The sequence below is a fragment of the Amblyraja radiata genome, chromosome 25, assembly GCF_010909765.2.
Source record: "Amblyraja radiata isolate CabotCenter1 chromosome 25, sAmbRad1.1.pri, whole genome shotgun sequence".
Classification (NCBI taxonomy): Eukaryota; Metazoa; Chordata; class Chondrichthyes; order Rajiformes; family Rajidae; genus Amblyraja; species Amblyraja radiata.
Window position 1 is genome coordinate 24,903,430 of NC_045980.1, and position 106,367 is coordinate 25,009,796.

The window sequence follows — 106,367 nt, forward strand, 5'->3', positions numbered from 1 at the left end:
TGGATGTGGAAAAAATTTGAAAAGATGTTTATATATAAACATTATAACCATTCACTACCCAGTGGCTGTTAATCAATAGTATTCTTGTAAGAACATAGTCTTGAAGCCAAAGATGGCTTTTCTGTTTGTATGTGAATCATTTAACAACAAATGGACAAAAAATGCAAAAACATGTTTTTTAAATATTTGTTTAATCCTTAATTCTGCCCCAATTCTTTAGTTGCAGTAGAGATCCTTGTCCAAATTTTTATACTGAGGGTTGTAAGGGGCATCTGAAAAGCAGATGGCTGCTATACGATCACAATTACAAATATCAGTCTCACAGGGATTATTATTGTCTGGAAAAGAAAAAAATTGTGGTTATAAATTGGCTCTGTACATATGTTACCTCATCACCATCATCACCATTATCAAGGAACAATAGCACACATCAATTCCTGAAAACTATGTCTGAAGAATGGCTTACTGGGTTCAAGTTGTGTGGTATGATCTTTCATGGCACCCCTCGTCACCTTAGTACAATCGGTCTTGGTGACTTACCAAGTTATTCGATCAGTTACAACTGGGCTCATGCATCATCCCCACCACTCGCCACATCTTCCCATCTTCCCTCATATCTGCTTTCCGCAAAGACCGCTCCCTCCATAACTCCCTTGTCAATTCTTCCCTTCCCTCTCGTACCACCCCCTCCCCGGGCACTTTCCCTTGCAACCGCAAGAGATGCAACACTTGTCCCTTTACCTCCCCCCTCGACTCCAAGGACCCAAGCAGTCGTTCCAGGTGCGACAGAGGTTTACCTGCATCTCCTCCAACCTCATCTATTGCATCCGCTGCTCTAGATGTCAGCAGATCTATATCGGTGAGACCAAGCGGAGGTTGGGCGATCGTTTCGCCGAACACCTCCGATCGGTCCGCAATAACCAAGCTGACCTCCCGGTGGCTCAGCACTTCAACTCCCCCTCCCACTCCATCTCCGACCTCTCTGTCCTGGGTCTCCTCCATGGCCACAGCGAGCAGCACCAGAAATTGGAGGAACAGCACCTCATATTACGCTTGGGGAGTCTGCATCCTGGGGGCATGAACATCGAATTCTCCCAATTTTGTTAGTCCTTGCTATCTCCTCCCCTTCCTCAGTCCCCCTGCTGTCTCCTCCCATCCCCCAGCCTTCGAGCTCCTCCTCCTTTTTCCTTTCTTGTCCCTGCCCCCCCCCCACCCCCGATCAGTCTGAAGAAGGGTTTCGGTCCGAAACGTTGCCTATTTCTTTCGCTCCATAGATGCTGCTGCACCCGCTGAGTTTCTCCAGCTTTTTTGTGTACCTTCATGCATTTACTGTTCAATTCATAAACTGTGTAGGTAGGAACTACAGATGCTAGTTCACACCGAAAATAGACACAAAACATTGGAGTAACTCAGAGGGACAGGTTGAGTTCCTTAACCGGTCCTTTTCCATTTTCATTTCCTTTTCCTTTTCCCCAGATACATAGAAAATAGGTGCAGGAGTAGGCCATTCGGCCCTTCGAGCCAGCACCACCATTCAATATCATCATGGCTGATCATCCACAATCAGCACCCCGTTCCTGCCTTCTCCCCATATCCCTTGATTCCGCTAGCCCTAAGAGCTTTATCTAACTCTCTTTTCAATGCATCCAGTGAATCGGCCTCCACTGCCTTCTGAGGCAGAGAATTCCACAAATTCACAACTCTCTGGGTGTCTGTCTGACCCACTGTCTGTCTGATGCTGTCTGACCCACTGGGTTACTCCAGCATTTTGTGTCTATCTTTTGTTCATATACTTTTCAGTTCCATTATAACTGAAAAAACCTAGAGAACCTGATCAAACCACCAGTTCTCGATTAATTTGATAATTGATTCAATTTGCTGGCAGTGAGATTTTTTTCTGACTAGAGCCTCAATGTCTCTTGTCATGTAGGGTTCCCTACTCTTGCCAGCCTTGCCCCTCCCTCTCACTGGAACACGCAGTCTGTTTATATCTCAGTTTGTAACTCTGTTTATATCTGTTGTACGTTTGTGATACCTGTATATATAAATGACCTGGGCATAAATGTAAATGGGTGGGTTAGTAAGTTTACAGGTGACGCCAAAAGTGATGGAGTTACAGACATAGGGGAAGGTTGTTAAAGTATACAAGTGGAGCCCATATCAGCGGAGAAATGACAGGAGGAGGTTATGTTTCTTATTACAGGGAATGGAGGAATAATGTGCAGGCAAAGGATATTAGCTGGTCATCATGTTCAGCACGGACATTGTGGGCTGAAGGGCCTGCACCTGTGCTGTATTGTTCCATATTCTGTGTTGTCACTATCTCAATTTTAAAAGCTTCTCATCTTGCAGGATGCCCCTTTACCCGCAAACAACCTATTCCAATCAACTTTTGCAAATGTCTTCTTTCTAAAACAATTAAAATTTCACCTTGCCTAGAACTTTAACTTGTGAACCAGTTCTGTCATTTTCCACAACTATTTTAAAACTAATAGAACTGGTTGTTTAGATGAAAAATCCCAAAATGTGCTCCTGGTTACCAGCCGAGGACCAATTTTAAAACACATTGAGTCTTTACTCTTCTGAGTGAGTTTTAAGGAAAAGGAAACCCAGAATAACAATGTGACAGTACTTGCAGCTGAAGTATTCTCTGGCAAACTCTTGAGGGCTTTTAATCCATTATGAGGCATTATGTACTACTGAGCTGTCCTAGTGGCAATTCAATGTCAGCCTTACTATATTATGCACTTAGTGTCACTGATCAAGGATGAGTTTTTAGGCAAAATATATATTTTTAATTCATTCAAATATCTGTTGCCATAACATGCACCCTGATCATATTTTCCACTGAATACATATTAAAGTTTAGTTGTGCCAATTTCTGCAGTTGTGACAGGACTGGATACTTACTGCTGCAAGAGATCGTATTCCCAGAGCAAGAGTAGTCATAGAGTTCAATGTATGGGCTGTCTATCAGATACCTGCAGTGATTAGCTTTTGCCTCGCGATAGCATTTATCATGCTCCCAGCAACATCTGGAAAGAAAAAATGACAGAACGTGAATCTGATGAGTAACTAGATCTGTACAAATATACTGATTTATTTCCAGTAACTGTCCTGACTAAGGCAAGCTCTGTCGTGCTTTGATGATATCATCATCATCATCATCATCATCATCATCATGTGACCATATCATGATCAGTACCTGAGGAAGGGTTAACACCGTGTTCAGGTGTAGAAACAAGGAACTGCAGAAAGACACAAAATGCTGCAGTAACTCAGCGGATCAGACAACACTTCTGTTTAATCTTGGAGCCCTTCTTCAGACTGGTGGGGTGGGGGAGGGGGTGGGGAATTTGATAGGCAGATGGTTGGAACAAAGGAGATTAAAACCGAAGGAGTGAAACAAAAGGATTGAAGAGTTGTGAATTGTGAAGCCGGAGGAAGGAATGTAGGGGGAGGGGAGAAAAAGCTGCGAGTCCAGGTGGGGAACAGGAGAAGAGGGGGAAGAAAGGGGGAGTGTGGGGCAGAAAGAGGAGGAGGGTTTTTGGTGGGTACCTGTAGATTGGTTATCTAAAAATTGGAGAATTCAGTGTCCATATCGTATGGTTGGTAAGGGCAAGTTGGACCAAAGGCTGTATGACCCTATGACTATAGAGTCATACAGCCCTCATAGAGTCATATCACCCTCAGGTAGTGTGAGGTCCCAAGAGACCCATACATGCTAGTTGACGGATGTTGGTTTCAAATCAGAAACCTATCCCAGGCCACAAGAGTATTCAGACAACCACATTTACAGGTAATTCTGCAGGAAACCTTACAAGTGTGAAATTAATCTCATTGCCTTTCTTTTCATTGCCTTTCTTCTCGGCATAGCTTTGCACTTTCAGAGTCCAGATTTCCTACCAACTTAACTAAAGTTAAGAGATTGGCATTAACCGACGTACGTGTCCAGCTGGTCAACACTGTTTCGAGCACCGCCAAAGCCACAGTTACATCCATAATCATTGAAGTCCAGGATGGGGGAACTGTCAGGAAGGACACACTGTATCATCTTCCTGAACTGCCAGATGGCATAAGGTGAAATGCTGGCACTTGCAGCAGCTGTGGAGAGATACACAGTAGGTCTTAATAATAAATATCAACAGATCTTCGTGTTTTCTTTGAAACCTTGCTGCATTTTTGATCTTTCAAATTTGCAGTCATGTTTAAGATTTTAATTCAATAGATCTTTTTGAGTGGTGACTGAAAATCCATTGCTCTTTTTTTCCTGGCAGCATGCAGCATGAGAAAAGATGAGTTGTAAAAAGTGAATATTCTCAATAGAATATTCTCAATGGACACACTGATCTGTTTTGTAGTCAATCCCTACTATGTTACAGAGAGATAGTAACAGGCACATGCTTATTGCCCGCGCTCCATCCAGTTTCTGAGGGGTTGCGCAATCAGAGGGAAGGCTCAGCTCGTTGCTGCCTCACCTCTCACCCCTCCATGTATTTGCAGCGGAGCTGCGCAAATTTGGCGATTTTAACTATAAAAAATGATTAGATTCATATAGAAATGACATTTATAACAGGTCAGTGGAAAAATCTTTATATTTATTTTATTATTATTTTTCTTTACTTTTCTTAACAGCTATTTTCATTGGGAGTATGACAGGTGAGGCTCTGCATCCCCTGCCTCCCCTGACCGCACGTCCCTAGAGGCTGGGGTGATTGAGGAGGGTGGGTCGATGGGGAAGAGTGAGGTAGGTGGATGGGGGGGGGGGGGTGAAGGTGAAGACAGCTGCTGGGGGTGATAAGTAGGACACACCTGCCTCTGTATCCCAATTCCAACCATCTCGCAGCCCCACCGAGCTCCAACTGCCCATTGCCTTCATCCCTCCTCATTCCACCTATCACCCATTGGCCCCTGTCTCAACTCTCTCCATCTCTTTTTCATTCTTGCTATCATCCCTCTCCACTCCCAGTTCTGATTCAGGATCTAGACCCGTGTCAACGTCAATTCCCCCCCCCCCCCCCCACAGATGCTGCGCAACCAGCTGAGGTTCCCCAACAGTTGGTTTCTGTATTGCAAACTGCATTTACCCTTGGATACCTGTCTCTGCAACAAACCACAATGAAAATTGCAACAACGCTAATACCAATGTTAGTAGACAATCTGAAATACAATCCCACTAGAAAACTTGAGAGCTATGAAAGGCATCATTGTTATCCATCTGCTCACAGCGATAGGCATTCCTCATACATACCTGCAAGCAACACAACGGCAAACAAGGATCTCATGTTCAGTTTCCGTCCAATAACAAAGCTGATCTTTACATTTCAAACACATTTATACCTGTGGTTTGGCCTTGAGAGTGTAAACTCATTTTCTAATTTTGTTCTATAAACAAAATTACAGATGGGGCTTTCCCAAATTAAGATGGAAAATTTGAACTAGTCAAACATCAAATAAACACTGATAATGGAAAAAAAAAATGGATATGGAAACTTCTATAATATTCCTGTTTCCTTGAATGTTCAAAGGCTCAAAGGTATTTTGTACGTGTACCAAATAAGGTACGGTGAAACTTAATTTACCATCGATTTTGAATGTTTCAATACCATCGGAGTTTGAGTGATGGGAGTCAATCCAATAATTACCTGTCAGATACTGTGGGATGGGGTGGGGGGGGGGGGGAGGGGGGAATGAACAGTAAGGATCACCATACATGATCAGGCTCATTCTGAACCAGGGGCAGACAAAATTATATTCACCCGACTCTGTTGTATGATTTGAGCCTGAGAGCTCCATCATTTCTTGTGGGAAAAGAACAGATCTGTTGGCATGTGTGTGGGGACCATGGTGGAGAGGGAGGAATGGGCTTGTGAGGACCTACAAACATGGGGCCTGGTAATTCACCAGCGATATGGTGAACCAGCCATGGGAGAAGGTGGGAATAGATGCACAAGGACTCGAGCCCCAAGACATGGACATGATGCCACAAATAGCTTAAGGAGTGGTAGACACAATATGCTGGAGTAACTCAGCGGGACAGGCAGCATCTCTCTCGAGCGAGAAGGAATGGGTGACGTTTTGGGTCGAGACTCTTCTTCAGCCTAATGATTTCACATTTCATGCTCAATGTCTGTGAAAGCATTAACTCTCACTCACACACTGCTCAATGTAATATACCGCATTGTTCACTGACCATCAAATAGTTGGAACATGTGCAAGTTACCCATTGTTCCACTTGCACTAGCCACATCTCACAGTTTGCAGGCACTGCCAGCTGTTCAATTTCAGCAGGCATGTTGCCCAAATGTAATAGAAAACCCTGGCCTCGGTCTTAGTAACATAGAAAATAGGTGCAGGAGGAGGCCATTCGGCCCTTCGAGCCAGCACTGCCATTCATTGTGATCATGGCCGATCATCCACAATCAGTAACCCGTTCCTGCCTTCTCCCCACATCCCTTGATTCCACTAGCCCCTAGATCTCTTTCTAACTCTCTTTTAAATTCATCTAGTGAATTGGCCTCCTCTGCTTTCTGTGACAGAGAATTCCACAAATTCACAACTCTCTGGATGAAAAAGTTTTGTTCTCATCTCAGTTGAAGGTTATACACAACTAGGCAATAACCAAGCAGAGAGGAACAAATAAACCTCCAATGACTGGGTTCCAGGAGTAAAGCACCCTGCTCCTTTAAGAAAGACTCATATATCCTGTGGTCACAACTTCTGCAAGATTATATAACTCTTGGGAAGTCAGGATTGACCAAACAAGATTCCTATTCTAAAATGCTGTGGGGATCTCAGTGGCTGTGTTGAACATATCAAACAGGCTGTATGCTGAAAGGAAATCCTAATATTTTGTTTATACAAACACTAGAATTTCTTCTGAGTCCCTGCAATGTAGCAACCTCACTAATGGTTACATATCATTGCTTAAATAACTAGATGGCTCCAATGTGGTCAGGTCTGTCCTCAGCAGAGATTTACAAATGTAAACGTCTGTTGAAACCTATATCAACTTTTTTAGAATGATGATAAACTCAAAACATCTTCTTCATTGTTGTGGTCCTAATGGTTCAACATCAAACATCTGTACATCAGAACCATTCACACTGTTGTAGGAAAATAGGATTGAGACGGTACAATCAAAAGGGAAAGTTGTATTGATCAAATAGCCATTGGATTATAAAGTAAGGAGGGCTTAAAGGAAGCTTGTGGGAACAACTTGCAAGGAACTGTAGACAGAACTGCTCCACATCCTGAGTGGTCACCAGATCATGTGAGGTTGGAGAATAAGTAATGTTTAAAGTTTAAGAATAGCTGTCAAGGGAACTGTAATTGCTATAATTTCAGATTTCCAGCATCTTCAGATTGTTTTGCTGCTCTTCTTTTGTGTATGGTTACACCTAACAGTTCAGATTTCAATAAATTAGCCTTTTGCTCTGCTAATACTTTTGCCATGACACTCAACATGAAGCATTGTATTTGATGTGGAGTCAGGAGCTAGGTAGTCAGAAGATGGTAGTGTCCATCTCAAGAGATAGACTATTGACTGACATCTATTACAAACCCACTGACTCCCACAACTATCTCGACTACACTTCTTCGGTTGTGAGATGGAAAAAAAAATCATGCCTGTTCTCCAGGGTATCGTGGTTTGACCACTGACGTCTGTGTGTGGTCAACAACAGCCGGACATTCAAGGTGCAAAAGATACCAGGCATTCTTTGCATTTGCTGGTCTTCCCATCCAATCTTTATGTATGACCTATGCAAAGTTTGACTCTGATGAACATCACAGGCATGTCTTCAGCAGTGGATATTCTTCCTGATCACTGCTGTTATCGTGTGTCTACTCAGAATTGTTTATGCTCGGTCAAAGCAGTCCTGGTAACCTGTTTATTCAGGGCAAGCAGCCTGTTAATCTGGAACCAAATTTTTACTCCAGAAACCACAGGCATTGAGACCACCTGCAACCCAACCACAACTGAGATTAGCTGGGAATCTGCGACACCCCCCCCCCCCCCCCCCCCCTGCTGATCCGAATAGCATGTTCCGAATAGGTGATTCGAACAGACGGAGCTTTGCAAGTGAAGGAAGGTTTTTCTTCTGGGAATCCAATCAGCTGTGAGAGTGAATATAATCTTATCAGAGTTTAGGAGTTGTGGCTTGTTTACCCAGACAGATTAACATCTGTTAACTTTCAGTGACTTCCACTGTGGGTCACTGGAGAGAAAGAGAGGGGGGTAGAGAGGCGGGTGGGGGTGGGGTGGAGATAGAGAGAATCAAACTGTTTGTCAGAGGGGATCAGGGTAGATGAAGAGATGAAAACTAGATTTGGTTTAATCTTAAAACTAGATTTGGATCAACTATGAATAATTCATTTTAATTTGTAAACAATTCTTTTAAAAATAATCAGGCCTCTGAGTAGAATGATAGAATTTACCACTCATTCAGATTATTTTTCTTTCCACAGATGCTTCTGACCTGTATGTTTATGCAGAATTTTCCTTTTTTAGTTTTACTATCCTACCTGTATAATTCTGGCCTGCTGGGCAATCCCACAACCTTACCATTAACAACTCATTACACAGACAAAGACCTTAAAGTTGTACCAGCGGCCGACATCAAGCCATTTCCATTGACCCTATCATGGACATTCCCTCTGTACTAAACATCTCTTTCCTACCCTCTCCTGCCTTTCAAAACTATTTATTTTCATGTATAATCTATAAGCAAAATAAATTTTATTTTTTGAATCAAACAGAATTATGGACTGTGATCTTCAGACAATGATACGGATCCCAAGATTCAATATGCCAAAAAGAGTTTTAACTATTCAATCATCATGATAAGTGTTTTAGAGTTCAGCTATTTCCTTAATTGTATTTAAATTCTCTAGGTTGGAATATGAGGTGGGATTTATTGATTTAAAATTTGGAATGGAAAGTTAAATGTGATTGAACTTCATTTTGCTTTGCCATGTGATTGTGTGATGTTCACAAACGCAGTGCTTCTCTGTGTCAAATCCTCGTACCCTAGAGTTGCACCAAACTTGTGACTGCCTTTGGATCATATTTGAGGTATAGCCTTCACATGAACAGTTGCCAGTTACAGAGAAAACTATGCAATTATTTTATTTCTAAACCACTTTTAGACATGGTCTTGTGCAACGGCCAAATTCATTTGGCACACAGTCCATCTTCAATGTTTACAGAATGATTGTTCACACTGCTATTAAAATGCAGATGCCACATTGCATTTACCTGCCTCCATAAACTTGGCTAAGTGTTTGCTTTTTTTTTTGCAAGAGGAAAATGCTATTCACCTCCAAATGCTCACTTCCTACTGAATACAATAGTTTCTCACCTATTTCCAATATCCAAAATGGATCAAGAAAGGGTATTCAAGTACATATCTAGCATTTAGAAATATATAAACACTGCATTTCCACCACACATTGAGAACACCTTCAAAGGCATGGATTCTGATAAAAAACTTGCATCATCACTGTCTTAAATAGGTATTCTTCATTTCTAAACAATAGAGGAAACATCTTCTTCACATCTACCCTGATGCATTTCTATATCACTAACTGCTGTGCTAACCAGCTTAGTTTTTGAGAGAATCGGCAGTTTAATTCTTATTGTTTCTGGTCTGTGGATTGGTCTCGATCAAGTTTTCATCATTTGTGCCACAAATCCTTTTTATTCTGCCATTCAAATAATAAGAAATGGATACTGTTGCAGCCAAGCTCACCTCTCATTCTCTTTTCCTCATCGCCTCATTCTACTCTATATTGATTTTACTCTGTTACTTTCTCACTCTTCCCATTTCAACACATTCAACATAACTGATGGTTCAATTCAACAGGAGGCCACTGGAGGGCAGCATTACACCTGTTGCCACAATGCAAACTGTGCAGCACCATCTGGCGTTGAATGAGCAAATAAACAAAGTTCTTGAGAATTTGTGGGACAGGTAGAATCTGGTGAGGGGATGTGCAGACAACCTTTCAGGTCAGGATCCTTTTTCAGACTGACAGAGTATGGGGGTAAAAGTGGAAAAGAAAGGTAGGTGTGGGGCAAAGCCTGGCAAGTGCTTGCTGGATACACCTGAGGGGAGTTGATTGGCACATAAGGGTAGAGATAGTGACAAAGACTCTGTTGGCAATAGAGAACACTGCATCAAAACATTTCCTGAAGATTGTACGAGGTCTTGGAGCACTCGTTATATCTCACCATTGTGATCCATCCAATATTGCAAGAAGTTGACAATCTGATAGGATTGATAGAGGCAAGAAGTGCAAGAATTCTTCAACAGTGTGGATCTTCCTCAGCTACTTTCAGTAGTGAGTACTAATGAAGTGCAGATTCTTAATGCAATACAGTCTGGAACATGGAACCATTGAGCATAAGTTTGGACAGGGTCACGGTAAATGTGCAATGCATTGATTTGTGGTGTATTCAATGGTAAGGAGAGATGTGCTGTCGTCACCAACCTCAGCACCTAATGATACACGTTTTTGCACATTTTTACCCTAGAAACAGGATAAACTGCGCAGAGTATGCAACAGGCTTTGGGGAAGCAGTTAAAAATCCACATGGAGCTAATGACAAAGGCAGTAAAAGGGTTAAGATAAATACGTTTTTATTAACTGGTGACCTCTATCGGAAAGTACTTATGGGTAAGGACCATATCCAGCTCATCTAAAATAAACTCATTGCCATTTGAGTGAGTTACTGAAATTTGTAAGTAATAACATGTGTATAAAAATGCTTAGGTGAGAAATAGATAGGTTGAACATAGCCCATACTTTTGGAGGAGTATAAGAAAAGAAAAGGATATTGAGCGTATTTGCACTAAAACTATTAGTGGCTTGTTGCATGGATGCTCAGAATCAAACAGCACAGAAACAAGCCCAATTTAGGTTTATTATTATCACGTGTACCGAAGTACAATGAAAAGCTTAATTTTGTATGCTATCCTAACAGATATACCATACATAAATACAAGAAAGTCAAACTCAAGTACAATGGATAGAGCAAAGGGGAAGATACAGAGTGCAGAATAACATTTTCAGCATTGTAGCACATCAATTCCATAGACAAAGTCCAATGTCTCCAATGCAATAGAGATGAATTGAACGGTACCTAAGCTTATGGAAGGATGATTCAGCAGCCTGTTAACAGATGGGAAGAAGCTGTTCCTGAGTCTGGTAGTGCAAACTTTCAAGCTTCAAGGAAGGAATGGCAGCATGAGGTGTCGATTGAGTCAGTGGACTGGGTTACAAATACAACTCTCTGCAATTTCTGCAGAGCTGTTCCTAAACCAAGCTGTGATGCCACCCAACAGTATGCTTTCTATCGTGCATCTATAGAAGTCTGTAAGAGTCACTGGAGACATGCCAAATTTCCTCAGTCTCCTCAGGAAGTAAAGACCTTGGTGTACCTTCTCGTCTGGCACATCAATGTGGCTGGTCCACGACAGATCATTGTTAATATTAATGCCAAGGAACTGGAGGATCTCAACCATTTCCACACCATTGATGCTGATTGGGCCATGTACTTCTCCATGCTTCCTGAAGTCAATAACAAGTTCCTTCGTCTTGCTAACACTGAGGGAAAGCTTATTGTCCTGACACCATGTAACTAAATTCTCTACTTTCTTCCTGAACTCCACCTTATCATTGTTTGTCATTTGACCCACCACAGTGATGTCATCTGCAAACTTATAGATGGAATTAGAACCAAATCTGTCCGTATAGTTATGCGTATAGGGAGTGCAGTAGGGGACTGAGAATTTGTCCTTAATTGGCCTCTGTAAAATGATCCCCAGTGTATAGGAGGTGAGGAAAGGGCAATGGATCGGAAAGTTGGATAACATCAAACTAGTGCAAGTAGGTGATCGATGGTTGGCATGGACTCGGTGGACCAAAGGTGTACCTCATAGTCCGCTTGAGTAGCTTACAAGCCAATGGTATGGACGTTGAATCCTTAATTTCCAAACTTACAATTAACTTTTCTTTGCAGTTTGTTCAGACCAGCACCCTGAGCCTGTCAGTCTGGTGCTGATGCTGGTGATGAAGAACTGGGCTGTTGCCAGGCGACCACCGCCCCTAGCAACCGTTCCCCCCCTCACCACCCCCCCTTGTCGGGCTCATAGGCAACCCGGAAGGTATATGCGTTCTCTTCCGGCGTGTAGTGGAACATGGCGACGGACACGCAGGTCTGTGCTGGCAGCAGTAAAGTTGAATTGATCACCTTCGGACTGGTGCCCGGTCTGGTGCAAGGCGACGGGCTGAGTTCGCAAAGGGGTTGAGAGACGGATGAGCGAGGGAGAGGGTGTAACCCGGCGGCTTGGGGTAGGGGGCGTGAGCGAGACGTACACAGTTGGGGAATGGGCGTGAGAGGGAGACTTGGAGTTGGGGTGACGGGCCAAAATCTCCAGGACTGAGTGGCTGAACCGATTGAACGTGAACCCACAGGGTCGAGGGGGATTTCTTTGCTGAGAAAGATTGACAGGAGATTGTAGTCGGGTAATTTAATGGAGAGAATGGGTGATAAGGTGGAATGGGGGCAGAGGAAAGCTGTGACATGTACTTTGCAAATCCGAGAGAGAGTGACACACACACTCACACTCACACACACACACACACACACACACACACACACACACACACACACACACACACACACACACACACACTCACCCACACACACTCTCACCCACACACACTCTCACCCACACACACTCACACACACTCACACTCACACACACTCACTCACTCACACACACACACACACACACACAATGTGTCGATAGAGTGAAGAGAAATTATAACGGAGAAAACGGTACATGCCGGTCAAAGATGAGAAATTAGATGCTGAGCTACTCAGGATGAGTTGAAGTTAAAAATGAGCAGATAACAATGTTTATTTTTGTTCACGTGGTAAATCCCAGTTCATGTTCAAACTTTAGTGGATGTACCCAATGTGAACATACAACATGGAATAGTACAGCACAGAACAGGCCCTTTGGCCTGCAATGTGTGCCAAACATGATGCCAGGGTAAATTAAATTCCTCTCCTTGGATGTGATCTATGTTCCTCCATTCCCTACACATCCATGTGCCTTATTTAAAAGCTGATTAAATGCCACTATTGTATCTGCATCCACCACCACCCAAGACACCTACCACTCTCCGTGGGAAAAAAAACATGCCCTTCACATCACTTAAATGTTGCCCCTCTCACCAGAGAGAGATGCCATCTAGTCTGACGTGTCCACCTTGGAGAGATAAAAAAGGTTCTGATGCTCTCTCTCCTGTCTATGCCACATAATTGTATATGTATCAATCAGATCTCCCCTCAGCCTCTCATGCTCCAGAGAAAACAATCCACATTTGTCCAAACTCTGCCTGTAACTCATACCCTCTAATCCAGGCAACATTTTGGTGACCCTTCTGTAAACTCTAGAGTGTGCGCTGTTTGTGAGATTAGTAGAGCACAGTCCTCATGGGAACATATTGATTTATCTATTTGTTATGTGGTTTCTTGTTGCACTGATGGACATTTTAGTAATTGCATTGAACTCAATGTTTCCACTTGAAGGAAATTACCCGAAATTCGGGAAATTCTGGTTGTCATCGGTTAATTTTAGGGAAATTGAATAATTTCGGAAAATTTCCGCAAAGGGGTGTAAAGGTAATACATGCAGCACTGCCGGTTTGGTGCTGAAACGTTTAAACTGAGCGCTGTCAGTTTAACACATGGGAATTTAAACGAAGAGCTGTCGGCTGCAGCACTGCGGGTTCTAAATGTAGCACTACCGGCTGTAGCGCTATGGGCTTTAAACACAGCACTATGGGTCACAGGGAAAATTCTCGTATAACAATGAGTCTTTAGAATTAACTTTCTCAGTGGAAGTTGAGCCTTTGATTATTTTTCAGGCAGTGGTAGAATTCTGGATAAGCCTAATGGTGAAAAGTTACCAGTGGGCGATGGGATTGCCGTTACATTGGGATTGTGCTTGATTTTACAGAATGGTGGGTGGGCTCAAGGGGCCGAGAAGGAGGGAGGGAAAGAGGGAATAGGAGGGAGAGAGTGAGGTAGGGAATAAGAGAGGGAGGGAGAGAGAGAGAAAAAGGAAGAGGGAGAGAGAGGTGGAGGGAGAGAGGGAGGGAAAGGGGGGGAGATGGAAGGAGAGATGGAGAGGGAGAGAGAGGGGGAGAGAGAGTGGGGAGAGAGTGGGGAGAGGTAGGGAGGGAAGGAGAAAGGGAGGTAGAGGGAGAGAGGGAGGGAAAGGGGGAGGGAGAGCGAGAAGAGTCTGAGACACATGAGAGCAGGTTAAAAAAACGAAGACAACGAAAGCTGTTGGAGGCAACGAAAGCTGCCTTGCATAACACTGTATAAGTGAGTAACAGAAGCTGGCAGATGCGGTGTAGTTACATAGATCTATTTTACCTTGTTCTTCTTTGTTGTTAACGTGTACCCGCAAAAAAAAACCAACAACATATAGCACGCAGGAAGCATTTTTGAAAATTTCAGGAAATACCAACCAATTCCAGGAAATTTGGGATTCTATTTAAGGAAAAAAAATTTTAAGGTGTGGAAGCATTGATTGACCTGCCTTTTTTGATAAAGCTGAAGATTTGGTTTCATGAAACGTGTTTTTGCCTTTCGGTTAAGTCAGAGTTTGCTTGATTGTATCTGCCTGCTTCTGTTACTCACTAGATTGTATGTAACGAATAAAAGTTGTGGTTTGGAAGGTAAATAGAATCGTGCCAAAAAATTACTGTTGGAAGTACACTTTGTCCTGTTATTTTCTGCTTCTCTGGGAATTGGGTTCACTGCCATCAATTTCTTGATATATCATCCAAATGATTATTCAGTGTGGGTGAGCCGTTCAGTATATTCAGTATATGCCGATCCTGGGAAGGGTTGATATGTGGTAGATACTCACTTCCAATGATAGATTAGAAGTGAACTGTGGTGTACTTTCTTTTCCTTCTTCCTCTGCCCTGAGTCAACACTTTTGCTTCTGCTGCTGGGTCAACTTATGGCATTTATTATTTACCTCTATTATTGTTTTATCCAATTGGGCTTTTAAAGGATTGTGTTTGAATTGTGTATAATTCACATTTTCAAATATTGCTAAATTATTGTTTCTGTAACTTGTAATGGGGAAAATATTGTATTCAGCAATATTGACTGAACACTCCATACTTTTAGTTAAAATGTACTGAAAATTTGATTCCCTATCTTTCATTGGAATATCTTGAGAGAACAACTTCTGGTTCTGGCAAAGGAGAGAATGGTGCAATTTATGGAGGTTTGTAGGATTCCTAACGGTTGGAATTGGTGCTAATTTATGGATATTTAGTTTGTCAGACCAAAATCAGGCCTTGAACCATTTGGTAATGCTAAAGTCTATCTGTGGAATGTTGTAATAACACTTTAATAGATGACTTTAGAACAGGAGAAAATGTAACCGCTCAAGTCTGTTCTGCTCTTCAGTTGGATCATGGGACATCTGTGACCTAGCTCTACCTTGATTTTCCTCGCATTCTTTTAATAAAAATGTAGCTAACATGTAATTTGAAGATTCAAGAAAGAATGGTTGAACCCATGGATTGAAGCACTTATTGATGTAACCATTTTCCTTTCTTTTGCTTTCTCAAGCCAATTCTGTGATTGTATAAGCTTTTCTCAAAACATAATTTGCAATTGGCTACTATGGGCTTCTTCTGACTAGTGTTGGATGGAAAAATTAGGTGTTTTAAAAGCAGCAGAGAGAAGAAAGAATGGGTGCTACTAAGTGGGTTAAAAGATTAAAATGTATAAATGTGTCATACTAAAATAATATACGTAGTGCTGCCCTAACGCAGTAGTTGCATTCCTAAGAAACCTTGTGGTCTGGGAAATGCTGGAAAAACAATTTTTATCAATGGCAAAAAGGGAATTTGGAGGCTAGTGTGTTTCAGGCTCATAACAACAAAGTCATTTCCCCTGCAGGATATTCAAGTCAATTTTGTTGCTGCAAGCTAAAAATACTGAAGGCAGTATGTTGCATTGTTTAATAGAGGATCATGGCATGTCAATTCAATGGTCGCTGTGGTAAAAACTGACATACTGTACAGTAAACCCTCGTTGTAATGGACCTCTTCATAACCCATTTGGGTGATAACTGAACTACTGACAGCTGCTCGTGCCACCTCCCCTGGCGCTTACAGTGCTAATTGCCAAGTCTGCTCTGCCATTCAATCATGGCTGATCTATCTCTCCCTCTTAACCCCATTTTTCTGCCTTCATATAACATCTGACACCTGTACTAATCAAAAATCTATCAATCTCTGCCTTAAAAATATCCACTGACTTGGCCTCTACAGCCTTCTGTGGCAAAGAATTCCACAGATACACCACCCTCTGGCTAAAGAGATTTTACCTAATCTCCTTCCTAAAAGAACATCCTTTATTTCTGAGGCTATGACCTCTACTCCTAGACTCCCCCAATAGTGGAAACATCCTCTCCATATCAACTCTATCCAAGCCTTTCACTATGCTGTATGTTTCTTTGAAACTCAAGCGAGTATAGGCCCAGTGCTGACAAATGCTCATCATAGGTTAACCTACTCATTTCTGGAATCATTCGTGTACACTTCCTCTGGACCCTCTGCAGAGCCAGCACATCCACGGATATGGTGCCCAAAATTGCTCACAATGTTCAAATGCGGCGTTACCGGCCAGAGCCTTATAATGCCTCAGCACGACATCCCTGTTTTTGTATTGAAGCCCTCTTGAAATTCTCCATGTGACTGCTCCGGTTTGCTCCCACATCTCAAAGACGTCTTGGTTTGTAGGTTAATTTATCTCTATAAAATTGCCCCTAATGTATAGGGTGATTTCACCAAAGGTCAAATGAGCGTAGATCCCCACTCACGTGACCGCAAAATTTAACTGGAGGACAAATGTCACTTCCGGTACATGTTAGTGAATGGGAAAACACGCACTTTCAGACCCGTTAAAAACATGGAAAACGGCCGATTATTGAGCTGAAAATTTCTGTGCTAGTCGGGGTGACCGTGAAGCACAGCGACCTAAATTTTCAGTCCAAAAAAAAGATAGAAAGTAAGGTAAATTCAAGAGGGAGTTGAAGGTGCAAAAAGAGCGGAAGTGCTTAGCAGACATTTGCCGTGGAGATTTAAAGATCCAAAATATCGGGAATTATCGCGTTTGCTCGCTGCATTTCATCAAAAGTAAGGCATTATTGACTTTTTATCTTTATTCATTAGTTATATGAAAAGTTTGAAAAGTGAAAAATCTGTCATTAAAATTGCTAAATCGAGGAGAATTCCCTGCTATTGATTTGCACTAATTATGCTGGTATCTCGGTTGGGTGGCGTGTCTGATTGAAAGTCCAGGAACCTGAGGGATGGTGAAGAATGTCAGTTGTCGCTCTGTATGTGAGGCTGCCGGGCGGGTGATACCAGAGCACTGGACAAAAACGCCCAGAGTGAGTTGGTTGTTGCAGCGAGGGTGGTGAAAGCGAGCCAAAGGGCTGGCGAGATCTTTCAGCGTGAGTTGAGTGAGAGCCGCGGCGGAGGCCGGACTCAGACTACAGGGCTGTATGTACTCTGCAGTGGGACTGTCTGTCTGGCATCTTCCCTCCGTCCCCAATGCCAATGTAAACAACCCCTCACTGACACAGTCTAGGGTTTATTCCACACATGCAGAATTCCCAGCGGGGGAGTCGAGCGAGCAAGGCTGGTCACACACACATTAGAGGTGTAGAGATAAGAGGGAGATGACACCGCCCCAGGGCTCGGTAACAGGCGGCCAGGCAACTCCAAACTCAGGTTCCTGGACTTTCAATCAGACACGCCACCCAACCGAGATATCAGCATAATTAGTGCAAATCAATAGCAGGGAATTCTCCTCGATTTAGCAATTTTAATGACAGATTTTTCACTTTTCAAACTTTTCATATAACTAATGAATAAAGATAAAAAGTCAATAATGCCTTACTTTTGATGAAATGCAGCGAGCAAACGCGATAATTCCCGATATTTTGGATCTTTAAATCTCCACGGCAAATGTCTGCTAAGCACTTCCGCTCTTTTTGCACCTTCAACTCCCTCTTGAATTTACCTTACTTTCTATCTTTTTTTTGGACTGAAAATTTAGGTCGCTGTGCTTCACAGTCACCCCGACTAGCACAGAAAATTTCAGCTCAATAATCGGCCGTTTTCCATGTTTTTAACAGGTGTGAAAGTGCGTGTTTTCCCATTCACTAACATGTACCGGAAGTGACATATGTCCTCCAGTTAAATTTTGCGGTCACGTGAGTGGGGATCTACGCTCCAGTGACCTTTCGTGAAATCACCCTATAGGGAGTGGATGAGACAGTGAGATTATGTAAGACTTGTGTGAACGGGTAATCGCTAGTTGCTGTGGACTAGATGGGCCATAAGGCCTGTTTCCGTGATGTATCTTTAAACTAAAGCAAGCTAAACCATTTAGAAAGCATGTTATGAGCTTTGTACATGAGTTTGATTCCATTCTGTGAAAAGACTAGAGCTTCTCTTTATATTCTTAAGAACAGAGAAGGTTGTTGTTAACACCGAATAAAGAGAAATTGGCAGATGGTTCAATAACAAAGAGAATACAGATTTTACATTGTTGGAAAATATTTGTTTTCTTTTACACAATGAATTAGGACCTGAAATTCTGCCTGAATTATGGTTAAAAACAGTTGTAGGAAATGTAACGACCTGAAAGGAAGAAAATTACTGGCTTTTGGCAATGAGAAGTGGGAATGATTGGAAAGATGGTGCAGGTATGATGAGATGATTGGTCTCCAACTGTGATAACAATGAAAATTGTAGGCCTTTGTTCAAGGATAAATTGTTTCGTAATTATAGCTTGAGTAACTGCACTTAAAAATGTACTCGCTGTACCTAAAATAGCAAGTTTCCTTCAAATGCTATATTTATGAAAGGACCTAGATGTTGCTCTGTTAAAACGTCTTTGTGCTTAATCGTAAATGTTGCCAGTTTTGATGCCATTTTCCCTACTACTTTGCAAATTCTTGCTATTCTCAACATGTAGCACAGCAGGTGCAATTTTAAACTGACCCAAGACAACACAAGCAACACACTATCATTTTTGGTTTGAATGGGTACTGCAATGATTGTTATGGATGGGTGTGATTGTTAGAAGCTACTCCCATTGGAGAGTCTGAGGAACCCGGGTCTGAGGTTGTCAGAGGAGATCTCTTTAAGGACTGCTTGTGGTCTCGAGATGCCTGCAGTTGTAGAAGCCATCAATTTGGGTAAATGCTTCTTTGCCTGATATGCCTGCTCTTGTTGATTACGTCTCTTGTCCTTGTGTGTGGACTTTAAGTTACCCCACACTGCAGCAGTAAGCAGCAAATTATTTTTGCAGATCTCAACTATGCAGTTTCACATTTAGACATACCTTTGAATAACTTTCTTGAGTGGCATTCTTACCAAGTGAGCCAAACTTTGAAAGTTGGTGGGCAATTCAAATACAGTTGAACAGATACAGTTGAAGTCAGTATACTTACCATCTGCCACCGTGGCTTTTTTAATGTCTTGCTGGGGTTAATTTTATCTACAATTCTCTACTTGAGTCAGTTAATTTAACTCGCATGCAGATGATATTTCCTGTGCCACGGGATACAAGTTGCAGTGCGCTATTTCAGTGCCCTGAGTGCACTTTGTTCTATCTGGTCTGTTTCAGTGTTGCACTGCTAGCTGCGGATCTGGTAAACTTGGCCCCGTCAATGGTCATTTGTCAATGTGTGTGGGATAAATACATTGTTTAACAGATTACAAAATGAGAACTGTGTGATTAATTTTCAGGTTTCAGACACTCTCAGGAGGTTTGCTGCAAGAGTCACTACCGCCAGTGTTAAAGAGAGGCAGCAGATACTCTCTGATTTGGGGAGCTGTGTCAATGGAAAAGGTAGGTAATTGCTGAACCACATCATCTCCTGTGGTCTGCAAACAGTCACATATTATTTTTATTTGAGTGAAGTGTAAATCTTAATTTGAAATTGCATACATAAATGCCTTGTTAGAGAGACAGTAGGATTTGAGGAGACTGCCCACACATGGGACAGGTGTGCCAGTCCCATGACTACAATCTCTCTGCTGGCCAGAATGCAACACTGAGCCTCCCATCTCTATACTGAACAGTTGCAGCTCCTCCACATAGAGCCTTGGGCATTTATTGCTGGATTGGTGTTGGTCTCTAGACCGGTCACTCAGTTAGTGATGCATTCTCTCCAGGTAAGGGTACGATGATATCTTTCAGTGCGGATTTGTGAATTAAGTGAGGTACCATTGTAGCCAGTAAGATAAAGTAAACTGCAAAAAGATGCACGGTACAGTATATTGGAGAACAATCTACAATCCAGAAACAGTGGAATGAGACAGTGGTTTAATCAACAGGTTAGAGTGCAATGCTGGATGTTCTTTTTATGACAGCACTACTGTTATAAGGTGACAGAAAGCAAGCACCATGAGTCCAAGTAGTATGTTTGATGTAGAAATGTATGTTTATTAATGTAGATTAAGGCAATTCTAGTGGGGAGTCCATAAACCAGATGCAGTTTGGTGCTGATTTTTTTTGTCCTTTCAGATCTGCCTGATGGTGCTGTGAAAGGCCTGTGCAAACTTTTCTGCTTAACACTTCATCGTTATAGGTTAGTTCCAGAGGTTTTGACTTAATTGATGTATTCACATGTGTAACTACTATAGCAGCAGCAGCAGCAGCAACTGTACGTTACTAATTCTGAGATTGCTATTGGTTTTGTTTTATAGTTTCTCTTAATACAGTTTTTCTTGGGTATTTTATAAAGCTACAATACAACTGAAGGTAGCTATTCCTATATTTGGGTTATAGAACATGGAATATAGCACAGCACAGGAACAAGCTCTTCAGCCCTCAATGTCTGTGCTGAACATGATGCCAAGACTAACTCTTATCAGCCCAAATATAATCCTTATCTCCAATCTCTCCATATCCATGTGGCTATCCAAAAGTGTCTTAAATTCCACTACCATATCTGCCTTCACCATCATCCCTGGTAACAGGTACTCGCCACCCACTGTATATTTAAAAAAACAAAATTTGCCCCATGCATTTCCTTTAAATTTTGCCCACTCACCTTGAAACTATGTCTAGTTTTTGACATTTATGCACGAGTAAAACTATCTATCATTTCAGTGCCTTTAATAATATTATACCTGTTGCATTGGATGCTCCAGAGAAAACACTCCAAATTGAAGAAGGGTCTCATCCCGAAACCGGTGAAGCTGTCTGCCCCGATGAGTTACTCCAGCATTTTGTGCCTACCAAATTTGTCCAACCTCTTGTAAATGTACTCCATCCACTATAGGCAACACGGTGGTGAATTGCTTCTGCACCCTCTCCAATGCTTCCACATTCTTCTTGTAATGTGGCTGCCAGCCATGCACAAGAGACTCCAAATGTGCCCTAACCAAAGATTTTTACTGCTGCTACTTGACTTTGTAACCTTGAAAGCCAATGCTCTGACCGATAAAGCCGAGCATGCTGTATGCCTTGTTCACCACTCTTTCTATCTGTGTTGCCATTTTGGGTAGCTATGCACTTGTACCATTTGATCCCTTTGTAGCTCAATGCTTCACAAGGTCCTTTTTATTGACTGCATAACTTTCCTTTTCAGTTGAATTTCCAAAATTTGTCTAGATTAATGTCCATCTGTTACTTCTCTGCTAAATGTCCAACTAACCTATATCCTGTTGTATCCTTTGACAACCTTCCTCATTATCCACAACCATTTTTGTGTCGCCTGTAATGTTGCTAATCAAATCACCTACGTTTTCATTCATTTTGTCAATTTAATTTCTCCAGTCCTCCATCTCTTAATCGATTTTCCCTTTTGTTACTTCAGCCGTACCTTGCATCCATTCCATGTACCTTGAAACTTGTTTTCCCTTTAATGTTTCTTCACAACTGTTGCCTGACCACTGCATTTTTCCAGCATTTTCTCTTTTTATTTCACTTTAATTTACACTTCCTTCTTTGTCCTTCCATTGTCAATTTCACAACCCTCACTCTGGTTGGGGTTAAATTGAGGAACAGTTGCTTATTCTGTTCATTTCGGTTTTAGATGTCTTGTTTTCCTCGCCACTTTATCAGTTGGGACTTTTAGGAACTTAATACAAAATGATTTTCAAACCCAAACTGATAACGGTCAAATCTAACTAATGGCAGAGGTGATTTTGTCCCAGCGTGTAGAACGTAGTGCTACAGCGTTTTGGTGCTACAACTCCAGAGAAAGGGCAGATACAAATTGTGTGATGGCCACAATGTGGTAGGTTTTGAGATTGGGCCACACCCTTGGCTTATGAGAAGTCTATTCATTATTGTGGAAGATGTAACAGTGAGGAAGAGGTGTCTGCTTCTGGTGGTGCATTTTTGTAAGGAGAGGGGAGAAGGAGATAGGAGAGGGGAGAAGTGGGAATGGCCAGAGTGTAAGTGGTCCTTGATTATGTTGGGTGTTTTTCTGAGGCATTGAGGAGAGGCTGATTTGTGTGATGGACTGGGCTGCGTCCACAACTCTGTAATTTATTGCGGACAAGGGCAGAGCTGTTGCCAAACCAAGTTGCGATGCATCCTAATAGGATGCTATCTCCACCGCATTGATAGAAACTGGTAAGAGCTGTTAGAGATGTGCCAAATATACCTAATTTCCTGAGAGAGTAGAGGTGTTGGTGTGCTTTTGCCCAAAACGGATTTGCCCAAACTTCATCCAGCCTGGCTGCTGCTGAAGACTCTCCACTGTGCAAGTGCAACTCTTCCGTCACCATGGGCTGTGTGAATATTTGAAGTGAGGTGGAGTAGTACAGCAATGATCAAGAATTTAGTATAGGTGTATTATTATCACATATATCAAGACACGGTGAAAGTCTTTCTTGTTATTTGGCAGAGATGCAACGTCCCGAAGAGCTCTTCAGGCAGTTATTGAGCAGCTGGCTGAAAGTCATCCTGAGACGACGACAAAACACCTGGTGCAGTGTCTGCAGTCAACAGGAATCGCCTGCAAGAATGGCCATCCAAGGTATGAAAACACAACAAAGACATTACATTGGATATGACGCCAAGTACAGTTGCTTGGATACGAGTCCAATTGTTGACACAAAATGCTGGAGTAACTCTGCGGGTGAGGCAGCATTTATAGGGAGAAGGAATTGGTGACGTTTCGGGTCGAGACCCTTCTTCAGACTGATGTCAGGGGAGGGAAAAAGATAGAATGTAGGCGGAGACAGGAAGACTGGTGGGAGTACTGGGGAGGGGGGTGGGGAGAAAAAGCAAGGGCTATGGAAAGTTAGAGAAGTCAATGTTCATAGCGTTGGGGTGTAAACTACCCACACAAAATATGAGGTGCCGTTCCTCCAATTTGGGCTGGGCCTCACTCTGACAATGGAGGAAGCCCAGGATGGAAAGGTCATATTGGGAATGGGAGGGGGAGTTGAAGTGCTGAGCCACTGTGAGATCAGGTAGGTTAAGACAGATTGAGCGGAGGTGTTCAGTGAAACGATTGCCAAGCCTGCGCTTGGTCTCGCCGATGTAGAGAAGTTGACACCTAGTTGGGATGGAAGGTGAGGACAAGGGGTACAGAGAGTAAGAGCGGAGCTGCGGGATATCAAGGAGAGCCTCATCTATAATGGAAGAGGGGAACCCCCCGTGTAGTGGTTTATGTTAGCCAAACACTTTTCTTGGGAAGCGCACTGGTAGGATATTGACAGCTTATTTAGCCATTATTGTCTGAAAGGGATAGTCTAAGCTATAAAGGCCCATGTTTGTAGTTATATATTCTTTATGTGCTTTGGCATATTTTACTGTAACTGGGAGATCCTTGACATCTTTCAGGAAGGTGATGGGATATAGTAATCTTTCCCAGTTTAGTCATCTTACTGCTAGTCTTCAGAGCAGAAGTAATGGGAACATTATCTTGCCCAGGGAACCAGAGAAACAGGTCTGAGAATTTGAAATAATAGAATAGACTCTTGAATGCCTACATATGTGGGGGTAGGACTGTTGAAAGCATGGACTTTCGCCATAATGCAGGGGTTAAGTGGGTTTCAATCTCTTTGAGCAATTGCGTTTACACAAATACTTGAAGGTGGAACACTTTAACTGACTCCTGAACTCTCTCTCTCTATCATAGTAAGAGCAGTGCGTCAGCAGCATCCCTTGCTCTCAATTGGACATTATTGTTGGTCAAGACAGTCTTCAAGACACCCGAGAAACAAGCAACAGAGATGTGGATAAAGATGGTGAGTAGATGGGAAAGTAAAATTATTCTGTGTGGTGACCGAGACAAACAATGTCTAAATGAGTCTGTAACAGAAGTGACGCTTATGGGACTGTTACATGTTTTGCTTTTAAGAAAGTAACTAGGTCTGGGTAAGTAAATAAGGACTTCTAGTCATTTAATATTCTGTGTTGCTCACTTCATCTTTGGGGTAGTACTGGAGTAAAAAGTTTGCAGAACAGCAAAACCCACAATTAAATGCAATAATTTTAGATGGAAGAAAAAAGAATCAAATTATAGCCACATCTATGAAGAGGGTGAGATGGGGGGCGTTTGGGGAGGGGGGGGGGGGCAAGGAGGATGATTGCTTAAATTGGTCACCCGTTGTAGAATAGCTCCACATGGTCTGTAGAGCTGACCTAGAATTTCTAGTCACCTGCCTCCTTAATTCCCCATCCCATTACCACTCTGTTGCCGCCTACATTTGCTTCGACAATTCTCAATATAAGCTTGAGGAACAGCACCTCATCTTCCATTCCACTACTCGAGACTTTATCCATTTCAGAATACCACCCTTTACCCTAACCACCGTCTCCCCTCACAGATGCCAGTTTTTAAATGTAATTCATTACCTTGACAACTTTGGTCAGGTGATCTCTCTGTTCTTTCCACTTCTCCCCATCTCTACAATTTAAACACACACTTGGTTTCTCACTTTTACATTTCTAATGAGGGTCCTTGACCTCGAGTGTTGACACTTTCTCTCTGATGCAGTTTATTTTAAATTTCGATTTCCAGCATCTGCAGTTTTCTTTTGCTCCAAGTTGAAGCACCCAAATTGTGATAAGATTTATTTTATTAATGAAATGCACTAAAATCTGCCTGTGTTGTGAGTTATACGTTTTGAAATTTAAAGGGCATTATATATTTGGCTTTGCCAATTTGCATTTGCTGTGCTTCTTGACAGGTCGAGGTGCAGTGCCTGCTTTTAACAGAGGTCCTGGGCGGTGGGAACAAGCACACAGTGAACGGGATTCTCAAAAAGTTCAGGCATCTATGGAAAGAGGTAAGAAAGAGGTGAATTTCCAGGGTCAACTGGATGGAACATTCCCTGGGCCATAATGTTGTATTGTAGTTTTGTAGTGGGGTGGTAGAGATATGCTGCTGCAAAATGGATGGAAGGATGGCTGAGAAAGTGGAGGGTAAGGAACAAAGGCTATGTGACTATTCTCTGTGTGGCAGTATTTGGATATGTGATATCTAGTACTAATTTTCAATAAGCCAATACGCTAGGCACTGTTTAAATGCTATGCTGCTGATCACATTTGTTAAATTGTTGAGATGTCACAACGGTACATTGTAAAGACTCACCAAGCTGATCAGGCTTGCTTATTTGAGGGTGCTGTAAATGTTTACTACATTCTTCCTTCCTATGATTGTAGCAATGGGGATAGATGTTAATAAATACATGAAGTGGGAAGTTTCAATGAAATGGGTTTCAGTTGGAAAAATAAAATAATTGTAAATTTGACCACAGGTTGTCTCAGTGTTTTGCAATATTATAGAAGAAACATGGTTTAATCGTATTTGTGCAGATATTGTTCTTGAGCATCATGCAACTTGCCAATCATTACTAAAGGAGGAACCACTTTGTCTTAAATTTTGCTTCATCCACTTTCATTTAGAACTCTGAGCTTGCACAGCAATATCTGGCAACAACTGTGAGCCTGGAACAAAACCAATTACATTTAGCTATGCTGGGAGTACTGGTTCAGTACTGCACAGATGAGAAAGACATTGCAACCATCAACAAACATAAGGTTTGTAACCCAGCCATAAGGAGCACTTGACTTTGCAATTTTGGGAATCAGTTGATAGTTTTGCTTTAAGGAGCTACTATCTCGTGACTTGCTTATCCCTAACCATGACTTTCTTACTGAAGGACAGCTACTTTTTACACTGACGAACTGCTACTTTTCAATACACACATCTTTGGGTATCCATGACAAATTTGAACAATTAAGTATAATGAAACTGAAGAAGTAAAAAGCTGAGACTGGAAAAATGAGAGGTGAAATTTAATGTACTGCATAAAAGGTGATGCACATCTGAAGAATAAATGAAAAGCTAGATAACTGAATACTGTAATTGTAAAAAGGGGCAGGCATGCTTGGAGATAGTACAGAAACCTGTAGGTGGCAGAGAAAGTTGATTAAACATTTTAAGAGGTTATTAATTTTAGACCATGAATTCAAGGCAGTTACACTGGGTTTTTAAATCCTTGGTTAGGCTAACATATGGACTATTGTTTAATTTTGTTTATCATACTTCAGGAATTATGTCAAGATCTTGGAGTAGTTAAGTAATGTCTACTTATCTATGGAGCAGAGACGGTTAAGGTTTTAATACAGTAAATAAAGAGCAGCAGTTCCATCGGCAACAGTGTTGTCAGAAACCAGAAAACATGGATTTAAAGTATTTGGAAAGTTTTCTTATTATTCACCATGATTTAAGATCTGGATTGTGCTCCCAGAGTGGAAAGTCGAAATGGGATCAACAATAACTTTCAAAAAGGTATTGTTAGGTACTTTAAGGGAAAACATTTGTAGGGCTTTCACTTAAGAGAACTTGATGAATTGGAATTACATTGAGGAGCTGGCTCATATATGATAGCCTTTTTGGCTTCCAACGTGTTATATGATTCTACGAAAAGCTCTAATTGTGTGTTAGAATCTCCGTGGACAAAAGTGACTCAGCAAAGTAGGATTTGAAAGGGCATCATTAACGATGTAGAAAAACAAGGATAATTATGGTTGAGCATGCCACCAATCAATTAGATCAAGATTATTTTTATTAAAGGCATCCTGCTTGTTTCCATAACTCTTAATACTGCTACATATCATAGGAATATTGATGCTTTGAATGTTCCATCTTCTCCCCTTGAACTTTATAGATTTTTGGAGTGAGGGTAGAGAAATTTCACACATTTTATGAAGTAGTACTTGTTTTCACTCCTGACTGGTTTGCTTCTAATTTGAAAGTTAATTCACCTTGTTCTGGACTCCTGAACAGGGAAACATTTTTTCTGTACCCTTTTCCAAGACCAATATATCCTTTTGGTGGTGCTTTTTGTTTGGTGGGATTCTTAAGCTTATTGCCGTGCAGTGGTGACAAATGTTTACCTTGTACTATGTTCAGAGATTTGTTGTCAAAAGAAGCAATCAACTATATTGGTCAGATTCACTTGAACAGCCTGATGAATTATTTTGATTGTTTTGCAGAGTGGCATTTTGGAGCTCTATGTGAAGACAGTCCTCTTGAGCAAGATAAAACCTCCAAAATACCTTCTGGTGAGGATTTTTTTTTCAGGCATTCATAATGTTGTTAAAACAAAACAGCAGAATAAAATGACTATATTGTTTCTCAGTTAAACTGACAACTTTGAGCATATGTTCAGAGAAGTATTGTGGATACTGACATGTTTAATGAATAAAACGTGTTTTTTTCCTTTATTGCAAAGACTTCAATTAATTAATTGGTGAATAGATTGGATTCCAAGTTATTCAGTCTTGTTTTGCTTTATATGCAGCAATGTAACTGCATGAAGAAATGGTTTACATTGAATTATTTAGTACAAACAGGACTTGCTGTTTAGCTTATGGTGAGTTTTTATTTGCAGGAACGCTGTGAGCCTCTACTTCGCCATGTGTCCCATCAAGAGTTCAAGGGTTCCCTGCTTCCCACTGTGCATAAATCTATTTTGCGCAGCCCTGAAAATGTAATTGAGAGTAAGTAAATTGCACACTAGCCTGTAGTGCCAATGCATTGTACTGTAATTTGCTTATTCGATTTCTTTGTCGAACTACGGTTTGCTTCCTGGGTGCAGTCAGCCATCTGCTGCATTGCTTAAGTTATGACCTTCGGCATACTGTTGTCAAGCTTGCAAATAGTTGTTATTTCATAGAGTTATGGAAATGTAGTCCAGATCATCAAACAGATTAGATTCCCCACCATTGATTCAATCTGCCTCGGGAAACCTACCAACATAATCAAGGACCTTTACCACACTGGTCAATCCCTCTTCTCCCCTCTTCCGCTTGGCAGAAGATACAAAACCTTGAGAGCATGTATCACTAGACTCCAGAACAGCTTCTTCCCTCCTGTTATTACTCTTCAGAATGGTCCTTTGATCAGCTGGGGTACAATCCAGATTTTCCAACCTACCCCATTGTGGACCTTGCAATTTTTCCTCTGGAACTGTTATACTACAATGCTGAAAAACTCAGCGGGTGAGGCAGCATCTATGGAGCGAAGGAATAGGTGACGTTTCGGGTCGAGACCCTTCTTCAGATTGATGAACTCTGGTATTTTTTTCTTTACCGTATTTATTTGCCTTGTTAGGCTTGATTGCATTCGTGTGTAGTATTATCTGCTTTTATTGGACAGCATGCAAACAAGTTTTTCACAGCATCTCTGTATGTGACAATAATTAACTAATACCAAGCTGTTGAATCATAATGAATATCACGACTGACCCTGGAGGGACAAGGAATTGTAGATGCTGCAATCTTGAGTAAAACAGGATCAGTACAGGTTGGCAGCAGGGGAAGTAAAGTTCATTGAAAGTTGATTTAGGTCATTTTCGTTGTACTCAAAAGCATCTTGATAGCCTGCAGCACTGACGCTTACTGTTCTTTGCTGTTATTACTTGACATACACCAAGAGTCCGATTGAGAACTTGGTGTTAATATTATTTGTAATGAGGTTGCAGAATCTTTTGCCGACTCTTTTGACCAGACTGAAGGTTGTAGGTTCATCCCGCTCATGGAATCTATGACAACACTGCAGTGCAGTTTCCAAGTGCTGCTGCACAGAAGGAGGTGCTGCATTTCCTACACTCTGATTATGACTGTTTTATAAGTATGTTATTAACTATAAAACACTTAGAATGATGCGGCGCGGCTCTCGTCAGCAGCGGCCTCTGCAGTCCGTCTGCGTTTTTATTATTTTATGTCTATGTTTTTATGTAGTTTTTGTTATTTTTTGTTGGGGTATGTGTGTGGGGGGGTGGGGGTAACTTTTAAATCTCTCCCTGCACGGGAGACCCGACCTTTTCTTTGTCGGGTCTCCGTTGTCGTTGGGGCTGCAACGAGGAGCGGCCTCCAACATGAAGACCGGGGACTCTGGTGCCGACTACTCACCTCACCGTCGCGGAGCTGGCCGAGTCCAGAGCGGGCGGAGCTGTGGTGGACGCTGCTGCGACCCGACCCCCGGAGATTCGGTGGCTACAACTGCGGGTTTGGCGGACAGTGACACCGGGAGCCCACGGGTCCCTGGAGGGAGACCGCTTTTCCGGGCTTCCGCAACGGCGACTTCTCCCGCCCGAGTTGCGGGGTTGAAGAGCTCCTGGAGCAGGGCCTTACAGCACCGCCCCGCGCGGCTTGGAATGGCCGCGGGTCTCTGCGGGCGCGCGCCGGGGGCTCTAACACCAAGACCCGGTGTGCGACCTTGCATCACCCGACGTGGCTTAATGGCCACGGGACAATCGCCATCGCCCACCGGGGGCTTTGACTTTGACTCTGACATCGGGGGGGGGGGGGGGGGGGGGGGGAGTGCAGTGGAGAGAAAAGTTTTTTGGCCTTCCATCACAGCAATGTGATGGATGTTTATGTAAATTATGTTGTGTCTTGGGTCTATTTGTTTGTAATGTATGGCTGCAGAAACGGCATTTCGTTTGGACCTCAAGGGGTCCAAATGACAATAAATTGAATTGAATTGAATTGAATTGAAAAGGTGTTCTATCCACAGATCTTTCCATATTTCCACTCGGCTAAATATTCTAAAATTATTTTTGAATATTGTGATGTACTGAATTTCTTCTCATTCGTACGGGTGAATGACAATCATTTTCTGACTTCATTGTTTACAGCTATCTCTTATCTACTATCTTCAGTCACCCTTGATCTAAGCCAGTACGCAGCGGATATTGTCAAAGGCCTGGCAAGTAAGTGTGATACAGGACTACATAAGGAATAGTCTGTTTTAATAGATAATTTGTATAGATTTAACAACGTATCATCAGTCCATTAAGGACATCTGAGATTTATGGACCATGTCTCTGAATTATGACCCAGTTAAACCTTAAATCGAAAGTAAATTAATTGATTCAGCAAGGTAATTGCTTTTCTTTTGTATTTTGATTTTGTTGTAATTAATCAATGCATGGCAATTTAGAGTATTGTGTTCAGTTCTGGGCACCGTGTTATAGAAAAGATGTTGTCCAGCTGGAAAGGGTACAGAGAAGGTTTACGAGGATGTTGCCAGGACTAGAGGATCTGAGCTATAGGCAGAGGTTGAGTAGGCTGGGACTCTATTCCTTGGAGCACAGGAGGATGAGGGGTGATCTTATTGAGGTGTATAAGATCATGAGAGGAATAGATCGGGTAGATGCACAGAGTCTCTTGCCCAGAGGAGGTGAATCGAGGACCACAGGAAATAGGTTTAAGGTGAAGAGGAAAAGATTTAATAGGAATCTGAGGGGTAGCTTTTTCACACAAGGTGGTGGATGTATGGAACAAGCTGCCAGAGGAGGTAGTTGAGGCAGGGACTATCCCAACATTTAAGAAACAGTTAGACAGGTAGATGGATAGGATAGGTTTGGAGGGATATGGACCAAATGCTGGTAGGTGGGACTTGTTGGCCGGTGAGGGCAAGTTGGACTCTATGACTCTATAACTCTAGAATTTAACTATCCAATGTGCCATTTTCTTTCCTTTCCCTAGGCCAGTTGAAGTCTAACAATCCTCAACTGATGGACGAGGCTGTGATAGCTCTACGCAACCTGACCCACCAATGCAGTGATCCGGCTGCTGCTGAATCTCTCGTCAGGCATCTCTTTGCCATTCTTGGAGGTAATACCCCTTTGGACAAATCCAGAACACCCCCTGCATCCTCCTTGGCATACCCCACACCAGGCCTGTTTATCTTAGTACTTTTTTTGGAGAGGTCTCCCAACTTTTTTCCTTGATTTCTCGTGCCCACTATGTTAATTTTCTAATTGTTCACTTCCTTTTCTTATCAGCTAAAACTTCCTTGATTTTATTTTTTATTACCTGTACACCAGCATTAATCCAAAATCTAAGATCCCAAATTATCTAATCTCGAATATGTCCACATACCACCTGCCCAAGATTTATTCTACAAAAAACAATATGGTGTCTTTGCCCATGCCCAATCTCAGTATTTTCCTTTGTGTCACCATCATTTGTTTTTTACTATTACAATCGGTATAATTACCTCTCCATCACAAATTATACAATCTTCCCAGCAGTAATAATAGTCCCAACACATTAACTTGAACTGTGGCAGTGGAGGGTAAACTGTTTAACTCGAACTGTGGCTGTGGCAGGTAAAATAATTCCAGAAAATGAGCACAGGTTGCTGTTGTCCATTGTGTCCCTGTGGATCTTGTGTAAGTTTGTCACTGAAGTCCCGTTTCCATCACTTCAATAAAAAGCCTATGATGACGAGGAGATAAATCTCTAATTGGCAAGCATGGAAAGAAACACAAAACTTTTGTAACTCTGTGGTGTAAGTTCTAACTAGAGAAATCTCTGTTGCACCCTCTAATGAATGTAAAAGTTACCTTGGTGTTATTTGGAGTTGCAAAGTTTTTCCTATATTTGTTATAACAGGGCATTTAGAAAACGTTAGGATTTTCACATTACATTGCATTCTTGTGATAGAGAAAACATGGTTGACCATGTTATTGGAGTCCTTTGAAAAGTACTCTGCGTGGATAAAGGGGAACCAGTGGATGTACCAAAATTAATTTTTCAAAACTTATTACCTTTTGGCTTTTCATCTCTGCCCTCTGTCCAGCCATCTGCCAATTACCCTCCTTCACTCCACTTCCTTACACTTGTATCCATCTGTCACTTGCCAGGCTTTGTCCTTGCCCCCACCACTCTTCCAGCTTTCTCCCTCCACTACAATCAGTCTGAAGAACGGTCCTGATCTGAAAAGTTGCCTATCCATTTTCTCCAGAGATGCTGCCTGACCCACTGAGTTACGCCAGGACGTTGCCTTTTTTTGTAATCCAGCATCTGCAGTTCCTTTGTCTTTAGTGTAAAAGTGCTGTGTGACTGCTGCAGGCTAATTCTTAAATTGTCACATTTAATTTAGTGGGATCTTGTCTCTATTTGCTGGCTGTTCATTTCATTGCTGCAATGACTAGATTGTAATGGTACTTCATGATTATGAAGTACCATGAATTGACAATGGGATGCAAAAACTCTATGAATGCATGGTTATTTATTAATGTCACTGGTTTTTGATGTTGGATGAGAGCTGTTAATTTCGCCATCATTTGTTTCTATCCAGGTTCTGAAGGCAAACTGACTGCTGTGGCTCAGAAGATAAGTGTGCTATCAGGTTAGTGATTTAATGCTCTTCATTTAAAATAAAACAAAACGTAGATCTATAAATGGCAGATGCTGTTGTTATAGAAGTAAATTGATGCTTATGTGGAGGTATTTGATGAATTCGATTGTGCTTGATGCTCTGAGGTAAATGAAGATTGTTGCCTGTATGTCAAACTTTGATTGTCAAAGTGACTAAAGCCACTTGGCTGCCCTTACCTAACCTCAATCATTCTGCAATACATAAACATTGATTGCTTTGGCCCGTGGTGATGGAACAGTAGCCTAATACACAACCTTAAAGCTTCCAATGCTTTTTACCACAATTGAGCTTCTCAAATTCTGCATCTTCAACTGGTAAGCACAAATATTTGCTTGAGTTTGGAATCTCTCAGTTCTGTTGATCCCACTGTTCACTACAAGAGGGCTTGTATTTGTGGTTTCTATCTAATGGATTCAAGACACCAATTCATACGTGAGGATTTGTCTCTGCATATAATCTTGAGTGTTGGTCCACAAAATGCCTGACACAGTGTTCAGCTGATTAACTATTTGTTCCTATGCACAGGTATTGGAAGTTGCAGTCACCACACAGTCAGTGGTTTGTCAAGTCAAACACTGAGTGGGACAGTCACCGAGCTGTTCATTCCCTTCCTGCAACAAGAAGGTGAGTGACTTTGGTTCTCCATACTTCAACTAACGTTGTCAATTTGCCAGGACTTTCCTCGGGTCATTTAAAAGATGGTGGGGCGCAATACTGTTGATGCAAGATTCAAGGGTGTTTTTCTGATTTTAACATCATGAGACATGCTAGGCTAAGTAGTTTTTAATTTATCAATTTAAATTATGTGTTCATTTATATGCTCTCCTTGCAGTTCATGAGGGCACATTGCTTCATGCCATTTCTATTCTTGCACTCTGGTGCAGCAAGTTCACCACTGAGGTCCCTAAGAAGCTGGTAGAGTGGTTCAAGAAAGCCTTTACCCTGAAAACCTCAACATCGGCTATCAGGCATGCTTACTTGCAGTGTATGCTTGCCTCATTCCATGGTGAGTACAGTTTTAAAACTTCTGCAAATATTTTATTTGTTGTTAGCATGATATATCTCCTGATAATTTATCTGCACTAATGGGTTATCAATGTTTTTAACTTCACCAGTCCATTTGGAAAAAGATCAGTTGTACAAATTGCAATCTGTATAGGCTATTAGTTGGTGATCCCCATCTGTTTTCCCATCAATAGCTGCTAGTAGGTTATTAGTTACTTGAAAAACTGGTTGAAACTCTGAGCTAAGAAATACATGGCTGAAATGCACTACTCAGGAATAATCGCAGGATGACAAGATGAGAGAGGAGAATTGTTGTACCAGAATGGAGATGCCGTCTTGTGACGTGGGGAGATGGCCAAATGCTTTTGTTGGAGATGACCATGGCCTGGAAGCTCTGAATATTAATTCCTGTTGAGCTGTTTGAGCTTGGACGTTATCCAGGTCTCGGTGCTGTGAGGACAGGCTGATTAATTATCAAGAGACTGCTGATGCTGGAATCCTGCACAAAATATAAACAGTCTGCTGGAGGAACTTGGCAGGCCAGGCAATATCACGGAGGGAAATGGATAGAAGACTTCAGACTGAAGAAGGGTCCCGACCGACAATATTATCTGTCCATTGCCATCCGCAGATGTTGCCTGGCCCACTCAGTTCTTCCAGCAGTCTGTTTCCTGAGCACTCTGCAGTTATGAATGAATATCCCCACTGCTGACTGATAAAGGAAAGTCATTGATGAACTTGCTGAAATGTGCGAGCTAGAACCCTAGCTGAGAAACCCTGGGAATGAGGTAATGGGCCTCCCATAAGGCACAACCAATCTTTTTTTTGCAAGGTATGTTTCCAGCGGGCGAGAACCCTTGATTTTAACTTTAACTTTGCTAAGGACCCCGGGTTATTTGATTTTTTTAAACGTTATTTGTGGTAGAAAATGATACTGTACACCAGAAACGTTGTCCAGCTCTATTTTACATGCAAGTGTAGCTTGGGTTGGATGGAATGACCTGGAGAGAGTTGGGCATCTGGAAATTAGGTGACCTTTCAAAGGCAGCAAATTAGTTGTGACATTTCTTCATTGGTGTTAGCAGCTTTCATCTTTATAGATTCCAGTATGCACTGAGACATTGAGGAGGGGACAATGTAGGTGTGAGTTAACAAAATAAATCAACCTAGTGCATTCATGTTGTTGCTGTTATTGATCACTAATTAGACGATGCTGCTTTTGTAAATGTGATCATTGTTTTCATTGATTTATGAATTGCCTAAAAGTTGTTAACTGAAGGAAAAATTAGCACTAACATTTTCACTCACTGTTGAGTGATACTTTTCCACCCAATCAGGTGACACTGTACTTCAAGCATTAGAACTGTTGCCGCTATTCCTGCAGACTGTTGAAAAGGTGGCCTCACAGAATACCCACGTTCCCATAATAACAGAAGGTGTTGCAGCTGCTGTTTTGATCTGCAGGCTATCTTTGATGGACACACAAGTCGGTAGGTGGCTTTCTACAACTTAGCATCAAGAATAGAATATTAAAAAAAACGTTTCCTTTATTTCCAAGAGCAAAATGAGATGCTGGAAATCTCGAGTAAAAAGAGAAAATGTTAAACTCGAGTCCACATCTGTGGCAAGAGACACAGTTAACATTTTGGTCTTAAACATACAAAACTCTGCTGCACTCTCCACAGATGGCGACTGGCTTATTGACAGTTTCCAGCACCTCTTGTTTTTGTTTTAACTCCGCTATGTGCATAGGTTCATGATGCCTCTTACCATAATATTTTATCCCTGTTCCTAATGTCCTATAGCTAATCACTAATTAGTTGATACTAGGAATGGGTCTCATTGATACACTTAGTACATCAGCCTTTTCAGGTAAAATAATGAATGTACTACTTTTCAAGTGTAATGAATCAGATATGATAAATTGGATGCCCGACTGATGTTAATTGTTTGACTGCAGTTCTTCTGCTCGTTGTGGCTATCTAACGTAGATTGATTTTCATTTTTACAACAGATCAATCTATTTAAAAACCAATTTAGTTCCATAGATTCTGCGAGTGGAAAAGTAATATGGGCTTGTGTTTATAGAGGTCCATTTTTATTTTTATTTTCATCTAAGACCTATAATTGGCTACTTAGCTAGACAAAAAAACACAAAGATGAAGCAAAGGCAGATAATGCGTGTGACTGCAAACCCTAAATCTAACTGTATAAAGGAAATAATAATAATAAAACAGATGCTTGAGATCTGAAATAATAACAGAAAATGCCGGAAATACTCAGCAATGCAGACTGTATCTATGAGAGGAGAAACAGCTGATGTTCCAGGTCGATCTGACATGACCTCTATGTATGATGGAAGTGGCTTACTTCTCTCTATTACTTACTTCATACCGTACAGTATGGTGGTTTCCTTTGGTTTCCCACCATGTTGGGGAAATTTAAGTAATTGTTTAAGCTAATGGTATTAAATTTGATGTCGTTCATTTGAATCTTTAATTTTCAGAAAGCAAACTGACAACTTTCTGGGCATTACTTTTGGATGAGAAGAAGCAGTTTTTTACCTCTGAAAAATTCCTTTCTCTTGCTTCAGAGGATGGTGAGTATTTGGAATTTTGCAATGACCATTGGTCAGTTGCCTGTGAACTGTTTCCTGAACAAATTACAATGTTATTATGTATGAAACATTCATCAAATATTCTGTTACCCCAGTAGTTGCTTTTATGCAATAGGTCTATGACACATTTGTTCTCTGGACTTATACTCGCCAACACGAGAAATTTGAATAATCTAGCTTTAATATTTAATGGTATTAGCATGGCTGTGTTCTCCTCCACCAACTTCCCAGAAGTTACCAGGAACTTGGATTGTCCAAAAGGAGCAGATCAAAGGTTGGGCATCCATGCCTCCTGATACTCTAAATTAAAGAGGTGGAACTTATGATGATTTAGAACAAACTTTGTTCTGATGAACTTTAGTTGGGCAGTAGAGTTGTTTATTACAACATGCTATGTATCTTTCTTTTGCATTGATTTTTTTTTTGCTTTGCAGGTCTTTGCACAGTGTTGCAACTCACTGAGAGACTGCTTTTAGACCTTCCAGAAATCAAGGGCCAGTATGTATTAAATTCATGTTCTCTTTTTACATTATCATGTTTGTTCACCAACTTGAGGTATCAGCATTTTGGTAACCAGATAGTAGTTCAGGAACGCTGTACATTCAGGCAGCTAAGTTTCCTAGTTCCAACGAAAAGTTTCCTAGTTCCTTCTCAACCTGGTGTTCAGAAGTATGTAATTGTGTATAGTTACAGGCTGCATGGCAATGTTAAAAATATTCTGCTGCCCCAACCACTGGCATCATCCAGCTGTCAAAACATCCAACTCTGAAGCAGATGCTGGTTTGCAAAAAAGGCCACCAATTGCTGGAGTAACTCAGGACAGGCAGCATCTCTGCAGAACATGGATAGGCAACATTTTGGTCAGAACTCTTCTTCAGTCTGGAGAAGCGTCTGAACCCGAAAAGTCGCCTCTCCATGTTCTCCAGGGATGATGCCTGTCCTGCTGAGTTACTCCAGCACTTTGTATCAAACTCTGAAACTGCTTCGAGTGATGGGGATGGAATAAGTCCATCCAAATTGTTTTAAAATTGTTTTCCAACTTCCATTGACATGATTTTTGATTAACTTGCTGCTTTGGTACTAATCTGATGATCATGTGGGAACAAGCTCCTTGAGTCATAGTCATTTTTAAGACCTGTTTAGAATGTGTTAATATGCTGTGATGCATCCATTCACTGCAAAGTGTGCGATCTCTGCTATTTACAGGATGTACCACAAAGCCTTGGTGACTGTGCTGCTGAGTAAAACGTGGCGAGTTCGGAAACAGGCTCAGCAGACTGTCAGGAAGTTGCTCTCGTCACTGGGCGGTGTTAAATTAGCATACGGGCTGCTGGAAGAGTTCCAAATCATTCTCAACACCCACAAGGTCTATAATTTGCATTCGTTAAATTGATGTACATGCATCTCAGAATTTTGAAATATTCATAGAAAATCTCAAAGTACCTGCGTACTGTGTTATGAAGGAATTTTAAGGTGCATGTTAAGTCATCTGCAGCAGGTGCTGAGATATTTAGATTGATAGTTGTGTGTGGCTCAATGTTTGATACCAGATAAGTTGGACACCCATTATTTTCGCGTCAGCTCGCACTAAGTGTGCAGCTTCACTTTGCGTGGATTCGGCCTTCAACTGACAGTGATGTCAAGTTTTACATAAAGACCAACTGCTAACACATCTGGCAAAAATGTCTTTGAAATGCACAATAAACTTATTTCATAGCAGGTCAGATTGACCTTCGAGATGGTGTGTGAGAAATTAACACCATTTCTTTGCATGACCTACCTAGCCAAATGTTTGCATGTTCCATTAAATTATTGTAGTTCTTGGATAACGATTAGTGATTAGATGCAATTGCTCAGTAATCATTCAGTTATTTATTGGTTTTGTCAAGAGCTGGATTGATCTTGTGTTATTGGATAAAGGGTATAGATTTGTTTCTTTGCTTTGTTAAGGGATACATCAAAAATAATGTATCTTTTTGTTAGGTGATCCCTCTGGAACGGCTAATAACAGAGTCGGGTGAACCCACAGAAGCTGCAAAGTTTTATGTCCAACCTCGTATACTGGTCGAGACATTATGTGTGATAACAAGTATCCCAGGATTGGAGAATGATGTCATCGAGGCTAAGAAATTGGCCAGAGATATTGTATTTATGGCACATCACCCATCCATAGGTAGGAGTCACTAAGTGAACTTATTTTGAAGGCTGTCTCTAACTTGGTTGCATAAAAGTACTAGACATGTGAAGCAAATTCTGCATTATCAGCATAACCCATCTTCACAAATATAAACATTTATAAAAAATGTAAGAACTTACAACCTGCATTATATTATGTTTCCTACGACCTAAATTGCTTCACAACAACCTAATATTTAGCAGAATTGCTGCTTGATTCTATGTTGTATTAAGATTTTTACCTATCTTGAGGCCATCATTTAAATATTACTCTTCTGCTTTGTCCCAATTTGCTAATGCTCTTTAATAACAACTGCAAATTCCAATTCTGAATTTGCGAAATCTGCATCAGTAGATTATTGTTGTTCTATACATTTAAACAATTTCCCCTTTATCAGATTTGACTGCATTTGAGTTTGCCCGCCTTCTCCGGGTCTCATTGATCAGTGAAAATGACCATCCCTGTTTACCTTGTGTTGCTTCTTTTAACTTCCATTATGTTAGCTCTACATGGTAGGGAAAAAAAGCACAAACAACTGAGGTGTCTTTTCCAGACTATAATTTGACGGGAGTATTTTCAGATATGTTACAACACAAAATATGGAAAAATGAGAGGAAATCTCAGCAGAGAGGAGCTGTAAAGGCCCTTTGTCTTACCTAACTATGGTTAACTTTACAATTACGGTAATAACCTTATTGGCATATAGTAACAATACTGAGCCTTCTTTCTCCCTGCTCTGTTAGAGGCTAGTTTAGAAAACATGTTTTTATTTATTTTCTTCCCACATTTGTAGTTTTGTCCCCATTAGTCTGTTTTTTTTTTACTCTTAAAGCCTCTTAAAATTTTGAGATCATTGTTGCGGTACGTTTAAAAAAATAAAAAAAACATTTTAAATTTAACAAATCCCATTTAGCAGTTAAGTTTGTTTTGTAGAGAAATGATTCTGGAGAGTTGGGCTTATGGAAATCCATAAGTCATGTTATTGAAGATATAATTTTGCATCAGCATCACCTCCACTGCAATTCAATGCCACAACTAAAACCAGTAAATGGAAACCTCCTTTAACAAAATTCCGGCATGATATTGGGAATCCAGTGTTCTCCAGTTGAGTCATTAAGTTGCAAGCCCTGATGTGTATTGTTCCTTACACATATTTCCTCTGAGGAATGTTATTATTTATTGATATTATTTATTAACTTTATTCTCAAATAAAGTACCAGTCAAATGCTTTTTCCTCTATACCTGTGATTTGAAATACTTGAACTTAAACCAATTCTTTGGTATTTGGGTTCTCAAGATGATGATTAAATCTCTAGTTGGGCTCTGCAGTTCACAGATCCATGCTGGTTCTCATCTGTGCTCCCGATGGGACGTTTATTTTTGCAGAAGCTGCTCAAATGGGACTATGGTCAGCCATTCTCCTGAGACTGAAGCTGGACACCTCTGAATTCATTAAAAAGCATCTGACTGACATTCTTCCCAGTGTAAACTCTCAGATAGTCAAGAACCAGGTGAGCCAATATGTCTTTTGCACAACTCATCCATTGCAATCTGATTAGATGATCAACATCCGATGACAATTATTGTATTAGCCAAGCAGTGGTTACAGTTTCCGGAATGGGCATGCATGCAAATAGCCTAATCCTGTAGGGTACATGTATAACTGATAGCAGATTTGAACCAAATAAGATTATTGCCACTTTTTTATTTCACTGTGTAGTTGCGCAGTGAAAGAGTAAGGGCCTATGGAGGTATCTCAAACCAGAAAGCACAGTTTCAGAATAGAAACATAGAAAATAGGTGCAGGAGTAGGCCCTTCGAGCCAGCACTGCCTTTCAATACGATCATCCAAAATCAGTACCCTGTTCCTGCTTTCCCCCCATATCCCTTGATTCGATTATCCACCAAAAATCAGGGTCATAGGAAAATGGAGTATGAATAGTCCAATCAATCTCTTGAACCTGCTTCTCCATTCAATATGTTTATGGCTGATTCAATCTTGATCTCAATACCACTTTGTTGTGCCCTCACTATACAACTTATCTCCCTTATTGTTCAAATTATTGTCACGTCTACCTGTGTACAATGAAAAGCTTTTGTCCATGCTAACCAGTCAGTGTAATGACAATACATGATACAATTGAGTTTTGAGTGATGGAGCAAGCTCAAGGGGCAGATGGGCTGATGCTGACCCTGTCCTTGGAGTCATATCCCATGTTTTTAAAAGAAAAATACCAGGCCAAACATATTCTCTCATATTTATTGACAACTTCCACCAAAGACCTGAATGATGAGCTGAAATCAAAGCTTTAAATTTTGGGGGAAATTGGCCTTTGGCAATTTTGTATTTCATTCAATATAAATACTGTCAGATCCAACCCAAGATGTTGCGTATCTTGTTTATGGGGTTATGATTTTTTATTATCAACATGCAAATACGTTTTATGAGTATCGTCGTTGTATTTTGCTGTATTATGTAATGTTTTAAAATGCAGATTTTAGGCAGCATCTTTAAGGAGGAAAAGAAGATGGTGAGGCAGAGTGGTTTGGTGAGAGAGAGAAGGCCTAAAGCACAGCCTTTGTTAGTTGCCTGCATGTAGAGATCAGACTAGTCCGCTATGCAAGGAACACAGTGGGTAGTTACCAACCTAATTAAACATTGTATAATTCACAATTTTATTCTGGTTACAGCATAATGCTTTAAACCTCCTGTCTCCTAGGCTGTCATCAACACTATAGCTTCCCTGTCGCTCCATGCTTCATCAGTTGTATTGCCGCACCTGAGCAGCCTGATCACAAGCATGTTGGAAAACCATGCTTTCCACCTGGTGACTAAAGAGGAATATGAGATCATGCTGGTTCCTGAGGGAGAGCTATACGATAAGTCGTTCATTCAAATGTAAGTAATGACAAAAACCCATTATGTCTCCTGTTAGTCTGCAGTGTGTGACAAATTGTATATTTGGATAGACACATATTTTGTTCTCATGTTGTAGAGTAATAAAATCTTGTGTTACGCATTCTGTTGACCAAAGTTCTAAAAATGTTCTATGCCATTTTTTGTCTGTGCTGTGTGTGAATGGAGTTTTCTTCAATGCAGTAGCATTAAGATTTAATCATGTTGTTTCACAAGTTGTCGATGCAGTCATTATTTTTGGTAACAGAATTTGCTTTTACCTAATGTAGAATCAAAGGTGCAGCAAGATGTATCACTGGAAGTTATTCATGCTGCAGCCAGATATTTGAATTAAATTTGAGGCTGAGGTTGCAATGTAGGTGTTAATGGCACTGGATTCCTGAAACAATTTTTCTTTATCAATTCAGTGATCAAAAAAGTTATTTTGTTATTTCTGTAGTTCATCGGTTCGCTCATGAACACTTTTTCTTGTGCTTTCAGTAGCAATGAAGATCTGAAAGTTGATGTGACCTTTCTTTTTCGTTTTCATTTTCTTGAACACTTCGTACCATATTTCTTTGATGCCTGCCAGTTGACAATTGGACTGCAAAGACTACAAAGGAATTTTCTCTCTCCTGTATTTTCTTTCTACCCTTTCATTACACCTGGGAGGATGATGGTAAAACTTTTGTTCCAAATAATATGGGGTCAATAGGTAATTGATGACCCCACTAACAGAACAAAATGATATATATTTTTTTCCTCTGGTGTCCTGTTTCTTCCAGTTATTTACATGATGGTGAGAAGCAGAATTGATGAATCGCCTGATCTTTCACTTACTGGTCAGTGTTGTTGGTTATACTATAGGATTCATTCTGTTTTGTGCTAGGACTCAACAGGAAACCACAAAGAAGGCCAATCTGAAACGGGAGAACAAAGCTTATTCATTCAAGGAACAAATCATTGACTTGGAACTTAAAGAGGTATTTAACAATATATTTTCACGTTCCTGCTTAATTTGTTTGGATTTTTTTTGTATCTGTAAAGAGCTGCATTCTCGCCATAATTTTATAACTTTGATAATGCATCATCTCTATACCATAAATTTGCTCTCTCACTGAAGAGAACTGCACCTTCTCAAATTCAAGAATCCTATGGCTATTTGTAAATGGTTTCTTAAATGACTAAAGCAGTAAATGTTCACATTTGTGACTTGCTTTTGCACTTCACTTTTGTGACGTTGAAATTCAGCAGGTAAAACGTCACACACTGAGATGAGGAAGGAGTGTGAAATTGACATTAATTCATGATTAAAGTTTTGGCAAGCTTGATTTGAGTTTACTGTTAACTAATAACTGGTGAATGGCAGAGAATTTAAACCACGTTTTAAAATTAAATAATTTCTGATAGGAAATTAAGAAGAAGAAAGGTCTGAAGGATGAGGTGCAGCTGAGCAACAAACAGAAGGAGATGCTGCAGACCCAGCTGGAAAGGGAGTCGTCGATCAGGAAGCGATTGAAGCAGGTACAAAAAAGGAATGTGCACCACTGAAAAGCCCAAATACTTTGAGACAACAGTCTAAATTTGCAGAGGATTTTTGTTTAACTTTGATTTTGGGTGATTCTACAGTTCTTTGTTTCTGCCAGATGACATGCTCTTGAACTTTCAGAAGGCCAGTAATTAATTCTTAAACAAAAGGCTGCTGAGCATTATTGAGTCAATAGCAATATCAATAAGAAATTAGCTCAAGATTGAAAATAGTGTTTTGGGAATTGTGTTTTCAGACCAGAGAGAGGGACAATGATTCCCCTGGGTCAGTCCAGGAGATATTGCTTATACATTATTGAATATGCTGGTTGCATTTTTTAATTTTGCAAATAACACATAATTGAAAATGTGACAGAGACTGAAATAGCCGATTTCATAGGGACTTGGGCTATTGGAATGGGCAGGCGTATGCTGATGAAATTTAATGCATTGATCTACAAAGTGATCTAATTTGGGAAAAATGAGGAAAGATAAAATATAATCACTGATACATTGCCTCATATCATTATAGAATTGTATCTGCATACATCTTCAAAGATGGCAGGGGGTTTGAAAATGTCATCTGGACATTAAAAATAGAGGCAAGGAGGTTATCTTGAGCTTTTGTGATTCCCTGTTAGGCTACAAAGTGCTGCATCTATTGTTGGAAACTGCATTAGGAAGTATGCAAGCATCCCAGAGAGGGTGCAGAAAAGATTTACTAGAGCTGTTTATATTAGATGCAGGATTTAATTATAATGATAAATGAGACAACTTCTGATCATTCTCCATGGAGCGTACAAGCTTGAGAGGGGAACAAAATCATGACACCTTTAGATACATAAATAGGGAGAAACGTTTCTCAGAAGCTGCATGGTCAAGAATGGAAATGCAATTTAAAGTGATTGGGAAGGGATCAAAGGATGATGTGAGAAAAAGCCATTTTAAGCATTGTGCGGTTATGATCTAAAAACACTGACTGAAAATGTGGTGGATATAGATGGACATGTGGTTTTCAAACAGAAATTGGATATATACTTGAAAGTGGAACAGTTGCAGGGCTAGAGGCAAAGAGATGGGAATGGGGTCGACTCAATTGCCATACAAAGAACCAGAATAGTGAGCGCTTGGAATCGTAATCCAATTGATTTGAGGACAGCTGATAAATTTTGGTTTGGAGGGTATTTGTCGTGCAGGTAATGAGAAATTGTATTTTAAATTGAAATTTAATTTGCAAATTCCTGCATTATGCAACATGAACATGTCCATCTTCCAGAGCAGGTTTCGAGATTGAACCTGTGTGGTGAATGCAGAATATTGCTGGCCGGCTATTCCATATTTATACACCTGTTCCCCATACGCTGGCTAATTGTTGAACCATTTTTGAATGCCTTCATTGAGCTTTTGAAGAAACAGATTCCAATTTTGTGTTCCCACAGTTAGATGAGGATTTGCAGGCTGCTCTAAACGTGCTGAACGCCATCATAAAGAGGAACCCCCGTGGTTTGTCACCGCAGATCCCTGCGTTGATTCGTCTGTTCCTCCCACTATTCCAATCACCACTCGTTGCTCCCAGACTTAAGGAAACATTCCTGGCTTTGAGTGCGTGTGTCTTGACAGCAGATCTAAAAAACCTGGGTAGGTATTAATCATTAATTCATCCTGAAATAAACAGCTACTGATTATTTTTTCTTTGTTTGATTTTATTCATTTTCTGGGATTGTGACTTTGCTGACATTTATTGTCTACACCTTTATGCCACTGCTAAGGTAACGCTGAACTGCTGAGAGTGCTGATAGGAAGGGGGTTGTATCATTTGATTACTTGAAAGGAAAGGCTGACCAATCCTTTGGATTTGTAGGGCCACATCTAAGCTGAAGCAAAAAAAGGGTGGCTGAGAATACTATTGTCTGAAATTACTAATGTTGCCTAAAAACATGCGACATCATTGTCTTTTAGTGTATGAGAATAAAATATTGATTGTCTCCTCAAACGTGTACCGCCAAAATGATTTGACAATGGTAACTGCATGCTTGCTATCAAATACTTAAGTTATGACCAAACAGAAGAGTTCTAAAGAGAAATATCAAGTCCCAGGCATTCATGGATGTGGCCTTCAGTGCTTCACAACCTCAGAATGGCATCATGGTGAATATGTATCTTACCGTAAAATCTATATTTGATTCAGGCTGCCTCGTTGGTAATGTGACTCTCCGGCTGTTAAAACCTGCATGCAGTTTGGATGAAGCTTGGTGTCAAGAAGAACTCCAAACAGCCACTGCCCGTGCTGTGTGTCTGCTGCGCTCACGTACTGTGCCTAACCGTGTTGGCAAAGTTGAGGCAGGTACGTCATATACTGAAATTACATTGAGGAAAGATCCCGACCCGAAACATCCATTCCCTCCACAGACGCCTGACCTGCTGAGTCCCCTCAGCACTTTGTTTTACTGAAATTGCAATGTTTTGTTGTGGTCGTCACTTATTGAATTAAATGACCTCTAGTTTTTAATAAATTCAAATCTATATTTACTGAGCGTTTTAATGTACAAGTATATCTTCCCTCTCATTGATGCTCCTGTATGCTTTATCCCATTGAGCGTGAGAGTTTTTAGTCCAGATGGGAAGTAGTTTTAATGCATTTTCATAGCATATGAATACATATTGGACAGCTATTGTGATATTTCTCTCTGGTGATTATTTGGAGTAACACATTGTTTTTTAACGTTCAGGATTGAGATTCTGGAAGACCTGCCTTGAGCACCGCTTTAAGCATCATTTCCTTTTTGTTGTCCCTTGCAGGTGTGAAACCTCTTACAGCTCCTGCCTTTGCATATTGCTTCCCACTATTAAAGATAGTCTTGACAGACACAGTAAATGATAGTGAAGAAAAGGAGGGTATGTTGATTCAGGCACTTCAAATGATCAATGAACATGCTCAGCTCCGATCAATGACTGACGGCTCCCTGCTGATTGATGAGGTGATGGTTATACTTTTTCTTTTTGTCTTTTAAAAAGAATGTACCTATGTTATAAAGTTATTGTTCAAAATTACCCTGGCAGTGAACAGAACAATCAAATTGTACATTCAGTATTATAAAATTTAGTGGCAGCATTTTGCAAATCAGTGAGGATCAGTTCATGTGATAGATCATTATATCTGCAGGGTAGATTTACTGTAAATGGATTGCTAGATGGAAGATCTTTTGGTCACAGCCCCACTTATTGGTTGGAAAGTGATCTTGAAATGTGATCTCTGGTTCTGAATAAAATCCATTCAACCTTCATGTGGATCCGTGTGGATTATTGTGCATTTATCACAAAAAAGAGGCTTTACAGCACCCCATAAAATCGTAATTGCCTTTCAAACTGCCGAAGGGGCTCTTTCTGAGGATGGCAAACCTTGCTGGCAAGGCCTTGGGCATTGAGCAATTCATGTGTTCTCTCTGGCTTTTCCGACTTTTCAAGTGCATGCTCATCTAGTGCTTTCAAGATGGGCTAATTCTACTTAGTTGCTGTCATAGGAAGAAAGCGTATTCAAACAGTGGCTTCCATTTTCTCCGGTTGCTTTACAGCCATTATAGTACTTCTGAAGTTTAATTATGGGTTATGCCCTAGGGCTGAGCCAAAGCTGTCTGACTTAACTTCACCAACATGCAAGGTCCAATCTTTTTGAGCCACTGAGTCTCCAAGCTGAGTGTTTGAAGAATAGTTGGATGGACATCAAAGTAAGGATTGGGATGTTGAAAGAAGTGAACAGGGATGTGGATGAGACATTAAATATAAAATTAAAATTAAAAATTGAAGCCACAGGAAAGGAAAGTTATCAAGGATAATAGAAAAAGGCTTTGTTTTATTGGAGCTATAACCACCACATTTTATTGGAGCTATAACCACCACATTTGATTGGAGCTATAACCACCACATTGCTGAATGCTGACAGACGATCAAATGGTACATGTCTATGTGATTATCTGTGGCTGTGTGTGAAAGATATTGTCCAACTGTTGCGACAGGGGGAATAGTCCAGATGACAGCCTAGAATATGGTGTAGGCATTTGCCAATGGCGTAAGCAATCGGGTTCAGGCAGCCTTAAAGGGTAGCAACCTCTGTGTATCATAGCGTAGGATCCAAAGGTGCCAAAGCAGCCAGCAGCCCAAGCTCATGACTATTAGATGGTCATTCATGTAACAATTAGAATATTACATTGATGAAGTGCTTTAAATGGATTAATAATTGTTTTGACAGAGTGGACCTGAACTGCTGCCTCGGATGGCAATGCTGCTCCTGCTCACCAGGGTCATGGCCACAGGCTCACCACGACTCCAGGTACATTTCCAATCACCTCCATTTGTTGGGCACAAATTATGATTTTACTCACATTTCGCGATTGGGTGCACTTAATTTTTGTAGATTATATTTGAATAAACCTCATTTAATTTGGCTTTTTTGAACTAGTGGTTCTGACACTAAGATTCATCTTTGAGGTTATTGGTCAGGGCTTATAGTTGATTTCCATTCCAGTTAACTTGCTTGGACCACAGCATTGCTGTAGTTTATGAATAATTCAGTTTCCCTTCATTCCTGATCTATGGTGATCTGATCTGTGATACCATGCACACAATTTCATACTCTTCCTTTTCTACTTGAGATGATATCCACTTGAGTCTCTATGGCTTCTATTTCATTTCTCACATACCTGGGGACATTTTCTGTAAGACAGTACATACCCATGAACAGAGCCCCCACTGCTTGTTAATGAGAATTATTTTAATCAATTTCTTCTAACCTCTACCACTTAATTTAAATCTATGTAACCTAATTACTGACTCTTTTGCAAACGACATGAATGTTTTCTCTTACCCTGTGCAGAACTCCTGTGATTTTATAAAACCCAACTAAGTCTTACCTTTGTTCTGAGGGAATTGACCTCCAACCTAGTTTGTCTCATTGCAAACCACAATTCTACAGCCTTGGTAGCATCCTTGTTTAATCTGCTCTGTCTCCATTAATTCTTCCACACCCTCGTGGTTGAGTCATAATCCACTATTGTACACTAGGTGTGCCCGAACTAATGTTTTACATACTTCTAACATTACCTTATTGCTCTTGTGTGCTGTACCCAACTAATAAAGGCAGGAATCCAATAAGCTTCCTTAAATTCAATATTTATCTGACTTACTATCTTCAAGGATTTGGAAGCATGTACTCCAGGGTTCCTCTGCTCCTGTACATGTTGGCATCCTACTGTTTATCATGCCATCCTTCCTTCATTGACCTTTCCAAAATTCTTTATCTCATACTTCACTGAGCTGAAACCTATTTGCCTCTTTTGAGCTTGCTTAACTAGTCCATCAATGTCCCGCTGTTGCCCAAAATAGAATTATATATTGTTTACGAGGCAAGCAGGCTATTTGACTCATTGTGAAGTTGCCAGTCAAAAGAAAAATGTAATCCCACTTATTGCACAATTTCTGTACCCCTATAGATCACATTCTGGAACTTTTTCAATGTGATGAATGTTTCCATCTTCTTCTTTTACCCTTGGGTACTCACTTTTTCCACTTTCTCTTTGATCCCATGTTTTTTTGATCAACCTACCAAATGAGATTTTGTGAAAAGACTTGCTAAAATCCAAGTAGAAAACAGCCACATCAGCCTCATTGGCCCTCCTTGATTCTTCCTCAAAAAACAATTTATGTTAGCCCACACAACCGTCCCTCTTAATTCCATTCTGACAGTCTTTGATTCGTTTGTGTCTATTTAATTGAAGGTTTATATTGTCCCTCAGAATTGATTCCAATCATTCTATCTGAGAATTTAAGCTAATTCGCATCTAATTGCTTGGTATATTCCTTCCTTCTCCTTTAAACAACATCATAATTTTAAGAAGGGTCTCAACCCAAAACGACACCCATTCCTTCTCTCCAGAGATGCTGTCTGTCCCGCTGAGTTACTCCAGCATTTTGTGTCTTATCTTACACATCATAATTTTAATTGTCTTCCATTCTTCTCGGAAGCATTAAAATGCTGAGAAATCTTTGCAGTTCCCTTCATTTTCAGAGAATGGGATGATTGTTTATTTAAGTCTGTGGAGGGAATGGACGGACAACATTTTCGGTCAGGATCTTTCATCAGATTGAGCAATCTGAAGGAGGGTCCCAACCCGAAACAACATCTACCGATTCACTCCACTGATGTTGTCTGACCCACTGACTTCTTCCGGAACTTTGATTTTCTACATTCCCCTTAATTTAATTGTAAACTTCCTGAACACTCCATGTTTTGTTTTTTCTGCATTAACCACTTATTGTCTAATGTAAGCTTCATTTTTGTTTGTTTTGCCTTAACCACTGCGCATATTGTTCAGATTTCTCGTTTTGACAATCCCATCCCTTTTCTTAATGTGAAAATGTTTACCTTGAACCATTCAGCCAGTTTTGAAGCCATTGCCAAATTTCTTAATTATGACATCCCTACTTAAGTCAAAATCATTTCAATATCCCATACGAAAAAATGGCTTACTCGGTGCACCAGTTGCCAAGTTGCTCATTGAGCAGAGCAATTTTTGACCCAACTTATTGCTTTCCTTTGGGTCCCATAGACCTTTAGGTTCTTGATGGATCTCCCATGTTGCATTTGGTCAATTGTCTCACTAAGATCATGTATACCACATCAGATATCCTGGTTATCTCAAAAATACTTTAAATTAAGTTATACAGGATCTTTCTTCCCTTATAACATCTTTGTTGACTGTCCTTCTGTAGCTTATTCCTCAATAAAAGCAGATTTATGTTGTCACTCTATTTATACCAGAAGATTATTAATTTAAGCTAATAATTTTTCTGTAACTGCCTAAGTCAATGAGTGCAGCTGCAGTAACTTGAATATTGATGTCTTCAGAAAGTACGTATACTTAGAGCATTACATTTTATATTACATCCAGAAATTAACGGGTAACATTTTGTGCCATGCAATTTACCTGATAGATGGTGCAATTAGATAAGATTGCTGAGCAAGGATCCATAAACAGCATTAAACCATGCCATCATCTTCCATGGAGCCGCGAACAACTGCAAATCATGGTTTACAAAAAAAAGGAGAAACTTAGTATGTCAGGCAGCATTTCTGGAGAATGTGAAATGGTGACATTTCAGGTCTGGACCCTTCTTCGGACTTCAATCTTATTCAATTTCCTTATCCAATCTTCAAGGTGGTGGGACCCACTTTCCCTAGACTACCTATCCTCCTGCCAATTTTCCCTCTAATCCTCCCACTCATGATCTTCCTTCATTCAATTTCCCTGCCTCTCCCCTTTCAGCCACGCACTGCAAACGTCTGAAGAAGGGTCCCAACACGAAATGTCACCTATCTATGTCCTCCAGAGATGCTGTCTGACCCGATGAGTTAGTTACTCCAGCACTTTGTGTCAACATCTTCCATGTTTATTCTCCAGATTCTGCAAAGAGTGTTCATGTTCATGGTAAAGCAGCAAGTAGATGGAAAGAGAACATTCGATTCCAGTTAATTTGTAAAATGTCAAAATCACATCTGTGATTGGTTAAAATCCTACTCACAGCTGGCAGAATAGGCCATTACAAGAAACTGGCTTGGAGTGGACACACCCAGACTTAGACAATGGTTAGACATAGTACAGGAAATATTTGTCATGGAGAAAATGACATATTCTCTAAGCGTGAAAGAAGACGAGTTTAACAGAAAATGGGAAAAATGGATTAGGTATAGAAATAAAGACATCAACACTGTATAATTTTATTGACAATAATGTAAGTTATTGGAAAATGTTTTAATAAGAAGATAGTTCTGTATACTGCATCATTAATTGTAAACTGAATCCCCCGCTGCACTGTTGTACGTTTCACTGCATTGTTGTATGTTTCGTTGTTATATTTGTGTTTTATTTGTGTATGCATAAAAGCAATAAAGACTAATGTGGAAAAAAAAATCACATCTGTCCTTTTAGGTACTGGCTTCCAATACTCTGACATCCTTGTGTGCCAGCAGCAGTGGAGAGGAAGGATGTGCATATGCTGAACAGGAGGAGATTGATGTCCTCTTACAAGCTCTGCTGTCACCGTGTTCAGCAGTGCGGGATGCTGCTCTCAGGGTAACAAAACTTCCATTAACATTTTCTGTTTATTAACATTGAAATACGTGGGTCATTGGGTAGCTGCATTGGTTCCTGAAGGGATCTTTCCACTGGAATTTCAATGGGTTCGGTGTTTTAGACGTAAAGGAGGCATGATTCCTCACTGGCACGTGATACAAAAACCCAGCATATGGTTGACCACGAATTAACGGGTCCTTTACCGAATAGCAGGCAGTGACTAGTGGGGTGCCGCAAGGCTCGGTGCTCGGACCCCAGTTGTTAACAATATATATTGACAATTTAGACGGGGGAATTAAATGTAACGTCTCTAAGTTTGCAGATGACACAAAGCTGGGTGGCAGTGTGAGCTGCGAGGAGGTTGCTATGAGGCTGCAGGGTGACTCGCAGCCTCAGAAGCATGGCAGATGCAGTATAATGTGGATAAATGTGAGGTTGTCCACTTTGATGGCAAGAACAGGAAGGCAGATTATTATCTGAATGGTAGACATACCTTCGTCAGTCTGAAGAAGGGTCTCGCCCCGAAATGTCCTTCTCTCCAGAGATGCTGCCTGTCCCGCTGAGTTACTCCAGCATTTTTGTTGGAGTATACTCTACCTATTATCTGAATGGTGTCAGATTAGGAGAAGGGTAGGTGGGTAGAGACCTGGGTGTGCTTGAACATCAGTCACTGAAAGTAAGCATGCGGGTACAGCAGGCAGTGAAGCAAGCCAATGGCATTTTGGCCTTCATTGTAAGAGGATTTGAATTTAGGAGCAAGGAGGTCCTACTGCAGTTGTACAAGGCCCTGGTGAGACTGCACCTGGAGTATTGTTTACAATTTTGGTCTCATAATTTGAGGAAGGACATTATTGCTATTGAGGGAGTGCAGCGTAGGTTCATGAGGTTAATTCCCGGGATGGCGGGACTGACGTATGATGAAAGAATGGGTCAACTGGGCTTGTATTTGCTGGAATTTAAAGGATGAGAGGGGATCTTATAAAATTATTACATATAAAATTCTTAGAGGATTGGACAGGGAAGATGCAGGAAAAAATGTTCGCGATGTTGGGAGAATCCAGAACCAGGGGTCACAGTTTAAGAATAGGCCATTTAGGACTGAGATGAGGAGAAACTTTTTCACCCAGAGAGTTATGAATCTGTGGAACAGAAGGCAGTGGAGGCCAATTCACTGGATGTTTTCAAAAGAGAGTTAGATTTAGCTCATAGGGCTAAGGGAATCAAGGGATATGGGGGGGAAAGCAGGAACAGGGTACTGATTTTGGGTGATCAGCCATGATCATCATATTGAATGGCGTTGCTGGCTCGAAGAGCCGAATGGCCTACTCCTGTACCTATTTTCTATGTTTCTTTGTTTCTGAGACCCCTCTTCTGACTGATGTCAGGGGATTGGGCAGTACAGAGATAAAATGTTGTCTGAGACAGTAAGACTGGTCAGAGGGGATGGAGAGAGGGAAAACAAGGGCTGCTTGAAGTTAGAGAAGTTAATGTTCATACCGCTGGGGTGTAAGCAAGCCAAGCGAAATATGAGGTGCTGACCATCCATTGATAGCAATTGGACAAGCCCGAGGGGGATTCTGCCTGCTGCATTTGAATATAGTATCATGAATCATTTTCGCCCTCTGAGTTGCATACTCTCAGTCCCCACATTGGTGCTTTACATCCTTATTTTGCATTATGTCACCTTAGATTTTGCACTTGGGTCTCTGAAAGTGGATGTGAACTTGCAGCCTTTTAGCACTAAGTGCTACTGCCATTGACACGTGGCTGACACCTTTTAAGGTTCTGTAATTTGTTCTATTGAAGTTTAAGGCAGGCTTAATAGATGGTAGAAGTCACCCTGTGCTTCTGCTGTTTTGCAGGGATTGCTGGAGATGAACATGGTGCTGCCCACTCCAGACAGTGATGAGAAGAATGGATTGAACCTACTGCGCAGACTGTGGATTTCCCAGTTTGACGTCGATGATGAGAGCAGACTGCAGGCTAAAAAGTAAGGACTTGTTTACTGGCAACCTATTGTGATGATAAGAGTGCTCATAACTTAATGTTTCTTCATTAGTTTTTGAGTAGTCTATCATCGCACAATAAAAGTACTCATTGAGTATGCCCTATAAGCCTACTACATATCCAACCTCCAGTTATAAGAAGTCATTATGATTTTATTTTTCCTGGTACCATTGTGATTTGTAGTACAATTCTGTGGAAATACTGCTCTCTTGGGATGGCTTCTTCTAAAATAGATATTAAACCTTTGGTCTCACAGCTGTTGCAAGAGATCCCATGGCACTAGTTTAAAGTAGAGGAAGGAAGTTATTAGTACTGTCTGAGACTTAGTACTGTTCTTTAATCAACATTACTAAAACTGATTGATTATTTTCATTGCTGTTTCGAGGAGCTGATTAATGAAAATTGGTTGTTTCCCCCAGTGTTATAGAAGTGATTATGTTTTGAAAAGTATGGAATTGACTGAGATATTTTAATGTTCTTTGTTTATAAAAGGTATTCCGTTGTGATTAGTTTTGTTCCATTATAAAAGATAAGTGATTTGAAATGTTTTGATATCTTATTTTAATTATGTTATACAGACCACTAAATATATTAGATAGATGCAAAAAGTTGTAGTAACTCAGCGTGACAGGCAGCATCTCCGAAGAGAAGGAATGGGTGACGTTTCGGGTTGAGACCCTTCTTCAGACATCACCCGAAACGTCACCCAGCCCGTCTCTCCAGAGATGCTGCCTGTCCCGCTGAGTTACTCCAGCATTTTGTGGCTACTTTATCTGTTTGTTTGGGCTCTGCATCAGATAAACGATTGTGGGATTCTCGACAGTGATCATCTAAATGCTCCTTTATGATTCCTTTTATGTCTCAGATTGTGGGACGCCATGGCACTGGAGTTGCAGCCAAACCTCTGCTCACTACTGATTAAGGATGTGATATATCATGAGGAAGCAATACGCCAAGCAGGAGCAGAAGCACTGTCCAATGCTGTGGCACAGTATCAGCAGCAGGCTGCTGAAGTGATGGCTAAGCTGATTGAAATTTACCAGGAGAAACTTTATGTAAGAATTTTACGTAAGCTCTCTTGTGGAGAAATGTAAGGAAAGAATGCAAAGGATCCTCATCCAAACTTGGATGTGTAGATTCCTGGGTTTTCTTTGCTTGTTAGTTTATGGAAGAACTCTTGAGGAGGGAATTAAGTTTTACATGGTTAATTCGGTGGAATATTTGTTTTGGGTGATGCTGGCACAAAGTACATTTAGAATCAGATTCAGAATCACACTTTATTCGCCAAGTATGTTTTGCAACATACGAAGAATTTCATTTGCCAGGTCAGTCATACAATTAAAAGCACCAGTTCACTCAAAAACACATTTTAACATGAACACCCACCATAGTGACTCCTACACATTCCTCACTGTGATAGAAGGCGAAATAAAGTTCAAGTCTCTTCCCTTAGTTCTTCCTCGGTCGTGGGCCTCGAGCCTCTGTTGACGGGACGATCTTGACTCCCATAGCCAGCGGCGTTCGGGCCCTCCACGTCAAGGTGATAAGCTCCCGCATGGGGGGGGGTAATGTCAGCTCCCCCGCGGCAGGCGATCGAACCTCGGGTCAGAGCTGGTCGAACCTTCCGCGACGTTGGAACGTCCCGACTAGCCTCACCCGACTGCGAGCTTGATGGTAAATCCACGGAGGTCGCATTGGGAGTGATCCCAGGCAAGGGGTCAGCTCCGATGTTAAGTCCACGCCCCGCGATAGGGCTCAAAGTCAGTCCGAGGAGCGTTCCAGCTCCATTGATGGAAGGCCGCAGAGCGCGCCGGAGAAGGTGATCCAAAGATTAATCACATCTCCGGCAAGGTAAGAACTTAAAAAAAGAGTTTCCCCTGATCCCCTCCCCCCCTCCCCCACATAAAACAAACAGAAGAACATTAAAACGTTGAAGTTTTCATTTTGTTAAAGGAGGAAGGAAAATATTTAGAAACTTTTTCTCACGTTCATTCTTTGAGTTCATGTCAATGTTAATTTCTAGCTTTCAGTTGTTAGTAATTACTGATGAATCTAATTGTTTTGTGCAGAGGCCACCTCCAGTGTTGGATGCTCTTGGTCGAGTAATATCCGAATCTCCACCTGATCAGTGGGAAGCCAGGTACGGTGTCTGAACGTTTTGTGAAGAGTAGCTAACATGCAGTGCCTTTTCCTCTGTTGTTCCTCCTTGATGCCATTCATGTACAGTAAACCTAAATCTGAGCTGGAAATTATTTTTGCATGTTATTGCTTGTCATGTGTGCCTTATTGCCAAGGCCAGCATTTATTCCTTATCTATAGCTATCTAAGCATTCAGTACATGCAATGAAGGACAAATACTCCCTGATATATGAATGCCACATTTACAAATAGCTGTAGCATGTCCCATTATGCCTCAACTATTCCGAAGGGTGGATGGTCATATTGAGGTTTCAACACCCAGCAATTTAAAAACAAATCAAGGGGGCTCAGGATATATAGCAACATTCGTCTCTGACCCATGTGTTGACATTAGAACTCTATTCCACTTGCAAAGAAACTGATTTACAAATTTGGGTTGGTGACTCCTTTGTACATTGGGCTGTAACTGTGCATTGCATCATTCATTGTGGAGTTGAGGGATCTTGACCACCAGCTACAAAGGAATGGTGGCATTTTTAAGTTGAGGTACTATGCAAATGGTGGTGAATATGAAGGTGGTGTTCCATCAATGCCAGTTTCCCTCCAGGATCTCATCCAAATGGCCAAATTTATTTGACCAAAGTAGTAACTGGTAAAGGAGCTGTTGCTGAGCCTAGCCTCAATTTCTATGCATATGTATACCTTCCAGCAGAGGTCTGTGGACATGCTTGGAGGCAGATTGTATGGGCTCTTTCTTCCCGCTAAAGCAGATGCAAATGTTTTGGCTTAGATAGGCAAAAGGTGCTAGAATAACTCACTGGGTCAAGCAGTATGTCCTGAGAAAAAGGATAGGTGACGTTTCAGGTCGGGACCCTTCAGACAATTTTGCCATTTTTGGCTAGCCCTTCTTGATTGTCATCCAACAGATACAATTGAAACGAAGATCTCTTAGACCTTTGTGAGACCATTTTACTGAGTATTTGCTTGGGATTTTATGCTCAGGCTTATGTAAACTGCTATTTAACATGTGAGGAAAAGCTTGTAATGGAGTGCTCTCACTTCTGTAGGTGTGGAATTGCTCTGGCTTTGAACAAACTTTCCCAGTATTTTGATGGATCACAAGTCAAGCTCCTATTTCAATTCTATGTGCCGGAAGCCTTGAATGACCGTCACCCTGAGGTCAGAAAGTGCATGTTGGATGCAGCTCTTTCTGCACTTAACACCCATGGAAAGGTAGGTCTGTCTACTGTATGAAGTAACTAACTTTTGTGGCACTGGATTCATGGTGTTCAAACATCAATGATTTGATAATGGTTGACAAATCGTTTATCAAGAATGGACACATTATTGAGGTGCTTGTAGCAGCTGTGGAGCCACTGGGAATCTTAAAAGATCTTAAACCGTAACTCAGTCTCTCCACTGGGAGGACATTGTCTCTGAGGTAGAGGACTGGAGGGACATGAGCATGAAAATCTTGGTTGACACTCTTTTGCTCAGTTGAAGAGATGCTGTATCATTGGAAGTGTTGTATTTCAGATCAGATATTAAATGCAGGAAATGTTCGCAAGCCACTAGCTGATATATGGCAAGGGTGTTCAGGCCAACGTTTGTCCCTTGCCTAACAGCACTTAGAAAACAAACCAACTGCTATTATTATATTTAGTTATGGGATTATTTAATGCCAATTGGCTGTGGCCAAATGACCACATTTTAATCATATTTAATTAGCTGTAAGTGCTTTGGGATGTTGAGGTCATGAAAGAACAGTGTAAATACAACTAAGCTTGCCTTCATTCAAAGATATTGTTTGCCTTGGGTTTTCTTCTGAGATGTGGTGAGTATTTCTAATAATTTAAAGAAGTGACTCATGACGATGCCATTCCTTTGTGATAGAGGTATTCTTTAAATGATACCATAATTAGTGGAACAGTAATAAGACAATAGTTGATAAATTGTATTGGAAGTAAAGAATTAGCAAACAGGTTATGATACCTTACTTAAGGATGTCACAGTTCATTATTATGCATGTGAAATAGATATAACATGAATTTACAAACTCTGATGGTATAATTCTTGAAATTTCAGAAGATATTTTGAAAGTATATAGATAGGGACTTTTAAAGGAGGAATTGATGTTGCTGGCTAGTGACTACAAATATGTTTGTAGACTTGGTTGGCCAGGTGCACCTATCCCTTTAAATATTTGTTTTAATTGTGAGGAGTGTTAAATGAATGCAAGTTAAGCTCATTGAGCTCATTGCACATGGCCTGTTTGTAGCCCATATCGTGTTTGATTTGTACATTTTTATTTGTTGCTTACCTCCCTAGCTATACCAAATTGTATCTGATTATAACATAACATAAAAAACGTGGCACTAAAACTGACAAACTGTTATAAATGTTAGACTGCAGTGAGAGCACTTTGCATATTTGGTTGCCATACTCAAGGAAGGATGTGGTGGCGTTAGAGAGGATGCAGAAGGGATCTACAAGGATGATTTTAGAGCTATGGAATTATAGTTATGCAGAGAAACTCTTGAAGATGTGATTGTTTTTCTTGAACTGAGGAGATACAGTCGAGTGGATATTCAATTGGCATGTATAAAAAAATTGATCTAGTTTTCTCTTCACTTATCAATCAATAAGTTTTTTTTTTTTCAACAGGCAGATCGATAATGGGGGGGGGGGGGCATAAGTATAACTTAATTAGTGTAAGGATATTTCCATTCAATGTCTGACATGCTGGAGATAAAACCCCACACCACATTAAATGTTGGATGAATTCAATTTATTGAACTCTGGGCTAAGAGTGGGATTAGCTGACATTGCCCAGATTTGCCTAGCATAAACACAATGGCATGAATAATCATCTCATATGCTGTAAATGTGTATTATTCTATGGTGCCAGACTTTGCAAATTGTTCCAGTAACCTACTGTTCCCTTTTCCCTGTAGGATAATGTCACTTCACTCCTACCGGTATTTGAAGAGTTCCTGAGAAATGCCCCTAATGATGCGAATTATGATGCTGTGAGGCAAAGTGTGGTCATTCTCATGGGTTCTCTGGCAAAGCATTTGGATAAGAGCGATCCCAAAGTAAAACCCATTGTGGCAAAGCTCATCACTGCACTCTCAACGCCATCCCAACAGGTACTGTACTAAAGGTACACAAAATTGCTGGGGAAACTCAGCGGGTGCAGCAGCATCTATGGAGCGAAGGAAATAGGCGACGTTTCGGGCCGAAACCCTTCCTCAGGCTGATGGGGGGTGGGGAAAGAAAGAAGGAAAAAGGGAGGAGGAGGAGGAGCCCGAGGGCGGGCGGATGGGAGGGTGGGAGGAGACAGCTAGAGGGTGAAGGAAGGGGAGGAGACAGCACGGGCTAGCCAAATTGGGAAAATTCAATGTTGATGCCATAAGGACGCAAGGACCCCAGACGGAATATGAGGTGCTGTTCCTCCAATTTCCGCTGTTGCTCACTCTGGCAATGGAGGAGACCCAGGACAGAGAGGTCGGATTGGGAATGGGAGGGGGAGTTGAAGTGCTGAGCCACCGGGAGGTCAGGTAGGTTATTGCGGACTGAGCGGAGGTGTTCGGCGAAACGGTCGCCCAACCCACGCTTGGTCTCACCGATGTAAATCAGCTGACATCTAGAGCAGCAGATGCAGTAGATGAGGTTGGAGGAGATACAGGTGAACCTTTGTCGCACCTGGAACGACTGCTTGGGACCTTGAATGGAGTCGAGGGGGGAGGTGAAGGGACAGGTGTTGCATTTCTTGCGGTTGCAACGGAAAGTGCCCGGGGAGGGGGTGGTGCGGGAGGGAAGGGAAGAATTGACGAGGGAGTTGCGGAGGGAGCGGTCTTTGCGGAAGACAGACATGGGGGGAGATGGGAAGATGTGGCGAGTGGTGGGGTCACGTTGGAGGTGGCGGAAATGGCGGAGGATTATGTGTTGTATTTGCCGGCTGGTGGGGTGAAAGGTGAGGACCAGAGGGACTCTGCCCTTGTTGCGTGTGCGGGGATGGGGAGAGAGAGCAGTGTTACGGGGTATGGATGAGACCCTGGTGTGAGCCTCATCTATGGTGGCGGAGGGGAATCCCCGTTCCCTGAAGAACGAGGACATTTCCGATGCCCTGTACTGTACTAATGTACTCCAGTCCTTGGCTCATTGGCAGCTCACTTGGGGATCCTGTTCCAACTCTGGGCACTGCGTCATCGTGTTTAGGCGGGCACTACAAAGCAGTACAGGACGACTGCTGTCCCATCCAACACACTGACTTTCCAGATGAGAGGTTAGAGACTGTCTGTGCTGTCTCAGGAGACTGTAAAAGGCCTTGTGTCAATACTCGAAGTTGATCAGGATTCTCCTCTGTATTGAATTTACCTCTCCTGAAATAATGAAATATATTTTAGTCATCGTCACTCTGCAGTTTTTGGATACTTGATGTCTGCAAAATAGGGTGGTGCAGGACCAGGGTCGTTGGTTTAATCCCCACCTAGGATTCTGTCACATGGATTTCCTCCTGGTGCTCTGGTTTCATCCCACATCCTAATTCTTCTGTATAGGTGGGTTAATTGTTTACTGTGGATTGCCCCTGGAATATTGATGCGTGGTAAAATTAAGAAGCTGGGGGGAGTTGAGAATGAGGAATTACAAATTGTGAGTTGTGTAAATGGATGATTAATGATCAACGTCGACTCAGAGCGATTGGGGCACGGTTTCTGTGTTGTCTCTTTCTCTGACTGCAAGACTGTAGATGTCAAGTGTCAGCTGTTGCAGCCGTGACCACACTTCAAAAAGTAACTTTAATGGATTGCAAAGCACTTTGCTGAGCACATCAGGAGCTCAGTACATAGATTCATTCTTTCTTTGCTTCAAAGCTTTAGAATTGGAAATTAATTTATAGATGCCAATATAATCCTCTGATGTCAAACATTTGGGCCTAGCTATCTTGTATATCAATCTGAATCTACTCAAGATTAGACGTTGTCTATGACTGTGGGCCCTGTTTCACTGTAATTTGTTCCCTGCTGTAGTAAACGTGTTTGCTTTTGTAGGTTCAGGAGTCGGTGGCTAGCTGCCTGCCTCCACTGGTACCTGCCATCAGAGATGATGCCGCTGGCATGGTTCAGAAATTGCTGCAGCTATTACTGGAGTCGGATAAATACGCTGAGCGGAAAGGGGCAGCATATGGTCTGGCTGGACTGGTAAAAGGATTGGGGATTCTCGCCCTGAAGCAGCAGGAAATAATGGTGACACTGACAGATGCTATTCAGGACAAGAAGAACTTCCGGAGAAGGGAAGGTGAGAAGAGCATCTGCTTATTACTAAATTTAAACCTCAGAAATCCACGCTGAATGACAACAGTTGATGTGATGGTTGGGATACCACCCACAGCGTCAAAGTCTTTTGCAAATGGGACAGCTCCAAATGTTATTTTAACTGATTTAATGTCTGCGTGTAGATGATCTAAACACCATTGTAAACAGCAGTGATAATGCACTGTAAAGTGATCATTGCTTTTCCTTAGTCCTCGCTTTGAAAGGTTAGCTGTTGAACAGCTGTTCCAGTGTTAACAACGTCAAAAGTTTTATTTTCAAGTAAATGTTAACGTATCGTTTTATTTAATTCAGCCCTGTGGGGTAAATTCAGATTTGCTTTCTCTGTATTGTAATCTCGGCACATGATCCACCAATTTAAAACTTTTCACATTTATATTTATTGATTGCGTCATTTACTGTTGTCTTGCATCATTTACTGTGGCTCCATTGATCAAAGACTGTCATTTAATATAATAGAGGTTTAGGGAAAACTCGTTGAATAAAAATGTATGGAATTGTGAAGGTACTTTGGGACAAGTAATGACAGATTTCTTGCAGTAACTGGTAATTTTGTATCACTGGGGCCTATTCGTAGAATCAGCCCCGAGAAGCCAAAAAGGTAAGCTTAGAATCTTTGCACAAAAGTTATTAGAATGTGGAATTCCTGAGGAAACTGATGCGACTAAAGTTGAAGGGATCATCAAGAGAATATTGGAATACTGGAAAAGGATGGCATGCAGGCTTGCTCAAGAGCTGATAGTAACAACAAAATGAGGCACAGGGTCTACCTCCAATGCATCAATTTCAGTGTCTGCACCATCTTGCCCTGGAGTGCTTTTTAAGAACTGATCAGTGCCACAGAAATAATTTTATTGTTTTCAATTGGAGCACTATGATGTAGCACTATATATATGATTGAATTAATGTTGACACACAAATTCAAATGTTGATTTTTTTAATAACTCCAAATACCAGGTAAACGCCACTCATTTGGCCCAACAGCATTTTACTAATAGTGTCTGGGAATGTCCTATCTTCCTTGTACGTTGTATAGTGCAGGTATTCCCATGAGCCTCAGTAAAATCATTTACTTTTTGTTGCCCTTCTTCGTAGGTGCTCTGTTTGCTTTTGAGATGTTGTGCAATATGTTGGGGAAACTCTTTGAGCCATATGTGGTGCACGTGCTTCCTCACTTGCTGTTGTGTTTTGGTGATGGCAACCAGTATGTCCGAGAGGTCAGTGGATCTTTTGCTTGTAACTAGCCTTTTACTGTACCTTGTCTTTTTTTATGTTTGTGCGTGTGGCCTGGACATTAAGTGGCCTCCTCATGTTACCTGTAAAGGTTACAGATAAACAGTATTGGTGCTAATTTCTTTTGTGGGATTAGATTAATAATATAAACGCTGGTCTGTTATTAACTTCTCGCGATAGTTCTCAAGTGTACGTAACACCCGTACCTGCAACTTGTCTTCCTCACAGGCATCTGATGATACTGCGAAGGCAGTGATGCGGAATCTGAGTGCACATGGTGTGAAGCTTGTGCTGCCATCACTTCTTGTTGCCCTGGAGGAGGAATCCTGGAGAACTAAAGCAGGTATCGTCAAATGATGATTTTAACTTTGTCCATCTGACAGGAGCTGGGCAGGTAAAACCAAGTCCACTTTGCTCAACTGCTTTGGATCTCTCACTTTCCAACTTTAAAGAACCCAGAAGATTTTCTTCTCATACCCCTCTCTCTCACCCCTGGATTCAGTGGCACCATTGGGATATCACTGGGATATTGACTAAAAAAATCACTCCATTTTATCACTCCACAAAGATTCCCACTCATGTGGGAAGTTGCCATCAGTGGGTAAGGGAATGGGGAAAAAACAGAGAGCAAGGGTAATTTTTTTTTTTGGTGGGGCGGGGGAAGGGGGAAGGAAACTGCAGATGCTGGAATCTGAAACAAAAGAAAAAATGCTGGAAGAACTCTGACAGTCAAGCAGCATCTAGTGGAAAGCAGAACTAGTTAACATAGAATATAGGTGCAGGAGTCGGCCATTCGGCCCTTTGAGCCAGCACCGCCATTCATTATGATCTGGCTGATCATCCAAAATCAGTACCCCATTCCTGCTTCCTCCCCATATCCCTTGATTCCATTAGCCCTAAGAGCTATATCTTAATTGTCTTGAAAACATCCAGTGAATTGGCCTCCACTGCCTTCTGTGGCAGAAAATTCCACAGATTCACAACTTTTCTGGATGAAAAGGTTTTTCCTCATCTCAGTCCTATATGGCCTGCCCCTTATTCTTAAACTGTGACCCCTGGTTCTGGACTCCAACATCAGGAACATTTTTCCTGCATCTAGCCTGTCTAATCTCTTAAGTATTTTATATGTTTCTATAAGAACTCCTCTCATCCGTCTAAATTCTAGTGGATATTAGCCCAGTCGATCCATTCTTTAACGTTTCCAGTCAGGAACCCCTCCACAAGATGAATTTTATTTTTTATTTCCCTTGTAAAGTTACAGAGAAATGAGTATTCCATCAGGTCCCAGAAAGTTGAGCCATATACTTGCATACATCATTCCTTTCCCTTCCTGCACATGCATGACTCCACAAAGATTTTGCTCCCACTCATCTGATGCACATCTCAATTACATGTAGAAAGTGCTGCTGCTTATGATCATACCAGGTAGAGATGTGAAGTCAGCCAGCATGTAAATATATTCTGTTCTGTACCGATGAATGTATTTGTAACCCAGCTTCTCAAAGTTTACCCAAAGTTAATTTAGTGTATTAAATGTTATTCTTTGAGATTTCTCTGTTATTTTTCAAGTTAAATGAAATACAGGAAAATGATGCATAGAATTTGCTTGTAGCTGAGTCTGTGGTTTTTATCTAAACCGCTCTGTGTCCTGGATGAATCCTTGAACTGATGTCCATCTTGTAACTTTAGGTTCAGTTGAATTGCTGGGTGCCATGGCATACTGTGCTCCGAAGCAGCTGTCGTCCTGTCTGCCGAACATTGTCCCCAAGCTGACCGAGGTCCTGACGGATTCCCATGTGAAGGTGCAGAAGGCAGGACAGCAGGCTTTACGGCAGATTGGCTCTGTGATCAGGAACCCAGAAATCTTGGGTGAGTTGCAGCTTTTGGACAACATTTGCCATTCATCCTTTACAAGACTACATATAAAATCCCTTCAAATGAACCGTTCTTCCCTGCGTGGTTTCCCAATGCACTATGTCATGGTGGATTAGACAATAGAATACAATTGTAGAGATGTACCCAAGATCCCACCTTGGGCAGGTCCAATTTTCCAGACAGGCTGGCATCATGAGGTAAATCACAAAAATAAATGCCTGACACAGGTCAGGCCCTTAAGCAATAAGCCTTCCTTGAGAAGATAGATAATCCAATATATGAACCAAACTTGTCTTCATTTTGTAGTTCATTATTATTGACATGTGGCTCACTGATCAAACCTGTGAGTCTGATCCAAGTTTGTTGCAGAATAAACAGCTCCAGGTAGCACTGCAGGCAAAAGCTCCTTTGAGCAAGGTAAATCGAGCGCATCAAGTAATGGATGCAGCTCTAAGTTCACAATTTTATTTGGTTACACCGCAGCAGTGTTCAGTACCATGTCCTGTGGGATTTTCTGGTGCTTGGTCTGTAATAGTGAACTTGAATGATCTGATAGCAGGAAAGTGAATGTGTACTTTAAAGGTGTTTAGTCCAAACATAGTTAATTCAAAACTTTCTTGAGGGGTTTATTAAATATACTGATGAATTTGTGGAATTCTCTGCCACAGAAGGTAGTTGAGGTCAGTTCATTGGCTATATTTAAGAGGGAGTTAGATGTGGCCCTTGTGGCTAAAGGGATCAGGGGGTATGGAGAGAAGGCAGGTACAGGATACTGAGTTGGATGATCAGCCATGATCATATTGAATGGCGGTGCAGGCTCGAAGGGCTGAATGGCCTACTCCTGCACCTATTTTCTATGTTTCTATGTATTTGTAGCCAATACCCGAGTATTAAATACATTGATTTAGAGCAGTGAATAAAGGGAAGAATAGTTTGGTGGTTTATTTTTCATTTTATTAAATGTGGATGCAAATAATTAAACTAATGCATTGTGTTTTTTATTGACCAGCAATTACCCCAGTTCTACTGGATGCCCTGACAGATCCATCCAGGAGGACGCAGTTGTGCCTTCAGACTCTGCTGGATACTAAGTTTGTCCACTTTATCGATGCTCCATCTCTGGCCCTGATCATGCCAATTGTGCAGAGAGCTTTCCAGGACCGATCCACAGATACCCGTAAGATGGCAGCTCAGATCATTGGAAACATGTACTCTCTTACAGACCAGAAGGTAATGCTTGCAATGTTGCAGATAAGACCTTCATCCTTTCTAATGAGAATTTGATGTTAGCAAATATTGCCCATGATTTTGTGACCATTATTTTCGGCGTACAAACATAAGAATTAGGAGCAGGAGTAGGTCACGGTTCTTAAAGCCTGCTCTGCCATTTAATAAAATCATGGCTGATCTGATTGTAACCTCAACTTTGTGATCCTGCGGAATACTTCCACTCCCCACCACCCCCTTTATTGTCAATAATCTATCTACCCCTGCCTGTAAAATATTCAATGACTATGCACCCACAACCCTTTTGTGGAAAAGAATTCCAAAGGCTTGTTAGTTACACAGAGAAAACATTTCATCTCATAACTAAAGATGGGCACTCTCTTACTTGTAAATGGACAACTATTTCTGGAAGAGAGAAGGTGGGAAACCGTGAGAAAGGGAGGGAAGCATGGAATGCCAACGTCCCCGGGTGTTGTACCTCTTGTGAACAGGTTCACCCACTTAGAAGCTGTCGGGACAGAAGACGTGTTTACACTGAGCGGCGGACCGGCTTGCGATGCGAATAGGGCTGTTGAGCCAGAACCAAAAAGGCCTAAGGCAGGCAACGCCATTGTAGTGGGAGACTCCATTGTGAGAGGTACGGACAGGGGTTTCTGCGGCAACAGACGGGATGCGAGGATGGTGTGCTGCCTTCCTGGTGCCAGGATCCAGGATGTCACGGACAGAGTGCAGAAAATCCTCAAGGGCGAAGGTGAACATCCGGAAGTGGTAGTGCATGTCGGCACAAACGATGTCGGAAAGAAGGGGATGAATATTCTGCAGCGTGACTTTAGAGAGCTCGGAAAAATGCTGAAAAGCAGGACCTCCAGGGTTGTTATCTCCGGTTTGCTTCCAGTTCCTCGTGCTGGCGATAGCAGGAACAGGGAGATACGGGACCTGAACGTGTGGCTGAGGAACTGGTGCACGGGGCAGGGATTTAGATTCTTAGATCACTGGGATCTGTTTTGGGGTAAGGGGGAACTGTACAAAAGGGACGGATTGCTTCTTAACAGGTGTGGGACCAGCATTCTGGCAGGCAGGTTTGCCACTGCTACACGGGTGGTTTTAAACTGAATAAGGGGGGTGGGGTGTCGAATGGGATAGTGGAGGATGGAGTTAAAGAGAAAGGGTTTCTTAAATGTGTGAGCGTAGAGACAGAGGGGTGTAAAATGAGGGTAGAAGCAATAGGTAGCAAGGTGAAAAGTAAAAGTGGCAGGCAGACAAAACCAGGGCAAAAATCAAAAAGGGCCACTTTTCAACTTAATTGTATAAGGGGTAAGAGTGTTGTAAAAACAAGCCTGAAGGCTTTGTGTCTCAATGCAAGGAGCATTCGTAATAAGGTGGATGAGTTGAATGTGCAGATAGCTATTAATGACTATGATATAGTTGGGATCACGGAGACATGGTTCCAGGGTGACCAAGGCTGGGAGCTGAACATCCAGGGATATTCAATATTCAGGAGGGATAGAGAGAAAGGAAAAGGAGGTGGGGTAGCGTTGCTGATTAGAGAGGAGATTAACGCAATGGAAAGGAAGGACATTAGTTTGGAGGATGTGGAATCGGTATGGGTAGAGCTGCGAAACACTAAGGGGCAGAAAACACTGGTGAGTGTTGTGTACAGGCCACCTAACAGTAGTAGTGAAGTTGGAGATGGTATCAAACAGGAAATTAGAAATGCGTGTGACAAAGGCAAAACCGTTATAATGGGTGACTTCAATCTACATATAGATTGGGTGAATCAAATTGGCAGGGGTGCTGAGGAAGAGGATTTCTTGGAATGTATGCGGGATAGTTATCTAAATCAACATGTAGAGGAATCAAAGAGAGAGCAGGCTATTTTAGACTGGGTATTGAGTAATGAGGAAGGGTTAGTTAGCAGTCTTGTTGTACGTGCCCCCTTGGGCAAGAGTGACCATAATATGGTTGAGTTCTTCATTAGGATGGAGAGTGACATTGTTAATTCAGAAACAATGGTTCTGAACTTAAAGAAAGGTAACTTTGAGGGTATGAGACGTGAATTGGCCAAGATTGACTGGCAATTAATTCTAAAAGGGTTGACGGTGGATATGCAATGGAAGACATTTAAAGACTGCATGGATGAACTACAAAAATTGTTCATCCCAGTTTGGCAAAAGAATAAATCAAGGAAGGTAGTACATCCGTGGATAACAAGGGAAATCAGGGATAGTATCAAAGCGAAGGATGATGCGTACAAATTAGCCAGAAAAAGCAGCATACTGGGAGAAATTCAGAGACCAGCAGAGGAGGACAAAGGGCTTAATTAGGAAAGAAAAAATAGATTATGAAAGAAAACTGGCAGGAAACATAAAAACTGACTGCAAAAGTTTTTATAGATATGTGAAAAGAAAGAGATTAGTTAAAATAAATGTAGGTCCCTTGCAGTCAGAAACAGGTGAGTTGATCATGGGGAACAAGGATATGGCGGACCAATTGAATAACTACTTTGGTTCTGTCTTCACTAAGGAAGACATAAATAATCTGCCGGAAATAGCAGGGGACCGCGGGCCAAAGGAGTTGGAGGAATTGAGTGAAATCCAGGTTAGCCGGGAAGTGGTGTTGGGTAAATTGAATGGATTAAAAGCCGATAAATCCCCAGGGCCAGATAGGCTGCATCCCAGAGTACTTAAGGAAGTAGCTCCAGAAATAGTGGATGCATTAGTAATAATCTTTCAAAACTCTTTAGATTCTGGAGTAGTTCCTGAGGATTGGCCGGTAGCAAACGTAACCCCACTTTTTAAGAAGGGAGGGAGAGAGAAAACGGGGAATTACAGACCAGTTAGTCTAACATCGGTAGTGGGGAAACTGCTAGAGTCAGTTATTAAAGATGGGATAGCAGCACATTTGGAAAGTGGTGAAATAATTGGACAAAGTCAGCATGGATTTACAAAAGGTAAATCATGTCTGACGAATCTTATAGAATTTTTCGAGGATGTAACTAGTAGCGTGGATAGGGGAGAACCAGTGGATGTGGTGTATCTGGACTTCCAGAAGGCTTTCGACAAGGTTCCACTTAAGAGATTAGTATACAAACTTAAAGCACACGGCATTGGGGGTTCAGTATTGATGTGGATAGAGAACTGGCTGGCAAACAGGAAGCAAAGAGTAGGAGTAAACGGGTCCTTTTCACAATGGCAGGCAGTGACTAGTGGGGTACCGCAAGGCTCAGTGCTGGGACCCCAGCTATTTACAATATATATTAATGATCTGGATGAGGGAATTGAAGGCAATATCTCCAAGTTTGCGGATGACACTAAGCTGGGGGGCAGTGTTAGCTGTGAGGAGGATGCTAGGAGACTGCAAGGTGACTTGGATAGGCTGGGTGAGTGGGCAAATGTTTGGCAGTTGCAGTATAATGTGGATAAATGTGAGGTTATCCATTTTGGTGGCAAAAACAGGAAAGCAGACTATTATCTAAATGGTGGCCGACTAGCAAAAGGGGAGATGCAGCGAGACCTGGGTGTCATGGTACACCAGTCATTGAAAGTGGGCATGCAGGTGCAGCAGGCAGTGAAGAAAGCGAATGGTATGTTAGCTTTCATAGCAAAAGGATTTGAGTATAGGAGCAGGGAGGTTCTACTGCAGTTGTACAGGGTCTTGGTGAGACCACACCTGGAGTATTGCGTAGTTTTGGTCTCCAAATCTGAGGAAGGACATTATTGCCATAGAGGGAGTGCAGAGAAGGTTCACCAGACTGATTCCTGGGATGTCAGGACTGTCTTATGAAGAAAGACTGGATAGACTTGGTTTATACTCTCTAGAATTTAGGAGATTGAGAGGGGATCTTATAGAAACTTATAAAATTCTTAAGGGGTTGGACAGGCTAGATGCAGGAAGATTGCTCCCGATGTTGGGGAAGTCCAGGACAAGGGGTCACAGCTTAAGGATAAGGGGGAAATCCTTTAAAACCGAGATGAGAAGAACTTTTTTCACACAGAGAGTGGTGAATCTCTGGAACTCTCTGCCACAGAGGGTAGTCGAGGCCAGTTCATTGGCTATATTTAAGAGGGAGTTAGATGTGGCCCTTGTGGCTAAGGGGATCAGAGGGTATGGAGAGAAGGCAGGTACGGGATACTGAGTTGGATGATCAGCCATGATCATATTGAATGGCGGTGCAGGCTCGAAGGGCCGAATGGCCTACTCCTGCACCTAATTTCTATGTTTCTATTTCCAGATCTTCCCACAAGTGGAAACATTCTCTCCACATTCAGCCCTGCAAAACTGTCAAAATCTGTTTTAATTAAATGTTTAAGAAGGAACTGCAGATGCTGGAAAATCGAAGTTACACAAAAATGCTGGAGAAACTCAGCGGGTGCAGCAGCATCTATGGAGTGAAGGAAATAGATAACGTTTCGGGCCGAAACGTTGCCTATTTCCTTCGCGCCATAGATGCTGCTGCACCCGCTGAGTTTCTCCAGCATTTTTGTGTACCTTCTGTTTCAATTAAATCCCATCTTGCTCTCCAAAACCCCACTGGGTACATCTAGTCTAATCAGTCTTCACTTAGAAGACAACCGAATGGTTCAACATATCAATCTGCTAGCTAAACCATTTCTGAACTGATTCCAATATGTTTACATCTTTCCTTAAATAGACCAATACTGTGCAGCGTACTCCAGCTGTGGCTTTGCCAATGCCTAGATAATCTCTAGTTTTGTATTCAATTCTCTTTGCAATAAACTGTACCTGCATATGAACTGTAAATTAAATCTCATTATTTAATTTTATTTTTATTTTTCCTGCCAAAAGCAATTTCAGTTTCCTGCGTGATATTCCTATTGCTTAATCGTTGCCCACTTAAATCTATCTACATACGTCCTCTTCTCAGCTTGATTTCTGTCTTGTGCTACAAGTAAATTTAGCAACCAGACCTTCGGTGAATTCATCCGTCATTTATGTAAATTATAAAACCTTGACGGCCCAGCACCAATTCCTGTGCAACACCACTTATTGTACCTGGCCAACCAGAAAACACCCATTCATGTCTACTCTCTGCTTTCCATTCGCCATTTATTCTTCCTTCCATGCCAATACACTGCTATAAACTTTTCACAATAATACCTGATGTGGCACTTTATGAAATGCTTTTTGGAAATCTGTCTGGGTCTAGTCGTCACTGGTTGCCCCTTATCCACAGTGCAGCTCCAAATCTAATTAACCAAACAAGTGTAAGGTGTTTAGTTAACTGTGACGAGCTAGTGTAAGATTACAAAATATTGTGATATTGCAATTGTGCACTAGAAAATGCTGGAAGAGCCCGTAAAGCAGCTGCTGGTGAGTTTTAATGTTTTGGAACTGCTGTATATTTCAACATTTTCTTTTCTTAAAGAGGAGAATATTGTTATCAAACCAGACTTGCTAATTATTTTCCATTGGCATGGTTGCAGGATCTTGCACCGTACCTGCCCAGTGTGATGCCCGGATTGAAGCTTTCTCTGCTGGACCCTGTTCCAGAGGTAAGAGTCTTTGCTCTCCCCAGTCGGTATCATTGTGATTACCTGGAGCTAAAATGGTGATTCAGATTCAGATTCAATTTTAATTGTCATTGTCAGTGTACAGTACAGAGACAACGAAATGCTTGTTAAACACAGCTCCAGTCACCCAGGTTTGATCCGACCTTTGGATGTTTTTTGTGTGGACTTTGCAGTCTCCCTATGACTGTGGATTTCTTATGGGTCACTTCTCGTAATCCCAAAACCATGCTGGTAGGTTAATTGGCCACTTTAAATTGCTCCCTGAAGGCTGAAGTTAAATAAATGGGGATGAGGACTGATTGTCTGAGAGGTGGGTTCGGCTAGATGGGCCAAACTGCTGCCTTCAATATCTTGGGAAAATATGACAATAAATATGTGAAATATCTGATGAGTAGATGCATTGATGATTGAGAATTTGGCCAAGTTTAGTAAATGCATTGTGGTATATGAGTGCTCGAACTAAGAATTAATCAATATTCTGGTTTAGTACCTAAATCGTAAGAGTTGATGCAGCTCTCCCTGGTTAACCCGTGCTCAGGATGCTGTTACTAAACCAAAATTATAATCTATTATGGAACCTGATACTATCTTCAATCTCTGAATTCTGTGTTGTGAGGCATGAGTGTGGAAGTTTTGCTTTTCAGCTTGATCTTTTTAATTCAATGACGTCCTTTTGTCAAATACCAGGTTCGTACAGTGTCTGCAAAAGCTCTGGGAGCCATGGTGAAGGGAATGGGCGAGTCCTGCTTTGATAACCTGCTGCCTTGGCTCATGGAAATGCTTGCATCAGAGCAGAGTTCGGTTGATCGATCTGGTGCTGCACAAGGTGAGATCGGGACTTCAGTCAGAGAAAGTTTCTATAAACATAAAAACAGAAATTGCTGGAAGTGCAGAGGTAGAGTTGCTGCCTTACAGCACTAGAGACCCGGGTTTATTCCTGACTACAGGTGTTGTCTGTACAAAGTTTGTACGTTCTCCCCGTAACCACATGGGTTTTCCCCGGGTGCTCCGGTTTCCTCCCACACTCCAAGGATGTACAGGTTTGTAAGTTAAAGATTGTAAAATGTGCACGGACTCGTTGGGCCGAAGGGCCTGTTTCCGCGCTGTATCTGTAAGCTAAACTTAGCAGGCAAGGCAGCATCTGTGGTGAGATAAACAGTTATATTTCAGGCCAATTACTTTTTCTGCACGGTTTCAGAGGTCAAAGGTCCTTTATTGTCACATGTACCAATTAAGGTACAGTGATATGCGTATTACCATTCACCCTTACGAGAAAGAAAAGCAACAAGGCACACAACTACATAAAAATTAACATAAACATCCACCACAGCGGATTCCCCACATTCCTCACTGTGATGGAAGGCAAAAAAGTCCAATCATCTACCTCTTTATTCTCCCGCTGTCGAAGATCCCGCAGCCGGCGGTCGAAACTCCCGCATCGGGGGGGTCGAAGCTCCCGTATCGGGGCGGTCGAAGCTCCTGTGGCTTGGAGTTCTCGGAGTCGGTCTCTGACTAGAGACCACAAGCTCCGTGATGTAAAGTCCGCAGGCACCCATGGTTGGAGCTCTGAGGTCGATCCCTGGCAAAGGGATCGCGGGCTCCGCAATGTTAAAGTCCCGTAGGCACCCGCGGTGGAGCTCTCAAAAGTCGCTCTCCAGCAAAGGCCACCAACTACTCGATGTTGGGCCGCAGTGCGGACATAGATACGATACAGATAAAAATCGCATCTCCGTCGAGGTAAGAGCTGGTTAAGTAGAAAACACACACGAAAGGTCTTCTGCATTTATCCAGACTATGCAGGGTGTTAACATTGTTGTCAACAGGCAAGGAAAAGGCTAATTGTTTTGAATTTATTTATCACTTTTAGTTTAGCTTTCAGTGTGTCATGCAAGGGAAAATTTGTATTATTTAATTAAAATGCTACACATTCCAACACTTGTTTTAGATCCTTACAAATTAACTAAGCCATCTTAAATTAAAAAAATAAAATAAAAATAAAATATTAAGATATGAGAGTAAATATCCAATAGATTAATCAAATACATTTCTTAGAAGAGGAATGGGAAGTGGAAAGGTTCATGGGGAAAATTACACATCTTGGGCCAAGGGAGCTTGGGCAATGGCCATATGTGGTAAAGTGAATAAAAGAAGAAATGTTCAAGGAGCCAAGTTTAAGAGAATGGATGTAAAATCAGTAAGGATGGAGAAGACTGGAAATGAAAAGAACCATGTTTGTGGGGGTGGGAGAGATTTTAAAGTTAGAATGAGAAATTACCTAACCGGGAATCATTAGATGTCAGTTAGCACATTGGATTGAATAGAAGTTGGTGCCAGAATTCTTGATTTGCCTCCCAGTTTTGAAGTCTAAAATTAGGCCAGGAATGCATTGAAATAATCAAGTCTAGTGGTAACAGAGACATGGATGAGCTATTTCCTCTCAATGTTACCACTGCTTCATGTGTTCTAGAATGTAGACTATAGCTCCTGCACATTCAATCTGCTGCTGGTTCAAAGGGCATTGCTAAACAATTGTTGATTCAGAATTGTGATGATGAGCTAAGATGTTATCTGAACTTTGCACATCTCCGGTTGGCATTACAAATCAGCAAACTTTCCTTTCACAAAGTCTTGCGAGTCGGTGATTCATAGTTACCTTAATAAAGAAAGGGGAGTTGTAATATTAGAACTAATAATGCATGTAAAATGAACTGTGGTGAAAATTCCAATCTACATAATTGCCAAGGAACAGTCTAGCAATTTGATGTTGCAGTCATGTGTGGGTTTATCTAGAGTGCATTGAGCAAGGAATGGCATAACAAAGAATGGACTTGTACATTTGACATTCCTCATTTAATTAGGGTATTTTGACAATTTTACGACCATCTTTGCAACTACCGATTTAAAATTTTCACCTTGTACATCTCCTTTATACCGTCAAAGAGAAAATGCCTCTTTTCTGTATTTCAGGCTTGGCTGAGGTGATGGCTGGACTTGGAGTTGAAAAGCTGGAAAAACTCATGCCGGACATCGTAGCCACGGCCAGCAAAGTGGAGATTGCCCCACATGTCCGTGACGGTTACATGATGATGTTCATCTACCTACCTGTGACGTTTGGCGACAAATTTACTGCATACGTTGGAGCCATTATACCTTGCATTCTGAAGGTAAAAGGCCAGTGATTTCCTCGCACCTCAGTAGACTGAAATTTTTATCTCTCACTGTCAGAATCTTTTTAAGTGCAGCAATTCCTTCACAACAATAAATTGTATTCAAGCATAGTACATGCCAGTTAAAATTCAGGAAAACATTCATTAGCCTCTTTCAAATGCTGAGAAGAATGGCCAATGACTTCCCAACAGCTGCATCAACGTCTCCATGCCTATCCTTCAATAATACTGTGAGCATTGCTATTCCCTCCACATAAGATATGCCAAACATCACAACAAAAAAATACCTTGAGCATTTCACCCGCTGAGTTTCTCCAGCATTTTTGCCTACCTTGAGCATTAATGCATTTTGCCTTTCTCCTCGCACAGAGAAGCCACCTGAATATCAAGTGATGCGTAATTGCTACTTTCTAACGCCACCCCTTGCTGTTAATGTGAAAGTAGTTAAAGATTTGACAGACTGCATATGTGGAAGATTTACGGTGTATTCATCCATGAAAGTGTTATGATTGACGTCATTCTTAAGATGAATTTTCAACTTTGATTTTAATGGAGTAGGATATTGTCAGCTTCAGTGAGCTTGCAATTTAAAAAAAATCTATTTGCATAAATGTGTCATACTTATGGAGAAACCTGATGTTTGGGTGAACCTGTATAATAATCTGACATAAACTTGACAGGCAAAAAAAATGCAGCTTCATGGAACAATACAGCACAGGAACAGGTCCTTCAGCCCACCATGTGTGCCCTGGCTATGCCAATCTAACTAATCCCATTTGCCTGCACATAGTCCATGTCCCTATATTACCTGCCTATTCGTGTCTCTTAATCATTGCTTCCATCACTACCCCAGGTAGCGTATTCCTGCCAGGCCTGTATTGCAGCCACCTTTAGCTCAAGCTTGTTTTGGGGGCTAGTCCCCTTCAGTTTTCTCTTTAGCATATAAAAAGCATTCTCAATTGAGTTCAGATCGGGTGAATGACTTGGCCACTCAAGAATTGACCACTTTTTAGCTTTGAAAAACTCATTTTTTGCTTTAGTTTGGGATCATTGTCTTGCTGTGGAATGAACCGCGTGCCAATGTTTTGAGGCATTTGCTTGAACTTGAGCAGATAGGATGTGTCTATACACTTCAGAATTCATTATGCTACTACCATCAGCAATTGTATCATCAATGAAGATAAGTGAGCCAGTACCTTCAGCAGCCATACATGCCCAGGCCATAACACCCCCACCACTGTGTTTCACAGATGGGGTGGTATGCTTTGGATCTTTGGCAGTTTCTTCTCTCCTCTATACTTTACTCTTGCTAAAATTCTGATATAAGTTCATCTTCGTCTCATCTGTCCACAAGATCTTTTTTTTCAGAACTGTGGTTGCTCTTTTTAGTCCTTCTTGGCAAATTGTAACCTGGCAATCCGATTTTTGTGGCTAACCTGTGGTTTGCATCTTGCAGTGTAGCCTCTGTATTTCTGTTCATGACGTCTTTTGCGGACAGTGGTCATTGACAAATCCACACCTGACTCCTGAAGAGTATTTCTGATCTGTCGGACAGGTGTTTGGGGGCTTTTCTTCATTATAGAGAGATTCTTCTGTCATCAGCTGTGGAGGTGTCCTTGGCTTGCCAGTCCCTTTGCGATTAGTAAGCTCACCAGTGTTCTCTTTCTTCTTAATGATGTTCCAAACAGTTGATTTTGGTAAGGTTAAGGTTTGGCTGATGTCTCTAAGACAAGTTTTATTCTTGTTTCTCAGTCTCATAATGGTTTCTTTGACTTTCATTGGCACAACTTTGGTCCTCATTTTGATAAACAGCAATAAAACTTTCCATAGGTGACGGAAAGACTGGAGGAAAGACTAGATGCTGAGAGCTCTCTTATACCTGCATTAAGGAGGCAACACACCTGAGCAATTACAAACGCCTGTGAAGCCATGTGTCCCAAACATTGTGGTGCCCTGAAATCGGGGGACTATGTATAAACACAGCTGCAATTTCTACATGGTGAAACCAAAATGTATATATATACTCTTTAATAAATCTGACAATGGGCACTTTAACCACATATGATTTTTTTCTATTACAAATCTCAAATTGTGGCGTGCAGAGGTAAATAAATAAATGATGGGTCTTTGTCCCAAACATTATAGAGGGCACTGTAAATATGCTATCAAGGCAGTAAGAGGCAAATAGTGTAGTTTATCAATGCGTGTCCATTTCTTCATACAGGCTCTGGCAGATGAGAATGAATTTGTTCGTGACACTGCTCTACGTGCAGGACAGCGGGTTATCAGCATGTACGCAGAGACCGCCATAGCACTGCTGCTTCCAGAACTGGAGCAGGGATTGTTTGACGATAACTGGCGAATCAGGTACTGTGAACATTCTTTACAAGAAACCAATCTTTAAAGTTCTCTCATGGCTTTTAACAATCAAGCCATTGAAAATCAAATATAGACAAGTGTAAACTTTGATACTGTGGTGGGTGGTGGAGTGGTGTGGAGAAAATCTAGCTGTAACTCTTTCATGAGATTTGTGCAGTGTGCTTTAATGTTTGAACAAACCAAAAGAGTACAGGTAATGTGAAGAACTATTAATACTCTCTGCTATGGACTTGCTCGCCAAGATCCATCTGCGTAATAATGCTTCTCAAGGTTCTGCCATTTCCGGTGCATAATGTGCTTGCATGAGATTATACATCGTTTCATACTTGTCTGGATTTAACTCAATCTGTTATTTCCAACTCATCTATGTCCTTCATTATCCATAAATCCGCCAATTTTTATGTCATCTATAAACTTACTCTTGAGCCCACTTGCATTTTGATGGAAGCTGAATTTTATTTAAAATACAGTCAAGGCAATATAAGGTGACCTTTCTTTTGAATTTCAGGTTCAGTTCAGTCCAGTTGCTGGGAGACTTGCTATTCCATGTGTCAGGAGTCACTGGAAAGATGACAACAGAGACTGCCTCAGAAGATGACAATTTTGGCACTGCCCAGTCCAATAAGGTGAAGTTCACAAATTGTCACATTACATGATCTATTATTATGGGCCATACACAGTGATAAAATCCCAAAAAGTGAAAGGGCACAAATATGCACGATTCATGGTCTGTACCTCCGTTTAACTGACCCTCCCTCTATACTACATGGACATAAGAAATAAAAGCAGGAATGGGCTTTTTGTCGTCTCATGCCTTTTCCCTTGTGCCATACTGCAACATTCATTAACCCAATATCCCTTGATTCCCTTAATATGAAAACTCTGTGTTAAATGTTGGTTTGGATCCATTTAACACGTTTTGTCATCATGTCTTTCATGATTAGCTTCATTGGCAGTCTGTAGGTTACCTTAGTTGCTGTGTTGACTTGCTACCCCTGCGAAGAGTCTGCCATGTTAACAGTGGATTTGTGACCTGGTCCTGAGATGCTATTTAAATGGATCCCACATAAACTGACCACACTGGAACCCTTCAATTAAAAACTAAAAGCTTGGTTATGTCCCTGATAGAAATCTTCATAATGAGACTATTTTGTTACGTAAGTGAAGATAATTCCATTTATGAGGCGTCCAAAATTAAAGCATAAATAAAACGGTGGATAATAAATTTAAAGAGCAATCTGAAGAAACATTTGTCGATTGTGGTAAGAATGTGGAACTTGTTATCATGGGGGATGATCGAGGCTTGTATGGGTCCAAAGGAACCTGAAATGAATATGACTATATAAGGGAGAACAACAAATTTTGACAAGATGGGATTGAGAAAGATTTTTATGGAACATGGACAGAGGCAGAGTCCGACTGAGCTAACTGAATTGATTCTTTGTATAAATTTAGCATAATTTAATATATTGGCCGGTGCATTTTGTAGAATATAATGTGATGTTTTATTCTTTTAGGCTATAATTGGTGCACTTGGGGAGGAGAGGCGGAATCGTGTGCTGGCTGGGCTCTACATGGGCCGCTCCGACACACAACTAGTGGTGCGTCAGGCCTCACTGCACGTCTGGAAAATTGTTGTGTCCAACACCCCACGCACTCTGCGGGAGATATTGCCAACGCTCTTCACTCTGTTGCTGGGTTTCTTGGCCAGCACCTGCTCTGACAAGAGAACGGTGAGTTCAAACATTAAATTACATTGGAGACAAGAAGATGCAAAGAAGTGACGTCTACAGAGATATATCTATTGTTTCATAATTTGATGAGCCAGGTTTGTTACTGAATTCCAGTAATGTCTATGTGCATTGTTACCACTTTACGTAGCCATGTGGGTATCCACTAGCTTCATCGCACATCTGAAAGGCAGCAGGTGTTGGTAGGATTGGTGTGTAGTAGAAATTAGTGGGGGAAATAGGATTACTCTGTAAAACAGAGTAGACTCGGACCAAACTGGCCTTCTTTGTTGTAATGAAAATATGAAACAAATGATTAAAGCAAAATCTCTTTTGCTGCTGTCCTCATGTAACCATTCTGAAATTAGAGCTGAATACAATCTGAACTGGTTAGATATAATCGTGAATCAATCCTAGCATGACATCAGATTTAAAAACTAATCCAATATATGGCACCAAATCTGGATCATGTTGTAAACAGGGCTCAAAAGGTATAATAAATAAATAAGTATCAACTCTCTTTGAAAATAAATATGATTCTCATTATGTTAAACATTGCCATAAATTAAAAATCATTAGATTGTGGAATTTGTTGACAAGTAGCTATATTACTAAACTCTTAATTTGGGTATATTAAGCAATTTAAAAAAAAACGGGTCAGGGAAACATTGCAGAAAAGCCAGCAACCTGGTATAATTAAATAAGACAATCCTACAGTTGTAAAACAGCTGAAGCACTTGCATGGCGGTCACTGCTTACATTATCCAACATAACTCCTGGGAGAGGAGCACATTGGAACTAAGGGTTCATCAAGCCAGTATAAATAAGGTGCAGTTCGGCTGAAACATAAATTATGGATATTCAAACTCGTAACTGTTGCACAGAAGAATCCCAATCTTCTGTTTGGGCAAGCTAAACATTCAGTGAGTTGCAAAAATGTGTACTGTCTGGGGTAACACCATAAATATCCAAAGAATGCAACCAAAATTATTTCAGAGATTCACTGCCTAGGGGGTCAATTAATTTCTTATCTCCTGCATGGTCAGCCCTTTATTATTTTATGACTGATTCCAGGCACCTCACCTCAACATCTGCTCTGTATTAATTTTGTATGCCTCAATGATTATTTAAGGCATCGGTCATTAAAAAACGAATACTATTTATTATATGGATCAATCTGTGGAAGTATAGATCTCGATGGCAGAATATTAAAGAAGTTTATGATAGTATCAAAATGGAGAAAAAGGCATACATTGTTGGGAAAAGTAGTAGTAGTTCTCCAGAAAGCTAGGAAAATTTTACAGACCAGCAATGGATGACTAAAACGATAACACAAAAAAATTATCAAGAAATATAAAAACAAGCAGTACATGCTTCTAAAAAATAGTTATGGTAGCTGATTGTTCCTTGGGGATTGAGATTGGGAAATAACAGGAATTAAGTATCTGGCAGGAACCTTGAACAAATATGTTGTCATCTGTCCTCCCTGTAGTATTTCCAGGCACTAAAGGAGGCAATGCAGTTCAAATTATTGTTGTGCTAGAAAATAGGTATTAACCAAACTAAGGGACCCACAGACTGGCAAATGCCGTGGACCTGATGGGCTGGCTAGATTCCTGGTCTTAAAAGAAGTGATTGAAGAGATATTGGCAGTATTTTCCCCAAGCTCTCTAGATTTTGAAAAGGTCCCAGAGAAATTGGAACATCACAAATGGAATAGCCCCATTCAGAAAAAAAATGTAGAGGACAAAAGATAGTAAATGATAGACCATTCAAAATAGGTGAGTATAAAAGTCAAAAAATCTTGTTATAACTGTTCAGGACACAAGTGTAATCAAACCTGACGTACTCCAACTTGAAGGGTGGGACAGCTAGTATAGTCACTACTCCACAACACCAGGGACCGAGGTTCAATCATCCTTGGGTGCTTTTTGTGTGGAGTTTGCATGTTCTCCCTGTGACCTGATTTCATCCTACATCCCAAGGACTTGCAAGTTAAGAGGTTAATTGGCCACTGTAATTTTTTCCGAGTGTAGGTGAGTGCTAGAATCAAGGGCAAGTTGGTAAGAGTGGGGTGAATAGAAACTGAATTACTGTATATATTTGTGTAAATGAGTGATCGGTGGTCAGCATGGACACAGTGTCAAGAGCCAGTTTCCATGCTGTATCTCTCTACAAACAGTTTGTTATCATTATTTAAGGAAAATATTCTTGCATTAGTGACAATCCAGAGAACGTTCATTTGATCCCTGGTTCTATAAAGCTTGAGCAGATAGGGCCTATGCTCACTAAAACTTTGGAGAATGAGGGGTGATCTTTCTTAAAAGTGTATAATTCGTGGATACTGAGAGGATATTTCCCATCATGGAAAAAATCTCTTAACTCGAGAGCATTGATTCAGATTAAATGGTTTTAAAACATGGAGATTTTGTTTTCTCATAGGCATTTTGCAATTCTGTACCTTAATGTAGTTGAATGTTAGTTGGATAACCAATCTTCTGAAGATGATATGTCCTCCATCACTGGGAAGAACAAACCATTGAGATTTTAAATTAGTCCAACCCAGGATTAATTGGTTGTCTTGTCTTTCTATCTGCTGCACAGTACTGTGTAATATAGTTTATATGGAGCGGTTTAATCACTTGTAAACTGGCTGCCTGTTTTAACTTTTTATTTATGGATCTCAGACGTTTGCAAGGTTTTGTATTGACATATTCTCTGACTTCTGCGTACAGATTGCTGCAAGGACGCTGGGGGACCTCGTGCGGAAGCTTGGGGAGAAGATTTTGCCCGAAATTATTCCCATCCTGGAAGCAGGGTTAAAATCAGAGAAGAGTGATGAGAGGCAGGGTGTTTGTATCGGTCTCAGTGAGATCATGAAATCCACCAGCAAAGATGCAGTAAGTATCTCATCACATTGAGTGTGTCATTATATGTATTCCCCCTATTTCTCCACTTCATGGACCTCGAGGTCTTGCACGGGGGAGGGAAGGAGCCATAACTTCCATGGGGAGAGAGTTCTGTGCGTCAGCTAAACTGTTGACTCAAAAGATAAACCTTAATTGAACTTTAATGAATTTTAACAGAAGATGGAACAAAGATGATGGCATCACATTCATATTTGCATTCAGCAACCTCTTGTCCTCTAGTTTAACCTCCACCAATATGTCATGCTCTCAAAGTCGGAGCATACAGCACAGAAACAGACCGTTCAGCCCAACTAGTCCAAATTGACTAATTTGGGCTAGTCTGTTCATCTGAGATCACTATCCCGGCCTTAAAAATATTCAAAGACTTTGTTTCCAACGCCTCGTGGAAGGGATTTACACTAACTTAAGTTTTTCGGGCAATCGAATAAAACCTTGGTTAAAGAGGTAGATATGAGGACCACCTTAAAGTTAGAAAGCAGGGTTGAGCATGTTAGGGAAACTGAGTTTGGGACCTTGAACATGAAGGCATGGAAACCAACAAAGGAATGGTTAAATCTGGAGATGATTCAAAGTAAGTTTGAGAACTTCAGCAATTGTAATTGTAACACGTGAAAATAAGTGGTCTTCATGTTGGACTATATATTGCACCACCCATACATTAATCTTTCATATCTTTATTTAAAGTAAAGCCATTGCTCCCTCACACTGGTCTCTACCTTGGAATTGCCTTTTTCTTTGCTTTACCTGTGGATTTAGATTTGTTTTTCTGAGGTGGGCAACTGGTTGAACCATCCTTCGGCTTACGTGACTGAAAACACATATTATGTCCTGTTCATCTCTGCAAGTAGTGCATTATTCTACACTAGAATCCATGGATGACCTTTGTTTCTGTTCTCCACAGCAAACTAACATCTTAAGCTCCTCAAAACAGGAACATTCGTCCCATGATATCTGTTTTGAAATAGATGGGAAACTAAGCTAATTCCCTTTGCCTGCATCTGATCTACATCACCATTCCCTGCCTATCTAAAATCCTCCTAAATACCACAATTGTGTCTGCTTCCACAACCACCCCTGCAGTATGTTCCAGGCACCTACTACTCTCTATGTAAAAAAAATAAAAATAAACTTGCCCTCCACATCTTTAAACTTTCTCCCTCGGACTTTAAAGCTATGCTCTCTAGTATTTGACGATTCCACCCCGGGAAAGATTCTGGCTATGTACCCTATCTATGCCTCTCATAATTTTATGAATTTCTGTGAGGTCTCCCCTCAGCTCTGATGCTGTTCTGTAATGCTTCCTCCATGGTTTCCAGCATCGAGTATGAGGAGTTGCAGGAGCTGCTACCATCCCTCCTCATCACCTCTTCTTGTCTATTCTGCTTTTCCCACCACATTGCTCTTGATCCAACTTCCCCATGCTGATATGATGGGATTTCCTTCTTGGGTACAGCCTTTGTCCCTTCAAACAAATTCATTATCCCATGTGTTATTTCTGAGAATTTTGCCTTGCAACTCAATATAAGATTTTATTTTTCAATCAGATTACAGAACATAGGTGATTGTAACTCTTTCTCTCCTCTCCCACCAGGTACTTGTCTTCTCGGAGTCTCTTGTTCCCACGGTGCGGAAGGCTCTCTGTGACCCTCTTGAAGAAGTCCGAGAAGCTGCTTCTAAGACGTTTGAGCAGCTGCATTCAACAATTGGGTACCAAGCTCTTGATGACATTCTTCCCTACTTGCTGGAGCAACTTGTAAGTGATGGAGTTGGTGGGGGGTGGGGGTCTCCAGGCGAAGATATGTTTATCCTTTTGCCTACTTTCTTCCTTAAATAAATCTGCCTCTCTCCTTAAACTCTGCTTAAAATCTTGTTTTTTCCTCTTCTAATATTTCCCACCTGCTGAATTTTGTAAAGCCTTTGGTAAACCATCTTGCGACATTTTATATATTCAGTTGTTCATATACATGCAAATTGTTATGCCTTTGTTGATTGGGTTTGAAATGAATCGACATCATTGATTATTCTATCCATTGCAGAATGGTGCGGAAATGGCAGAATTTGCTCTTGATGGATTGAAGCAAGTGATGGGAGTAAAGAGTCGAGTTGTCCTTCCTTACCTAGTGCCAAAGGTACATCATATGGAGCCCAGCATTAAAGAAAAGCTAGCCATTCATCAACATGTGTGTCAGAGTGCTCCCAACATTCTGACCTGTTCTTTATTCAGATGTTGAGCAGAAATTACCAGAAGAAAAGTGTTTCAATGTTTCTGAAAGCTGGTGTTTTTTGTTTGACAGAGGAGAATAATTCATCAATAACTGATCTAGGGAGGCTTTGAACGTGTAATCATTGTCATCCTGCAAGTAGGTTTTAGACACTGTGTGATTTAAGTGGATCTTGGATAGAAGTCCCTTTCAAGAGTCCAGGAGTTAATCATTTTGTATCGGGACATCACAAGCAAGCAGAATGTAGTTGGTACTTTAACATAATTGGATAGAAACACTCGTAACTAATGGATAGTAGCTATCTATCCCACCGCATTCAATCTAGCCAGAGTGATGAAAACACCAAATTTTTAGTTTCGAGATACAGGGCGGAAAAAGGCCCTTCGGCTCACCGAGTCCGTGCCGACCAGCAATCACCCCCACATTAACACTATCCTACACATACTAGGGACAATTTGCACATACACCAAGCCAATTAACCTACATACCTGTTCATCTTTGGAGTAAGGGAGGAAATTGAAGATCTCGGAGAAAACCTTCGTAGTCACGTGGAGAACATACAAACTCCATGCAGACGGCACCCGTAGTCGGGATCAAGTCTCCGGCGCTGTGCTGGCCGGATGTGTGATAAACTGCTAAGGAGTTTGTTCATCAACGTATTCACTTGTATTTATAGTTGATCATAACCCAAATGAGAAGAGGGGAAAAAGTCAGAGAATGTAACTAGTGGAATTACTCAGCTGTGACCTGTCATGGTCATGAGAGGTTGATGGTCGCCAGCGCCATAATATGAAGAGGAAGCATAGTTTCTTCCCGCTACCACAGTTTCAGTAAAGGGTATCCAAATTTATTATTCCTACCAATGTTTGCTTGTTGAATGGCAGAAATTTTCAACTGTTTTTAAAAATGAACTTGTGGAATGGAATGTTTTTACAGAAAATAAAGCAAAATGAAATGTGTCCTCCAAAAAATGATATCTAACAGAAGAGCCTGGCAATACACAGCAGGTTGGACATCATTTATGAAAGCTGAAAGGGGAATCAGTTTCAGTTCAGTGATCTTTCAATGGATCACACTCCTTGCTCTAGTTATGATTCCGGTCTTTATCCCTGACTAAGAAAGAAGTCTTCTTGATATATTAAATGGTACAGATGTGTGTTGGGTTCCAAATTAGTCATTTGATTTAGAATCTTGCAAAATAAAAATGTTGCGCTCCAATCCCTCTGCTTTTCTTGTTCTCTAGCTTATAACACCACCAGTGAACACGAAGGTGCTGGCGTTCCTGTCTTCAGTGGCAGGTGATGCATTGACTCGTCATCTCAATGTGATCCTACCTGCTGTCATGACGGCACTGAAGAACAAGATGGGAACTGATGAAGCACAAGAGGTGAGAATCTGCTGGAAACTTGCAACAAATGCACATCAATGGAGCACTGTCACTGAATGACTTAATGTTACCCTGTCCTTTATTTCATTGGGCATCTATGAATGCGCAAAAGTTATTTTTGAAATTCTTTCACAGTTCAATATGAGTCAGACATCCTCAACATTTTAAATGAAATAATGGTACTTAAAGATTTAAATAATGAATTTGTATCTTTAGCATGTTTTGTCCTAATATATTCATATTGCTTTTAATCGAGATCCAGAATGACTACTGTGTGTTGGACACCATCATCATTGACTTCCATTGCCTGTGACTGTTGCCGCCTTTCAGAAATGCACTATTGAGATATTTCCTATTTTTTGCAGGAACTGGCTAACTGTCAGACAGTAATTTTGTCTGTGGGAGATGAAATTGGGCAAAGAGTAATTCTAGACGACCTTCTGGAAGCAACAAGGAATTCGGATGTCGGGATGCGGAAAGCTGCAGCAACAATCCTCAACATTTACTGCTCAAAAACCAAGGCCGACTACTGTGGCCACGTCAAGAACCTGATGTCTGGCTTGATCAGGTTACTCAGTGACTCTGATGAAACTGTTCTGAATGAGAGCTGGGATGCTCTGAATGCAATAACAAAGGTACTTTATCTCTGTACTTGGATGATAGGATGCCCTGCTGAGTCATATGTATCGTAAATTGCACTGAAGCTTGGCAGTTTTAAGAAGAATTATTCATCTGCCTTCAAGGCAGTGACTTAGAATTTGCTAGCAAATGCCTGCAGTCCTTAATAAAAGTTCCAACGGTTTTGATATGTTCTGCTGCTAAGTTTTAGGACTTGGGTTTTGGTTAATTTCATGTGTTTTTTAACAAGTTTTCAATTATAATCATTTTGAAATGATTTGCAATAGTCAAAGATATTCAGAATAATTAAAAGTCCCTGACAGCTTTAAAAGATGGTAAAACAGGTGACATGGCTTTGCCATTTACCAGACCTGTCAGGGTCCTGTCGCTGCCAAGGTGCACTGTACTCTGGGCCAGACCAGATAGGGCCAGGCATAGAGCGCCCAGAGACTGCAGTTATTCGCCTGCCACCAACTGTCAGTCCAATGTGCATTCACAGATGGATTTGATAGGTAATTCATTATCTAGTTTGCTGCAAAAGTGAAATTTTATTTGTAAGTTTTAATGAGGCTATGGTTTTTATGATATTGATTTGGATGTAACGCTCTGCAAGCAAACTTTATTTATTTTTATCATTTTTCTTTCTCCTATATTAGAAGTTGGATGCTGGAAGCCAACTATCACTTGTGGATGATCTACACAGAGACATCCGTGCAGCAGCTGTGGAAACCAGAGGCAACCACTTACTAGGATTCTGCATTCCCAAGAAAGTAAGACAATGTTTGGCCCAAATCAATGTGTCACTGGCCTATGGCAAATTCTCCAGGAATGTTACTGTTGATTATATTTTGACAGTGTGAAAAGCTGTGCAGAAATGTTGATGCTACCATAAGGAGAAATTTTACTAAATTGCTGCATCAATATTTGAATCAAATTGAATTGAATACATTTTATTAGCCAAGTGTGTATACATACAAGGAATTTGTCTTGGTGCTTTGCTCGCAAGTAACAACACGATACAGTAAACAATTGAGAACAAAACATTATAATTTAAACATGTGAAGAATGAAATAAAATACCAGAGCAAAAGGAGGCTACAGACTTTTGGTTGTTGTGTAGAACTACTGCCCGAGGGGGAAAAAAAATATTTTAATGTCTGGCTATGGTGGCTTTGACAGTCCGGAGTCGCCTTCCAGAGGGAAGTGCTGCAAAGAGTTTGTGGCCAGGGTGAGAGGGGTCAGAGATGATCTTGCCCGCTCGCTTCCTGGCCCTTGCAGTGTAATGTTCGTCGATGGGGGGAAGGTTGCAGCCAACAACCTTCACGATTGATTGAACGATGCACTGCAGCCTTTGGATGTCATGCTTGGTGGCTGAGCCAAACCAGACCATGATGGAGAAGGTGAGGACAGACTCTATGATGGCAGTATAAAACTGGACCATCATTGCCTGTGGCAGATTGTGTTTTCTCAGCTGCTGCAGGAAGTACAACCTCTGTTGTGCCTTTTTGACTGTGGAGTAGATGGTGGCCTCCCATTTAAGGTCCTTTGAGATGATGGTTCCAAGGAACTTAAATGACTCCACAGATGTGACTGTGGTGTTGTTGATGGTGAGTGGGGGGAGGGGAGGGGGAGCTCTCCTAAAGTCTACAATCAATCCCACTGTCTTAAGAGCATTGAGCTCCAGGTTGTTGTGATGGCACCAGGACGCCAGCTGTGTCACTTCCTGTCTGTAGGCAGATTCCTCCCCATCCTGGATCAGTCCAATCAGGGTTGTGTTGTCCGCAAACTTGAGAAGCTTGACAGAGGAGACTGTGGAAGTGCAGTCGTTGGTGTAGAGAGAGTAAATGAGGGGAGAGTACGCAGCCTTGCGGTGCTCCTATGTTGATGGTCAGCGGGTCCGAGATGTGCTTTCCCAGCTTCACATGCTGCTTCCTGTCTGTCAAAAAGTTGGTGATCCACTAACAGAGGGGTTCAGGCACAGTCAACTGGGAGAGTTTGGAGTGTAGTAGCTCTGGCACAATGGAGTTGAATGTAGAGCTAAAATCCCCAAACAAATTCCTTGCATAGGTCCCCTGGCGGTCATGGTGCTGGAGGATGAAGTGCAGGCCTGGGTTGACTGTGTTATCCACAGATCTATTGGCCCGATATGCAAACTACAGGGGGTCCAGCAGGGAGTTTGTGATGTTTTACAGATGGGCCAGCACAAGTCTTTCAAGGGTCTTCATGATTACAGAGGTCAGTGCAACAGGCCTGTAGTCATTAAGACCAGTAATCCCTGTTTTTTTGGGGTACAGGAACAAAGTGGAGACTGAAGCAGGCAGGACAGTGCAGGTTTGCTGGGACTGGTTGAAAATGTCTGTGTAGACTGTTGCCAGTTGTTCGGCACAGAGCTTGAGGATAGAGGAGGAAACATTGTCCGATCCTGGAGATTTCCGGCTTTTCTGTCTGCTGAATAACCTCTCCACCTCCTCAATTTCTACTGTTAGTGATGGAGAAGTGACCAGACTGATGTTGGGCAGCAAGGAGGGGGTGGGTAGAGAACGAGGACCTTGTCTTTGCAGACTGGAGTCAGTCTGTGAGCAGTTGTGAAGTGGTGATTGGGGAGGAGTGTGTGGGGGAGGGGGTATTAGGGTTGTTTCTGTCGGTCGAACCTACAGTAGAATCGTTCAGGTCGTTGGTCAGCTGACGATTGTCCAAGGAGCGGGGGGTTCCTCTTGTAGCTGGTGATTCATGGTGCAAATCAAAAGATAGAAGCGATTGACAGTAACTTTCAGAAAATGATTTGCAGGTTGAAAATAGAGTGAAGCAGCTTATTTCATATTGAATTTATGGAGCGTTAAGTGAGAGGAGATGAGACTTGGGAAGAGAGATAAAATTATAAATGCTCTCCTGTATGATGTAAAATTTATTAAGAATCTACTCTAGGGACAGCGGATATTCAATGTTGATTTGTTGACGGAATTTTGTGAACGTTTGGTGCCTCAACTTAATGCAGCATGTTATTACAGGGTGTTACGTCGATCCTGCCCATTCTACGAGAGGGTGTATTGACCGGAAGCCCGGAGCAGAAGGAAGAAGCTGCCAAAGCCCTCGGACTTGTAATCAAGCTAACTTCTGCTGAAGCACTGAAGCCATCAGTGGTGAACATCACTGGACCTTTAATCCGTATCTTGGGTGATCGGTTCAGCTGGAATGTGAAGGTGGCTCTCCTGGACACCCTTAGTTTATTGCTCAGTAAGGTAAGAACTGAGGCCTTGAATGCAAAACACGTCCCTGTCATTTTTCCATTTTGCTTTCTCACTGGTCCCCTGGCCCACTCCACCTGTCATACATGTATAAATAAAGCATTGTCCTAAAGAATGAAGCTATTACACAAGATTTAGTTCTATACGTTTATAGTAGGAGCAACAAAGTATTCTGAGTATAAGTGCGGAAGGTGGGAATATGTTTACCCATGAGATAGAACAATATAAATGTATTGAGTTTTTTGTTTGAAATATTTACATTAGTAATAAAACTCTCCTGATTAAAGATTATTCACATTTGTATCATTATACTGAGGAGACCCACAAATCAGAAGAGAACAGATACAATTACTTATTGCAGACAGCCTCAAAATGGTTATCTACCTGGAATGACTTATTTAATCATAATGTGCAACCTTCAGCTCACAACTTTTTGGTCCCTTGCTCTTCTTTGACTCCTTCCAACTTTTGCTTTGTGTATCCAACAATTTTTACCAAGAGTGGAACTTGCATCTTGCCAAAAGTAATCCTTCAGTTTATAATGTTCCCTCCCCACTTCATAAACTATAAAATATGTATACCGTTGGCCACTGTCAAACAATTCCGTCAAACCAATGATCAGTTTTGGTATCAGAATATAATGAAGCTACACATAAACCATTCCTGCTGTTTGCTTAACGGTTACATTATTTCTATTTTTATGAATAGATTGTCTCTCCAACTTAGTTCCTTTTTTCTGTGAAACCGAGTCAAGTTTCAACAGAGATAACTTGAACAGGGAACGAACCAGGTCCACTTATGCCAAAATGTTGCAGCAGTCTTCTTCAATTCAAAGCCAATGAAAATCTTATTGAATGATCATGACCTACAGTGTTATCCCGCAGAGTGATCACAGTGTTGAGCTTTTCTGACTCGGATACAGAATATTTTACCCTGGACCCATCCATCAATTGTATCTCTCATCAAAACCTGTGTGGTATAGTTAATGATTTTTGCATGTTTGGCAGAGAATTGTTCCTTGGAAAGTGATGCTCTGTCTCATCGCACATATAGAAAACTACAACTGCTTCTGTTAACCTCAGAAATGAATGTATTACGTAGAATAATTTTTAATGTGCCTGTAGTACTTAGAGTAGCTTGGCTGTTGCTAACATACTGGCACAATCAAATGAGATTTTACTGGCTGAAATGTATCTTTCCAGTGCTGACTCATCGTTCATTTAATTGCCATGGTTTTTTTTAATATATTCTGATGCATAGGTGGGGATTGCCCTGAAGCCCTTCCTTCCACAACTTCAAACCACCTTCACTAAAGCCCTGTCCGACACAAATCGTGCTGTCCGCCTAAAAGCAGCTGAAGCTCTTGGAAACCTGATTGTAATTCACACCAAGGTGGACCCTCTGTTTACTGAGCTGCTGAATCTGGTGCGAAATGCAGATGATTCCAGTGTGAGGTATGCGCCACAAGTTAAAGGGAGATATGGATTTTGCTGTTGCGTCACTTAGCAATAATCAACATTTTCTGAGAAATTTCAAATTTATAGTGAATTACCTTAAAATCTGTATGTGGAATGCCAAGGACTCTCCTCTGTAGCAAGCTGATGCCAGATGAGTTGAGCAATAAGCAGACAAGATAAATATGTTGCTGTGATGGAGCAGGAGGAGCTGTAAAATCAATTCAAATGTATGTAATATATTCAAAGGAATGTCTACAGATGGAATTATTCAAAAAGAAGAGTGAATCTGTTTGGCAGTACTTTCTTAAGCAGATGCTGTTTATTGCTGGTGGTAGTCCATTTATTTGCAAGTGGACATGAAATAGTGTGCCAAGAGTGGGAAACCCATGTTTGTGTTAGAAGTCTCGTGTTTAATTGTCTGCTCATGGAGGCTGGCTAATGTTGTGCCTCTATTCAAGAAGGCCTGCTAGGTAAAGCCTGGGATCTATAGACCAGTGAGCCAAACATCTGCAGTAGGCAAGTTACTGGAAAGGATTCTGAATAAGATAGTCATAGAGTGATACAGTGTAGAAACAGGCCCTTCAGCCCAACTTGCCCACACCGGCCAACATGTCCCAGATACACATAACCAAATAGTCATAGTCACAGATATATATGCATTTGTATAGACAGGCCAATTAGGGATAGTCAGCATGGTTTTGCACGTGGCAGATCGTGTCGTATGAATCTGAGTTTTTTGAAGAAGAAATAAAGAAGGCTGACGAGGGCAAAGCCATAGACGTTGTCTATAAGGGAAGTAAGATATTTGATATGGCTGTGCATGATCGACTGCTCTGGAAGGTTAGATCACATAGGATCCTGAGGGAACAAGTTGCCTGGATAGAGAATTGTGTAGGAAGGAACTGCAGATGATGGTTTACACCGAAGTTGGACACACAATACTGGAGTAACAGCGGAACAGGCGGTTTCTTTGGGACGACAGATGGCACAATGGGCTAAGTGTTCGGCTGGCAACCGGATGGTAGCCGGTTCGAATCCCGCTTGGAGTGCATACTGTCGTTGTGTCCTTGGGCAAGACACTTCACCCACCTTTGCCTGTGTGTGAATGTGTGTGAATGTGTGTGAGTGATTGGTGGTGGTCGGAGGGGCCGTAGGCGCAGATTGGCAGCCACGCTTCCGTCAGTCTGCCCCAGGGCAGCTGTGGCTACAGAAGTAGCTTACCACCACCGAGTGTGACTGAGGAGTTAATGAATAATGCGATGTAAAGCGCCTTGAATATTAGAAAGGCGCTATATAAATCCCATCCATTATTATTATTATTATCTCTGGATAGAAGGGTACAAACGTCACCCATTCCTTATATCCGTAGATGCTGCCTGTCCCGCTGAGTTACACCAGCATTTTGTGTCTATCTTTGGATAGAGAATTGGCTTCATGGAAGGAAGTGGAAGATGATGGTGGGCGGGTTGGTTTCAGACTAGAGACCTGTGACTAAAGAAGGCTGTGTCTGAAGAAGGGTCTCAACCCGAAACGTCACCTATTTCTTCGCTCCATAGATGCGGCCTCACCCGCTGAGTTTCTCCAGCATTTTTGTCTACCTTCGATTTTTCCAGCATCTGCATTTCTCTCTTAAACAACCTGTGACTAATGGTGTGTTTCGGGGATCGGTGCTGGGCCCGCTGCTTTTGTGATTTATTTCAACAATTTGGGTGAGAATGTACAAGGCATGATTAACTTTATAGATGGGACTAAAGTGGATGGAATATATAGTGTGGATGGTTATCAAATATGCCAGCAGGATCTTAATCAGTTGAGCCAGTGGACTGAGGAATGGCTAATAGGAAGTTTAATGCAAACATATGCGAGTTGTTGCATTTTGGGGAGTCAAACTAAGGCATGACCTTCACAATGAATGATGGGGCCCTGGGGAGTGCTGTAGAGCAAAGGGATCTAGAAGTGCAGGTACATAGTTCCCTGAAAGTGGCATCACAGATAGAGTCAAGACGGCTTCCAGTACATTGGCCTTCATCAATCAGGGTATTGAGTATAGAAGTTGGGATATTATGTTATAGTTGTACAACATTTTGTTGAGGCCACAATTGGAGTATTGTGATAGGCTTTGGTCACCCTGTTATAGGAAGGATGTTGTTAAACTGGGAAGAGTGCAGAGAAGATTAATGTGGATGTTGCCAGGATTCGAGGGCCTGAGCTGTAGGGAAAGATTGAGCAGGTTACATCTTTATTCCTTGGAATGCAGGAGGCTCAGGGGTAATCTTATAAAAGTGTATAAAATCTGAGGGTAATAGATAGGGTGAATGCACAAAGTGGGGCAATCAAAAACCAGAGGACATAGGTTTAAAGTGAAGAGAGAGATTTAATAGGAACCCGAGGGGTAACTTTTTCACACGGAGATAGTTGAGACAGGTACTTTCACAACGCTTAAAAGTCATATTGATAGGTACATAGATATGAAAGGTTTAGAGGGATATGACCAAACAAGGGCAGTTGGGACTAAGGCATAGGCAAATTAGGCCAACGGGCCTGTTTCTCTGCTGTGGGACTGAGCATTTTGTTTACTGTCTCTTGGGAAGAACATTATACCATCTAGAGTATTATTTATTCAAGTCTTGTATTTCATCAGAAACTTCTTATTAAAATTATATAATTCAATATTTTAACGTAAAATTTGATAAGTCTTTGTCTCTACTTTTAGAGAGACTCAACTTCAGGCCCTGCGATTTGTCATCCAGGGGGCAGGTGCCAAGGTTGATGGAAATATCCGGAAAAACATCACCACTTTGTTGTTAAGCATGCTGGGGCATGATGAGGTATGACAGATCTGAAAGAGGTTGAAAACACTTGATAGTGCACAGTACACTGGAAAGATGATGGATCATCATTAAATGAATGTTTACCTGCCTCTAAATGCAATATGAAGTAGCAATCTGAGAAGCACATGATTTTACATAGGTTAAGAAATATAATGTATTAGTAGTTCTATTTATGAGGATTCAGTGATAATGGTCTAGTATTTTGTCATGTTCCTTGTATAATGCCCTAATGGCTGAGTCTTCTTCCTCTCAGGACGCCACACGTATGGCTTCAGCTGGTTGTTTAGGAGAACTATGTTCATATTTACCAGATGATGAACTCAGTATAATTCTCAAAAAACACCTTTTAGGTAAGTTATGAGCAATGTGACTGCAGCGCCGGTCAGGAATTGGTTTCAGTTGCCACATTTGGAATGTTATGCATTGTTCAGAGTTAGGACATCATTCACTAAGATTGTACCAGAACTGAGATGTTCCAACCTTGAGGGAAGACTGAGCTAGCTGGGTCTCAGCTGTTACACAATGAAAGCCTATAATATCATGAGTTTTCTGGGATTTAGGTGGCCTAAAATGCCTCCACATGTGGGAAATAAGCTATTACCAGGGGTATTACAGGAAAATACCACAGAGACCTTCTCCTAAATGTGAACAAAACCAAGGAGATTGTCGTCGATTTCAGAAGGAAAATTCAGCCCAGCCACACTCCACTTTGCATCAACAACTCAGCAGTGGAGCAGGTGAAAAGGATCAAGTTCCTGGGGGTGCATATAACGGACACCTTAAACTGGTCCACAAACATTACATCTCTGGCAAAACGGGCACAGCAGCAGTTGTACTTCCTCCGCAGGTTGAGAAGTTTACACCTCCACCCTCCCATCCTCGCCACTTTCTACAGAAGCACAATTGAGTCGGTCATGACCAGCTGCATCTCTACGTGGTGCGGCAGCTGTACAGCTGCGGACTGGACGTGCCTTCAGAGAGTGGTGAGGACAGCGGAAAAAATCATTGGGACTTCTCTTCCTTCCATCATGGACATGGGGTACAAGCGCTGTCTGATTAGAGCTAAGGACATTACCAGAGCCCCCACACACCCACAATTTGGACTGTTTATACTGCTTAACTCTGGGAGGAGGTACCGCAGCATGAAGAGCGGGACAACCAGGTTCTGCAACAGCTTCATCCCCCAGGCCATAAGATTACTGAACAATCAACAAAACCGAGGCTAGAACCTTTTAAATATCGACACTTTTAAAAAACTTTATATATATATTTATTTTACAGAACCATGCACATGAGGCATTTTTATGGACGCACCTAGCACTTTTACTTTTACTATTTACCTGATTGGAGAGTCAAATGCAACGAAATTTCGTTCAAGGTGCACTGTGTCTAGGTGTATATCTGAATGACAATAAAGTTTTCATTCATTCATTCAGACAGTCGATTGGAACTTATTAAACACTGGGTTGGGAGGCAGGGGTGGAGAAGTGGGATTATGACATATGCAGATAGGTTTAAATGAGGAAACTTGATTAGACCTTAAGTGCCAAAATAGCCCGATTATATGCATTTATTGTACACTTAAATGATACTTCCAATACTTTCTGATATTGGGACAAGCCCATTATTGCTTCTTTATGCACCCATTATAAACTGTTGTTTCTACAACTGCTTCTGGAAATTGTACATTCAGAGTTTGTTATAGTGAATTTTCATCCTGGCGTTTCGTCTCTATACATTCATTATTCTTGAGAAGAGGGTGACTACTGGCATCATGCATATATAGCCCCCTAACGAGTCAGAAAATTCTGAGTTAACTTTTTTGAAAAATACTATTTAAAAATGCAAGTTTTCTTCACACTTTTGATCAGTTCTATTGTTTACTACAATCCAAGGTCAGAGGTATTAATTAAAGATAATAAACTCTTGAAAATGTAACTCTTATGTTTCTTTAAAAAGTGAATTATCTGATTGTTCACATCACTTGTGGTTTAGGGCTGTTAAAAATAAACTCTTTTATTTTAAATGATTTTCAATCCCACACAATTTGTATTCATCAAAAAGTCAATTTGAAAAAAAATCTGAAATTCAACCTAGGAGTCGACTCGTATTTCACATTTGGAACCATATGAAGAATAAAACGTCCACATGTTTAAAAGTCAAGATGTCTCAAATGGGCTTGTTAACTTTGGCCCCTTATTCTGAATCGCACTGCTGGTTCGCTCTCAGAACTCCCATCAGTGTTTCTACTTTGTTACTCCAACAATAGTATTTATAAGATTAATTATCAAGAATGTGTATCACAGGTAATATATCTGTATTTTTTTGCCTGATTATGAGCTTCGTGTTTCCTACACACGGGGGTAATGGCTATGTAGGTACAATTATTGACGTTGCGTGACTTTATTTGCAGCCGATGTATCGGGCATTGACTGGATGGTGAGACATGGACGGAGTGTGGCCCTTTCGATTGCAATGAAAGCAGCTCCCAGCAAGCTTTGTACAAACGAGTACAATTCAACCATATTGGACATGATTATCGCTAGTGCTACAGCTGACCGGGTAAGCAGTAGAACCCATTTTGCTTCTGTTTGTCAAACCTACATTTACAGTTTATTCATTCCACAGCCGAATATCACGTGGGCGTACAAATCTGGGGAAGTCACACCGGGTGCTGCTGCTTAATCTTTGCATTTCATACATACAGTGCCCTCCGACTTCTAAATGGTGAAATCAAAATGTATAAAAATAGCCTTTAATAAAATCTGACAATGTGCACTTTAACCACATGTGATTTTTTTCCTATTACAAATCTCAAATTTGTAAATGGAGTACAGAGGCAAATAAATAAATGATGGGTCTTTGTCCCAAACATTATGGAGGGCACTGTGAAGCCCCTGTCCCACGATGCGAGTTTACCCAAGAGCTCTCCCGAGTTTAAAAAAAATCAAACTCGTGATAAGTACGTAGAATGTACTTAGCGGGTACGGCAGAGCTCGTGGATGTCTCGTAGCGGCTCGTAATGCTAACGGCAGGTACTCGGGGAAATGCGGCAACTCAAACTTTTTTTAACATTGTGAAAAATGTCCAAGAGTAAAAAAATACTCGTGATGAAGTACCATGAGTTTGATTTTTTTTTTTAACTCGGGAGAGCTCTTGGGTAAACTCGCATCATGGGACAGGAGCTTAAGACTGCAGTGCAATTTGTGAATGATATGCAGAGCAGCAACCGTGTGTTGGTGGTTTATGGGATGTCAATCTAGTGATGTAGGCAGGAACTGCAGATGCTGGTTTAAACCGAAGGTAGACATAAAAAGCTGGAGTAACTCAGCGGGTCAGGCAGCATTTCTGGAGAAAAGAAATAGGTGACGTTTCGGGTCGAGAGTTCTGAAGAAGGGTCTCGACCCAAAATGTCACCTATCCCTTTTCTCTAGAGATGCTGCCTGATCTGCTGAGTTTCTGCAGCCTTTTGTGTCCATGGTCATTTTAAACCAGCATTTGCTATTCCTTCCTACATCACTTGATTGACATCCCATCGTTCGATCAGCCGAGAAAACAGGTTGTTGGCTGCAACGTTACCCCTCCATCGACGAATTGTACACTGCAAGAGCCAGGAAGAGAGCGGGTATGGTCATCTCTGACCCCTCTCACCCTGGCCACAAACTCTTTGAAGCACTTCCCTCTGGAAGGCGACTCCGGACTGTCAAAGCCGCCACAGGCAGACATAAAAACAGCTTTTTTCCACGAGAAGTAGCTCTACTCGACATCCAAAAGTCGGTAGCCTCCTTTTGCTCTGGTATTTTATTTCATTCTTCACATATTTAAATTATAATGTTTTATTTTTAATTGTGTTGTTACTTGTGAGCAAAGCACCAAGGCAAATTCCTTGTATGTATACATATTTGTCTAATAATATGTATTCAATTCAATTCAAGATGGCTTTATGGTGGGTAGAAATATTAGGAAACTAAAGCGATAGTGCAAGCTCACTAAAATGTTGAAGAGGAGAAAATGTAGACTTTTTTTTGTGGTGCGTTCATTCAAGGGATGTGAGCTTCACATTTAATTACCTATCCATAATTGACCTTGAGATGGTGGTGGTGAGCTGCCGCCTTGAACCGCTGCAGTCCTTGAGGCATAAGTAGACCACAACACTGTTGGGATGAACTTCCAGGAGTTTACCCAGCAAGAGCGAATGAATGGCGATATATTCCCAGGTCAGTATGGTGTGTAACTTGAAGTAACTGTTAGAAGGATGAGATGGGATCTTATTGAAACATATTGAAACACAAGTTAGATCGAGCTCCAGGGGCTAGTGGAATCAAGGGATATGGGGAGAAGGCAGGCACGGGTTATTGATTGGGGACTATCAGCCATGATCACAATGAGTGGCAGTGCTGGCTCGAAGGGCCGAATGGCCTCCTCCTGCACCTATTTTCTATGTTTCTATATAAGATTATTAAGGGATTGGACACACTAGAGGCAGGAAACATGTTCCCAGTGTTGGGGGGAGTCCAGAACCAGGGGCCACAGTTTAACAATAAGGGGTGGGCCATTTAGAACGGAGATGAGGAAAAACGTTATCACCCAGAGAGTTGTGAATCTGTGGAATTCTCTGCCTCAGAAGGCAGTGGAGGCCAACTCTCTGGATGCTTTCAAGAGGGAGTTAGATAGAGCTCTTAAAGATAGCCGAGTCAAGGGATATGGGGAGAATGTAGGAACGGGGTACTGATTGTGGATGATCATCCATGATCACGTGAATGACGGTGCTGGCTCGAAGAGCCGAATGGCCTACTCCTGTTCCTATTGTCTATTGACAAATCCCATGCTTTTGCTGCCTTTGATCATCTAGCTGGCACAGATCATTATTTGGAATGTAGGGTCCAAGAAGTATTGATGACTTGCTGCAGTGCATCTCGTTTATGGTATAAAATGGTGGCGCCTTTTAAGAGGCTTTTGGATAGGCATGTGATATGCAAGGAATGGTGGCATATTGTTCACATGCAGACGAACAGAGGAGATGAGTTTAACTCTGCATCATGTTTGACACTGACATTATGGGCAAAGGGCCTTTCCCTGTGCTGTACTATTTAATGTTCACTGTTTACCCTGTTATAGTTCTGAAACTCTTTAATGTATGAAGTTGCAATCATTTTTACCTGTGCAAGCTAAAATATAAACATAGTTACAATGGAACCCAGCATGCCATATTCAAATTTGCATTTTTGAAAAGATTTTGTTAATTTGTTTAGTATTCACAGAATTTTTTTCCAGTTGCTTGAGAATTCTGCTTCATAAATACCAGATTAATAAGAATTTACTGTACTGTGGATGCTAGATTTCTGGATGTACTGAGCAGGTCAGGCTGAATCTTTGAAGAGAGAAATAGTTATCAGTTCACATCAGTGACATTTGATCAGAATCTGTTTATCGCCCCCCCAGAGATGCTCATTTGTTCCCATTTTTGGGATTGCATTTTACAAGGTGGGTATTCTATGTTCCTGAAGGAAGTTCCATTGCATAATGCCTTTGTTTCAGGATTTGCTTTTTTTTTTCTCACTGGAATGAAATGCAATAAGAAACATTTCTAAATTATTTGGTCACAATTGAATTGCCCAGTCACCTTTCCCAATCCTTTTTTATCCGAAAAGGAATTCTGCCTGTATCTTTTCTTTTTGTTCGACAAACAATGACTTCTGGTGCAGCAACTCTGCAGTATTCCTCAACAAATTAACTTATCTTGAAAACCGCTCATTTACAATGACTGGTTACAATGGGACTCAGTGTGCCAAGGTGGGCGGTTATCCAGCAATGATGAGCTATTTAAAGTTGCTTTTTATTTTTAAAACAAGACGAAATTTCATGGCAGTAAGTACGCACTTAAAATATAATTTAAAAATCTTGGTAGTGGTCAACATCACCAACTCAAAAGTGAAATCTGGCTATTTTTTGTAGATTCCCATCGCTACAAGTGGAATCCGAGCCTTGGGGTTCCTGATGAAGTATCAAATACAGACAGAGGATGGAGCAGTGTCTCTAAAACTCATCACATTACTGGTGAAGGTAAAACCTTGCAAACATTCTTCAGTGCGGTTGTTAATGATTATAAATAAATTAGAAAATGCTGCAGGTACTCAACCAGTCGAGCAGCGTCTGTGAAAAAGGGAAAGAATTAACATCTTAGTTTAATGAACCTTGATCGGAAATTGGAAAATGTTATGGATAAAATAAGTTTTAGAGGAAATGAAGAAGGGCTGAGAAAACAGGTTTAAAATGGGGTTGAGGGCATTAGGAATGCAATACCTGGTGGAGCGTACAGGTTTGTAGGTTAATTTGCTTTGAAGGCAAGTGCAGCCAGATCTGCTGTGGTATGACTTTCTAGAACACTAGGTTTCCTAGGAGCGTAACTATCGCGCTATAGCAGAACTATCTGTAGGAGGATATGACCAAGAAAGAGAGAAACTGATCTGAATGCTGGAATGTGAGAATTGATGGAATGACCAATCATTGGAGATTATTAAATTTGCTGAGTTTGTAATCTAGTCAGGTGTGCATATTTTTTTTATCCAATGAGTGTTAAATATTTTAATTTTGATTGCTCTTTTGATCTCTACACAAACTCTCACTCTGCAGAATTTACAGAATTCATCAAGTGACGTGAAACTGGTGGCGGAGAAAATGGTCTGGTTGTGTAGTAAAAACACTTTGAATCCACTTGACCCTCAGACAATCAAACCTATCCTGAAAGCCTTGCTTGATAATACAAAAGACAAAAACACCAGTGTGCGAGTATTTAGTGAACAGGCCATTGTCAGCCTCCTCAGGTTAAGGGAAGGAGAAGAGTTGTATCAGGTATGTGGCATGCACTAAGTGATTTTACTGTCTGAAAATAATATATTTGAAAGATATTACCGGATATTGTTAAATTGAATCCACTGCTGGACAGATCTAAAAGCTTCCTTTTATAGGTTTCCACCAACTGTTAACTTTCCATGCAGTTATGGAGCCACGGGTATTGGTTTGTATCGGCCACTGTCAGTTCAGTGGGGCAGCATTGTGGCACAGTTAGACTTGCTGCCTATCAGCTCCAGTGACTCGGGTTCAACCTTGACTTCCAGTACTGTCAGTGTGGAGTTTTCACAACCTCCCTGTGACCATGTGGGTTTCTTCCAGATGCTCCCGTTTCCACCCACGTGGCAAAAATGGTAGGTTAGTTGGCCACCATAAACTGTCTGAGTGTGTAGATAGAGTGATAGAATCTTATGGGGGGGGGGGGGGGGGGGAATTAATGGGAATGTTGGGGGAATAAAATGTTGGGTTAGGATTAGAGGAAAAGTTAGGCTTGATGGTCATCGTGGACTTGATGTGCTGAAGAGCTGGGGAGGCTGATACTTGTACTCTTTCAGGATCGCTTGAGCAGATCAGAGACTTGCACCCATGTTGTGACTTCATGGCATTTCCACAAGCAACCAAAGTCTCTATTCTCAGATTCCCATGTAGTCTGCGAGTACTTTACTCTAAAATGTTGCACTAAATTGTCCCTGAATTCTATGGGTCTCGTATTAATTTTCTGCTTGACCATGGTTATCATTCATTTGTATGCTCAAAGGAATGAGAAGGGATGTTAAATACCCAGCAACATTGATCTTTCCCACCAAGTCTCTGCCTCTGGTGTGAACGAAGCACACTGGATACATTTCTGGCCTGTGGAATAGCCCTATAAATAGTGAGTGAGTAAGATTAAATAGCTGCAGTTCATAATAGCGAATGCCAACAAATTCATGGTGGGAGGCTGTTTCCTCTGGCAGGCATAGTTGAGGAAAGGATTGACCACAAAGCACAGAGATGAGAAATTCCTTGGTAAATCTTTGGACGGCCTCAGACGACTGCAGCTATTTAAGTCACTGAGTTTATTCAAGTTTTATTTGATAGATTTTTGGACAATGAAACTTAAAGCATGTGGGAATCAGGCAGGAAAGTGGTGTCTAGTATACTTAATGCTGCAGTGAACTTAAGGGGCTGTGTAGCCTACTCGTATTGTTCTTATAAATGCTTGCCTTTTACTTCATATTACTTTGTCACTATAGCTTGGAAATAAATTACTGCTGAGCTTGTGAAATCCTCTTGAATTTTGGGAAAAATAAACTTTTATTTTCTTTTAACCAGAATGTATCTAAAATTCTTGATACTGCGAGTCTGGATCTGTTGACTGAAAGTTATAGACGAAACTTGAAGAAGCTTGCCAGCCAGCCAGACTCAGCGGAACAGCTCGACGATACAATTCTGACATGATGTGAAGAGTTGAATGATATCTTTGCCGAATAAATTTAAGTGAAAAGTTTAAATTTTAACCTTGTTTGAAAGTGCAGTCACCATTATGGCAGGCTGTTGGAATTGGACGTGAGACTGTTGAGCATTGTTGCACTTAGATTGGGTGTAAAATGAATAGAGGTATTTGTGGTGTCACAACAAGAAATGCCATTAACAGCCATTAACAGCAGAGCAAGGGACCTGCTTGTAAAGATCCAGAGAATAACAGCCTTCAGGTTTTCCATAAAAGTAATCATTCAATAAAATCTTTAACTGGTTGAAGGTCTTGTATTCAACATCCTTTGTGGTTGGTGAATGACCTCTATTGGGAGTCACTTCAGCTTATTTTTGCACGCATGCAAGCACATTGACCTGCACACATACAGCGACAAGTATGGTGTGTGCAGGGGAGACATGGACACTGCACGCACAGATGCACAGAGACAAGCATGTGCACAGACAGACCATGTGAGTGCATATACTTGCATACGTGCTGCATAGAGGGTGCCATGTGTGCAGGGAGATCCAGGTGCATGCAGGGAAACAAGGACACATGCAGTATGACAGATGTGCATACAAAAAATAGAAACATACCGACATGCACTCGCAGAGGTAGGCAGATGTGGTCACAGACACAGACTTGTCTGAGAAAGGGTCCCGACCCGAAACGCCACCCATTCCTTCTGTCCAGAGATGCTGCCTGTCCCGCTGAGTTACTCCAGCTTTTTGTGTCTATCTTGTGCACACAGACATATGCACAGACCTACGTATGCAGACACAGATTGATGTGCACCTGCGCATAGCCAGACACGCATGCAGTGGTGCATCAGTTAGTACTGCTGCAAAGGCTCTAGTGACATGGCTCCGATCCTGACCTTGGGCATTGTCTGTATGGAGTTTATGCGTTCTCCCTGTTACCACATGGGTTTCTGCCATTTGCTCTGGTTTTCTCCCACATCCCAAAGTAAAGTCAAAGTAGCCTTTATTGTCATTCAGACCTTGCGGTCTGAATGAAATTTCGTGCCTTGCAGTCATACATATAATAAAAATGACAAAAACACACAATAAACACAAATTTAACATCCACCACAGTGAGTTCACCAGGCACCTCCTCACTGTGATGGAAGGCAAAAGTCTTAAAGTCTTTGTCTCTTCCCTCCTTGTTCTCCCTCCGCGCCGAGGCGATCCAGGCTTCAGATGTTGTGACCCCGCCGGGTGATGGTAAGTAAGTCCCGCGGCTGAATTCAAGCGCCGCGAACGGGCCAGTTCAAACTCCGCGGCCCAGGGTGGTCGAAGCTGCCACCCTCCAGTCCAGCGAACGAAGCTGTTGTTGCGGGAGCTCCGGAAAAACAGGTCACCAACCTGTGACCTGCGAGCTCCCGACGATGTCATCCACTGGGCCCGCGGCCGAGCCTCCGAAGTCGGGCCGCCGCCGGAATGCCGCCACAGCTCCGCAGTCGGGTCGCTGCCGCCACCGGAATGCCGCCACAGCACCAAGGCCACCAGCTCCACCATTAGGCCTCGACGGAGACAGGAGATACGATAAGCAAAGTAGCATCCCCCCGAAGGAAGAGACCAAAAACATGTTTCTCCCCCCCCACACATACACAACCTAATAAACCAAAATTAACTAAAACAGGACAAAAGAACAACAAAACAAAGAAAAAACAGATGGACTGCAGGCGAGCCACAGCTGCTAAGGCAGCGCCGCCACTTCCGTTGGCATGCTGGTAGGTTAATTCCCCTTAATGTAGGTAAGTGGCAAAAAAAAATCTAAGGAAAGTTGGTGGACATATGAGGGAATAAATTGAAGATTTACAGGAAAATAAGAGGAGGAATGGGATTGTTGGGATTCCTCTGCTGAGAGCAAACATGAATCTAATAGGCCAAATGGCCTCTTTCTGGGCCATAACAAATAGGTGAGTACACAGACTCATGTGACCAATGAACTTAAGTCGGCAAGACAAGAATAGTTCCAGGGATATTTCCCAATTGCTACTTTATGGTTGCACTCACGGTAGGATTTGGGGAAGTAAAGAAGGGCCATGACCTGAAATGTCATCTGTCTATTTCCCTCCACAAAAGCTGCCTTTGCTGAGCTTCTCCAACACTTTGTTTTTTTACTCAAGTTCCAGATATCAACCAACTTCTGTGAAAGCGTACCCCTCAAATCACCTTCCTCTTTCCTTAAACCTATGTCCCCTTAATACCCTTACCATAGGGAAAAATATTCTACCTATGCTTCTAGTTATATATACACTTCTATCATTGTCCCTTAGCCTCCTTCATTGCAAGGAAAACAAGTCCAACCTATCCTATCTATCTGTATTACAAGCATCTACAAATCAAAGTAACATCCTGGTGAATCTCCACTGCATTCACTCCAGTGCAACCACATCCTTCCAATCAAGTGCCGACCAGAATTACACACAATCGACCACATGTTTTCCAAGCAAAATGTTTGTATAATTGCAACATCCCACTGAAGAAGGGTCTCGACCCAAAACGTCACCTATTCCTTCTCTCCAGAGATGCTGCCTCACCCGCTGAGTTTCTCCAGCTTTTTTGTCTACCTCCAACTTTAATACAGGTAGTTCTACTAAAAGATGATAGTTGCATTCCTATGTTGTAGGAAATTACATTAATGAGGTAAAGGGGATTGGGAGCTAGAAAGTTTAAGATTCAAACAACTTTTGTATTCTGCAGGATTTTAAAAAAAAATTGTTTTTAATACCTATAATCTTATTTTTGGTACTGCTGAAGGTTGTATGTTACATTGTTCAATAGAATACCACGCACAAGTTTTGGTAGAAGTGATTGCTTGTCAACCAGGTTTTAGATGAAAGAGGGCCTTTGAAGAATATAAAGCAAGTAGGAAAGAACAAGCATGCAATTAGAAGGGTCAAATGAGGCCATGAAATGTATTTGGCAAGCAATATTGAAGAAAATCCCAAGGCTTGTCGTGGTAGGAGATTAAAATGTTCCCAATATAGACTGAGACTGTCATAGTGCCAGTGGGGTGGAATTTGTCAGATATGTTCAGGAAAATTTCCTTGGGTAATATTTGGAGGGCACTAAAAGGGAGAGGGCAAACCTTGATTTATTCTTTAGAAAATGAGAAAGGCAAGTGACTGATGTGTCCATGGGTGACCCTTTTGGGACCAGCAACCACAGTTCTATTAGCTTTAAAATAGTTATGGATAAAGACAGGTCGGGCCCACAAGTTAAAGTTCTGAATTGAGGCAAGGCCAACTTTGAAGGTATTGGACAGGAACGTGTTAAAGATCATTGGAGTAGGTTGTTTGTGTGCACAGTTATGTCCAGAATGAGGGATGATTTTAAAAGTGTGGTGATTATGAGAGTTCACGGAATGCATGTTCATGTTAGTGTGTAAGGCAGGTGGGAGTAAGGAAGCTTGGGTGACGAGAGAAATTGAGGTTCTGCCAAAAATTGGCAGCGGAGGATCAAGTGCATCCCTGGAGGAGTTTCGGGAACTGAAAAGCGTAGTGAGGGAGAATAGCAGGAGAGCAAAAATGGGGCAGGAGTTATCTCTGGCAGATATATTAAGGAAGATCCAATGGAATTTAATGTACATTAAGGTGAAAAAGGTAACTAGGGAGGGAAAAAGGTCCCTCAGAAATCAAAGTAGTCATCTCTGTGTGGAGCCTCAGGTGTTAGACAAGGTCCTCAATGAGTATTTCTCCTCTATTTTTACCATGGAGAAAGACATTAAGCAGGGGGACCTGGGACAATTAATGGAGATGTTATGCGAACAGTCTGTATCACGATTCTGGTCCTCCTAAGGTAAGATACTGGAGAGGATTCTGAGGGATAAGATATATGTATTTGAATAGATGGGCTGATTAAGATAATCGGCATGGTTTTGCACATGGGGGATCGTGTCTTATGAATCCGTTTTTTGAAAAATAACAAAGATCGTTGAGGGCAAAGCCATAGATGTGTACATTGACCAGCGAGGCATTTGATAAGGTTCTGCATGGTGGGCCGATCTGGAAGATTAGTTCATATGGGATCGTGACATCATGTTTGGCACCGACATTGGAACAAATGGTCTGTTACTTTGCTGCACTGTTCCATTTTCCAATTTTAATAGCCACCTGCAGTTAATTTAAGAGACAATGCTGGCTGATTGCTGCGTTATGATCAATTTGGCCCTCCATAATGCAAAATGGTCCCCATTTCATCCTTTGTGTTATATTCAATTCTTGTTTTGGAAAAATATTCGAGCAAAACTATCTGTATTTGTTTACTGACCTACAAAGATAACAGCCATATGAAGAAGGGTTTCGGCCCGAAACGTTGCCTATTTCCTTCGCTCCATAGATGCTGCTGCACCCGCTGAGTTTCTCCAGCATTTTTGTGTACCTTCTGCTTTCTTTACTACCCTATCTATCTGAGTTGCTACTTTCAGAAAACAATGGAAACTTGAAGCTCAAGGTTTATCTGTTGATCAATATTCCTTAGCACCTTACAATTTACTATGTATGTCCCACCTCTATTTAACTTCTCAAAATGCACCAACTTGCATTTCCAATGGTCAAATTCCATCTGTCACTGCTTGCTCAACTTTCCATCTGATCTATAGCCTAAGACAACCGTTATCGCCAAAGATCTTATAGCGGAGCTCTTTGGTACTCGCTATCCACAAGGTCAGCCATGAATGGGTGCAGTGGAACCGGGTGTATTCTGTCACTATAAAATTGTATATTGCTGGCAGGGACAAGATTGTCACTATAATAACAGATGGTACAGTTTTGGTGTGTAGAGATCTATTATTACATGGGAGAGTTCTACTAGGTACAGGTCTGTCACTGGAAGTCTAGGGTGAGGCACCAGTGTATATCTCAATATATAATACAAGTGGTGAGGGACTGCCATTATAAATCTTGGATCGAGTAATCTTGAGCACAAATCTGTAGTTGGCATTAAATTAATTTTAAAAAGCTCCAAGGCATTACAGGCTGTAAGATTCTTTGAATTCTAAACCCTCTGGTCTCCCAGACTCAACTCTCATTAAAGACAAGCACATGTATGCAAAAGTATAAATTGGGAACTGATGCTGTAAAGTACCATAGAATATGAGGATGCAAGACGGGTGAACTGTGCCCAGTGCCTGCTAAGTTCGCATGTGATGTGTGAGATAGAGAGAGAGATGCAGATAGCAAGCATTTTTACATCTTACATTTTTTGTGTGTGTGTGTGGGGGGGGGGGGGGGGGGTGCTGAGAATCCTATTAAGTCATATAGCATGGATACACTCCTTTGACTCAACAAGTCCATGCTAACTATCAAGCAGATATTACACTAATCCCATATTTATTCTCCCTTTATTCCAAGCACCCAAGATCAGAATTGAATTGGGTTGCTGGAGATATGAGGCAGCAACACAACTACTACTGGTTGAGCTACTGCCTCAAAACTATTTTTTTGGTTTAGGCTCAGGTGTACTGTCAGGTGTATTGTCATGTGTACTGAGGTCTGTGTGCTGTGTCCTCTATACATGGCATGCTTTTAGCACTAAAGTAGGTTTTTTTTTAAATTTTGGGCAGATGTCAGAAATGGACCAAACTATATTTTCTTTTAATTAAGAT

The 106,367-nt window shown here is 41.4% G+C and overlaps 2 protein-coding genes across 2 annotated transcripts; one reads left to right on the top strand and one right to left on the bottom strand.

The window, feature by feature from the left end:
• Positions 1-216: 216 nt before the first annotated feature.
• On the bottom strand, positions 217-12,140 carry LOC116987159 (phospholipase A2-like). The gene is made up of 4 exons (XM_033043035.1): positions 12,007-12,140; positions 3,948-4,104; positions 2,911-3,035; positions 217-338 (listed from the first exon to the last, which is right to left on the bottom strand). Exons 2-4 carry the CDS (start codon positions 4,052-4,054, stop codon positions 217-219), a joined length of 354 nt encoding a protein of 117 aa, XP_032898926.1. The 5' UTR covers positions 4,055-4,104; positions 12,007-12,140.
• Positions 12,141-12,145: 5 nt separating this feature from the next.
• On the top strand, positions 12,146-101,035 carry gcn1 (GCN1 activator of EIF2AK4). Its single transcript, XM_033043515.1, has 58 exons — positions 12,146-12,221; positions 19,879-19,981; positions 20,660-20,723; positions 22,995-23,126; positions 24,237-24,345; positions 25,291-25,389; positions 26,009-26,143; positions 27,605-27,673; positions 28,003-28,111; positions 30,253-30,327; positions 31,106-31,234; positions 32,706-32,756; positions 33,312-33,410; positions 33,619-33,792; positions 35,129-35,281; positions 36,298-36,390; positions 36,843-36,906; positions 37,615-37,774; positions 38,392-38,581; positions 39,971-40,095; positions 41,305-41,483; positions 42,370-42,463; positions 42,891-43,004; positions 44,447-44,645; positions 45,196-45,351; positions 45,807-45,985; positions 47,254-47,334; positions 50,990-51,133; positions 52,996-53,123; positions 54,006-54,195; positions 55,210-55,280; positions 56,347-56,512; positions 58,234-58,428; positions 60,334-60,580; positions 61,711-61,832; positions 62,077-62,191; positions 63,538-63,717; positions 64,733-64,953; positions 70,395-70,463; positions 71,169-71,307; positions 73,449-73,645; positions 75,873-76,015; positions 76,536-76,653; positions 77,545-77,760; positions 80,493-80,657; positions 82,279-82,440; positions 82,724-82,816; positions 84,153-84,296; positions 84,662-84,931; positions 85,571-85,684; positions 87,922-88,152; positions 89,419-89,612; positions 92,329-92,443; positions 92,700-92,796; positions 94,860-95,008; positions 98,402-98,509; positions 99,080-99,298; positions 100,613-101,035. Exons 1-58 carry the CDS (start codon positions 12,204-12,206, stop codon positions 100,736-100,738), a joined length of 8,001 nt encoding a protein of 2,666 aa, XP_032899406.1. The 5' UTR covers positions 12,146-12,203; the 3' UTR covers positions 100,739-101,035.
• Positions 101,036-106,367: the final 5,332 nt, after the last annotated feature.

What these genes read in the sequence shown, in the direction of transcription:
- LOC116987159 (XM_033043035.1), bottom strand. Translation starts at nt 4,054, where the DNA reads ATGATACAGTGTGTCCTTCCTGACAGTTCCCCCATCCTGGACTTCAAT. An exon ending in AGTGTTGACCAGCTGGACAC is followed by an intron (nt 3,036 to 3,947) that starts GTACGTCGGTTA and finishes TTTTCTTTCCAG; the next exon opens with ATGTTGCTGGGAGCATGATA. An exon ending in GAATACGATCTCTTGCAGCA is followed by an intron (nt 339 to 2,910) that starts GTAAGTATCCAG and finishes TTTCTTTTCCAG; the next exon opens with ACAATAATAATCCCTGTGAG.
- gcn1 (XM_033043515.1), top strand. An exon ending in GGCACATCACCCATCCATAG is followed by an intron (nt 38,582 to 39,970) that starts GTAGGAGTCACT and finishes TTATTTTTGCAG; the next exon opens with AAGCTGCTCAAATGGGACTA. An exon ending in CACTTAACACCCATGGAAAG is followed by an intron (nt 56,513 to 58,233) that starts GTAGGTCTGTCT and finishes TTTTCCCTGTAG; the next exon opens with GATAATGTCACTTCACTCCT.